Raw genomic sequence first — 136408 nt, forward strand, 5'->3', positions numbered from 1 at the left:
GCAGCCCCTGTCCCCGTTCCTGCTCGGGCTGGCGCCGATGGCTCCGCGGGCTCGCTGCCCGGTTCTGGCGGCCGTGGCGCAGTGGGTCTTTGGGCCAGCGCACGGCCTCTGCCGTGTCCCTCTCTCATCCGGTCTTCCACCTCAGAACAGGCCCTAGTGGCGCCCTTGGCCTCCTCCATCACCTCGAGGCAGAGGCGCAGCCTCGGGAGGGGCGCCCGGCCCGGCCTCGCGTGCTGCCCCCATCGGCGGGTCCTTCTGGCCCAGGCCCGTCCCTGCCACCACCCACGCCCCCGCCTCCCGCCCTCGGAGCTCGGGCTCGCTGACCGAGGCCCGTCCACTGCCAGGCTGCCCGGGCCGCATCTGAGTCCGTGCGTCAGGTGCCCTCTCTTCCTGCAGCCGGCCCCAGAGGCGTCCAGTCGCCATGCGGTGAGACGGGGTCCCAGGAAAGTTCCGTGCCGCCCCCCTCTGCTGCCCTGAGACCCCCACAGCCCTGTCCGGCACCAGGTCAAACGCTCCCACCCCCCACGTAAACGCAGAGACCTCTGTGTCTCGGAGCGGACCCTTACCCCGAGTCTTTCTCGGCCAGGAGCTCTTCCCGCTCCTCAGAGCCGGGGTGGCTGGGAGCCTCCGCCATCGGGCTGGCGTCGGGCCGATCCGGGCCGTGTGTCTGCGCTGTGGTTCTGGGTGCTTCCTCTGGCGGCCCCAGAACCCCTCCCCCAGCCGGTTTCACGTCCCCTTCCGGCTGCAGGTTGAGGTTTGAAGCACACTGGGGCTGGCGTTGGGGTGTTGTTTTTGAATCGGTTGATGCAAGAGGAGGAAAAAAGCGAGCCATCAGGAAGTGTTAGGCAAGTTGCAAGGGCAGGGGTGAGAGAGAGGGGGCCTGGGAAGGCAGAGGTGGGTGCAGGGTCCGCACGCCTGCCCGGGAGCCCCCCACGCTCCTCACGAATCCCCTGCAGGCCTGGCCTCAAAATCTCTTAGTGCTGGGCCTCCAGGGAGACCCTGTGGCCTCTGAACGCAGCTCTCCTGGGTGTTTGCTGAGCTGAGCACAGATGCACCTGCTTGAGGTTCTCAAGCCTCAAGGGCTCGTGTGGAGCCCCGCCGGCTCTTTCCACTTGCCACGCGGCCCTTCCCCCCGGCCCCCTGACCTCCAGACTCGGCGAGCTTGGAGCTGACCACGCCCGGTCAGCGTCACCAAGCTCTGGAGGCAGGGGGCTCAGGGGCTCCCCCGGGAGGCACTGGCTGGACAAGGGGATGGACTGAGGCCACGTCTACCTTTCACGGTCCTCGGCTGCTGGGGCTCACCAGACCAGCGTCTCAGAAACCAGGGAGGGGTGGCGGGTGACTGAGGGCCAGGACCCAGAATTGACCATGGAGGCGCCAGAGAATGCCCTGGCAAGCTGGGCTGACGCCCCCGGGCCTTGAGAGGGAAAGCAGGGAGTGCGGGGCCGTCTCGCTGCTCTGCCGTGGGCCTCGCCATCCAGCTGGACGGGACCTGCAGAGGTTCCCAAGGCAGAGGGAGGCGGGGCGGGTGATAGGGCCCCCCGCGTGTTTGGTGAGCAGGACGGGCCCGCCTGAGGGACAAGTCGGCAGGGAGGCTGCAATTCCCACCCCCCGCACACACACCAAGAAGCCTTCCACTCCCCCTGTGAGGGGAGGCATAGGACGGGGCCCTGCACCAGGGGTTGTGGGACAGGGCCTGACTCAGACTAGGCGCAGGGGCTGCATGGGGGAACCCCCAGGGCCCCCAGGAACCCCTCAGCCTCAGGCCTCTCCTGCCGCTCTGTGGTTTCTGAGGGTCGCTCACTGTCCAAGCATGGACTAGGATGCGAGGCCGGCTGTCCGTCCGCATGGGGGCTGGCCCGCGGTACCCTCAGGGACCCAGGCCCTTCCAGCACCTTGTCAGTGGCTGCGACCCCTGGGTCAACCCGGCCCTGGGGTCCCTTCCTCTGGCCTGCCATGAGGTTGGTCCCAGGTTCACAGCTGGGACAGATGGAGGCCGGGCGCCCCCTGACACATGGCTTCCCCCCCCCTCCAAGCCTGGCACGTGTGCTCCCCAGAGACCAGGGCCTTCCAGACTGTGCTGCCCTCCCCTCAGCCTACACCCAGCCCCGAAGGCCCAAAGCAGCCCAATTCCGATCCCTCCTGGCAGAGGTGAAACTGTGTCTCCCCCAAATTCCTCGGGGAGTCCTGACCCCCAGGATCTCAGAACAGGACCTGACTTGGGAATAGGGTTCTTGCAGGTGGGGTCCTTGGGGCGCGCCCCTCATCTGATACGACTGTGTCCTTATGGAAAGAGAAACTTGAGAGGCCACGTGAGGATGGAGGCGGAGGCCGGTGGGGTGGTGGAGGGGGGGTTTGTCTACAAGACAGGGAACTTCAAAGAAGCCAGGAAACCACCAGCAGCGCAGGACGGACCCAGAATGGTCTCTCCTGGCCTCAGAAGGGACCCACCCGCCCACACCTAGAGCTGGGCCTTCCAGCCTCCGGGACAGAGAGGGACGAGACATTTCCGCTATCTAAGCCGCACTGGATGTGGGATTCTGCCCTCCCCACCCCGCCCCTGCCCCCGCCCCCCGCCTCCCCAGCACCTGCTGGGGCGCAAGGGCAGGAGGCGGTCCCCTTCTCTGGGGGTGCCAGGTGGGGCCCCAAGGCCCAGGGATGCTCTGTGGAGCCTGGGGATACTCAGGGTGCGCCTGGCCACCCAGGGAGGTGTCCGGAAGGGAGGGGCTCAGACACTGCCCCCCCCCCGCAGAGTCACCTAGGACCCCCATCACCCCTCGTTGCGCGGGGGACATGGACGTCAGCGCGGGTCAGCGCGGGTGGGACTCATCTGGCCCCGCGTCCCGAGCTCCGGCTCCGGCCCCGAGATCTGCTCTGCTCCCTGCCCTGCGGCACCCCCCCACGGGGCCCCCGAGTTGTCCAGCCCTGGCCGCTGGACCCCCCGCGCCTCCCTGTCCCTCGTTGTTCGTTGTTCAAAGTGCAGGAGGACGGCGTGGGGGAGGGAAGAGGCGTTGTCTCATCTGTCCTCGTGCATCCAAACCCGCCACCGAGGCCGCGTCCAGTGACACGGAGTGGCCGAGGAAAGCCACAAGTGGGTCCCAGGTCGCGCTGGAGCGAGCTCTGCCGGCAGCCGGTGGAAGCTGGGCGGGCTTCCGACACCGGACGTGCTGAGCCGGGGAGCCCAGGGCCCCGAGGGCCAGGCCGGGAGGAGGTCTGTGCAGGGCGGGCAGCACGGAAGTCTGGCGCGGGGGACACAGACTCCGAGCTGTCGGCGGGACACCAAGGCCGCTGTCGTGGGGCAGTGGGACCCGTGGGCTAGGTGGCCTCAAAGGCCCGGATGGGATGGGTTTCCCAGGGAAGGAGGCACCGGGACCACACGCTCAGTGACATCAGGTGACAAGGCAGGAGACAGGGGCTGGAAGGGTGGGCAGAGTGAGCGAGCAGAGATGAAGAACCGGGGCGTGGTCAGCACGTGGGGCGCGGCGGGGGCGGGGCAGGCAGGACGGAGGCGGGTCGGGATGGGTGACCTGGCAGAGCACGGGTGTGACGAGGCCTGCGGAGGCCTGAGCTCAAGCCACCATTCGTGGAGGGGGTGTCACCACGGGCCAGCGTCCAGGGTCGGGGGGTGGGTGGCAGAAGTCCCAGCACGGGCCATGTGGAAAGGCTGGGGATTGGGGGCGGATGGGGCGGCTGGCACCGCGGGTGAGAGCCTGGGGCAACGGGCAGGGGGTTCTGAGGGCGCAGGAGGCGCACTGAGCATGTGAAGACCGAGACCGTGACTGTGCGCAGACTGCTGTGGGCCCAGCGGCGCCCTCAGGGGTCCAGGCCTGGGGGCATGGCTGGCCATACAGGAGCTGGGGGCTTTGTGGGGGCTGGAGGGCAGACGGGGTCCCTGGGCCCTGACCCCGTGTGATGGGGATCCTTTCAGGAAGAGGGGATCGGGACACGCGGCGGGACAGCCCCGTGAGGGCAAGGGAAGAGCACAGCCATCCACACACGAGAAGAGAGGCCTGGGGTCGGGGCCCCGCCCTGCTGCACCTGCATCCTGGACATCGGCCTCCGGGACCGCGGGACAGAGAGCATCTGAATTGAGTCACCCGGTCCGTGGTCCTGCCTCACGCTGCCCCGGGACCCTGCCGTGGGGAGCTGTCACTCAGGGAAGACGGCGCTCAGGGGCTCCGTCCTCTCTCCAGTGCAGGCCTGGGGCCACTGTGAGATCAGAGGGGGCTCTGCAGCTGTTCCAGGACCCCAGGCTTCTGCTCCCTGAGGACCTCAGGTCCCCGGCAGGCAGGGGAGGGGCCGGAAGCCCGGGAGGAAGGCTGGGGGTTCCAGGGGCCAGGCTGGACACACAGCAGCGAGAGCTCAGGGTCGGGGCCTCACCTGTCCGCGAGGCACGTGCCTCGGAGGGGGAGGGTGGCTCCTGTCTCAGCCCCCTGGGCGAGATACGGGGGTGAGGCGGTGAGGGGTCAGGGTGCCCAAGGTGCTCCGGGGGCCCGGGTGGGCTGGTCAGGAAGCCCAGGCACGAGCAGGGAGAGCCTGGGTGGGACACAGCTCCGGACGCGGATGCCCCGGGCTGGAGGCACAGGGAGAGCCAAGCGAATGTGTCCGGGGCGGCAGAGTGAGCGCGCTGAGCTCGCCCGGGCTGCGGTGCGCGGGGTGTCTTTCACACGGTGCAGGGTCCTGGGGCCCGGTCCCTCCACGGGCACCACAGACGCTGGGCGGGTTTGCTGTGGGGTCCCCCTCCTCCATCACGGTGAGCTGGGTCCCGGAGTCGGGGTGTGAGGAGCGTGAGGAGGAGGCCCCCTGGGCTGCCTGGGGACGGGTGGGGACAGGATGTCTGAAAGGGAGCCGGGGCAGACACGTTGGGGATGCCCAGCAGAGGAGGTGTTCTCTTCTCCCATTTTACAGATGGGGAAGGAGAAACTAGGTCCGGAGCCGGGGCCCGTGAGGACGGAAGGGACAGCCGAGCAGAGGGGAGGGGTGCGGTCACTTGTGGGAAGGGTGGCAGGCCTTGGGTTGTGCTCTGCAGCCTCTGATTTGGAGGATGAGGGCTGAGGTCACTGATGTGTGAGAGGGTCCTGGGGGGGCCTGCTGGGGCAGAGGTAGGGGTCGGCATGGGCGTGGACTGGTACCCATCTGTCCCTGGAGTTGCCAGAAATCCCCTCCGGAGCAAGGGGGTGGGTGCAGGGCAGGAGGGCCCCCTCCCCAAGGCTGGGGTCCCAGGTGACCGTGGGTGGGCACGGGGGGCGGGCAGAAGCTGTCTGGAGGGTCTTCCCATGGGCTGGGCTTCCTCCAAGGATGAAGGCTTTGAGTCCAGCAAGGACGCTGGTGATCTGGGTGGTTGGGAGATGGGGAGCTGTGGGGGACCCTAGTGGATGTCAGAGGGCCTCAGGCAGCCAGGGAAGCGAGGAAGCGAGTGCACTCTGGAGGCCAGTTTGGACAGTGGACACCGAAACTCCTGTGTCCCCCACAAGGGCCTACCTCCCCTCCAGTGATGGCTGTCCAGCCCTTGGGGCTGAGGGCTCATGGAAGCCTTCGTGGAGGAGATGAATTGGAGGGTGGGGTGGAGGCGGCCGCGGGACAGCCCAGAGATGTTTCTAGGCTGGGGGCTGAGGTGGGTGTGGCATCTGTGAGGCTGGGGTGAGCCTCCGGAGCCCCCCCAACCCGGCCAGCCAATGATGAGATGCTCCCGTCTCCGATTTTATAGTGGGGGAGACTGAGGCCCAGCGGCCCGTCTGGAGGAGTCAGGGAAACGGAAACAGGACAGTGGGGGCCAGGGAGGCCCCATGAGGGGCAAAGGCAGGTCAGGGCCCAGACAGAGCTGGTGCTCAGGGACCAAGGAAAGGGTAGTTTGCAGGGGTGAGGCAGGCCGGGGAGAGGGCTGGGCCGCGGTGGGCGGACGCTCACTCACAGAGGGACTCTGGCTCCAGGGCCCCCCTCAGGCTTCCCCTGGGCCAGCAGGGGTGGAGGTGAAGAGGGCTGGGAAACCCCTCCAAGTCCGGTCGTATCCGGAAAGCTCCTGCACCACGCCCATCCCAGGCCCCCCGCTCCCAGGTGGCACGGCCCCCCTGCCCTGTCTCCTGGGCCCGCCCCCACTCACCCCCTCAACCTCCGCCTCGTCCAGGGAGGGGTGCCTGGCGCTGTGGTCCTGGCCCCAGGGCTTGCCCGACATGGCCACATCCCTCGTGACCTGTTTTCACGTTTGCTCAAGAACTTCATCGTTTCACTGGGCAAAGAGCAGTCCCACGTCGGAGAAGCTACTTCGAACTTATGGAAGAGTTTCAGGAAGAAGGCGACGAGGGGCACCCGGGGGCTCTGCGGGCGGCGCAGCTGCCTTCAGCTCAGGTCCCGGGGTGGAGCCCCGCATCGGGGTCCCTGCCCTGCGGGGAGCCTGCCTCGCCGTCTCCCACGCCCCCTGCTTGTGCTCCCTCTCTCGCCGTCAAACAGGTAAATAAAATATTGTAAGAAGGAGAACACAGAGGAGACTCGCACATCCCCGACCATCCACCCCGGCTCCTCGGGGCCCGGGCGCCGTGCGACCTGCTTCCTGGAGACGGGGCGTGGGTGTCCTGCCTGCCCAAGGCGCAGACCCGGACGCAGTCCGTTCTGCACGGAACTCCACTTCTGTTGCCCCTGCCACACAGCGTCCTTGTCACCCGCTGCCTCTCTTCTGTCACTGCCCCCCCCCGCCCGCTGGCCCAGGGCTCAGCCCCTCCTCCACGAGGCTCTCCATGAAGGTGTCGTCGGGGACCAAGGCCTGGGCGCTGGGGTGCTCTGCGCCTCTTGGCCTTGTGGCCTGGAGACAGGGAAATGGCTGTGGGCGGGAACCTGCCCCCCCGGGGCACCCCTCCCCCGACACCTGCACACACACCCAGCTCACCCACCCGCGCCCTCCTGTCCTTGACCTCCAGCACGTGGATTCCAGACTGCACCCTCCCCCGCCACACCCCAGCTGCGGTCCCCCCGGGGCTGTGTGTCCGCCCCGACCTCCAGCATCACCCACTGTGCAGGCCCGTCCCCTGCACCGAGGCTGCCCTCCTCCGCCCTTCGGGGTCCTCCCTGGGCAGCGCGTGGCTGGGGACTCCGGGAGTGGCGTCCTCCTTCCGCCCCCGCCTGCCCACTGTCTGGGCATCACTCACTTCCGAGGACGCCCAGACCCCCATCTCCAGCCTGGGCCCCCGCACCCAGCAAGCCCACAGCCCAGAGCCAGCCCCCACCTGCTCTGACCCCCTTCTCTGGAGGCCCCCAGCCTGGTCCTCCTCAGCATGGCCTGGGCATCCCGTCTGCCCTGTCCACCAAGTCCTCTCATACACCTCCCCTCTGCCACGGCCCTCCATGTTTCCTCTCCCACTCCAGCGCCGCAAAGATGGTTCCAGAATGCAGAGCCCTCCCCACCCACGTGCTGGGGGCTGGGCCACAGGCTTGGCAGAAATCCCAAAAGGCTATGGGTCTGCAGGCCCTTCTGCCTGGGGTGCACCAGGACGGCCGGGCAGGCGGGGGAGAGGCATGGGGCGCCGACATGGGGGCCGGGTGCGGAGCTGGACTCGGTGTTTGCTCCAGGGTCTGGTCTGTTCCCTCATCCACTCACTCATGGGGTCATTAGAGAGTGTGATAAACACCCACAAATCCGCTTCCCCGTCTGAGAATTGCAACATCCCCCAAACCTACAGGCTTCCCCTCCGGACGCTCCTGCTCAGGTCCCCCGGGGGGAATCACTACCCAGAATTCTGTGTTTGACATTTCCTTGACTTAAACAAAAAACAAAAACTCATTTGCCCACACAGTGAGTCTTCTCAAACCCAGTGAGCGGAGCCTTGTGGGAGCCAGGTCCCCGGCGCCCCTGCCTCCCTCTCCTGGTGGACACGGGCCCTGGACAGCTGCCCAGGTCACTCTGTTAGGTCCGTGGTAGGGCACTGCCTCTCTCGCCCTATCCAGCCAAAACCTGCTCCGTGAACCAGGCCGGAACACCCCTGGGTCCTCTCCACCCTGCCGACAGGCGCAGGGGCCCAAGGGTTGATTAGGCAGGGCCCCAGGCTGCAGGCTCTCTGAGGAGGGGCTGTCAGGTCGCCCCTGGAAGGACGGACCCAGACCGTGGGGCTGCAGCAGGGCCCCGGAGCTGAACTCAGGCGAGGCCGCAGGGCAGGCCAACGTGGTCCCTTGAGGTAGCCCGAGGTCAAGGACATAACCCTTCCCCCGTGTCTGGCTGCTGGCACGTCCAGAGGGCAAGGGCATGGTGGCAGCCTGTCCTTCCTGGGCACCCCTCCGATGACCTGAGTGGAGGGACCTTGGGGGGGGTCATCTTTCATTCCCTGCAGAGGATGTGAGACAGTGTGACCTTGCTGGGATGGTCCTCCTCGGGGCCTGTCTGGGGCATCATTCCTGGATGTGTGAGGAGGCCCGTGGTCTTGGGGAGGGGCAGAAGGCAAGACAAGCCTCCCCCTGGGCCTGCTGTGGGGCTGGGCTGGCCTGACATCAGTTCCCAGGCCTGAGCGTGGACTGCAGCTTGGGTGTGTCCCTACTCCGTGGGCAGAAGCCACCCTGGGAGCTTCTGACCCAGGGCTGCGCCCATGTGTCCCCCGCGGGAAGAACGGGAGCTGCCCACCTTGCACGGGGAGGACCCGCCTGCGCGGCCCCCGGCCTGGAATCACGCCCAATGGACAGGATCCCTGGGCCCTGCAGGTTCCCCCAGAGGACCACGCAGGGGACAGATGCTCTGCTCTCCAGAATCCTGGCTCACACAGGACTCAGGCCACAGGGTAGGGCGTGTCCAGGGCAAGCCTTGGGGAACCCCAGGGGCTGACGGGTCACCACTGACCACAACGCACAGCTCTAGGGTGCAGGCTGGGTGGCTGCCAGCGCCTGGCCACCAGCACCACCCCGAAGACCCGGCAGCCCTTCGCGCCCCCCCCCCGCCGCCCCCGCGGGCAACGAGGCCGGGCAGGACCAGACCAGACCAGTCACGGGGATTGGAATCCTTTATTGACCCCTGAGACGGGCTGTGTCCTCCTCGTCCCCTCCGCGGGCAGCGCCAGGCCGGGCGCGGGGGCGGCGGGCGGCCTAGGACTCGGTCTCGAACATCTTCTTGCGGCCCTCCATGCCCGACTTCTCCTCGATGTTCTTCCGCCAGTCGCCCACGTCGCGCAGGTCCCGCTCCTGGGGAGGGGGCGGTGGGAGCTGAGCCGGCGGCAGAGCCCGCAGCCCCGTCTGTCTCCCCTGGGAGGCGGGTGCTGGGCAGCCCTGCGGGGCGCAGGGCCTGCGCGTACCTTCTCCGTGTCCTCCTTCTTGACCTGCTTCAGGTTGGCCCGCAGGTCCATGCACACCTTGTGCTTGGAGCCCAGCAGCGCCTTGAGCATGGCGTCGGCCGACATGCGCACCCTCCTCAGCGGAGGCCTCTTGAACTTGCCTCTCAGGTCGAACAGCTTCTGGTTCATGTCCTCCAGCTGCGAGGCGCGGGCACGGCAGAGTGGGAGCCAGCGGCGGCCAGGGCCCCCTACCCCCGCGGGCTGGAGCGCCCCTCGCCAGGGCCCCCTACCCCCGCGGGCTGGAGCGCCCCCCCGCCCCAGCCCGGCCCGGCCCCGCCCCTCGCCCGCTCACCTCCTTGGTGCTCTTCTGGACCCTCACTTCCATGTCATACTTCTCCTCCTCCGCAGCGTCGATCTTGGCGTGCAGCTGTTTGCAGAGCTCCTGGGGGAGGGGGCAGCCGGTGGGAGGGGGGCAGTGGTTCACCTCCACCTGCCCTAACCACCTTCTGCACCGACGGGGAAACCGAGGCAGCAGGCGGGAGTGCTGCCGGGGTGGGGTACCTGCACTTCGGACATGGAGCTGGGGAGGTGCAGGGGGGGGCAGTGCTCGGACAGGTAGTTCTGCTTCTCTGACTCCCGGCGACCCTCCTCCTTCTCCAGCTCCGTGGCCGCAATCTGGAGCATGACACTCTGCGGGGGGCAGGGGCGCAGGGGGCAGACCAGTGAGGGACGGTGGGGGCCCAGCCCCGCACACACCCCAGGACCCAGGATGGCCCTCTCGGGGGACAGCACCTACCTTCAGGTGCTGTCTCCGGGCCGTGATGGCCCTGTTGCGTTTCTGAAGGGTGGGAGGGAGGAAGCAGAGTCAGGGCCCGTCTGGGTCCCCAGCACCCCCACATCCCTCCGCACTTGTCTCCCGGGGGGGCCGGTGGGACCCGTCTAGGAGGCAGCTGGACCTGGGGCTCCTGAGGCCTGCTCGGGGGCCCCGGGCCCAGAACACCTGTGCCCACGTGGCAGGTGAGGTCCGAAGGCTCGGGGTTGGGGGTGGAGAAGGTTGATGCCTCCGGAGCAGCGGGAGAGGCAAGGGAACCCAGCAGGGCCGGGGGGGGGGGGGTGCAGTGGAAAAGGAGAAGCGATTCTGAAAACCAGCCACGGCCTCACTTCCCCTCCCCTGGGAGGCCTGAGACCACTTCCTCTGTCTCTGCATGGCTAGGTGATGGGTGGGGCGCGTTCAGGGGGCGGGCTGGTCAGCTTCCCTTAAGCTTCGACCTCTGACCTGCCCCAGGTAGGGGGTCCCATCCGCTCTGTGTTTCATGCCCTCCCCCGGCACCCCAAGCAGGTACTCACCTCCTCACTGTCCCAGGGAGGGGGCGAGAGTGGGGGGAAGAGAAGAGAGAAGTTAGGGACATGGATGGGGCCGTGGGATGGGGTCGCTGCTAGTGAAGGTGGCCAGAGGGGGCTGGGGGAGCTTCAGGTGGGGGAGGGCAGCAGGGGCCCTGGGTTTGGGGCTGACTTACTCCCCCATCCTGATGTCCTGTGCTTAGAGCCTGTGGGAGAGAAAAGGTCTGGGCATGAGGGCCACGGTCCCCATCCCTCCGTGGACACCCGCTGCCCACGTGGGGGGGCCAGGCCTCACACCAACCCTGCCCCCTGTCGCCCTGCCCAGCTCTGGCCTCCTTGGAGGCGCTGTCTTGGGATTCCCAGGGTGAGAAGAGGAGAAAGTGTTCCCAAAATGTCCTGGGCGGGGCCCGGGCTGCTGCAGCTGTCCCTGGGCTGGTGGGGGGGGGGCGGGCCCTCGCAGGTGGCCACCAGAGCCACCCAGCTATTTTTAGTTCTGTTCCTTCGGCTCTGGGCCCAAGTGCATGCAAGAAACTGCTCCTGCCTGGGGCTGGGGTCCCTCGGCCCGTCAGATCCCCTCCTCCTGTCCCGCCCAGAAGTGAGGCCCCGTGATCCGGGGGCTGTCTGTGACCCCTGCACCCCCTGCCCCCTCCGGATGCATCTCTGCCTGGCTCCCAACTCCATGGAGCTCCCCCAGAGAGGCTGCTGGAGACCCCAACCCCCAGGACCCCCACCCTGGGAAGTTATCCTGCAAGCCAGCTCAAGAAGCGCGTGTCCTCGGCCTAAGCTGGCCGGGCTGGCCTCACCTAGCGTCTGGGCAGCAGCACTGGGAGCGAGGTCAGGCCAGCAGCGGCAAGCTGGGCTGGTGGGCCCAGGGGGAGGGGTATAAATGGCCTCCCCCAGGCTGGGCCCCTGCTCAGAAAGGGCATGGAGCCCTCCTCAGACCAATGGGGGCACAGGGGCCTCCCCACCTGCCCAGGCCGCCTGGCCCGGCCCAGCCGCGTGCTGTCGTCCAGTCCAAGAAGTCTTGGTGGGGGGGGTGGCGAGGTTGGGTTGCTCTATTTAGAGCTCGGTGACAAGTTCGAGAAGCCTCCCTTGTTCCTACAAGGAACTGCTGGTCAGCTGTCTGTGGCCTGGCTGGGCCACCACAGGTCACAGGCTCAGGGTCAGCTGAGGGATCACTCAGGCCCTAAGCCAGGGCGCGCGCCTCAGTTTCCCCTCCGCTTCCCCTGGGGGGCAGGCTTCCTGGGCCCGGAGCAGCTCCCCTGCAGCTCCCACGGGGCTTTGAGCTGGGCCAGGGGTCCCCGGCATGAGCTGGCCACGTCCCTTCCTTCCTCCAAGCTGGCTCCAGCTTGGGGGCAAGGCCTGGACCCCCAAATGTGGCCCACAGCCATGGCCAGGGCCTTCTGGGTGGGGGTTGCCCTTCCCCGGCTGCGAGCCTGTCCTCCCCCCCCCCCCCCCCCCCGCCAGGAACAGGAGGGAGGGCGGGTGCTGGCCGTGCAGCCGCCGGAACGCCCGGCCCTGGGGTGGTTCCTGGCTCCCTCGGAACCTGTCCTTCAACCCCAGGATGGCGGCACCACCCGCCTGGGAACCTCTCCCTGACCCGCGGGGCCTGGGGCCCGCCTGGCTGCCTGGGCAGGCCCGGACTGCTGCCCTTCTCACCCCGGCCGGGCCTGCGCCCCCCACCCAGGCCCCCCACCCAGCAGAGACATCCGGAGGACCATGACTTGGAATCCTCTGAGCTGGGGGCGCGTGGCCCCAGCCCCGCCGGCCTCACGGGCCGTGGGGAGGGTCAGGGGGAGCTAAAGCCGTCCAGATGTGTGGGGATTAGAGCTGCATTCCTGGCCAGGGCTGAGCCCCCAAGGCCCGCGGCTTCTGAAGACATCTACCGCCCCCTGCCGTCTGGATGGGGAGGCCCGTGGCAGCGGCCGTCGGAAAGTGGGGGGGCCCTGTGGGCGGCTAAAGCGGTCCCTTGGGTTGGGGTCCTTTCCCTCAGCCGTGACCACCCCCAACTGCCTCCTGATTTCCCCTTGTGTCCCCATGGGGCCGGCTGCAGCCTCCCTCCCAGACCCTGCAGCCCCACTGCCAGCGAGGGCTGCCTTCCTCTTTGCACCTTCCCTGCCGGCCCCAGAGGGGAGCCCGTCACCCCACCGAGGGGTCAGGCACGGGTCAGAGGCCTCAGGGCCCCAGGACCCTGGAAGGAGTCCTCTCCGGCAGCAGTGCTGGAGGAGCCCCTGGCCCCACAGTGTCTGTGGGCTCAGAAAGGACACTCGGCCACGGCAAGAACAGGGATTTATTACGGTGTCCCCCGGGGAAGCCAGGACAGCACCCCCACCTCAGTCCCGGGAGCCAGGCAAGGTCAGATGCAGGCGGGGCTTCAGGCCCAGAGCACGGTCCACCTCCCTGGCCGGACGCAGGGGGTGCCACTGGGCGATGGGCCGCCGGGCGTGGGCCAGCATGTCTGCCCAGTGCTGCAGGGGCTGACCAGAGGCCCGGGCACCAAGCAGCACCTTGCCCACCGGCTCAGCCCGAAACTGTGGGCCCCGGGCCCAGACAGCCAGCACCAGGTCCACGCTCTGGGCGGAGGCCCGCCGAGGTGCATGGGGGAAGAGAAAGTCAGCAGTCGGATTGGCCCCAAGGGCCCCCCCCACCCTTCCTCCAGGCAGCCCACCTGGATCTGGCTGAAGGGCACAAGGAATGTGAAGGCCTCATTGAAGTAGGGGGAGGCGGTGCCCTTGCGGGCCGACGTCTTTCTCTTCCGCCACTTTCGCTGGTTCAGCATGAGCTGGACCTTCACATAGGGGTCTGGGCAGGAAAGGGATCCGAGGTGTCCCAGGTCTGAGGGCCGAGCCCAGGGCCCCCTCTCCGCGCAGAAGGGCACGCACGGCTCTCACCTGCCAGGCCCGGGCTCAGACCTCGCGCCTCCAGCACAACTACGGTCATCCGACCCGAGCTGGGGACGTAGCGGAGCGAGAGACACAGCTCTCCCGACGGCTCAGGCTACGGGCGGTGAGAGGGGACCTCAGTCTCGCCGAGGCAGCCAGGGCAGGGACAGGCTGGAGCCCCGCAGCGCGTGGCCTCACCTCCGCGGCGCCCGGCGGGCCCAGCTGGTACCACTGCTCCAGGACGTGCTGCAGGTCGACGGCGCCCAGCGGCAGGCTGAGCTCCCCCAGCGGCTCGGGGGCAGAGAAGCGCTTGGAGCCCAGCACCTGCACCCGCAGCGTGGCCCCAGCCAGCTCTTCCTGCGGTATCTGTGGACACGGGTGTGAGCCGGGCACCCCTCCCCCAGCCCGCGCCCCCCCTCGCCCCCCCAGCCCCGACGCACGTGGAAGCAGCAGGTCTCCTGAAACGCGGGGCAGAGTGTGCCGCGGTGCACCCTCGTCTCATGGCTGTGCCCTGCCTGGGTGGAGAGGCTGACGCGGGCGTAGGGGTCCGCCGTGCCACCCGGCCCACAGGCCCTCAGGTCCGCGGCCTGCTTGAGGCCCACCTTGATCTGCGAGTCGAGGGGACTCAGCCTGGGCCCCTCCCTGGTCAGCCCTGCACCCAGCACCAGCCTGACACCCAAGCCCTCCCTGAACCTTCGGGGCCTGCCCGGGGCTGCACACCTCCTGCCTTGAGAAGTCATACTCCAGGGAGAGCTGCAGGCGCCCCCAGTGCTGGGCGTCCTCCGGGGCAGTCTCTGAGGTATCCACATCCGGTTGCACCTGGAGAAAGTAGGAACAGGCGACAGGTGCTGCTGGGACGCCCAGGCCAGGCCACGCAAGGGCTCATACCCTCAGCGCATACCCCATCTGTGAGATGGGGCTTAGTGGACTGGTCTCCTCCAGAGCCACCTCGAGCACCACTGCCTTTCCCCGGACCTTCCCGTGGCTCCCTGTGGCCCGGGACCAACCTCTGGGGCTGGCGTTCAGGGCCTCCAGGCCTTAGTCCCACCTGTCTCCCTAATACCGTGGCTCGCCACTTCTACTACCAGGGGCGGGGGTGGGGGACCCTCCCTGCCTCTGCTCCTACGGAGACCAGACCATCGCTGGGGCCTGAGCCTGCCCTGAAGCTGGGCCTTGAGCTGCTCTCGGGATGGCCCAGCCCAGAGCAGGGCTGCAGGAGCGCGGGTGTCCTCACCAGGTGGGAGCTGGTGGTCCCTTGAGGACTGCCCAGGCCCACAGCCTCCCTGTCCCTGGGCTTCTTCCTGTGGCCACGGCGGCAGCAGCAGCAGACAGCACAGAGGAGGCAGGAGACCATGAGGACGCCGGCAGCCACAGCAATGACAATGATTGCCCAGCGGGGCCCTGGGCGGGGGGGGGTGTGTGGGAATGGAGCGGAGATGCCCCCCCAGGCAGCACCTGACCCCGCCAGGCCCACCGTCCCCATGCACCTCTGGGGAATCCCACAACTCACAAGGGAGCCTGGCGATGAGATCCGGAATGAGCCCGGGTATAGCCGTGGTGCCGGCCGGGGCCGGGGTGCTGTGGGGGCCCAGGGGGTGCCCCATCTTCCCTCCCTGCTGGCTGGGAGCAGACAGCAGGGGTGGCTGGCTCACCTCTGGGGCTGGCCCCTCAGGCCCTGGCCCACTGCCGCACTGCCCAGCAGCAGCGAGCCTGGGGTCTGCCTGGGCAAGGGCTCTGAGTAGAGCCAAGGGGAGGGAGGCACTGGGCTCTGGCCAAAGTGCCAGCTTGGCTGCCACAGGCCCAGCCTCCTGGCCACCTCCCCAGCCCCCAGCCCCCAGCCCCAGCCGAGGAGGCCAGGTGTCCTCCTGACAGAGCCCCCTCCTCCAGGAAAGCCCATTCTTTCCGGGGCTCCCTCCCTTGGGCCCTGGTCCCTGCCTGGGGGCTGTTGTCGGGGTCCTGACTCATCCCTGGCCCTGACCTCAGGCCCACTCTGGTTTTTTGGTCACACAGGTGGACCGACCCAGCCTTGGAGTGCTCAGGGAGCAAGGAGATGGGGACTCTGGGGGGCCAGGGCTCTGCTGGGGTCACGGGGGCACATGGGGGAGGAGTGGGGGTCGGCGGCCGGGGAGAGCTAGTCCAAGCAAGCCTGGGCTGGAGGTGCGTTCCCGGCATGGGCTGGGTGCCAGCGGCGCCTGGGGAGCAGGGAGAGGTGGGGGCAGGCAGGGACAGGGTGAAGCTGGGAGCGGCCAGAACATTCCTTGCAAACTGACTCAGCAGCCACTGCCCAGACCTGCCCACCTGCCGACCTGCCACCCTTCTTGCCGGTGGGGGGGAGGGGGCGCGGCGCAGCCTACCTGCCGGGGGCCCGGGGCAGGAGCACACCTGGCCAGCCGGGGCTGGCTGCTCCCACCCACACCAGGGACCGGGGACGCAGAGTTGGGGGTGCTGGAGGCCACGATGGTGCCCACTGAGACCCCAGACCCACGGGCACCCCACCGGCTTAGCTCCTCCTGGCCTCCTCCAGCAGCCAAGGTCGGAGCCTGCCACCCCCCAACCCAGGGACCCGGACGTGGCCATGACACCCATGCACACAGCACCAACGCCCCCTCCCCAGCAGGTCGGGCAGGGGCCACCCTACTCCCAGCACCAACCTGAGCCTTCAGAGTTCAGTGGAGGGAGTTTTGGCCCTGAGAGTGCCCAGGCCCCAGGTGTCCCCCGTCCCAGGCCTGGCCGTGTCACCGGGAGGGCTGTGTGTGTTGTTCCCATGGGGTCTTGTACGGGTAGGGAGGAGGCAGCTGAGAAGAGGAGCCGACGGCCAGGGAGCCGCAGCGCCGAGAAGGGATGAGGAGGCGGGCCCCGCGCGGCAGGGAACCGTGCTCAGAGGGGCCCGGGCCTGGTTTAACGCCCGCCGTGGCTATGTTGAAATTCTAACCATTTTGAACCAAAGGCTGCGTGTTTTATGGGCCCCGCAAGTGACGGAGCTGATTCTGGTTCCTTTGGGGGAGCCTCTGCTGTGGGGTGCGGGTGCTCAGGGCGGCCCATAGGCCTCCCCCAGCCTCTGTCCTCTGAAGGATGCTGCAGGGGGCTCCGCTTCCCAGGGTGGCTGCCGGAGGGCCCCGGGGGGCGGCGGGCGGCCTGTGGGCTCGTGGGGGTCCCGCGGGGTCCTCGGAGCAGGACGCCGGAGGCCCAACCCAGAGCCCCCAGCTCCCCCATGGAACCGAGAGTCAGCAAGACTTTCTGGAATGCCAGAGCCCACGTGTCTTCTGGAATTAAAGTCGCTTCATGGGAGACGTTCATGGCTGAGAATTCCAGGAGCCACGTCAGCACGGAATGTGTGTGTGTGTGTGTGTGTGTGTGTGTGAGAGAGAGAGAGAGAGAGAGTGGACAGGTCGGTGGGGTGCCCGCGTGTGCGTGCCTCTGCCTGTGCCCGCGGCGGGGCAGCGTGGGCACGGACTCCAGGGGCCTGGCAGAATTCTCCGGCCACCCCAGGGAAGATGGACCCCTGGACCATGGGCCATGTCTGGAGCTGGCCCCTGAGGGTCCTGGGACGCGGGGGGTGCCGGTCACAGGCGCTTGGGGACCCCCAGGCCGGGGGAAGGGCACAGGGTCCCTCAGGACCTCCAGGTCCTCACGGAGGTGAAGGTTCGGGCAGACGCGCAGCCACCAGGTGGCGCCGCGGGCTCCGTGGGACCCAGACGGAGACTCGGGGAATCGGGGCGCCCTGGGCGGGGGTGCGGGGTGGGGGGAAGCCGCGGCGACTCGGGGGCCTGCCTGGCTGAGGGCTCTCCTGCACCAGCGCCTGGGGCCGCCTTCCCACCGCAGCTCCCCGGGTCGCCCTCTGCTCAGGCGCCGGAGGCCCCGCGGGGAGGTCCCTCTCCCGCCCAGAAAGGGAGCCGCAGGGCGTCCTTCCTGAATGGAATCCCGGCCCCAGACGCGGGACAGCGGGACAGGGACGCTCCCTCCTGCACGTGCAGACACAACCCCGTGGCTCCCTGGGGACCGCACGGCCTCCTGGCCGCCTCCCTGCATAGTCCCGGCTCTGCTCCCACGGCCCTTCCCTCCCATCCCCCGCCCACTCACCCTTCAAGGCCTGCGTGAGCCCCACCTCCTCCAGGAAGCCCTCCGGGTCACTCCCCGCCCTCCGACCTGACCTGCCTGGGGGTTGTGCTGGACCTAGCCTGCCTCATCGATGCAGGAGCAGAGGGGGCTCCGTGGTGGCCTGGAGCCTGGCACCCTTGAAAGCCAAGCCAGCCACCCCTTCCACCTTCAGTCTGACTGGAATTGTCTGTCCTGTGGGCCCTCCTCCTGGGGAAAAGGAAGCCCCCCCAGGTGCCGGATGGGGGGGCAGACCCCCAGGTGTGTCTCATTCTCACCTGCTTCCTGCTCTTCCTGTGGCTGGCCTGGCCTCCAGGCCTTTCTCTCTACCCCGGGGACGTGGGGACCGTGCTGGGTGCCGTGGCCAGGCCTCCAGGAAAGAGACCGTCGTCTTGGTGGGGGAGGGGGTGAGAGGCCGGGCTTCGGGGAGCCCCACCTCAGAGCCGGAACTGCTGGCCCTCAGGAACTGGGGAACTCCCTTGGGAGGAGGGTCCTCCCCGAGACCTGGGTGCCAGGCCACCCGCAGGGGTCCCTCCGGGGACGCTGGGCTCTCTTCCTCCCAGAGGCCCTGCGGGAGGGGGTGACGGCCTGTTTGGGCTGAATGTGAGGAGGGGCGGCTGCAGGGAGGTCAGGCTGGACGTGGCCTGGGAAGGTTCTGCACCCCGAGGGTGCCCCGAGTCATGGGGACTCTGGGTCTGGAGGAGCGCGGCTTTCTGGAGCTGCTGAAACCAGGCACCGGGAGCGCACGGTGTGGCCAGGACCGTAAAGCGCGTGCGGGACAGGGACCCGGCCGGGCGGCACCATCATCAGTGACTGTCTGAGCCTGCCTGGTCCCACCAGCGCCTGGGCTTCCAGACCTTCTGGAGGTCACTTTACCCCCACATCGGGCCCGCCCCATCCCCAGAGGTCTCGGCTCCTGTCGGGCCAGCGGGCCAGAAGTCCTGGCCCCCCTTGCCCTGTGCCCCTGGCTCCGGTTCTACCGGGGGGCCGTGAGCTCAGCCCCCTCACGGCTCAGGCCGGCTCAGCCAGTCGGGTCACCCCGGCTCCAACCCCTGCCTGCGCCCAGCCCCGAGTGGCCCTCCTAGGCCAGGGTGTCTCTCTGAACCAGTTCCTGCTGCAGTGGGGGGGGGGGGGGGACACGGAGTCGGTTAATGCTTAACAGGACAGCCGGTGGCACCGGGGCGGCAGGCCGGGCTGGCCGGGCAGGGCTTCCGGGAGGCTGCTGCGGGGACACAGCATGCGGGTCAGGCATCGCAGGGCTCTGAGGATGCGTCCCCTGTGCGGGGCTTGGCTCTTTCTCCAAGTCCTCCCCAGTGAGGGGGTTTGCCAGAAGCAGCTAGGCCCGCGGGGACCAGGAGCAGCCCCGGCTGTGCTCAGGGTGCTCGGGGGGCAGGCCGGGGCCCGTACTTTGGGGGGAGGACGCAGCGTGGGGGCCGCACGGGCTGTGGGGTCCTGGCGTGCAGCGAGCACATGGCCCCTGCGTGCGGCCCTCCCCAGCCCTACTGTAGGGTCTTTGTGCCTTTCTCAGGATACGGCGCCTCCTTGGCGAGACGGGCGTCTGAGGCTCCAGGGCGGGAAGGGGAAAACCAAACAGAGCTGGCAGCCCCCGGCCAGCCCCGCGGCCCCCGAGACGGCGGCTTGGCAGCCAGCGGCCACATGGAGGCCCTGGCGGGGCTCCTGGCCGGGGGAGCTTCCTTTGAGGTCGCCTGGGGAATGTTTGAGGTTGGAACTCACGGCAAACGCTGGCTCGGGGTAGCCAGGAGCCGCTGGCCCAGAACCGCGGGACGTGCCAGGACAGCACGTGCGCACCCTGCCCACGCTGACCCCGCGGCCGCCCCCCACTCCTCCGGGCCCCGGGGTGCTCGCCTCGGTGTGGCCCTGGCCAACGTGGGGTGCCCTGCGCCCGTTTGCTGGCTCTCCGCGGGCGTGTGTCCCAGAGCTGAGAGGCCGGCTGCCCATGCCTTCTTCATCGAGGGCGCCCGAACCCCACACCCGAGCCTCCGGGAGCCTGCAGCCCGCTCTGCCTCACGCGTCTGAACGCTGACGCCCCGGTGCTGGTTCCAGACCTCCATGTCTTCTCCCGGGAGTCCCCGTGCTGTCGGCAAGCCCGGTTCCCACACCGTGGCAGATCTCGGTCAGTTAGGTCCTGTCAGCGCGTGTCTTTCTCACTGTGTGGCTGCGTGTGGACCCGTGTCAGAAAACTGAGGTTCCTTGGGACACCTGGGTGGCTCACTTGGTCGGACGATGGCTTTCGGTCAGGACTCTCCGGCCTGCAGTCGCCAGGTGCCTGGACCCCTCGTTGGCCCCTTGGGTGCCTGGATCCCCCACTGACACGTCTCCCGTAGGCCGGAGCGCCAGGCCAGGCCCGGTGGCCTCATTCCTGTGGCTTGGACAGAGCCCTGGGTTCCATCCGCCCCAGCCTGTGCATGTCACCCTTGTTTCTGGGTACTTGTGCTGTTCCTCTGTGTGCTGGGCTGTCTGTCTGCCCTGCCGCCCAGGCGTCTGGGAGCTGGGCCCCCACCCGCCGAGCCTGGGGTCCTGAACCCCTTCAGCCTCAACAGGGGGTCCTGGCCCCATTACATGGAGTGCCCGGGCTCGGGAGCCCATTAGTCTGAGAACCTGGGTCCCACACCCAGTATGTGGGCCCTGAGCGCCCTCCGCTGGAGCATCCGGGTTCCTGTGTCCCCTCAGCCCCCCAAAAGCTGGACGGCCCACCCCACGTGCCTTAGCCTCCCCAGCTGGCCGCTTGTCGCCGTCCTCGTGGACTCTGTTCTTGTCGCTCGGGGGTCTGTTCCCGTTCCCTGCAGAGTCGGGGCGACTTCTCTGCCGTCCAAGCCCCACAGCCTTTCTGAGCTGGGTCAGGCTGGGGGGCGACAGACCTGGAATCCCACGAGTCCCGCATCCGGGCGCCTCGGGCTCCAGGCGCGCCACGGCGGGCTCACGGAGGCGGCTGCCTCTGGCTCTGTCAACCCCAGTCCGGGTCATCCGGGCATGTGGCAGCCGGCGGCCCCCTGAGTCTGTGTGGCTCTGGGGAGCTGCCCGTGTCGCAGCCTGCTTGTCCACACAGATGAGGGCCTGCCACCCTGAATCTCTGGGCCCCAGCTCCCGACTCTGAACATGGGCCTGGCCCTCTGTCCCCCAATCTCCCGATCCAGCTGCACTGTCGCCTGAAGGCCCAGGTCCTGGGCAGCCCGTACCCCACTCCTCTGAACCTCTCAGCAACGAGACTTCGACCGTCAACCTGACAGAGCTCTGCCATTTCCAGGGCCTTGGGGCCGTCACCCCCAGTTGGAGGTTGGCGGGGTGCTGGGCCACATGCTCCCTCCTGCGGCTCCCTGAACCCCAAAGTTATCAGGGTCTCAGGCAGCCTAGCCCCTCACCATCTGCCTCTCAATGTACGCCCACACCCTGGGGCTCAGACCCCATCTCCAGGCGTCTGGGGCCCGTCATGGGCGTCTGGCCTGCAGGGTCCCGTTCGGCCCCATCCCGTGCCGGGCTCCTGCGTGGCTCCGCGCAGAACCCCTGATGGTTCTGTGCCCCTTCCTTGGGGGTCTGAAGCCCCCACATCCTGGAGTATCTGAGGGTCCTGGCCCCCCATGACCATGCATGGCCGATGCCGGGACCCCATGGGTCCAGGAACGGGAGACTGACCCTTTGACCGTGGATACCTAGATGCTCACGGCGCTGTGGGCCGTCACACCCCGCTGCTGAGTGCCCGAATCCTGTGCACTCGTGACGCTGGGTGTCGGGGTGCTCTGCTCCCGTCCCTGCGGACCTGGGCAGCATGCACCCTCAGCGGCCTACACCCCACACCTCACGTAGGCTCGTGTCCCCGCGTCCCGGGCCCCACCACCAGGTCCAAGTTCCACCGCGTCTTTGGACGCCTGCGGCCCATTCATGGGTGTCCGTCCTGTGTGAGCCCATTCATCTTGTCCCGGCACGTCTGTGCCCTATTCATGCGTGGCTCTGGGCCCCCGCCCACCCATGTCTCAAAGACAGTCTGTGCTTTGTCGTGCCTGTTCCAAGAACAGCCGCGTGCAGCCGGCAGGCACATTCCGGGGTTTGGCCGAAGGCCAACGCAAACGCTGGTCTTGCTGGCACTGGCCGCCCGCGGGCCAGGGGCGGGGGGTGGCCGTGGGGAGGGGAGAGCGGGGACCCTCGGTTTGGGAGCGCGCGATCAAAGCCTTCCGTACATGGGGCATGTCCCGGACAGGCTGCCGGCAGGAGGGGCGGCATGAACGTTCCAGACCCCTCCACCGAGCCCGCCGTTTCCTGCCGGGAAGGGTGGGGGCAATCTGGCTGCCAGGCTTGTCCCCCTCTGCACGGGGCAGGGGCCCGGGGTCCCAGGCCAGGGCTGGGAGCCGAGGCTGCTCGGGCAGAGGTGGGAATCATCTCCGGAGGCCGCAGAACCCTGGCCGCCTGGTCAGCCACCTCCCCACCTCGGGGCTGTGGGGTCCCCGGGAAGATGGGCCCCTTGCTGCAGAGCCCCGTCCTCATTAGGCTGTCTCGGGGGGGGGGGGCTCGCTCTGCCTTCATTGTCTCCCTGTGCGTGTCAGGAGCAGGAAGGGAGTGTGCATGTGACTTCTTCTTGCCCAGAGGGTTCCCCGCTTCTCTGGGCTCCCCGTGTGAGCCAGGACGCAGACAGACCCCCTGGGGCCCTGTGTGGGAGAGACCGGGTCTGGGACGTGCAGGCTCCCTGGGGTCAGCAGGGGAGCCCACAGGCCTGTGTTCTCCGGGTGTGAGCCAGCTTTGTCTTGGCTTTCTGGTTCGGGTTTCCAGGGTTGGGGGAGTAGGGGCAGGAGGATGCTTTGTAGTCTCTGGGGCATCTCTGGGTGGACCCTTCTCTTGGGACCCCACGGGTCCAGGATGGAGTGTGCTGGCTCTCACCTGCCGTCCTCACCTGCCTCGCTCACTCTCTGTGGGTCCCAGCCCAGCTAGAAGCACAGAACCCCACTCTCAAGAATGTTCGGGGAGATGGCAGGGGGGCCCCGGGCCACGGGGACCCAAGCCTAGGGCAGTGCCGGCCGTGGTCTCTGGGAGGGCTTATGGACACGTTGACAGCAGGTGTACCCCTTTCTGGACCATCTCCTGGGGTTGTGGGCTGCTGGGACACCCCTGTGGGCTGGGTATAGTGACACTGACCTCCGCCCAGTGGTGGGGACACTGACCTCCAGTGGCTTGCACACCTTAGCACTTGTGGAAGCTCCGCCATGTGGACCGTGGCAAGCACTGTGACGCCTTGTTACAGACGCAGGGCATGAGCCGGGGACCCCAAGCCCCCACGGCCGCCCGAGTCCCCGCACAGCCCGTTCCAGACCTGGGGCGTCTGCTTCCCCGCCAGCAGCTCTCCCCACCCAGCCCTCACCCAGCTTTGGGCTGTCCGTGAGACGTGTCGGGGGCTCCCTGGCCTCCCTCCCAGCACGCGGCTGGCGTTCTGCAGGTGAGCGTGGGGAATGCTGCTTGGCCTAGGACCCTCCCCACGGGTCCCCCCTCCTGGGCCTCTCCGGGCCTGTCCGTTGCGCCCCCAGGGTAGCCGGAGTCCCCAGACTGCTGGTCTCCTCCGTGCGCCCTGGTCCATGAGGTCGGGCCAGGGCTTAGATGGCGCGGTGGCCCGGCAGGGCCAGATCAGTCAGGTTCCAAGCTCCCCCTGCTGTCCGCTGGCCGCTCCTGGAGGCGGCCTGACCTCCCGCTCCCGCCCGACCCTGTGCTGCCTCCCTGCCCGCCCAGCCTGACGACTCCGCCTGCCTCCCGGCCCTGGCCTGGCCGCCCTGGCAGGCGTGTGGGCGCCCCCTTCCGTACGCACGACTCTGGCTGGGCCCCTTCAGCACAGGCCGCGCCTGACCCTCTTCCCAGAGGCCCGTCCTGGGACCCTGAGCCTCCAAAACTCTTCATCCTAGGGAACGTCCCCGTAGAGGTGCCATTCAGGGACCCTCTTCCCGGATCACAGACCCCCTGGGGGCCTGGTCTGAACAGAAAGCTTTGACCGGAGCCTGCCTAAGCCTCCCTTCACCCTGAGACCTCTCCTGCCCCCCGACGAGCTCAGGGCCCGGCCGGCTGGGACCCCGGGAGAGTTGGGTCGCCGTGGAAAGAGGTTTGATTTCCTGATCTCAGGCCCTCCCTCCAGACTCCCAGCCCGAGGGCCACTTATGTCCTGGACACGGAGGCATCGCAGGCCAGGGCTGGAGTCCCTCTGCGGCTGGGAGGGAAGGAGGAAGGAGCGGGGAGGCGCGGGGATGCTCTCCGGGCCCAGACCTGCGGACCAGCCTGGATGGGCTCCCATCAGCTCACAGACGGAGGAGCGGCTTCTGGGGGTGCCGGCGGGGTCACGAGGCGGAGAGTGGCCCGGGGCAGAGGCCGTGAGGACGGTGGTGGGCCGACTGGGGCAGCCGGGCTGGGGAAGCCGTGAGGACCAGGGGAAGACACTCCGGGCCCCTTCCCTCAGGTATGAGGAGTCCCCTTGCGGCCAGCCGGGGGCCGCGGAGCCTGGGCACGGGGGAACTGCTGTTCACAGGCACATGCTCTCTCGAGGGAGCTGATGCTCGGAAGCCCGTGCCGGCCCCCAGGGCCCTTCTGCCTTCTCGCCGCCTCAGACGCACGCCCCTGCTCTGGGCGGCAGGAGTCCTGACCCCACAAAGGCCTCCAGCTCGGGCCCAGCGCGTTCCCCGGCTGCAGGTCACACACAGACGCCGGCTGCTGCCCCGGCCGTGAGCAGGCGGCCCTCCAGCCGGGCGCGATGGGAACCCAGCTGCCTGCTTTTCTCCAGCTGTTTCCACCCCTGCTTCGAGCCACGGGGCCTCAGCCGTGGGTCCCAGGCAGCGCACATGGTCTCCCGTGGCCAGCACCCAGCCCAGAGCCAGCCTCGCCCTGTGGGATGGGGAGAGGCCCCTCTGCCCCTCCGCCACCCCAGCCAGCCTCCGACCCCATCTTTCTCTGTCTGACCCCCCCCAGACCCTCATGCTCCTCCCATGTCTACCGGCCAAGAGCCGCCCCGGCCCTGGGCTGTGCTTCTCGCTCTGTGCCCGCCGCCCGGCCCCACCTCCGGACTCTGTGCCCGCCGCCCGGCCCCACCTCTGGACTCTGGCCTCCAGCAGCCCCTCGGGCCTCTTGCCCCCGGCCAGGGTCAAGAGACTGCTATGTTGACCCTGACCTTGGGGAAAGGAACTCCCGGGGTCCAACCAGGCCCACCCCACAGTGCAGCCCATCAACCTGGGGCCCAGGCCCACACGGCAGCCGATCGTGGCCCAGCCTGCCCATGGGCAGGGGACCCTGCTCTCGGAGAGGCCTGGCCTGCCCTGGATGGGGCCCAGAGGGCGGACGGGAGAGCAGGTGAAGGGGAGAAGGTGGGGCCGCAGGCCGGGGGGCCCGGAGGTGCCCAGCTAGAGGCAGCAGTGCAGACCCACAGGGCTGCGTCTGGCCATGGGAGCCCCCGACGGGTGCCTGGCTCCCCTCCCCACCTACCCCACTGCTCGTCCCTGTGCTGGCTTTGCCCAGAGATGGCCTCGGATGAGCTCAACCCAAACGAGCCAAGGGCCGGTTCCTGCTGAGGCTGCAGGTTTGGGAGGCCATGGGTCACAGGACAGGGACCGGGGCCTGGCCTGGGGGGGCTGACCTCAGACTCCATCGCCTGTGCCAGCCTCCCCTTGCTTCCCGAGTCTCTCCCCTGTGTCTGAGTCCCTGCAGCCTTAACCAAGTCTCATGAGGGCCCGACTCCTGAGGCCAGAGGTTTTGGAGGCCCGAGGCCCAGAGGAGGGGTGAGGGTGGTCGTACCTGAGGCCTGCTCGGGAGCAGAGCGTGGCAGTCTGTGCCCACAGACTCTGGTCTCGGGGTCCCGACAAAAGGGACCCCTGCCAAGCTGTTCTCCCAGGGCCTTCTGCCCTGTGGAATGGGGGCTCCCGAAGCCGGTCCCCCGTGACTCCACCAGGTGCAGACGCAGGACCTCATCTGCCGGGGGCACGTTCCGGCTAGCCCAGCTGCCCGACTCACCAAGAACCAGGAGAGCTCTGAGGCCCCTGGACATATCTCTACCCTGGCAGAATGGGGTGTGGGCCTGAGGGCCAAGCAGGAGATTTGGGAATACCCCTGACCAGCCTGAGACCCTGGCCCACTCAGCAAGAGAGAAGGCAGGGGACGCAGGAAGCACCTGCCCTTGCAGAGGACACCATGGGATGGGGGACGTGGGAGCTGGCATCCACGGGCCACAGCAGCTCTGCCCACAGGCCGGGCTCTGACCCAGGCTGGGCTGGGGCTTTGTGCCCAGGGTGACTCAGGTGCGATGCGACAAGGTCCCACAAGCATCCAGGCCATTCCCAGAAGAGAGAGGCTGCGGGCGGTGAGCCTGCCCCGGACCCCAGCACCGGGCGGAGCAGGGACTGCCATGGCGCCCGCAGCCAGTGAGGGGCCGAGAGGCCCACCGCACAGGCCCCAGTGCTGGTCACTAGCTTCAGGAGCCCGTGGACATCCCTAGGGTGGGAACAGCTTGGGCAAATATGGATGGAAGGGGTCCCCGAGACTCAAAAACACTTGGTGGTCCAGGGGAGCTCCCGGCCCCGACACTGACCCTTGTTCCCGTGGGCTCCTCTAACAGGGTGGGCCTGGCTTCCCCAATACTCCCGGCGCTGCCACAACCCCACCCCCGGCCGGCCCGCTAAGACCATTGGCTGCAGCTAGAGAATCTCGCACACAGACCAGAGCACCGACATGAGGACCCTCACCCCGACTCAGCCACTGTCCTCTAGCGGCCAGTCTGGTCCCAGCTATACCCCTCGACTCACTGTCCAGGGGACTTTCAGGCAAGCCCCGAATCACACCATCCTGCCCGCAGACACGTCATCACACTTTCCCGCGTGGCCACCGGCTGGGTTAGGGAGGCTTTACATCTAGACCCCCGCAGAACTCGCGTGGGCACAGCTGCTCTGTCTCTGGGCCCCCCTTTTGGTCAATAAGCCCCCCCCCGTCATTCTTGGCATTAATTTGTTGAAGGAACAAGCTCGCGGGTCTTACAGAGTTTCTAGCGTCCCAGACTTCATGGATGTCTTTCCACACTCTGTGTTTCTCATTAGGCCCGTTGGGTTTGAGGTCAAGTTTTTCGGCAAGACTGCTTCAGAGGTGGAAGGCACTTGAGGGCTGGTGTGTCCCCTCCACTGTCCGTGGGCGCGGTGTGGCCAGGTAGAGCCGCCTGTGCTCAGGTCCCCCATCACGGGTTCTCATGGTTTTAGCAGCTGCTGGTGACACTTTTGGGACCAGGAGTCAGCGAGGCAGAGCAGCCGTTGGCCAGATCCTGCTCACCACTGGTTTTGTAAATAAAGTTTTATTGGAATAGGGCCCCCGCACATTTGTTCACACGTTATCTGTGGCTTCTTCCGCAGTACAGTGGCAGCAGTGGGCTGAGCCCTAAGATCCCTCCCCCACCCCTGGCCGCACTGCCTAGATTTCCTGCCCTAATTCCCAGAACTGTGAATACCCCCCCCCACACACACACAAAATCATTACTATGCTGGTGTTCTGTTATTTGGCAAAAAGGATTTTGCAAACATGGTTAGGCTGCCAATCAGTTCGACTTAAAAATAGAGATTCCCCAGGTGGACTCAGGCTACTCCCACGAGACCTCTAACGGCAGAGAGTTGTTCGTCAGCCGGTGCCAGAGAGGACGTCAGAGTAGTTCGTGGTGAGAGACCGGACACGACTGCGGGTGGGGGGAGCCCCTCCCCAAGGCTGAGAGAGGCCCCCCCACTCACAGCCGGCCGGCAAACAGGTGCCCTCGGTCCTGTGCCTACAAGGGGCCGAATGCTGCCGACAGGCCCACTGGGCTCGGGGGCGGGGGTTTCTGTCCTGAACCTGCAGGGAGGGGCCCTCCCTGCTTCCCACCCGCAAGGCCCTAAACCAGCGAGCCTGGCGGAACCTTCTGGATGGGGCTGAGGCTCACTCGCTGGTCCGCCAGAGCCTGCGGCGCCTGAAACATTTACCCTAACAAAATGCAGAACAGCCGGCGTAAGTACTCCCCACGCAAAACAGCCACACGTGGGAACTATGACCCTTTCGAACGTGACAGCTGGGCTTTCCAGAAACAAGGGCGGTCTGCAGAGGATTTTAAAAATAATAATAATAATAAAGGAGGAACTCGGCATCTGGAAATGGCCACGTAAATCGTTCTGACCAACTCTGCTGCTGAGAACAACTAGAAAAACTGGCGGTGGGGGCGGTGGGGACGCCCTCCATGACCTTTGCAAGACACCGGAGGCTCATCACATTCATTTATCTGTCCAAGCCAGAGCCAAAGAGGGAAGATGAAGCAGGTGAGTCGACTCTGGGACCACGTTTTTGCTTCGGGAGACTCCGCGTTCCGACGGCGGTGTCCGCAGCTGGAACGTTGAGAAGTTGAGGAGGACTGTGAGTTGTCGCCCCCGGCGGGAGGGACAGGTGCATCTCAGAGACCCCAGTGAGAAGCGCAGGTTTGGGTTGGGACCCTGGAGAGTCACCCGCAGGGACGGAGATGCGCCGAAGCAGACCGCCCCGAGTCGGTCTCACGGGGCGCCGGTTCAGCCCTTGCTTGAACGAAAGGGATCGTCTTTAGTTCGGTCGCCAGCAGTTGCAGAGGAAAATCCCCTCCGGAGGTGGGGCTGTCCCCAGAGCCCCTCGTCTCCCGATTGTGGGGTCCACCTGCCGAGGAAGAACCGTCGGAATGGACCCGCGAGAGAGCAGACGCTGGAGGGGTCTCTAATATGACTGATAACTCTCAGGTTGTGAGATTCAAGAACATTAAGGAACCAGGGGAGACATTCAGCAGAAAAGGAGAAGTTGTGAAAAAGGCTCTAATGGGATTTCTAGAATTAGAGAGCGCAGACCGCTCAGTGGTGGTTGGACGGACCCAACAGCAGTTAGACGCAGCTTCAGTGGGAATTCATACAGTCGAAGAAAGACGAAATGGCTGTAAGACGCACAGAAAAGAGCAGAAGAGCTGGACGGGACGGACATGGGACGTGATGGACGTCGAACGTGCAAGCGCGCGGACGAGTCCAGGCAACGGTCGAAGGGGCGGCGGCCGAGACTCTGCAAAACGGACCTCGGCACCCGACCAGAGACTGAGGAAGCCCTACAAAGTCAAAAAAAAGGAAAGAAAGAAAGGAGCAAACCGTGGCAGGTAGACATATTACAATTACCGACGACAGAGAAAACCTTCAAGAGGCCGACTGAAAAAGGCCGATCACCAGCATGGGAGCAACAGGGACGCGAACAAACAGAAACACGAACAAACCCCACAAAAATGCAGGGATCTCATCAAAGACTGAAGCAAAATCTCCTGGCCCAGAATCCTATACTCCCGGAAAGTATCCTTTAAAAATACAGCAAAAACTCAACGCCAAGAAAACGCAGGACGTGATTTCAGAATGGACGAGGACCTGAGTGAACGTTCCTCCAAAGGGAGCATGAAGATGGCCAGCGGGTGATGCAAGTCTCCCGGACGTCATTCGCCCCCAGGAGGTTCACAGCGTGGCCGTGCTGAGACTCACGGCCCCTGGGAGAGCGGCTAGAGCACAGACGATGAACAGCGTGTGGGCAGGGCGTGCGGAAACGGAGCCTCGCGCACCTCGGGGGTGGGGGGTGCAAGCTGGTGCAGCCACTGCGGAAGCCAGCACGCAGGGTCCTCAAAGAATTTAAAGATAGAAATACCACGTGATCCCCGTTCTACTTCCGGGTACTTTCCCAAAGGAAACAAAAACAGGATGTTGGAGAGATCTGCACGTCCACCTTCACGGCCGCGTTACCCGCGACCGCCGAGACAGGGAAACAACCCAACCGTCCACTGGCGGCTGAATGGAGAAAGAACACGTGATACGGGGACACAGTCGAATACTATTTAGCTGTGAAAAGGCAGACAGTCCTTCTGCTCGTGGCCAGACGGATGAGCCTGGACGTTACGCTCCGTTAAATGAGCCAGACCCCGAACGAGCAGTCGGACCTCACGTGGATGGGGACCCAACGGAGCCAGCGCCACAGAAACGGAGTTGAACCGTCTCGCGCCAACTGTAGCAGGCTCGTATACGGTAAAATTGTTCGGGCAGGCAGGACCTCAAATTCAAAATTTTCTAACTTTAAATTTGACCCAGGGTCCATAAAAAGAGCAGCTAATGGGAATAGAGTCCAGAATGAGTCAGATTTCGGATTTACACACTTGGAGCAACTATCACAAATACGGTCACGACGGGAAGTGGGGTCTTGATACAAGGACGTAAGGAAAATACCAAAGAGGGATTAAGACTGGAAAGGACCACGTGGAAATTCTAGAACTCAAAAGAACCATGACCTGGAAGGAATTAGTTCCCGAATGGCCTTACTGGCAGTTACACGACGACAGAGGACGAGTCCGTCCAGCCAGAGACAGACCAGCAACGACGGTCGGGAGAGAGAAAGACGCATCAGAACACGTCGAACAGTCCGGTGTGAGTGTCGTTGGAATCCTCAAGAGAAAAGAGATGAGAAAGCCAAAGGAAAATGGGTGAAAATGTCACCAATCGGACAGAAAAACATTGACTTTGAAGTTCAAGGTCAGTGAATGTCAGTCAGGATATATACAAAGAAAATCATATCTAATGATACAGGGCATCGTGGGGCCAACGGTGCAGACTCCGTGCAACTACTCACCTGAACCATGGAGGCCAGAAGACACGGGAAGGACGTCTCCAACCAGAATGCTGCGCCCGGCGAAAGCAGCCTTCGAAACTGGGAGTGACCTCAGAGCTTCCGGATGAAGGTTGGGAGGACTTACCGGCCACAGAGCTGCACCAGGAGACACCAGATGGTCCTCAAGGACACGAGAAAACATCAGCGAGAACCTCCGCGGTGCACACGGAGAAGACCGGGTGTCGCTTTGGGACAGGCTGGGAGGGAGGAATGGACGCCGCGCGGGCGTAGAGACACGCTGGGCCGGTGGGCAGGTTCCATGTAAGGACCGTGTGCGGGGTGTGTCGCACGTGAGCCAACCACACGCTTTCAGTGTCTGCAGCTTGGTGCGCAGGAGGAAAGCTCTGCCTAAGAAGCTCCAGAAGTTCAACCAGGACATTCTGTACCCGTGTTTTCTGCTTCTGAAAATGTCACACGGGACGCGGCTGGGGAAAATCAGTGAGTAAATAACTCACGACCGGTACACCCAGACGGGAAAGCGGTCTTGCCTTCTCCGTGAGGTCACACACTCGCCTCTCCCGTGGCCGCATATCTAGAAACTTACAGGAGAAATGCGTCCACACGCGTCCTCCTGACCTCCTCCGCGGACAGGCAGGGCAGCTGAGTCCCAGCGGCCGGACCTGGGAAACAACGCAGATGTTCCCGGGCTGTTGATGGAACAAACTGTGCCGCCCCAATTCCAGTGCTGACCACCGATCACGGGCCGCAGTGCCTACCGACACCAGGGGTCGTTATTCGGGGTGCACGAAGCCAGGTGAAAATTAGCATCTGCGAAATTCAGAGCAAACGAAAGTCGTTTACACTTCCTGTTGACGGAACTCGGATGGGGCGGCTGGGGACGGACCCGTGGGAGCGTGGGGGCAGGCGGCCCGGCGTGACAACCGCGGAGCGACCCGAGTGGGCGCCGTGGAGGGGCGGGGAGGCTTCATGCCCGAGGGCAGTCGAGCTTCCGCCAGGTGCCTGTGGGCCGCTGGGCGCCGCACACCGCAGGTCTGTGCGCGGGACTGCGCTGACCTTACCCCGATCCGGCTGACGAGGAGCGGCCCGGCGCGCAGTGAGAAGAGAACGCGCCGCTGCACAGCCGCTGCTGCCCCGAGCAAAGGGGCTCCTGGAGCTCCGCGAGGAGCCAGCGGGCGGGTCGACCCGACGTCGGCAAGTGACCGAAACCCGCTCCGCACAAAACTGCATTTCTAAGTCTCCAATAGTTACACGAAAAGGGGCCTATCGGCAGATGGGGAGAGGCAAATTGCAAGTAAAATAGTCGGAGACACTCGCAGGCGGGCGCTGTGTGCACGCGGGACAGCGGGTGTGCAGCCCTGTCACTGCACGCGCGCATGCTCGCCGCACGTCCCCGCCTGGGGCCCGCGTGCTTGCTCGCGACCTTCCGGCCGTGCGCCTCTGTGGGTCCCGGGACTCCTCGCCGTGCGCTCCTCACCGCGGGAACGTCCGCACGTGATGACCTGCTCCGGTGCGGTGGGTGTGACGTGCTCACCAGGGTCGCAGCAAACGCAGCGCGGGGAGTACCAGAATCACCCCCCCTCCGTGGTGAGCGGCTACTGGTAAGCAAGGAGAGGCTGCGGCGTGCGGGGACGGGGACTGTGACTCGGCCTGAGCGCGGGCAGCGGGCCGTGTCCTCCACCGCGCCGTGTTCATCGCGACGGTCGGAGGGACGTGCGGCCGGATGGAGGCACCTCTATTGTTTGCGTCCTCCATGCCCTAGAGATGCCCGCTCTTCCCCAAAAAGACTAAAGGCAGGTTGGATCAAAATTCGCACCTGTGTTTGGTGGGAACTGATAAACCAACTCTGCAATCTGGGCAGCAACAGAAAGGGACGGAGGGGCAAGGCCCTGTGGGAGCGGAGGGCGTCAGGACGTCCCCAAGCGGCCGTGAGATCGCACGGAGCTGTCGCAACGAGGACTGCACGGGAGTTGCATGCGGGGTGACTGATGAGGTCGGGGGGACTGCAGAGGCCAGGCCATACTGTTTGAACAGGGGACATGGGGCCACGCGGCCACAGCCCAGGCACCGGAGACGGTGGTGCAGGGACAAGCGGGTCTCCGCGCGGCCGGAAGGAAATGTGCGTGGCCCTCGTGTGCACCCGTGTCGCAAACATTTAAAAGAGACCATAGGAGAGTGTTTTCATGACCTAAGGCAGGAAAAGATCTCTGAGACTGAACCTGAAAGGCAAGTAGAATTGACGTATTTTACCGCGGTTCAATCTAGTGACCTCTGCAGGGTCCCTTCGTCAAAAGGCGTCATAAAAACAGGTTCAAGGAAAAGCCACACACTGGACAATGGGTTTGGAACCCCTTGAATAGCAAAGACGCGGTTCACCGAGTCGGTGAGGAAGCCAGGAAGCAAACCGAACAGAGGCGCGGGGGAAAGGGCAAGCCCTGGGCCAGCGCGGAACTCAGACGGCGGGAAAGGCATGAAGAAGCTCTTCTCCCCACGAGCGATCAGGGAGTGCAGATGAAACTTGAACTTGTCCTGGACGTTTCTCCGCAGAGGACGCAAGCATGGCCAGCAAGCTCACGCCCTCAGCAGGTCGGAGCCTCAGGGAGGAACACGTGGCACCTGACCGGGCGGTTACAGTCGGGAAGGAGGAGGGGGTGGGGCAGCGCCAGCCCTGGAGCCCGGCTGCTGCGGGCGCGATGTGGTGCGGCCTTGGTGGGAAACAGCCTTCCCCCGCGGGCCTGATGCCGCCGAGTCGAGACGCGCCCACGGGCCGCAGGGTGGGCGGCCGGCTCCGTGGGTGCCCGCGGACGAACCTCGGGGTGCTGTCCACTCCCACGCCGAAGTTCCTGGGACCGTCTACAGCATTTGCTGATGAAGACAAGGGCTGCTTCGGGCCTCACCCGGGTTCCCCGTGCTCCCCGCTGCCTCTGCCGCCCGGCGCCCTGCGGTGAGGCGGCCCCTCTCACCAACCGCACCCTAACCCCCAAAGCGCATCGGTCCCTCCACGTCCTTCAGTCTTTATTTTCTTCAGACTTCGCCCTCCTCCTCCCCCGCGGACCCAGGCTCCTGGGTGCCAGGGCTTTGCACCCCAGCGGAGCACCCCACCTCCCCAACTTAGGACACCCTGGTACATGGTAAGGGGCTTCCAGCAAGCCCACCCACCTGGGGGGAGATGTGATCCCGCTGCTGCCAACAGTCCGCCCTCTGCCCCGCGGGGGCCTTAAGGACCTTCTCAGGCCATGAGCTCGGCGCCGTCCCCGTGGGCCGCCAGCAGCAGGCGGCCCCGAGCTGTGCGTCCTTCCCCTCGGTCACTCGGTCACGCTGGCCGGGACTCTGCGCGCCTTGCTAATTTCCTCTATTACTTCTGTGGCTTGTACTGCACTGGCATCTGCTCTCCGTGCTGACTTTCTTACTGAAGTCGGTTAGGTGGGAATGTATTTTAAATCCTGTTCTTTGCTAAAATAGTTCCTCTAAGCGAATCATTTCCTTATAAACAGCAACCGCACCCCATGATGGTGTGTTTTTATTTTCATTTTTCTTTAACTCCCATGTTTTCTAATTTCCCTTATAAGTCCTATTTTGCGGTTGGGGGTAAATATCAAATATCTGGAGACTTTTCTACGTATTTTTAATTTTTTTTTTCTAATTTCCATTTAGGTCCAAATAAAAAAATTCTAGAAGACTTACACCTTCTGAAGGTTTTGAAACGGATTTGCACCGTCTTTGGTTTGATATCGAGACAATATTGGCTTCGTAAAATAAGTTTCAATTCCAGTAGTTTTAGGGACATTCAATGATCTCTTCTGTCTCAGCTGAATACAAGTAGTCTGTGGGCTGTGAGGAGTGGGTCCGCTTCTGCTCATCTGTCAAGTCTGCGGGGACCAAGCAGCCCTCGGTGTTCTAGCACGGCTTTCGTTGGAGCAGACCCTTTACTTACTGCCCACGCTTCTGGAACAGGCAAAGCCTTTGACTCACACCTTGCTTTGTCCTGAGACTTCGTCTTGGGGCACAGTCTGTGCTCTGAGGCCATGGCCCTTCTGGGGTTGTGATGAATGCCCGAGGTGCGTACCAGACCCCTGCTTTGCTGGGGCACAGACTCCAGGCTCTGGTGACGCTCTGGTGAGCCTCTTCTGAGAGCTCCCGGCTCATCCGGGCTCCTGGCTTTCCTGCTGCACACGCTTGGGTCAGGGGGTCAGGAACCCTGGGTCCGGGGGAGGCGATGCAGGTTGTTCCCATCTCTGTGGCTCTTTCCTACCTTCCCTCTCCCCGAACTCTGCCCTCTGACCCTTGAGCCCACCAGGACGGAGCCTGCTGTTGGCACTGGGGCCGCCCGGCTGCAGGGGCTGGAGACCTTCAGGATCAGAGCCCCCAGCTTGTCCTTGCCTTGAATCCCATCAGGCTTCCGCCTGCTTGTGGTTCTGCCAGGTTCCTTGAGGAAGGTGGAAAGATGACGTGTGTCGTCTGTGGAGAGCTGGTCTGATTCAAGCTACTCACCGTTCCCGGAGCCCCAGCTGCACGAAGGACTCAGCGACACAGTTGACAAGCCCCATCTAACAGACCGAAGCAGTTCCCTGTATCCGACAGTTAGAGAATCACCCTGGCCCACAGCCATGTGTTTGTGACAACAGGGGACAGGTGAGCCCCCCGAGTCCGTCGCAGCTGTCTCTGTGAATTTCATCTCCTTGACCCCAGCCTCTGATGATATGACAAGGAAGTTAGAAAATTAAACAGCGGAGCATCTAAGATGCATTTTTGAGCCTGAAATAAATAGACATTCTAAAATAGCCGGAGAGCAGACAGAAACTCATGATGGAAATTAGCTCGAGCTTGGCACAGAGCAGTTATGATAACAGGAAACACTAGGGAGCAGAGCCTCGGTCCTGGCCGGCGCTGGGCTCTGACAACCAAGATCTCTCCCCTGGAGAGCACTCCGGGCTGCCGTCAGAGGGGTGGTCGTGGTGCATGGGAAGGAGAAGACAGGAATAAGCACCCTCCCAGAATTTGAGAGAAACGCATTTTCAAAAATGCTGTAGGAGTTGATGACATTGAAAACAAAGACGTATTAGAAGTGCTCACAAGGCCCGAGAGAGACAGAGAGAGAGAGAGATGGAGAGAGAAATGGACAGAGGGAGAGAGATGACGGGGAAGCCGGGGGTGGGGGCGCTGGGGTCCTGCCTCGTCGCCGTGAGGAGGAGACAAACACGGGCGCACCCGGAATTTTTCAGAAGGACAGAACGCCGTCAAAACTGCGTACAAAGTAATTTGAAGTTGTATTTGAATGGACGAGCTCCCAGAAAAAGAACATTAAACCAATTAAAGAGCAATAAAACCCAAGCGTACCTGTAGCTTGGAAGACGTGAATTCTGACGTAGGACGCACTGTAAGGAGGAAAGAGAATCAGGGAGCAGGTCCCAATCCCAATCCCACACTCTCTCCGCCTCTGTCTCTCTCCTGTTACTAAGTACAAGGTACTTGGGACAACGCTGCTCTTTCTTATAAATTTTAGAACCAGCTTCTCTAGCCTCGCGGGAAACTGTCCCGAAGCCGAACAGCATTAGGCGGGTTACAGATGAGTCTGCAGAGGGTCAAGCCCAGAGGGTCAAGCCGTCCTAGCGCAGAGCTCTGTCCCTCCGCTACTCAGTTTCCTTTCGGTCGTTTGACACATTGTTTATAATTATCCCCACGAATGTCATAAATGTGTTTGTCAGGAACGTTCTTGTTACTATTGTAAATGGCGTGTGTCATTTTTAAGTGTACGTTCTGATACGTTGTACAAAGGCATTTCGTTTTTGTGGTTTTGTCGGCTCATCTTTTTACCCAGGAGCGTTGCTAAATTTCTTTTTACTTCCTGTAGATTCTCCAGGTTTTAGTAGTGACATCATCTGAGAATGACCAGAACGTTCTTCCTTTCACATCCTTCTCCCGTCCTCTCTTCCTTGTCGGTTTGGTTAGTCTCTAGGCTGGCCAGGCTCTCCGCCGCGCTCGAGCGCAGGGGGGGCCGCACGTGTTCTTGGTATATTCTCGGTTTGAAAAGGGACACTTAACATTTCACCATATAGTATTCGCCTTAGATTCCTGGTAGCTAATTGTTATCAACTCAAAGAAATTCCCTTTGGTTTCTGATTGGCTATGATATTCATTAAAAAAAAATAGTATCAGAGTGCCTGGGTGGCTCAGTGGGTTAAAGCCTCTGCCTTACGGCTCAGGTCATGATCTCAGGGTCCTGGGATCAAGCCCCGCATCGGGCTCTCTGCTCAGCAGGAAGCCTGCTTCCCTCCTCTCTCTCTGCCTGCCTCTCTGCCTACTTGGGATCTCTGTCTGTCAAATAAATAAATAAAATCTTTTGAAAAAAAATAACAATCAGATGTTGAATTTTATAACGAAATATTTTCACAGCCTGTTAGATGATCGAATGGTTTTCCTTCTTTTCCTGTTAATGGAGTTTTTGGGAACACATTTAGAATTCAATTTATTGTTTTTGACTAACTAATATGTTCACATGGCTCTAAACTCAGAGGGGTTTACGGCCAAAACTCTCGGTGGACAATTTCCCCTCTCCCCCTCTCCACACCCCCTTCCCCCTAGAAGATGCCTGTGTCCCCAGATGCATTAGTGTCCATCCTGAGATATCCCGTACAATAAAGGAACATTTAAAAATATTATGGGATCCCTCTTCTTTATGCATACGATACCTTTCTGTGCCATAGTTTCGGATTTTGCTTAACAAATGTCCCAGAGATCATTCCCCAGAGTATATACAGGGACCGTCTTCATTCTTCAACTGAGGCCACGTGGTGTTGGTGGCGCGGTGTTCCTGCACACTTGGTCTGGCGGGTCCCGCTCACACGCACGGTCCTGCACCGACGTCCACACTCTGCCTGCACGTGTGCAAGATGTGTGCGTGACAAATCGCGGAATGCAAACTGTGTCAAAGGTTAGGTATTGCCTGAAACTCACTGCATTTTGTCAAATTGTCTTTGCAGAAGTTGTTTTGCTTTGCAGACCCTTCAGCAAAGCCCCGGGACTTCCTGCCGGTTTACCAGACCCGCGCGCACGTTAAAGGCTTTGTTTCGCTTTGTTCTCGTCTGATGAGAAACCGAGGCTATCTCGCGCTCTCGTCCACCTGTCTTTTATAGTGTGCAAATACTTAGGCCAACCGTATTTCCTCTCCTCGGGATGTTTGCTTATCTCGGTTGTCAACGTTTCCATCGGATTCTCGTTAAAGAGAGGATTTATAGGAGACCCGCATGTGTCAGGGAAACGAAGCTTCCGTGAGCGGGACTCGCGCGGCGTCTGCCGGTCCCTTCTGACTCGCCTCTTCAGGGCTTTACCTCATGAAACACTTCACGATTTCTAACCGAATGAAACATGAAAGAACAAATGTACGTGACCACATTCAGGAGTCTCCCCGGGTTCTGGTTTCTGGGTTTTAGCATTGCACTTGGAAAGGCTGCCCCCCCCCCACCCCGAGACGCTAAAGCCACAAACCCAGAGCCACGATGAGGGGGACAATGACTGACTCACACGTAGTGCCGCGTCTGTGCCCGGCCGTCCCTTCTGGGAGGTGACTCTGCCTTTGTTCCGACCCGCAGCTGAGGAAAGGGAAGCCCTGAGGCTCGTGACCTTCGCAGGGTCCCAGAGGTCACAGCTGGCCCAGCCAGGATGGGGACCCGACCCTCGGCCTCCAGGCGACTCGCTCCCGCTGGCCTCTGCCGCCGCCGCCCGCCGCGAGCAGGGCCCTCACCGGGGTCCCCTCTCCACCGGGAAACCGTCGGTCTGGGGTTTGTTTCTGCGCAGGGGACTCGCGCTCCCCCTCTGCTGCGGGGAAGCCGTGGGCCGCTGCCGCTGGCGGCGACGCTCCTCCTTCCCCCAGTTCGAAATGCCTCATGACTCGGCGTGCACGCCGTCTCTCCTTGGGCTGTGCTGCGTCGCCAGGGAGCCGACCGGGTCCCCGTGGCCTTCAACTCCGCGTGTCCACAGACCCTCAGTGCAGACCTCCGGCCTGAACTCCTGAATCCCACGCTCGGCTCCGCGGCCTGCGTGCGGCCCGCGAGCCTGCTGTCTTCCTAACCCACTTCCTCTCCTGTGCCCGGCGGGCAAAAGGCAGCGCTGTTCCCTCGGGGCTCGGACCACGCACCCTAGCCCCCGCCCCCCACCCCGCTTCCTACCCCACTCTGCGTCCATCAGCAAAAGCCGCTTGCACTCGAAGCACACGGATTCTATCGGGGCAGGAATCGGGATCGGTGCCTTAGTTCCCTCCAGGTGTCTGAGCAGGGGCTGCTAGGAGCCCTTCACCACCCGTGCTGGGCCTCGCTGGCGCCTCCGCTCCTTTTGTCTGTAAGTCTAGTGTCCGTATTGAGGGACATTCCGGAGACAGGAGGGTCACTGTGACCGGGTCAGTTCTGCTTCTAGCTCTCAGCCCCCCCCCCCCCCGCCGAGAGCAGGGGCCCTTGAAGTCCTGCTCTGGTTCTCAGACTAATTCAGATCTAGTGCCCAAAGGCAGAGATGTGACCCCCTCATGCTTGTGTTCCTGTGGGTCAAGAGTGCCCTGGGTTTATGTTGGGGGGTGTACATCAGGAGGTGAACTTGGGGCCCGGAAGGCAGGACATGCTTCAAGGGCTGGCCACCAGTAGGCTAGCACAAAGGGAGCGCCGGGTGTCCCCTTCCTGCTTATCGGAAACACACCATCATCTCCCGGAACAATTTTCCTCGTTTAATCTACAAAATCTCATCTCTGTGTGTTCTCTTGATGCAAGTCTCAATTAGAACCCAACCCAGACCCCAGCAAAAACTGGCTTCACTGCTCTAGAAATAGTTGTGGCCTACATGTCAGACCCTTCTAAGGTAATAAAAATGAGAACAGAAACAGAGCAACCGCCCATCAGGGAGACTGTCCCTGCTGAGACAAAGTGGCAGGGACCAGGTTCACCCTCTATCCTGAAACAAACAAAAATTTCTAAAAATAAGGGGAAAATGTGTCTTGGGCATTGGATGCGTGCCAGTTACAGGGCAGGGGTCCTTGAGAGAGGAAACCGACGGGTGAGAGCGAGGGTTGCACCACCCACCTGCCTGGAAAGAGCTTTCAGGCCATGGGAGTGCTGGGGGCCCCGGTGGAGCCCGGCCACCGGAGTCGAGGGGGGTCACGAGCCCCGGAGCGTACATGGCAAAGCCCGGAAGGAGGGCGACCAAGTTCTCAGCGGCGATTGTTGCGGTACTTGGGGAAACCATGCAGCAACGAGGGAAGAACCGTCCTCGGCGCTCACGGCGCGGGGAACGGCTAGTGCCTCCCCGGCCAGAGCAGCAGCGTCAACACCCTGGTCAGCAGGAACCTGGGTGGAGCATCCAGAAAGGTCCCACCTCAATGGCAGAGCAGAATTAGCTCTAAACTAAGGCCACTCTGGTTCTGACTAACGAGGCTTTTGACTGGGATCCAAGAGGACCGAACACAATGGTATCCCAGAAGAAAGCTCATGACTGTTTGTGAGAGCGCAGGACGACCCAGCACCCAACATCTAAAACTCACAAGACCTGGCATCAAATCAAGAACTACCAGAATGCAAACAGGCAGGAGGATATCAGGAGGAAAAAATCAATCTCTAGAAACAGACGTCGATGGCAAAGTGAAAGAATTTGTACCCGGGCTATTCCCACACTTACCGTGCTTGTGCTCAATCGGTTCAGGAGCATAAAGGTGTAAACATAAACATGTGGAAGTGACAGGAAAGACATGAAAAGACCCAAAGGTCTCTCTTTGGAGGTGGAAGAAAGGACATTTTAGTCTGAGACAAAAGTAACAGCAAACGAGAATACTGGCAGGTTAGTGAGCTAGCCCTGTGACACCCACAAAGAAAATAAACTAAAATATAAAATGAGTAGGTGGGGCCCCTGGGTGGCTCAATGGGTTAAGCCTCTGCCTTCAGCTCAGGTCACGATCTCAGGCTCCTGGGACTGAGCCCCACATCGGGCTCTCTGCTCAGGGGAGAGTCTGCTTCTCCCTCTCCCTCTGTGGCTCCCCCTGCTTGTGGTCTCTCTTTCTCTCTCAAATAAGTAAAATTAAAAAAAAAATTAAAAAGAAAAGAAAAATGTCTTTAAAAGATGATTTGCTATTCAAAGTAAAAAATTACGAGGGCACCTGCATGGCTCAGTGGGTTAAGCTTCTGCCTTCGGCTCAGGTCATGATCTCAGGGTCCTGGGATCAAGCCCCGCATCGGGCTCTCTGCTGAGCAGGGAGCCCGCTTCTCCCCACCACCCACCTGCCTCTCTGCCTACTTGTGATCTCTGTCTGTCAAATAAATAAATAAAATCTTTTTAAAAAAAGTAAAAATTACAATAGTGTGTTGCGAGGTTTATAATGTGATCTAAGTAAGAAGTACGACAACCCTAGCACTAAGGCCAGGAAGGCAAGGTGAGTAGAATGAGCTGTTATGGGCTCTGCACACCATGCATGAAGTAGCGTACTATTGCTTGGAGGTGTAGAGTGCTAAGTTAAAGAGCCACAGTGTAAGTCCTGAGCTGATGAGCAAAATAACAAAACAAAGAGTTACAGCTAACAAACCGTCAAAGGAAGAGTGGAATCATTAAAATACTCAATTGGAAGAAGAAAAAGGAGAGAAAATAAAAGAAACGAGAACCTAGGGGGCAAAGAGAAAGCCAAGAGCAAGACGATGGACTTAGATCCAACCGTATCAATAATCACATTAAACGTAAATGATCTAAAATCCCAATTAAAAAGGCAGAAATTGTCAGATTGGATTTTTTTTTTTAAGAAAGCAAGTCTCAGATATTCGCGACATTTAATAAAGTTGCTTAAACCTGAAGACATGAATAGGTTAAAAGTAAATGGATAGGAATAGATATACTATGGTAACACTCATCAAAAGAAAAAAGCTGCTCACATTAACTTCATGCAGGGGCATCTGGGTGGCTTTGTCGGTTAAGCATCTAACTCTTGGGTTCAGCTCAGGTCACGATCTCAAGGCCACAAGATCAGGCCCCTCGTGGGGCTCCCTGCTCAGCACAGAGAGCCTGAGCTTCTCCCTCCTTCTCTTTCCCCCTCCGCCCTTCCCCCTTGCTCATGCTCTCTCTCGCTCTCTCTCTTTCAAATAAAATCTTTTAAAAAATTAAAAAACAAAACTTCAGACAAAGTACATTTTGAGCAAAGTAGACTCCCAGGCATGAAAAGGTCATTTCATAATGATGAGTGGGTCAGTTCATCAAGAGAATGGAACAATTGGGTTAGCACACCTAATGAGAGTGCTTTACAACACAGAAAAATTGTTGTCACTGGAAGGAGAAATAGACAACTCCACAATTACTTTTCTAAAGATTTTATTTATTTATTTATTTATTTATTCAAAAGCCGGCGCACCCTTGTGCACAAGCAAACTCCCCAACGAGCCTGTCCTGAGGCTTAATCCCAGGACCCCAGGATCATGACCTGAGCCAAAGGCCATCACTTGACCTACTGAGCCACCCAGGTGCCCCCAAATCCACAATCTGGGAGGATTTCAGCAAGTCTCTGTCGGACATGGAGAGAAGGAATTAGAAAGGCAGGAAGGCCGCGGAGAGTCCAATGGCGCCGCCGATCCAATCAACGACCCTGAAAACAGCCGAATTCACAGTCTTTTCAACTATACATGAAGCGTTTACCGAGGGAAACCATATTTGGGGCCATGAAACTGTTCTTAGTACTTCTAAAAGGATTCAAATCGTACAGAGCAAGGCCACCACAGAACTGAATTCCAAACGTCAAAGAGAACAGTAGGTGAAAAATCCCCAAATCCGTGTGCTGTGAGCCGAATTCCCAGACGGACGCCCGGCCTTTCCCCCTGGCCTCACCTGCTTCACGTCAACCGGACGAAGGGAGCTCGGCGTCTGCCATGAAGGTGACTGTTCCGCTGACTTCAAGATAGGGAGATTTTTTCAGGGGTGGGGCCCGACCTCATCAGAGCATCCCAGTTAGAGATCTGAAGCAGGAGAGAGAGGAGCTCGGTCACCGCAGGGAGGAGGACCGCAGGCCTGAGAGGGGCTGAGGGGACCTGGGAGTGACGCCCCGCTGGCCGTGGGCTGGGACGCTCGGACGTCAGTCCTCCAGCTGCAGGGGCCTGAGTTCGGCCAGCCACAGGCATGAGCCGAGAGGACCCTGGCTCCAGACAGGGAGCCGGCCGCCGGTCCCCTGGTTTCAGCACCGCCCGGCCAGGTCCTGGCCCCTGGCACCGGTGACGAGCAGGGGGTGTCGCTGGAAACCGCCACATGTGTACTTGCTCATGCAGCAACAGAAACGAAAACAATATAGAAATTAAGCGACGTGCGTCAGAGAACTCAAAAGGAAAATGAGAGTGTTTCGAAAAGAGTGAAAATGGGAACACAACAGGGAAATGCCTGAAAATGACCTTGTGGCCGGACCTAGAGGGTGTAGCACTGGGGGAACTAAGTCAGAGAGAGGAACTACCGTGTGATCTCACCCTTATCTAAGAATCTAGAATCAAAACGAGCAAAGAAACCAGAGACAGGAGGGGCTGGGGGCAGAAATGAGGGTGTGACCGGCGCGGCGCGGAGAAGTTGCACACCCGAGGCTAATAAACACCGTTTGTTAACTGCACCGGACTTCGAAAAATAAATTGTTTTTTAAAAAATTCATCAGATTTGGCTACGTCACGTGAAAAGCGAGGTCCCAAATCAATGACCTCAGCCTCCACTTGAAGAAACCAGAAAAAAAGAAAAAAGAAACTTCTGGTCGGCAGAAGAAAGGGAGGGAGCAAGCGTCACGAGAGCAGAAGTGCACGGGACAGAAAATCGGTGAAGCCAACGCCATCTTTTTAGAAATCAAACAAACTGATCCGAAAACAGCAGGGGCAGGACCCCGGCCATCTGCGTCGGGAGCAGGACAGTGGCCCGCACTGCAGACGCGGCTAAAGCAGCGCAGAGGAGGGAGGGTGGTGGCCGCCTTCCTGCCGAGGCGACAGACCCCGCAGCCCGCCCGAGGAGGCCCACCAACCTCCAGCCAGCGGCGGAAATGGAGATTGCTGCTGAGAAAAGCCTCACGGCGTCCAGGAGCGACGTCTTCGTGTACGAAGGTTTGGAGAGGACGAAGCGTTTTCTGCTCATTCTCTGAGGCCAGCAACGCTCCAATCCCATAACCGGGCACAGATAAGAAACACCACAAAGAGAAATGCAAAAATTGTTAACAAACATTTAGCAAATCAAATCCCAAAATGCATAAAACGGATAATACGTGGCCAAGTGGGGCTTCTCCCGGGAATGGCAGGTTATTTTAACGTTTGAAAATTAGTGAATTTAGCTCATCATATTAACAAACAGACTAAAAGAAGAAAAAGCATGTGATCAGCTCCAAAAGCGCATTTTATTTTATTTATTTGTTTTAAAGATTTTATTTATTTATTTGGCAGACAGAGATCACAAGTAGGCAGAGAGGCAGGCAGAGAGAGAGGAGGAAGCAGGTTCCCCGCTGAGCAGAGAGCCCGATTCGGGGCTCGATCCCAGAACCCTGAGACCATGACCTGAGCAGAAAGCAGAGGCTTAACCCACTGAGCCACCCAGGCACCCCCAGAAAAAGCATTTTAGAAAGACTTGCCCTCAATTCCTCGTTCCCAGAAGACAGCGCATAACAGGGAAGTCCCACACCCTGATGGCAGGAGTGTAGGAAAAAGCCCCACTGATGTTGTCCTGAGCGCAGGGGGAGGCAGTGGAGAGCCAGCGGATGCCTGACCCCACCCCTGCTTTCCCACAGGGCACCTGAGGCTTCGCCAGCGCCAGCCGGGAAAGGAAAACAGCGCATCCGAACAGAAGGGAAGTAGATGCTGCCTCCCTTACTGAGGAGGACACACGCGGCTTTGCTGAGACCCTGCAAGATGTCTGAGGTGCAGGAGCCCGCCCATGAGTCTCACAGGTGGTAGCGCAGGAGGTCGCCCGCACACTTCACCTGTATTTCTGACCCTACGCACACGCGTTCGGAGACCGAGGTTTCAAAATGCCTTTGACGGAAGAATAAACAATAGAACACGCCGGCAGGCACGTTTGCGAGACGCTGTCTGAGACGTGTTCTCTGAGAACCGTAAGGCTGGACAAGGGGAGTGAAGCCTTCCCAATTCCCCGAGGGTCAGGGACAGGAGGGCCCCGCGGGACTCACGGTCAGTCCCGATCTGCATCAGAACCGGGAGAACTGGGGGGTTTCGCAGCAGGTAACAAGCGGACTCCAGACTTCATACAAAAACACAAGGATGAAGAAGAGGAACGCCGGGGCCTCAGAGACACGCCGCGGAGCCTCGTGTCCGAGCGCCCTCCAAGCCCAGACCGTGGTGTCAGAACAGCGTCCGGAGCCGGACCCGCCCACGCTGGCCGGCCGGTGTTGGGCCACGCTGCCACAGCGAATCCACGGGGCAACCATTACCTTGTGAACAGAAGGTGTCGGGACGCAACCCTTACCTCCCGCAGCCGACGAGGCTTCATTCAAAGGGAGGAGAGATCTCGGGGCAGGGCCCGCACCGCGAAGCTTCTGGAAGGAAGCGCCGATGAAAACCTCGCTGGCCTTGAGTCTGGCAGAGACTTACCGAACAGCACTCGGAAAGACGGTAGAGAAAATCATACACTTGACATCATCAAAAATGTTTTGTTTTTTTTTTTTTTAACTTCTCTTTGAAAGACACTGTCAAAAGATCGCAGACACATACCACTAGCGGGGAGAAAATATTTGCAAAACACAGAGTTTTTGCAAAAAAATGAAGGATGTGTAGCTAGAATACGGAAAGAGCTCTCCCCGCCCGGTAACAGAACAAACACGCCCCGATAAAGAACCGGGGGAAAGGCTTGAAGGCACACTCCACTCCACGGAGATTCTCCAGCGGCCGAGGAGCGCCGGAGAAGACACCCACGTTCATAAATCGTTCGGGAAACGCAGAGGAAACCCGCAGCGAGAGGCCACGCGAGTCCTGTGGAGCAGCTCAGACGGGAACCAGGCCCTCGGGGAGGGCACGGGGCCGCGCGGGGCCCATGCGTCCTGCAGACTCGGTCTGGACGCGTCTTCACAAACCCCCCGCCTCCCATAGGACCCAGCGGTCCCAGGTGGCCACGCAGGGCAGTCACAAGCGCACGCGCACACAAAGCCTGGCCACCCACACACGTGTCCATGACGAAATGGACGGTCAGGTGTGGCGCACGCGTGTGCTGGGACACTCGTCATCAGGGAAAGCTACGTGACAGCGATTGTGGTGGGCAGAACAGTGTCCCCGAAGACGGGCACGCGCCCACCCTCGGAACCGCATCCAGGTTCCGCTGCCCGGGGAGGGGACACGAGGCTGCGGGTGGAAATATGGTGGCTCGACAGCCGGCCCTGCTGCGCGGAGATGACCCGGGCTTACCCCGCCGAGCCCTGTGATCACAGGGTGCTCGGGGGAGGGGGGGAGTGGGACCTGTGCCTTCGCAGAGGGCGGGAGGGACGCCACGGGACCAGGACTGGCTGCCGTGACTGGCCCTGAAGACAGAGAGGGCCATGAGCCATGGAATGTGGGGCCTCGGGCAGCCAAAAGGGACAAGGAGCTGGGGTGTCCCTGGAGCCTCTCAAGGGAGCCCGGTCCAGTGACCCCCCGGAGTTTGGCCCAGTGAGAACCATCCAGGTTTCTGACCCCGGGATTGTGCAGTGACATGTTTGTGTTCCGAGGCCCTGAGTGCACGGTCACAGGTCACGGCGGCCACAGCAGGCTGCCTCTGATGAAGGCGCGGACAGTGGGAACTCGGAGGCAGCAGCACGTGACTGCTCCCCAGCAGGGGCCCTGAAGACTGTGTTGGGGGCTGGGGGCTTCTCTGCCCGGGCGGCAGGACCTCAGGACAGAAGGACAGAGGGCACAGACGGCAAGCCAGTGCCAGCGCTGGTGCCTGCAGGGCCGCTCGGGGAACGGTCTGCAGGCGAGCTAGGCAAGGGTATGGGGTGTGGGGGCCGGGGGAGAACCCCACAGACCCGGTCCTGCGTCCAGGAGCGCTGGGGACAATGGGCAAGTGTTCAGGGGAGGGGAATGGCCTCTGACAAGCCCCCCAGTGCCTCTGCTACAGGCAGCACAGGAGTCTGAGGGCTCCAGGGTGCAGAGAACAGGGGACTGGCAGCCTGGGCTGGGCCGCAGAGGGCTCGGAAGCTGGGGACCCTGGGTGTGACTGGAGAAAGCTGTGGCTCTGCACCGCGCAGTGGGGGTACGGAGGGGCAGGTGCCGCGGGAAGTGCGCGAGGATGTGGGGAGCAGGGGGTGCCGGGGCGGCTGGATGTGTCCCCCAAGTTCGTGTGTTGGAGTCCTGGTCCCCAGTACTTGAGAGCATGACCACATGTGGAGATGGTGTCTTTATAGTGTTTAAGAGGACGCGGGGTCCCTGCGGTGGCTCTGTTCGTGTGACCGGGGTCCTACGGGAAGAGAGGATCAGGACCCAGGAAGAGAGGGGCGACCCCGTGAGGACACAGGGGGAGCAGGCCCGTCTGCACATGAGGAGAGAGCCCTCGGGGGGACCCTGCCCTGCCCACAACTGCATCCTGGGCGTTCACCTCCAGGACAGTGTGAGGGGCGCGGAGGGACACTGAGCGTCTGTCGTGTGAGCCCCACGCGTGGCGTTTGCAGACGTGGCTCTGAGCTAACGCGGGCACAGACCTTCTACACGAGGGTCCGAGAGCTGTGCGCCTGCCGCAGGAAGAGGGTTCACGGATACAGCAGAGGCGGGTTCCGGAGGAGGCGGGGGCAGGTCGATGCTGGGGGGCTTCACAAGGCGGAGGCCACAGTGCCTCACCCTTCGTTACTGGCCTGCGGGGGAGGGGAGGGCAGGAGGAGGGCGGAGCGGGCTGCTGTCACACCCCCTGCCTGGGGCCACCTGCCGCTGGCGGGGACTGGGTGCTCCCGGCACCGACCCCAGAGGCCCCCCCCCGTGTCTCCCCCGGGGCTGCGCCTGGTGACCGAGCAAGGTCAGCAGGACGTGTGGCGGGGGCCTGGCAGTGTCAGGGGCCTGGGGGGACACTGGAGGGCAGGCTTCTCTCCGTGGGCCCCCTCGGGGGCGTGGGGCTCAGGCTCGGCGGCAGGCTCCCCGGGCAAGACCCCCGACTCTGCTGCCGAGGGGCTGCCTGACTCGTCCGTGCCTGGGTGTCCGCCCCGTCCCGTGGGCCGCTCTCTGGGGACCACGGGATTGGCTGTTGTGCAAGGGCATGTGCGCACCATCGTCTCTCCGTGACGAGTCAGGGGTTAGCACGCCAGAGGGCCGAGGAGCCCGACCAGCCACCCTGGCCGCCCCGCGGATGAGGACGGTCGCTGTGGAAACGGGGAACCCCGGGCCGGCTGGGAGGGGGTCACCTCAAGCAGGACTGTGTCCTCTTCCCTCGGCCGGCGCCCAGGCTCAACACCACTCCAGCCACCCCGGACAGTCTGGGGGCGGGGAATCCAACGTGGGTCTCACTGGACTGAAATGGGTGGCCCCAGGGCTGGCTCGCCTGCAGGCTCGGGCCACAGCCCGTTCCCAGCCTTGGCCAGCTTCTGGGGGCGCCGCACTCGGTGCCACGTGGCCCTGTCCCCCAAACACAGGGCAGCGGCCAGTGTCCTCCGACTCTCCCTGTCTCTGGCCTTCCTGCCTCCCTCTCGTTGGGACCCTTAGGGACTGCGGCGAGGACCCTCTGAAGCCATCCGGGACGGTCGTCACTCGGGCTCCCCTGCCAAGTTCCTCCGCCCCAGGGGCCACGTGCTCTCGTTCTGGGGATCGGTGCACTGTGCCAGTCAGGATTCTCCAGGGAGACCACCAACAGGATGTCTGTCTCCCCGTCTATCTGTCCATCTATCCATCCACCATCTTACAAGGAATTGGGTCCCATGATTCCAGAGGCTGCCAAGTCCCGAGAACTCCAAGTCACCGAGCCGGTGCCCCAGGAGAGCCAGTGTTGCAGTTCCCGTCCGAAGGCTGGGAAAAGCCATCAGGCAGGAGTTCCCTCTTACTCAGGGGCGGTCGCCTTTTGACCTAGTCACCCTTCAACTGATTGGACAAGGCCCACCCACCCTCTGGCCAGCACATCTGCTTCCCTCAGTCCACCCACCACACGTGACTCTCATCCAGAAACACCTGCACAGACACACCCAGAATCACGCTGGACCGAATGGCTGGGCTCCCTGGTGCCCAACGGTGCTGACCCACATACCCGACCCTTCCAGACCTGAGCATCTCTCAGTGGGGGTCGGGAGAACTCGTCAGCCCAGCAGAAGGACACAGGGACTAGGCAGCAAGAAGGGGCAGAGCAAGCTGCACAGACGGAGGCTCAGGGACGGGGCGAGGCAGCGCTCTTGCTCTGCCCCCCAGGGGTACAGGGCTGGACTCTGCGTGCTGTGGGGCAGGTCCTGAGACCTTCGGTGGTGGGGGCCGGGTGGGCAGCTGTCCGAGGGCCCAGCAGGGGGGAGGACAGGCGGGGCCACCCAGGAGGCCGTGGCCTGTCGGGGGAACTGCAGGCCCAGATGGGAGCCGCCGGGCTCATGGGCCAAGGCCTGTGTGAAGGGCCCTCGGGAGCCTCTGTCCGGCGGAAAGGCACAGGCCCCTGGGGTCAGGGCACCGGCTGCCTCCCCCAGGCGGTGCCACACGGCCGTGGATCGGGCAGGGCAGAGGGGGCCCTGGGGCCCAGACTGGTCTCCCGCGACGGCCCCACCCCCCAAACACACACCCCGAGAGCAGACGCCGCCTGGGAAAGGGAAGGAAGTTGCCGGCTGAGCCGACGGCACGAAGGCCTCTCATCACGAGCTCAGGGTCAGCAGGGCCCAGGGCCTTTCCAGCGGCCCCGTGCCAGGCACCCAGGGACCCCACAATCACCCCGGTGACCTGCCTCCTTCTCTCTGACTCGCTCTTCCCCTGTAGGGCTCTCACTGGGGACACTTCTCCCATGTCCCTGGCCTCGTGCTCACATCCCTGTGGGCTGCGTCCTTCCAGGGACCACAAGCGAGCCGTTGCCACTGCCCCTCCTCTGTCCCCTCCTCGCCACCCTCCCTGGGGTTGGCACCACCCCTGCCGCCCCAGGAGCAGCTCCAGCACCTCAGGGCGGCCCCCAGGCTCCATGGTGGGGGGCCTCTGCCCCCTCCAACACTGTGGGCCTTCCCGCTTGCTGCCATGTCCCTCGGCCAGGACGCTTGTCCCCAGCGGTCAGGAGGCTTGCCTTCTCCCCGGCCGGAGCCCTGTGCCCTCCCTCCGTGGTCCCTGAAGTCGCAGTCCCCTCCCGACTCAGACGTTCCTCCCTCTCGCCCCTGCCCCGGCCCAGGCCATCCGCGCAGGGAGGGCGCGTCCCCAGCCCCCGCCTGGACGCCGCAGGCCCTCTCCCCTTTGTGGCCGCCCCTGTGGAGATTCTCGGGCCCCAGGGCTTCCCGAGGGCACTACTGTGGCGGATCCCTACAGCCCAGCCAGAGGGAGGAGCAGGTGCTCCCCGGGGACCCCCGGAGGCCTCTGTCCAGGGCCTGAGTCTCCTCTGAGAACACCCTAGGGAGGGCCGCTGTCCTGGGAACCTCAGGGCAGACCGGTGAGTGGTGGGCAGGGGCGGGGAGAGGGGGTCTGCTTCTGCCCTCGCGGCGCCCCCGACCAGGTGTGCCCCCTCCGGGGCCTGCTCTCACCAGCAAAACCCCTTCCGCCCCCGCTCCCTTCCCTGGATGCCAACCTCCCGGGCCTCTGAGCCCTCTGAGCCCCGAGTGCGGTCCCCACACTTCTCTCCCGCTCTGCGTCCTCCCTTCAGCCTGCGGCCAGCGCGGACGAGAAGCCGGGATGCGGGCTGCAGAGGCCCCCGGCTCCAGGCCCTCCAAAGTGCGTGGGTCAGCGGCTCGCCCCTCACGGAACCCAGAGGCAAACAGACGAGCGGCGGCGACACAGGACAGGGCTCCTTTCCCGCGAGGCCCCTCCTGGGAGGACCGCGGACCGGCCCCTCAAACCCTCCGGAGCACTGAAAACACCGGCAGTTTTACGTAAGGAGAACGTGGGGTGATTATATAGATTATATTATATTCTATACTATATTATATTACATATTAATATTATATCATATTATAATATTATATATTATATGTAATACATATATGGAATGTGAATTATATATATATATAATGGTGAAGCTGGGGGTCTGTGCAGGTGGCCAGTCGAGGGTGGTCATCGCCTCGGGGGCAGTCGCACGGGCGTCCCGCTGACTCGGCCGTCCTGTGCTGGAGGGCACATTGCGGTTCCCACCAGGGCGCGCTTCCCCGGGGGCCTCTGCCCGTGTTCCGGGAGGAGCCGGAACGAGGAGCTTCATTAGCTAGAAAGCACAGAGTGGGGCGGGAAGGGGGGACCCCGTCCTCGTTCGGACACGGGGGTGGGCCACGCCTGGCACTGGGGGCGGTCTGTGTCACGGTCCCATTTCCCAGATGGGAGGCCAAGGCTTAGCGAAGCAGAGGGTCTGCCCGAGCTCTTGCCAGAGGGGGGTGGGGGGTGGGAACGCGTGTGCCCCTGCAGCCGTGGTGGGAAGTGTGTGGGACAGCCCTGGGTCCCCTGCAGGGTGGGGGTTCGCGTCCCTGTCCCTCCAGCACTGACCAGGGTGGCAGGGGCCCATCCTCTCGGCCCCCGCAGCTCACGGACCTTCTGGGCCAGTCTCCAGAACATTGTGCCCCCGTCCCGGCTGGGGGTTCACGGAGGAAGAATTGGGCCATTGTTCACGGGACACGGGGGCCACCTGCCCCCGCCCACCCTCCCTGCCCTTCTGAGTCACTGCTCCCCAGGGATGGGGCGCTGCAGCCCCAGACCCGTCTGTCCGGCTGCCTGGGAAGGGCTGGGTGCCGCAGGGGAGCCGGCATCCCCCGGAGCGGGCAGGAGTTGACAGCCAGCCCTGGGAACGAGGCGGGCGGCCCTGCTGGCCGTGGGCAGAGGGCGGAGGGCTGCTGCGGTGATCCCGCCTGTTTCCCGGTCAGGCGGGGGCAGAGCAGGTTCTCCCGGCCGTGGAAGCGAGCTGGGCTCCGGCCCCCACCCACCTGTGCACCCACCAGCAGGTGGTCCCCTGTGGACACCCCCCGCTGCTCTGCTGCAAGGACATCTCTGGAGGGCCACCCCCCCACCGGACAGCTGGCCCAGCGCGACCTCCTCCGGAGAGAGGTCAGCGGCAGCCAACTGCTGGAAGTAGTTTCTGGTCCCGTAGGGTGAGGCCGGCTGCCGTGTTTGGGCAGTGCCCCCCTCCCCCCAGGGCATCAGCCTCCAGCTGCCGGGGCACAAGTCGCACCTTTGTTCTGTGGGACACTTAGGGGCCAAGGATACTTAGGGGAAGCCACAGGCATTGCCAGGTTCTTCCTGACACTCGCAAAGCCCGCACCCACAAGCAAGCCGCCCACCCCACCCCGCCCAGCCCCGCGACCCACCTTCTCACAGCCCTGCTCCACCCCCCCCAAGTCCAGCCCCCACCCGAGCCAGCCCCATCCCTCAGCTCGGCCTCCCTCTAGTGTCCATCCTCCTGCCCCCGGTCCGTCCTGGACCGCTCAGGCGCCGGCGCTCCAGGATTCAGGCTCTGTCCCTCCTCTTACCTGCACCTTTGACGCCTGTGCCCGTACCAGCACCCTGCCCCCGTCAGCCTACCCCCACCACTGTCCCTCCCCTGCCCAAGCTCTGACCTTGGCCCTCACGTCCAGGTACCTCAGGGACGCGGCTCCCCACAGGTCCAGCCCGCCAGCAGCGTCACTCTCTGGGCCCCGAACCGAGCCACTTGCACCGTGGGGTTCCCCATTTTGACAGGTGTCCGTATGTGGAGGGAATAAGGCCCCCCCAAGCCATCTCCGTCCCAGTACCCCGAGCCTGTGCACGCAGGACCTTACAGGGCAAAGGGGTTGATGACCTTGAGACCAGGACTATCTTGCATCACCTGGGCGGGTGCTTCTCAGGGGACGGTGGGAGGGTCACGGCACAGGGAACCGGCGAGGCTCCTGGCGAGGCTCCTGGCGGGGAGGGTGGAGGCAGAGCCAAGGAATGCGGCCCCCTCCCCCATCCCCCGCATTCGCAGGAACTAGCCCTGCCACACCTCCCCTCCGTGTCAACCCAGCGAGGCTGGCTTCAGACGGATTCTAGGGCCTGGGGAGCTGGGAGAGAACACTTGGCGCTGTCGGAAGTCACGCATGCCGTGGTACCTTGCTGCAGGCCACGGGCCACTACGGGCAGCTCTGTTTCTCCGGTGACTCATGCCGCAACCAGGCTGACTTCCTTATTTTCAGGAGGTCCAGATGGGGCAACAGTGAACCCTGTCCTCCTCCTCTTCCTCACCTCCTAGCACTTGACTGTGGACCCCGACCTGCCCCCCCAAGAGTCCCCCAGCCGCTGCCGTAACGCCAGCTGATCGCTGCCTCCTTCCACATCACTCGCTGCTCTTGATGGCCCTTGCCCGGAGACCGTGGACCAGACTTCCCGTCACCTCCGCCCCTGCAGGTGGGGGGGCTCCCCCTGCACACACAGCCCGGTCACCGCCCCAGCCTGGCTCGCTACTCATCTCAGGGGCACCGTCCCCAGGAAGGCTCGCCTGAACCCCGCTCTCCAGAGAAACAAAACCAAGAGGACGTGTTTCTCTCACCATCACAGGGCTGAGTCTGTGGCCTGCAGGCTGGAACCCAGGGAAGAGCCCACACTGCTGCTCCAGACCAAGGTCATCTGCAGCCAGAATTCCCTCCTCCTGGGAGGGGGGTGCTCATCCTGGGTTCTGAAGGCCTTCAACTGATTGGATGTGGCCCACCCAGCCTGGGTGCTGAGGGCCTTCAACTGATTGGATGCGGCCCACCCATATCGTGGAGGGTGATCTGCTTTACCAAATGTCTGACTGGAAACGTGAATCACCTCCCAAAAATACCTTCAGGGGAACATGTGAAATGTTGTGGACCAAAGCTCTGGGCACCGTGACCCGGCCAAGTTGATACGAGTCACCCCTTGCACTGCCCCATCAAGAGCAGGGCTCCTATCTCCTCTGCCTGTGCCAACAGAGGCTCTCCGGACTGCCCTGCACATCCGCCCCCTGGTATCCTTCTGGGGTGGCAGGTCTGCAAAGGGCAGGACGGTCTCCATCCTCACGCTCCCAGATTCACACCCCAGCTTGTCGCCAAGTGGAGCTCAGAGAGCGCAGGACGCGGACAGCCTCCCTGGCCGGCAGGTCCCAAGGGCGGGCTGCCTCATCTCCGCGCCGACAGGCAAAGCCCTAAATGAGCCCCAGGCAGCTCCACCGTATGGAACCCCAAACCCAGACACCCACTTGAACATCTCGGGTCACCCACAGACGGCCCCCCGTGTCCCTGCACCCCAGCACACACCCCCACCCCCTGCCACAAGGCCCGTCCAGGACCTGGGTCACCAGGGGGAGTTCAACACCTGCAGACCCCCAACCTTCCGTGGGGATGCAGCTCGTCTCCCCGGCGAGTCAGAGCTGGGCCAGCCGTGTGCTCCCGGGGCCTGGCCACAGCACGCGCCTCCTCGGGCACACCAGCTGACCAGGTCCCTGTCATCCCTCTGGCCCTACCTCACGCATCCTCCCTGCCTCCCCCAGCCACAGGGGGCTTCTCTCCATCTTTGGAGCTTGCTGGGCTCGGTCCCATATGGGGTCTTTGCACATGCTGTCCCCAACCTAAAAGCCTTTCCTACCTTCCCCAGCCTCCAACCCCCAGCCCACTGCTGTTCCTGGGGTGGCTCCTGTCCATCAACCAGTACCTGCCCCCTTACCCTGGAGCAGTGGCCCCAACGGTCACGCAACCCATGCCCTCGTCCGTAACTAGGCTCTCTGTTGGTTGAGGACTTGGTTTGGGTCTAGCTGCCCCAGGAAGGCAGGTCCGCGGCTATCCTGCTCAGCCCGTGTGTAGCGCAGTGTCTGGTGCCCTCTGGTTCGGCGGCTTTTAGAGAAAGAATAAAGAGAGGGGTCCCCAGCCAAGCTTGGGGACCAGAGAGTCAGCACACAGTCATTCCAGGTCAGGGACACGACCAGCCCTGTACTGAGCTCCCGAGGAAGGTCCTGGACCCTTGGGCCCCTGGGGGCCCCTAGGGTCTCACGTGGCTGCCAGCCCACCACCCACCTCCTGGGGCCGTCATGATGAAGACCAGGACTCGGGCCCCACCCTGGGGCTGGAGGGTCTACTGCAACGGGCTTCTGAGCCATCGGGACCCTAACGGTGCCCAGGCACACCCCGCCCTTTTTCCGGGGCCTGGCACCCCCAGCCCCGCTGCTTCCACCTGTGCCTGGGCACCCCTCCCCCATCACCTCTGTGCCAGCCGCTCCCGCACCCCCCCCACTGTCCCAGGTCAGCTGACCGGGAGCTAGTTTCCTCTCCTGGCCTCCTGTGCACCCTGGCAGAGCTAACAGGCTGGGCCTGTGGCTGGGGCCCCGGGGCACTGCACCCGCTCCTTCCCTCTGAGGGTTGGGGTGACTCAGGCCCAGGCGGAGGGCGGGGCAGGAGGGCAGGCATGACTCAGCAGCGGCTCAGCTGCTCTCTTGCGGCTCCGTGGGAGGGCCTGGCGAGAAACCACTTCCTGCCTCATCCTCTCCTGGGGTTCTGCCCTTTGGCGAGCCCCCTCAGCTCTGGGTCCCCCTAGGAGCTCCGTGCTCAGGACCTGCAGACCCCCCTTCTCCGTCTGGGGCACCCGGGAAGCCGCAGGTGCGCAGCGCCAGGAGCGGGAGGGACAGGCAGGGCAGCTTCCCACTGGGGGCTGTCGGGGTCTCAGCCTCGAGCGACACCCAGGCCTGGGCAGGGAGACCGGGGCAGCGCAGGGCCAGCCAGAAGCCCCCACCCTCCTCCCCCTTGAACTGAGGTGGGCGCGACGCCCAGCTCCGTGTTTGCGGGGTTCCTGGCGGGGCGCCAGGGGCTCATTCATTCATTCTCAAGGCTGCGAGCCTACTCTTGTGTCCCAAATGCTTTATCCCTTCTCGGGTCTTGGGGACAAGCTTCTCCCGGCTTTGGGGAGCTTTCCCGTGGGGAGCTCTTGTCGACCGCGCGCATGTGCGTTCCTGTCCCTGACGGGGTGGCTGGGGGCCTAGAAAACAGGCCACTGGCCAAGGACAACTCGGGGCCGGCTTTAGTGGAAGGGCCACTGGGAGTTGGTGCAGGTACCGAGTGCCATCCCGCAAGCTGGCAAGGGCCAAGTGCCCCGCGGTCCCGACCCCGGCTCCGGTGTCTCCTCCGTAGCTTTCCCCGCAGGCGTGCAGGGTGCGGACCGGGGCTCGCGTCTGCACTTTGCTGCCGCATGAGGACGAGCACGGGGTCATGGGTTTCCTCTGTGTGGGTGCAACGTGCCTGTCGTCATGGGGAGCGCTTCCTTCTCTGCTGGGTGGCCCGCCTTCTAGGCTCGCGGTCCCTGGGTCTCAGGCACTAGCGGCCGCACACAGGTGCAGTGAGGGTCCGTTTCCTCTCGCTGTGGCTTGGCTCTTCTCAGGGTGTGTTTTAAGGACCAGAAGTTGCTAATCTTCGTGTAGTCGAATGGATCCTTTTCCCCCAAGAGACATTGACGCTCCTCTTTTGCCATTAGGAGACTTTAATTTCTAAATCGGGTTTACGTTTACGGAAAGACTGGCTGATGGCAGACGTGTCCCAAACGCATCCTTCCTACACGCACGGTTCCCGCGCTGTGGACGTCTCTCCCCGGGGGCCGTCGAGGCCGACCCTCCGGCCTGCTCCCCTCTTCACCGAGGCCCATCTCTGGCGGCCGGGCTCACGCCCCGTTGCAGCTCGGGTGGGTTTTGACAAGTGTAGGGAGTCCCGCGTCCGCCCTTCCAGTCCCGCACGGCGTAGTTTCCCGGCGCGAGGTTCTGTCCTCCTCCTGTTCCCTTCCAAACTCCCAGCAACCAGGGGTCTCGCTCCCGTCTCCACAGTTTGCCTCTTCCAGGACGTCCCCACGTTCAAATCACAGAGCGTGGGGTTCCTTCACGTAGTGAGAGACACGTAAGTTGCCTCCGTGAAGTTTCATGGCTTCCTAGCTCACTCCTTTTCTGTGCCGAACGGACCAGGGTTCTCCCATCCACTTGCCGAAGGGCCTCGGCTGCCTCCGAGCGCTGGCAATCACGACGACACCTTCTAGAAACATCCATGTGCAGGTTTCTGTGTGGACATCAGTCCTCGACTCCTTTGGGTGTGTGCCATGGAGCGTGATGGCCCGTCGCGCGGACACGGATGTTCGGGGCTGTGCCTCCCAGAGCCGCTGCAGCATCTCGCGTCCCCAGCAGCAGTGGACGGCCGTGTCCGGTTGCCTGTGTCTTCACCGGCATTTCGTACTGTCCAGGGCTGGACTGTGGCCTTCCTAGGAGGCACATAGAGTAGTTTGAGGTGCGTTTCCTACATGGCGGGAGCGCCTTCTCGTGTGCGAACGTGCCCTCTGGATTCTTCTGAGGCCACGTGCCCGTTCAGGCCTTTGGCCCATTTTTGAGTGGGTTGTTTGTTTTCTTATTACCGAGTTTGGAGAGTTCCTCACGTACTGTGGAGACCGGTCCTGTACCAGATGTGTACCTCACCGCAGCGTTCTTCTATGTGAGGGTTGTCTTGTTCTCTTGACGACGTCTTTGGCAGGTTTGGCATTTTTTGTGTTTCCTCCTTAAACAAATCTTCGTTGGTTAAATTCATGATTCCAAGATCAAGTAGACATTCTCCTGCGTCTTCTTCCCCCGAGAGGATTCCCCGCTGGCGTTCGGGTCTCTGACCCCCCTGGAGTGGATGGCCGTGTATGGTGTGAGGATGGGCTCGACATCCTCCGACCCGTCCATTCGTGGAGAAGACTGTCCTTCTCCGCAGGTGCGACTCTCCCCTGTCCCGGACGTCTACCTGTCTTCTCTGGGTCAATACCACGCTGTCTTCATCACGGGGTCTACACCCCGGCCTGACACTGCTCTCCTCGAGGTCAGCTTGCTGAATCCAGGGCCAGTGTGTGGTCCCATCCTCGCCTGCTCCGCGACGGGGGCACACGGCACGGCGGGCCACAGTACCCTCCGACGGCTCTCGGCTGGCTGCCAGGCACCCCCTCCTGGTCTCTCCTGTCCCGGCTGCTCAGGCTCAGTCTTCCTTGCTGCTCCCTCTCGATTCCCTCACCTCTCAGACTCGAGCGGCCCGGCGGCCTTCCGCGTCTGTGTCTACACCTCGCCCCGGCTGCCTCCAACCTCAGGCCCCAGCTCCCGCAGCTGCTGCCCGTCAACAGCGCCCCTTGCACGTCCAAAGGGGCACGAGCTCAACTGGACGCATCCAGAACAGAGCTCCCCGTCCTCCTCCCAGGTCCCCTGCTCCCGCCTCCCTTCCTGGCTCTGCCAAGAACACGCTACCCCCCTGGACATTTTGCCCAGAGCCCAAGTCAGCATTGACCCCTCTCTCACACAGCACCTGTCCAGCCCATCGGGGAATCCTACTGCCTGGCCTCAGAAATGGGTCCTGAAACGCTTCTCCCTGCCTCCTCCCCCACCGTCCTGACCCAGGCACCGCCTCCCTCCCGCCCCTCCCCCACCAGCCGCCCCAATCTCAGAACAGTGGCAGGGAGATGCTGGTCAAGGCCCGCCTCTGCATCCACTCAGGACCCTAAGCTCATCCCCCTCAGAGGCACACCAAGGGCCTCCCAGTGGCTGCAAGTCTGAGTGCCCCAACGGGCGGGCCCGCCTCTGACCCCTTCCCCGGAGCTCAGCTGCCTCTTCCCCAGTCTGCTGACCCATCACCTGCTTCGTCGGCTCACATGAGCTCCTCTCATGCAACGTGTTCCTCCTCGTCCCTCTCGTCCTCCCCATGCCCCAAGTCCCCTGACCTGTCCCCGACATTTCCTTGGTGCCCTGAGCAGTGCCTGGCACTCGATGGTGCTGGACGGTTGCACAGGAGAGAGACAAATGGGTGCACAGGGTCCCGGGGACCTGACCCGTGAGGTGTGGGAGTGGAGGTCAGATGGATGTGGCTTCTAACCCACTCTCATTCTCCGGCTCACCCAGGCCTACCCTACCCATCGGGGCCTTGGCTCTCCCTGCTAGAGAGTCCAGGGTTGGGCAGGACAGTCTCTAGACACTGGCCCCCACCCACCAGGAGTCAGAGACACCAGAGCCATACTCTGGGCTCCTCACTGCGTTCAGATTTCCAGGACACTCTGCACCTGCTGAACGGACTTGGGAGTCCTGTTCCCCCCACCCCCAGGTTTGCCCTAGGGCACCTGGTCAGTGGGCACTGGAATGCCCTTAAGCCCTGTGGTTCTGTGCCGGGCCCACTGCCTTTGGTTCATCAGGGGAGTACGTCTCCCTAGCCTTGCCTCACATTTAGAAGGGGCAGGGGCCTTTTGGGACCTTTGCACTTGCCTGAGGCTAGAGGGATTTGGGGCACACCAGGCCCCAGACCAGAACAGCTGTGGAAGGTGGGTCATGGCGTTGTCTGGAGCTGGCTGGAGGAGGCCCAGTAGGGCCCAGATATGCCCCCCAGGGAGGGAGCCCCGCGTTGCCTTCTGGGGAGCAGCTGCAGGGCCCAGGGGCGGCCTCTCCCACTCCTTTTCCGCCCCAAACCTCTCCTGGGTATTGGTGAGGTGAGGAATCAGGGCACCGTGGAAAGTCTTGGAGGGAAGGAGCACAGAAGTCAGCCAGGAACCCTGAACACCACTCAGGACCAACGGATTTTGGTGGGCACAAGACCGGGTCTAGGGGGCCTGTGTATCTCTCCACATGTCACTGTCCACGAGCGCCCCCCACCCCATGCCAGGCCTCGCTCCGGGTGCAGGGGGGTCACGGGAACAGCACAGAGACAATGTCCTCCCTCTCTGTGGAGTAGCCGGACACTTGGTCTCTCCAGGCTTTAGGTCGCCAGCGGTCCCTTCCCTGCTCAGGGAAAGCCCAGGGTCTCCGCCTGGCTGGCACCTGCCCCAGCCAGACACAACCGGCTGCCATGTCACACCGCTGGGCCCTCTCGCCGTCCACACTGTGGCTGGCTTTGTAAGTGCCCTGTGGACAAAGCAGATCGCCCCCCCCCCCAAGGCTGTTTTCTCACATCTATATCTGAACATCACGACACCTGTAGTCTTGTGGGCAGTGGGGACCCAGGGGACACCAGCTGGGACCACCTTTGAGCGCATGTGGTGTGCAGCCCATCGGAGCCCAGCTGCCCCGTCTGAGGCAGCGGCCCACCAGCAGGGAGGTGATAATGTCCCGAGTCAGGGTCCCACCCCGGGGCCTGCACACCTGGGGGCAGATTCTGAAGGCAGGGTTGTTTGCCGGCTTCCCTCCTGGCCCCAGTCCTCATAGCTGGAACCGAACCAGGTGAATCCAGTACAAACGGGCAACAGGCAGGTGTGGAGGCAGGGCGAGGCCGTGGTCCTTCATCTGTGGCCATCAGGCTGACCGGGGTGGAGGGTGACGGCTGGGGTCAGGGTCCTGACTGATTCGGTGGTCGCAGAAAAGATGGGGACTCCCGTCCGTCCTGCCATGGGCCACAGAACCCATTGCCCGCCTTTCAGTGGGGCAGCCCGCAGGACCACCTGAGAACAAGTGCCCTATAGGCGAGTCCCGTGAGGAAATGTCCTCATTGTTCACACCTTCTCAAATGTCACCTCCCCAGAGGGGCCTGCTCCCAGCAAGGGTCACTTTCTAGCACATTCTCAGCATGCACCCTCTCCAAAGTCACCTGCCCGGACTCCCTTCCTCTTTCATGCCTGCCCGGCCTCTGCCTGGAGAGGTGGACAGGGCCCTCCCCTCCGCAGCAAGCTGGCATGCCTTAGTGACTGGGGGAGGTGCGAGGTCCTGGAGGGCCCAGGGTCACTGCGGCCTCAGTAGGACTGAGCACGGGCCCCGGGGAGGGGCTCTCCCCAGGCTGGTGAAGACGACCCCAATCGCTCAAGGTGAGAGACCCGGCTCTTTATGTGATCCCGCCGCCCAGCATCCTTGGAGATGGGCCTGGAGGGGACCGTGGGCCCCCAGAGGACGGAGGACCCGGGGTAGGGTCAGCGGGTGCTGCTCTGGGGAGCTGGAAGGGGACGCCTAGGAACACTTGGAGACAGGATGAGGTCTGCAGGACGCCGGGTCCAAGAAGAGTGGCTGGCGGAGGTGGACGAGGAGGCCTGGGCGGAGGCCGGCGCCGCAGCAGGTGCAGTGGAGGGGGGCGGGGCTGGGAAGGGCGGCGCGGCCTGGCCTCGCGCGGCGCACGGCCCGCGGGTTCGGGGCGGCGACGGAGCCGCGGGCTCGGGGGCTGCCCGGCTGCCGGTCCCCAGGGTCCCAAGCCCGGTCCCCCGCCGCCCCGGCCCGCATCCCCCGCCGCCCCGGCCGCGCGCCCCTCGGACCGCGGCGCTCCGGGAACTCGCCGGCCTGCGTGCGCGCCCTCGAGCGGCGTGCGCGGCCCCGCGGGGGGCCGGCCCGGATGGCCCCGCCCCGGCCGCGGCCCGCGTGACCCGCCGGGTGCAAACAGCGCGGTCAGCTGACTCGGCCGAGTGCGCCGTCATCCCGGCTATAAGCGCGCGGCCTCCCGGCGCTCGGCTCCGACCCCGCCGCCGCCACCATGCAGCCCCCCAGCCTGCTGCTGCTCGTCCTCGGGCTGCTCGCTGCGCCCGCCGCCGCGCTCGTCCGGTGAGGCCCCGCGCGCCCCGGCGCCCTCCGCGCGCCCCGGCTCCGGAATGCGGCCGTGCGCCCGCGCCGCCTCCTGCGGGGCCTCCCCCGCGGCCCCGGGCCCCTTCCTGCCCTGCTGCCGTGCGCTCGGCCTTGGGGGGCGGCGGCTGCGCGGGCGAGGGCGGCTGGGGCCCGGGCCGACCGAGCGTCCCCAGGACAGGTGCATCGCGGTCCCTGCGCTCGCGGCCGCGTGCGGAAGCCGGGACCCCCGCGTGCAGCCCGCACAGCCCCAGCGCCCGCTTGGCCGCCTCCTTTGCCGGCTGTGAACTGGGCGTGGTTGCCTCGGTCTGGGGCGGGGGACCTTGTGGCGCGGGGAGCCCCCCGGCGTCTCAGAGACACAAGGGAGGAAGCCTAAGGGGAGGGTCTGGGTGAGTGGCCGGGCTGCAGCAGCCTTCCGCACCGGCCCCTGCCCTCGTGAGGACCACACCTTCCTCAGGCCCAGGACCCTGTCCCCGGTACCAGGGCATCCACCGCCGGGCCTGGATGCGGCCGAGCCAGGCCCAGGACCAGCACGGCCACCGCCCACCCTCCCACTCTTGCCAGGCAGCCTGCTTTCCCAGATGGGGGGGTGGGTACCGAGGGCCAGCCCCTTCTGGCCCTGCCCCCACCCTGCCCCATGGGGCCTTGGTGCCTGGGAAGGCATCCTTGTGCCTTTGCCATGGGCCTTTTGCCCGTGGGCAGGTGGGTGAGGTCACAGAGCTGTGGGAGCTGGCTGGGGGCCGAGTGGGACTCACCCTTGCCAGAAGGCCACTCGGCGTGGGCTTTACCATGGGCTGTGGCTTGGGGGCACGTAGCCCCAAATGGAGTCTTTGTGGGGAGGCACCTGTAGGGCTGCGCCTACCCTGGTGCCACCCACAGGCCTCCCTGCCGGGAATGGACGGCCGTGGGGAGCGGAGGATGCGGCTGTGCGGGCCTCGCAGCCAGACCAGAGCCCCTCACACCTCCTCCCGGCCCTGTGGGACTGATGGCACCTGTTTCCTGGGTTACTGGAGGGCGTGTCCCCTTCCCCCAGGGGAGAACTGTGGACTCTCACAGCCTACTAGGTCTTGGGCAAGAGCCCATCTTCCTTAAGCACGCCCTTGGTGTGCCAGGAAGGGCCAGCTGTGACCTTGAATTCCCAAATCGCCTGGGCTGGGAAGACCTGCCGTCCAAGGGTTGGGGTGTCCCCTGCACCGTCGGAGCTGGGAGCAAGCTGAAACCCAGGAGCAAGGTCCCAGGCCAGAGAGGGACCCACATGCACAAGAACCGGTCACCTGACCTCAACCCCGTGCTCTCTCTGCCCAGGCAGACTGCCAAGGCCGGGAGGGGCTGGCACTGGGGGAGCCGTGGGCATCTCAGGGGAAGGCAGACCCAGAGGCAGAGACCTCCACCACCCCAGGGCAGGCCTTGCCTTCCTGGGGTCTGCACCATGATGGGGACAGAGGATGCATCGGCAGGAAATGAATTCACTACTGCGAGGGCCCTGGGGGGAAGCAGGGTCACATTGAAGGATGGCCAAGGAGGGCTTCTCAGAGGTGGTGGTATTGAAGTCCCATCTGATGACCAGGCATAGCCTGCCCTGGTGGCTGGGCAGGGAAGTGGGCACCACCTCTTTGTGGGGGCTGCGTGGAGAGCAGCAGATTCGGAGGGCAGGTGAACGGGTCCCCTCAGAGGGCATGGGGCAGGTGTGACGCATGGGCGCCCATGCCCTAACGGACCCCACGGGCCGCTGTCCCGGGAGGGACCGGAGGCGGCACAGACTGTGGACAAGGGATGGGGGAGGGTACGGAGCAGTCGGGGGGAGGAGGAGGCCAGCCCTGATGAGCCCCTTTCTTCGCTCCTCTTGACAGAATCCCGCTGTACAAGTTCACCTCTGTGCGCCGGACCATGTCGGAGTTGGGGGGCCCCGTGGAGGATCTGATCGCCAGAGGCCCCATTTCAAAATACTCCCAGGGGGTGCCCAGTGTGGCGGGGGATCCCGTTCCGGAGGTGCTCAGGAACTACATGGACGTGAGTATGGGGCTTGTCCTCTCGGGGCGTGGGCTGGGTGGACAGCAGGCCCGGGTTAGGACAGAGCTGGCTCTCGGGGAAAGCGCTGAGTGAGTGTTCTGGAAGCCCTCTCCTCTGCACCTTGTGGTTTTGCAGGAGTCACCGGCTCCGTGGGGGGAGGGGCTTCTGCCCAGCCCCGCCCTTCCCTGCTGGGTGCTCCTCCCACTACCCCTGCCCCTTGGGGACTCCCACCTGTGTCCCCATGAGGGTCCTGGCCCTGGGGGGCGGGGCGTGCAGGGAGGTGGGGGTGCCCTTGGCTTCTCCGTGACCTCTCCCGCTGCATCCCACTGACAAGGGCATCGGGAGCTGTCTTGTTCTTCAGGCCAGCCTGTGGGTGTGGGGGACAGGGTCACAGGCTGCAGATAAGCAAGCTGGGCCCGTGGCCATCAGCTGGGTGTGGAGGAGCCCAAATCAGACTCAGGCCCCAAGGGGCTGCGGGGTCCTTGTGCTCCGGTCATCCGGGCCTGCCTGTCCAGGCCTAATTAGTGGCTCTGGAGTTCTTTTGTTTCTGCCTGTCCTGCTGGAAGGCCTGGCGCTCCCCATGACCCTCTCCTGCCTCCACCCCTCCTTCCTCACTGGTCAGCAGCCAGTGCTGATCGCACCCAGTGCTCCTCGAGGGGCAGACAGGTTGGAGTCGGGACATGCTGTAAGCCCCAAACCGAGCCAGGGCTGGGTCAGCCTGGTCCCAGCTCGGGGTCAGGTCCTGGGACCCCGCCTGCACCTCCGGGGCGGCCCAGGTGGCGTCTTCCCGCGCGGCCCGCCCCCGCGCGGTGGACCTAGCTCCTCGCTGCTATCCGGACGCTGGTCCGCCTGGGGTTGGGACATGTGGCCATGCCCTCTGCCCTGTCTGGCCGGAGCACCCGCCGTGCCAGGAAGCTGTGGCCTCACAGGCATGTGACTGGGCTGGCGGGGGGGGCATCTGTCTCGGGGCCTGAGCAACCAGTTCCTGATCCCCTAGTGCAAGCTCTTGTGTGGACACACACACACACACACACACACACACACACACACACACACGGAGATTTGCTGAGTCATCCCCCAGCCCCCCAAATCTGGACACTTATTTCAGGTCATGAGGCAGCAGCTGCTGCTTGTCCCTGGAGCCAAGTAGCAGGAGACACGCTCCTGCAGGGACTGGAGCCGGAATCCCTTAGTGACCCAGGGCCCAGCCTCCGTCCCTGGAGAAGGGGTGCCCAGGCTGGCAGGGCCCAGGGGGCCCCAAGCACACGTTTTCCTCCAAGCCACCGTGTCTTCTGACCTGGGAGAGCCCCAGTGACTGGGTTTCCCTTTGAGGGTCCAAGGGGCATGTGCCCTCTTCATGCTCACCTGTGGCTCAGTGGCCCCGGGCTTCCCACAGGCTGCCTCCTCCCCCGTGTACTGATGAAGAAACTGAGGCCCTGGGTGCGAAGGCAGGGTCTCTTGGCAGGGAGGGATCTGAGCCAATGCTCTGGCCTCCAGGGTGTACCTCCTCCCTTTGGTTGTCCTCATGCCTCTGCCTAGGAGCCCACCAAGCTTGGTCCGGTGGAGCAAGGACAGGGTGGGAATGAGGTGCCAGAGGCAAGCCCTGATGTGCCCCCCGTTGTGGGGAGGCAGTCGCCCCTGCTGGGGGCCTGGGGCAGAGGTGTCTTCCCGGCGGGTCCTCCGGGGCCCTGGGTCCGCCGAGCCGCTGTGACTGCTGGTCTCACCTTTTACATGGGGTGGTCGTCCCCCACCCTCACGTGTTCAGGCAGGAACCCACAGCGCCCAGGGGTCTGAGGACCAAGGGCCGCGGAGGGGCGGGAGCGGAGCCCGGGTGTCCGTCCTCTGGCCTGGGCCTCGCGAGGTCTGGCCGCAGGCTAACCAGGGGCGCGGTGCCCACGGCCCTGACGGACCCCGCCCCGCGCAGGCGCAGTACTACGGAGAGATCGGCATCGGGACGCCCCCGCAGTGCTTCACCGTCGTCTTTGACACGGGCTCCTCCAACCTGTGGGTCCCCTCCATCCACTGCAAGCTGCTGGACATCGCCTGCTGTGAGTCTCCGCGCCGCCTCGTGCAGCGGGGGTGCGGGCAGGGGGACGGGGCCTGGCCGCCACCTGGCAGGGAAGCAAGCCCCCCACCCCGGGCCCCGGCCTTCGGTGGCCCTGCCTCAGCCCCTGTCGGCCGCTGACGCGTCTCGGCCACACCAGGTGGGCCTGGCCCCGCCGCCCTGCCCCAGGGCACCCCACTTTCCAGGGGAACGCGTTCCCGGCAGCCTAGCTTCGCGTCCTGGCTGGGACCGTGGCGGCAGAGGATGGGGCAGGGCAGGCCCGACCACTGCCAGCCGACACCCAGCCTGGGGTCACGGGTCTGGCCGACACCGGCGGGTGGCCTGGTGGGGGGCTCCACGGCAGGCCGGGCGGCGGCTGACGGGCCTCGGCCGCGCAGGGATCCACCACAAGTACAACAGCGGCAAGTCCAGCACTTACGTGAAGAACGGCACCAGCTTCGACATCCACTACGGCTCCGGCAGCCTCTCCGGGTACCTGAGCCAGGACACCGTGTCGGTGAGTCCCTGCTGACGCTGCCCCGGGCCCCGGGGCGCTCCGACGGCGCGGTGACAGCCCCCCAGGGCAGGGCCTCTGAGGCGCAAGCAGGAGCGTGGCGGGGGGGTTGGCTCGGGGCTCGGGCAGCGGACCTGGTGCTGTGCGTTTCTGGGGTACGTGCACCGTGACAGCCTGGAGGGCTGTAGGGAAAGTGGAGCCACGAGGGCGTGGGTGCGAGAGCCGTGGGCCGAGTCTGGGACCAGGACCCAGAAGCGATTCAAATGAGGCTCCTCCTTGGGTCGCGGCCGACAGCTGGGTGGGGGAGCCGGTCGCAGGGGACTGACTTCTGTTCTGATGCCTTGGCCACTGGGAGGCGAGGGCAGAGATGTGCCGGGGGTCCCCGTAGAGGACACTGGCGGTCCCTCCGGGCACCGTGCCTGCCGCAGAGAATCTTTGGGGTGAGGCAGGTAGGCAGGCCCTGGATGGACCTGCCCACGCCTCTGTGAGACCTCTTAGTGTGCAGCCACCAGAAGGGTCAGGACTGAGAGTCCTGGGGGCAGAGGAGCAAAGCAGAACATGGCACAGCCCCTGCCCCGCGGCCTCTGGCCCCCCAGCCCCAACCCCAGCTCCAGCAGGAAGGCGATGGGGCATGCTGGCTATAGCCCCTCCTGCAGCGGCACGGCCCCTCCCCGGACCCACCTGCCCTGCTGGGGTGTCCTCCTGATCTCTGTGGCCCAAAAGAGGATGTTGGCGAGGACACTGCCCTGTGCCCACTGTCAGGGTGTTGGCCCCAAACAGCCCGTTTCTCCCCACATCCTGCTCAGTGTTTGTCAGCTGCTGCCTGGCCTGTGGTGGGGGAAGGGTGGTGTGGCCTTGAGTCTGCTGAGTTGGGTCATAGTTGGGTCATGGGGATCCAGTAGCCCAAGGTCAGGAGCAGGCCTGGGTGGGGCTGGCCCAGGGCCCACCTATCTGTTAACTCCGATGGCAGTTGTCCTGACGATCTTGGACCCCTGTGTCCCTCTACTCAGCTGTGTCCCCACCCGGTGTCACCAGCCTTTCCTCCTGGGCTTTGTGCGAGGTCACGGGTGATGATTGGGGCTTGGGTGCACGCACACGCGGGGCCCGGGGCTTGGGCTCCGAGGTGCCCATGGCCCACTGACTGTCCCCCTCGGCCCACAGGTGCCCTGTAAGTCGGGTCTGTCGAGCCTGGCTGGCGTCAAGGTGGAGAGGCAGACGTTCGGGGAAGCCACCAAGCAGCCGGGCATCACCTTCATTGCGGCCAAGTTCGACGGCATCCTGGGCATGGCCTACCCCCGCATCTCGGTCAACAACGTGCTTCCCGTCTTTGATAACCTGATGCAGCAGAAGCTGGTGGAGAAGAACATCTTCTCTTTCTACCTGAACAGGTGGCGTGGGAGGGGCTCGGCCCCCGGGTGGGAGGGGCTCGGGCCTCACCCCTCCTCCCAGCTCTGCGGGGCTCAACACTGGGGGCTTGGGCTGCCCACCTCCCCTCTCGGCACCGGGCTGTGGCTCCCGACCTGCAGCCTCTGACCGGGAAGGGGACTGGCCACTTCTTTACAGATGAGTGGGGAGCCCTCTGGTCAGGCTGTGGGGCCGGGGCTTCCCGTCAGCGGCTCGGGCTGTGGGCCCAGGATCTCGCTCAGTGGGCCCCCCTCCCGCAGAGCTAGACCTTGGTCAGGGCTCATGGTCAATCAGCTCGGGCTTCCCTGGGTCTGATGGTGGGCGATGTGGCCCGAGTCACTGACGGCCCAGAGGGAACAGAGCCACAAGCTCCAAACTGTGGCCAGACCTCCAGAGGTGAGGGGCTTCCCAGAGGAGGTGACCCCGGTGGGGCCCTCAGTGCCAGATGCTGCTAGAGGGAACCACGGCCTAGGGTTGACGGTGGGGAGCGGCCCCCACCAGCCGCCCCTTGGCAGCTATGCCGAGTGTCCCCGTGGCCTTGGCCCTGCACGGAAGGGTGGGTGATCTGTGTGCTGCGCCCTCGAGAAGGGGCCCCCGTCTCCGTCGGGGCAGTGCCACAGGTCCCGATGAGGGTGTGCCAAGGACAGATGTAGGTGACCCCCGACGGCTGGTGGCCACTGCCCGCACGCCCCCTCCTCACCCTCGGGGTCCAGCCCCAGGCACTCCGGCCGAGTGCCCGCCCGGAAGCCTCCCCTCTTGCCCTGCGCCTGCCGTCAGCATGGGGGCCACCCTCAGGGGTAGTTCAACAGCCACATGAGGCGGAGTCCCCTGCCAGAGGCCAGGTGACCCCAGGCCGCTGACTAGGGTGGGGTCTTTCCCATGAGCCCTCGGGCCCAGGCTCATGCCTCCTGGGTGAGGGTGGAGGGGCAGGGCAGCAGGTGCGGAGCAGATGGAAGCCAGCCGTGTGGTTTCTCTGCCGGGATTTCAGGGGTGAAGCCTGGGGGAGGGCAGGCGGACGGGGCTTGGCCTGGTGTTTCTGAGTGGGGCCCGGCCAGGAGGAAGGGGAGTCCAGCGCAGTCTGGAGCAGTCTGGAGGCGGGAGCAGGGCCAGCAGTGCAGGCTGTGTGTGGGGAAGCTGAGAGGTGAGGGGGAGCGGGAGCAGTTGGGTGAGAGCAAGGGCATCCTTGGGAACAGGAGGTACAAAGGCCCTGGGGCAGGAATGAGCGGGCTCAACTCCCCGTGCTGCCCAGTGCCTCCCCCAGAAGCCTTCCCTGGTTGGTTTTTCTCAGGCAGCTGCGGCCCCCTTCCTTGGGCTCCTAGCATTCACTTCCCCCTGGCCGCTCGCCTGCCCCCGGCCTTCCTCACTGGCGGGCTGGGCACCTCTGCAGGCCTCACCGGGTGTGGGGTCGGAGCCCTGCCCCTCAAGAAGGGAGTCCTCCCCCTCCTGTGCTCCCTCCAGGTCTTTCCGTCTCTGCAGCGCCGCCCACCCCTCCTGGCTTGGCCCCAGCGTGTGGCTGTCCTGTCAGCAGTCAGGCTGGACCCACAGGGCGGGCGTGGGCAGCCCGCGCCCCAGGAGCGAGCGTGGCTGACTCCCACCCTCTCTTCCCCCAGGGACCCCGGCGCGCAGCCCGGGGGTGAGCTCATGCTGGGCGGCACAGACTCCAAGTACTACAAGGGTCCCCTGTCCTACCTCAACGTGACCCGCAAGGCGTACTGGCAGGTCCACATGGAACAGTGAGTGCTGGGCAGGGGGGCCAGAGCTCAGACCCGCGGGGAGCTTGGCGTGTGGGGCCCTGCCCAGCCGCCCACTCAGCCGGCCTCTGGGTAGCAACAGCCCTCCGGCCCCTGGCCCTGGGTGTCCGTTCCCACCTCCTGGTGCCCAGCTGTGCTCCTGGCCCCTGGGCTCTGACCCTCCGCTTGCGATCTCGAGGCCGGCAGTTAACCCACTCTTGACCTCTTGAGTCTGTGCTGCCGCTGCGCACAGCCAGAGGGGGGGCAGGCAGGGTCCCCGCAGGGCTGCGGTGTGGAGGTAGGACTGTCCCCCAAGGCCCGCCCTGAGCCCAGGCCCAGGCCAGCGTGCTCACGCCCCCTCCCTGCAGGGTGGACGTGGGCAGCAGCCTGACCTTGTGCAAGGGAGGCTGCGAGGCCATCGTGGACACGGGCACCTCGCTCATCGTGGGCCCTGTGGACGAGGTGCGCGAGCTGCAGAAGGCCATCGGGGCCGTGCCGTTGATCCAGGGCGAGGTGAGCGGGCCGGGCCGCGTGGACGGGGTGAGGGGGCCGCGTGGACGGGGTGCCCCCGCCGCCCCTTCGGCGCCCCCCGAGCTGTTCCGTCTTCTCTCCCTCAGTACATGATCCCCTGTGAGAAGGTGTCCACCCTGCCCGAGGTCACCCTGAAGCTGGGCGGCAAACCCTACAAGCTGTCGTCGGAGGACTACACGCTCAAGGTCAGTGGCGGCCGGGGCGGGGCGGGGCGGAGGCCCCTGGGGCCGCGGGCCGGATGCTGACCGCAGGGGCCGGCCCAGGTGTCGCAGGGCGGGAAGACCATCTGCTTGAGCGGCTTCATGGGCATGGACATCCCCCCGCCCGGCGGGCCGCTCTGGATCCTGGGGGACGTCTTCATCGGCCGCTACTACACCGTGTTCGACCGGGACCAGAACCGCGTGGGCCTGGCCGAGGCCACCAGGCTCTAGCTGCCCGCCCGCTGGGGAGTAAGGGGTCCGCAGGAGGAGGCTGGCCGCCCCCGCCCTCCCGGCCACCCCTGCCACACACACTCACGCTCAGACTCACACTCACAGCCCGGCTCTGCGGGCGCCGGGCTGTCGGGCTGCCGTTTTGTTCTGTGGTTTCCCCGGCCTTGGCGTGTCTGTCTGTCTAGTAGAGGGCGGGGTGTGGGGCAGCCGCCGCTAGGCTGACCCCGAGTCTGGAGCCACGTGACTGACTGGGAAGCCCCAGCCTGGCTTGGCCGCCCGTCGTCTTGCAGCCGGGACCCCCCTCCCCCACCCCACCCCCAGCCCGTGCCTCGGGGGCCTGGCTGCCCCGGCAGGACTTCTGGACTGAGCCCCCACCCCAGGCCAGGCTTTTCTCTGGGCTTCTCCTCCTGGGGTCTGGCCTGGGGTCCAGAGCGGGGCACTGCTGGCCCATCTTCCCGTGTGGCCCATCGTGGAAGGGGCCCCGCCGAGGCCTAAGGACAAGCAGGAAGGGTCGGGACTCAGGGACAAAAGGCAGCCTTGTGATGCCTTTGGGGTCCTCCTGGGGCCCGACCCCATCCAGGAGGGCGTTTGCTGGTGCCGGTTGGGGAAGAAGGAGAGGAGGGGGCTGGTGCCACCTTCTGTGAGCTTTTCCCCTCTTGAGTGACCAGGAGCCAAAGTGAACATGGAAATACAGTCCTCTGGGCCTCTCTCTTCTGTGTCGGCGTGTTTTGTTGGGGGGGGGAGGGCGGTTCTGAGTCTGGCCGTGGGAAGGAGCTGGAATGGCTGGTGTGAGGCCGTGGTTCCCGAGGGCTGACTCACAGCCAGGCGGGGGGCGGGGGGAAGCTTTGGAGGTGCCCCGGCTCCCAGCCCCCAGCCCTCAGACCCCCTGCCCTGAAACAGAGGATCCTGGAGGCTCGAGCTTGCTGCCCAGCCTCGCTGGCGGAGGCCTGGCGCGTCCTGAGGGCTGGGGCCTGGAGCCGCAGGATGTGGCCTTGGCGGGAGGGTTGGGGTGGGGCCGGGCGAGGTTGCCAGGGCCTGCTCTGGGCACGGGTCAAGGGGAGTGGCCCAGGTGAGTGGCTGCCATGCTTCCCCGGACGACATCTCACCAGCAGCGGGGCCCCGGGCTTCCCCAGCCCCCTGACGCCCATGAGAGCCCAGGACGCGAGCTGGCGAAGGGCTGATGGCGAGTGGGCAGCCTGCCTCCCTCTGGGCCTCCTGGCCACATCTGGACGCCATCTCTGCGCAAAGCAAGTCGATGTTGGAGCATGCCGGCCTGGGGGCCCGAGTCTCAGGGTTCAGGGGTCCCAGGTTAGGAATCGCCTCAGGCTGCATTGATCTCCCCGCAGATCTGGCCTCTTGGGAGCTCACTGAGGGGGGCTTGGGCTCATCAGCTCAGAGGCAGCCGCACAGGCAGGAGGTCTGAAGGGATGAATGGGAGTGTCTGAGCCACTAGGACGATGCCCGCTGCGATCAGTGACTCTGGACACTTGCCTGAAGCCTCCCCCAGCCCCGCAGGTGTAAGGGAGATGGCAAATACGACCGATGTCCGCGTCCTGGGGCCTTCTCCGCCTTCAGTGCTGTGGCTGTCCTTGGCCTGGCCCTAGGGAGGCAGGGACTGCACCCCAGAGCCAGGCCCTAGCTGGCTCCTTCAACAGACACTCAACCAGATTTGCAAGGAGGCTTACAAACACATGCCCTGTGTTCCCCGCACCGGAAATATGAGCAGGGAGCCGGCGGGCCTGCTGGGGAGATGGTGTCATCCAAGCCTTTGTGCCCTAGGACACCTAGACTCAGAGCTGGCCAGGAAGGAATCAGCCCTGCCCCGCCCCCACTTCCAGTCCCTGCTGGCTGCCCTGGACCTGCCTCTGCCTGCCAGGGCCTCGGAGGGCGGCTCCCTCGCTGCTGGCCCTGCCACTGTGACCCTCAGCTCGGGGCCACCTCCACCCCCTCTCTGGAACATGGGGGCGAGCACAGCAGGGTGGCCCTGTGCCCAGGCTGAGCCTCCAGCCCCCATCCGGCCACGGATCGGGTGCCGACGCTCGAGCCCAGGACCAGGACGACTGCCCTGTGCTGCTGGCTGGGTCCTCTGGACCCTAGTGTCCGACTCCCGGCTCACATCCAGCTCTGTGACCCAACCCCAAGCCTCTGGTCTGACCCTAGAAGCTGGGTGACGATAGGCCGCCCCCCCGCCAGCCCAACACCTGGCCCCAGTCCCGGCTGGCCGGCCGTGCTCTGCGCCAGTCCAGCAGGCCCCGGGGGGCATTTCCTGCCTCTACCCTTGCCCGGAGGACGCCCGGCCCGAGGAGAGCGCCTTCCCTCACCCACCGGGTGGCGGCCAGCGGGGGCTATGGCTCCCTCCCCTCGCTCCTGCCGCTCTGGGTCCTGGGCCCTGAGAGGCAGCCTCAAGGCTGTGTGGAGCAGAGGGCCCCGAGCCCGCCCTGGGACCTGGGGCAGGCAGCCCTCCCTGCTGTCTGAGGACTAGCGGGCTCCTGTGCCCACCAGCCGCGCTGGCCGCCGCAGCCACCCCCGGGCCGAGCCTGTGGCAGGTGGGGCCACGGGTGAGCTGGGCGAGCTGTGGCTCCGCATGTCTGCCTCGCCTGAGGCCTGGGGTGCAGACCACGTGTGCCCTTGGGAAGGGGGCAGCGGGTGCGGCAGGAGGGAGCACCGAATCCTCGTCCCCACCACCGTCCCCATCCTCTCATGCCTGTGGGCTCTTGGACCGGGCCGGGCCCTGCCGAGGGCGTGGCCAGGATGGGGGTGCGGCGCTGGTTCTTGGGGCCTCTCCCGCTCACCAGGGCTTTCGTCAACCTCCTGGAGGTCCCTGGGGTTCCAGACAGCCACGGAGGAGGCTGGACCAGGGTGGCCGGGGGCGGGGCTGGCAGGGGAGGACTCGGGGAGGAGCTGGGGCCTGTCCAGCGAGGGGGTTCCCAGAAGGCCTCAGACTCAGAGAGAGGTTTGGGGAGAGCAGGGCTCGGCAGAGGCCCCGGGCAGAGGCGGGCGGGCACTGCCCCTGAGAAGACCCGGGCTCGGAGGAGAGGCTCCTGGAGACGGGAGAGGCAGGTCGGCTGGTCAGGGAGCAGCCAGGGCCTCTGAGGGGACAGGGGCTTGGGGGAAGCTGGGGGGGGAGGAAGTGTAGGGCTACCACACACAGGCACAGCTTCTGGGGGGCTTTGGAGGGTCTGGGGTCTGTGGAGGCTGGTGGGTTGGTGAAGAGGGCACTCGCACGGGGAGGGGAGGGGCTTCGGGAGAGGCGGAGAGGGTTAGGGCTTCCTTTTCCCTTGCTAATGGGACTCACTGGGACTTTTGCGGGAAGGAGAGGTCATCTGGGGACAAAGTGTGAGAGAGAGCAAGAGGGTGTAGAGTGACTGGAGGCTCTGAGGGGGCTGGGGCTGTGGCTGGGCGGGGGGTGTTGGCTGGAGGAAGGGGCATCTGCCAGGGTTGCGGCCCAGGTGGGACAGGCAGGACTGGCAGAGAGACATGGGCAGGTGAGTGGACTTGACCCCACAGAGACAAGTGCCGTTAGGGGCTTGGAGAACATCTGGCCCCATGGGCCGAGGGAGCCAACCAGTGAGAGGTCAGGGCCTTCAAGACTGGACGCATGAGGGCTTCAAATTCAGGAGGTCGGGCTGAGGGGTCTGTCCTGGGTAGAGTCAGAAGGGGTCAGGAGTTTCTGTGGGGTCAGAAAGGATGGGGCTGCTTGGAGGCCACCAAGGTTCAGCGACCGCTGGATTTGATAGCCTCTGGTGCTAGGGCCTCTGCTAGGGGCCGCACTGTGCAGAGCTGGGTGTGGGGTTGGGGCTCAGAGAGAGGCTCCATTTGGGGGTGGGCTGGGGAGGAGTGCAGGTGGGGGTCCCTGGGTTCTGGGCAGGGTGGGGGCCCCGCCAGGCCAGCACTAGTTCTTGAAGAGGGACAAGGACTGAGACGTGGGGAGAGGAGGGACCGGGCAGTGGGAGAAGGGGCAGCGGAGGGGAAGGGGCTCAGCCAGCCGTCCTGGTCGCTGGTCGCTGCGGTGGGACGAGGGGGCCAGCAGGGGGATGGCGGGTCTTCCTCCTGGAGAGACAGTGGCGAGAGAGACTGGGGGGCCAGCAAGAGGGAGGGGCAGGGAGGCAGGGGAGGCTCAGCGTGGGGACACCGGGTGGCACTGTAGGAGGACCCATCCCCGCAAGCCCCCCCCCACGCCGGCTCTGTAGCCCCCGAGGGTCCGGCTTCCCGCGGGCGCCCGCGGCCCCCACCCTGCGGGCGGGAGGAGGCGGGGAGGTGGCGGCGCCCGCCGGCGCCGTGAGTCAGGCTGGGCTGCAGCCACGCGGCCGGCCTGGCGCTGCGGAGGGAGCGCAGGAGCGGGGACAGCGGCGCCGCCAGCCCCGCGTGCTCCCCCCGCCGAGGCTGGGCCGCCGGGACGCGGAGCGGCGGGACAGACAGCGAGCCGCGGCCGGCGGAAGGACGCGCGGACCGCGGCGCAGGGGTTGGCCCGCCCGCCAAGGAGTCGCCAGCAGGTAAGGGCGCGGGGCGCGCCGTCCATGTGGCCACAGCAGCCTTGGGCCGGTTCCCGGGTGACGGCGCAGACCCCCTGGGGTGGGGGGAGGGCGCGGGGCGCGGGGGTGCCTTGGTGCCTGACTGGACCAGTGCGCGTTCCGCGGAGTGTCCTTGTGCGTCTGTCCGCGGCACCGGCTTGGGGGATCCCTGCGAGGGAGCGCTTGGGGTCCCAGCAGCCGCTCTAGGGCAGCGATGGGGGGCGGGGACGACGCGCACGGGTTTGAGGCGCCCGCAGTGGCCATTTCCATGCCCCGGCGATTGCGTCCAAGCCTGTGTGGCTGTGTATGTCCACGCTGCGTGTCACAGTGCAGAGCTGTTTACCTGGAAGCATCTGAGCGCAGGGGCGTGCCCCGGGGTCTGGAGAGCCTTGGGGTCCGATGTGTCAGCCGAGTCAGCCTGCCAGTGCTCGGAGAGCTCTGCTCGTCCTGCCAGACCGTGGCTGAGACGCTGTCATTGTGGGTTTGCGTGTCCTGTGTGTGCCGGGGCGTTAGGGATGCCCGTGTGCTCTGTTTGTTGCACAGCCTGTCGGCTGGGGCGTTGCTGGGCATAGGGGGGTGTTGCTGTTGTGTGTCAGTGGGTGAGTGTTTGTGCGCAGACGGCAAAGTGAGGAAAAGCCCCCGGTGCTCCTGCTGGGAAGGGCTTTGGCATCGGGGTGGCTGGGGCGGGGGGTGGGGAGGCAGGTGGCAGGCGGGCAGCTGGCTGCCTCGGTGGGGATTTCCGTCTCCTTCGGGGCCGCTGGTGAGTCTGCAGGGGAGAGGCTGCAGGACACCGGGGCGAGCCCTACAGGGCGGCAGGACCCGGCTCGTTCTTCCTCTCCCCCTCCCTCCAGGCCCAGGGCCCCGGCCAGTGCCCAGCCTCGCTGGGAGCCCCGGCCAGCACCACGGACGGCGCCCAGGAAGCCCGAGTCCCCCTGGACGGGGCCTTCTGGATTCCAAGGCCCCCGGCAGGCTCACCCAAGGGTTGCTTTGCCTGCGTGTCCAAGCCCCCGGCCCTGCAGGCTCCGGCGGCCCCGGCCCCCGAGCCCTCAGCGTCGCCCCCCATGGCGCCCACCCTGTTCCCCATGGAGTCGAAGAGCAGCAAGGCGGACAGCGTGCGGGCCTCGGGCGCCCCCCAGGCCTGCAAGCACCTTGCCGAGAAGAAGACCACGACGAACCCCACCACGGTCATCGAAGTCTACCCGGACACCACCGAGGTCAATGATTACTACCTGTGGTCCATCTTCAACTTCGTCTACCTCAACTTCTGCTGCCTGGGCTTCATCGCGCTGGCCTACTCCCTCAAAGTGAGTGGGGCAGGGGAGGGGGCCAGAGCAGCGGGGGGTGGGGGGGCAGGCGGGGGCACCTCGTGGGATCCAGAGACACACGGCTGTCGGCTAGCTCTGAGCCGGCAGGGAGGGGCTGCCCTTCCCAGTCCTGAGCTGCGGAAGCTTCCGGGCTGCCTTGCGGGACTCAGGGGCCCCGGGCCTGCATTCTCTACCCAGCCAGCTTCCTCCTTGCAGAGCAGACCCAGGGCTCAATGTCCTATCCTCTGGGCCGGGGTCGCTGAGCTGTCTCTGGGGAGGCGGGGATGGAGCCAGCTCCCCGATGAAGACCCTTGGAGCCTTCCCTGTTGACAGGAGGACAGCATGGAGACCTTCCTCTCCAAGACCCTCCCTGGGGCCCTGGAATCAGGCAGGCATTCAGAAAGAGCCCATGGTACACAGGGTCTCGCTCAAGTCACTGCTTTTTGCCTTCTCTCTCCCACACGGTTTCTAGACAGTCTCTCCTGGTGGCCAGAGTGCCCAGGGACAGAGAGCCACAAGCATGTCCCATACACCCCTGACGCCCAACCTGGAGTGGGTACAGTTTCCAAAAGCCCCTCACTGCTGTGAGAGGAGCTGGCTGGGAGCCAAGCGGTGCCAGGGAGACGGGCCTCATGTCCCCGAGACAAGGCCGAAAGCAGCGGACTAAGATTGCAGGGGAGAGGCTGTGGCCCACTCACATTTGAAGCGGGGAGCTCTGGGCAAATGTGTAAGGACTGAAGGGCCCCACGGCCAGGACCCGTCTCCCTGTCACTCGGAAGGGACTGGCTGGTGTCCGGCCAGATCGTCACGGTCCCCAGATCGCGGGTCCAAGCCCAGGTGCGCGTCACCGATGGCGGCGCCCAGTGAGGTGGGGGCTGAACGTGGGGCCGGAGGGAGGGGAGGGTCTAGGCCAGGGAGGCTGGCCCAGGAGGAAGGGCGGAACCTGGCCGGCTCTGCCTCTGTGCATCCCTAAGCCGCACCCCTCCCCTGGCCTCCCGCGCCCCAGCCACCTGGCTTTCCCCACCTCCTGACTCATCGTCAGCGTCACTGCCGCCAGGCGTACCTTCGCTCCCAGCCTGGGCGCTGAGCTCCGGGCTCTGCCGTGTGGGGCCCGAGTGCGTGTGTGTGAGTGTGCATGTATTCACGAGTGTGTGTGCCCCTGTAGCGTGAGTGTGTACGGGTGTGGACGTGGAAGTACAGTTGCCCGTGTGAACATGTGTGCGTGTGAACTGTGTGTGTCATGGGCTTCAGTGTGCGTGTGCAATGGTGTGTGTGCGTGTGTGTGTGCACGCACGTGTGTGCCTGTGTGTGCTGTGGAGGCAGCAAAGGGAAGGGGCCCTAGAGATTGGGGGCTGGAGGCCCCAGACCGCCCTCAGCTCTGGATCCGTGAGGGTGGGATTGTGGGGGCAGCCGGCAGGGCTCTGCTTGCCCGGGGGTCCCTTGCCAGGCCCCGACAGCGGCCTGTAGAACGGGCCCGGAGCGTGGGCTCCTGTCCGGAAGCTGTCCCCTCCCCGCCTTGGCTTGGCTGTGGCGCGGGCTGGCCCGGGGCCGGCCCATCTGGTGCAGGTTGTAGGTAGGTCACAGATTTCTCAATGGTGCCGGATTTGCACTGGGTTGGGGGTGGGTAGGAATTAGTGCTTCTGAGGGGCAGATGGGAGTCCACAATGACTCCCCCCTCCCCAGGGCTGCTCCCCCACGTCCTTCCTGGGGGACAGCCAGGGAAGGAAAAGCTTGAGGCTTGCAGGGAAGGGGGTGGAAGGTGAGTTGTCTCTGGCCTGAGCGGCGGGCAGGGGGCAGGGACAGGGCGGGCAGGCTGGCTCTGACTCCTGCCCCTGGGAACGTGTCCATCTGTCCAGCCCGCTGCATGCCCCCCAGCCCGCTGCACCCCACCCCATGTGTAGCCAGGCAGGGCCACTTCCGAGGGCGCCAGACGGGCTTGGGGTCCGAAGGCCTGGGCCCGAGTCCCAGCCGGGTCCCTGCGGGCGGTGGGCTCTTGACGGGCGCCTCACCTGAGCTCCTTCCTTCAACCGCTCACAAAACAAACCGAGATGGAGCAGCGTTCGAGTAAGCACACCTGGGCAGGGCCGAGGCTGGCGTTTCGTGGCTGTGAAAACCCCTGTGTCCCTGTCTGCCTGCGACTGCCTGTCCACCCGTCACGCCGTCCGTCTGCCCTCTCCAACCACAGGGGCCAGGGCGGTTCGGGGCAGCTGGGCGTGCAGCACACAGACTGTGAAGCCTCGTGTCGCGGAGCCTCGTGTCCGGGGAAGGCGGAGAGGCAGGAGGTCAGCTCTGCACTTGCAGTCAGCACGAGCGGCTCGTAATGACCTGGCCCGCCCCGCCCCGTTAGCCCAGAGTCCTCACCTCAGCACTCAAGGCTCTTCAAGCTCCATCCTTCGCCATAGCTCACCCTCGCCGCCCGCGCCCTGCCCCATCCCCCCGGAGCACACCTAGGTCAGCCCGTGCCGCTCCCGCAGCCTGAGGGCTTTCTGTCCGCAAAGGCCACGTACTCACTGTGGCCGAGCCCCCGCTTCCCAGCAGGGACCCCCCTGCCGCAGGGATAGCCATGGCAGGGGTCAGAGGGTGCTGTAGGAACGGGCGGAGGGAACGGAGGACCCCTCCAAGACAGGAAGTGCCCCATGTTTCAGAAAAAGAATACTTCATTCCTGATTTGGGACGAGTTTGGAGCCAGGTGTGGGAGACGGACGGGAGGGGGCATCGTTTTCACCGGGCAAGGGGGGTGAGGGGACAGGTGTTCCAGGACATGAGGGTGGGGCGACCTGGGAGGGGTGCAGGGCCCCCATCTTCTGTGGGGGACGAGAAGATGGTCCCGGAAAGCCAGACATGGCCATGCAGGGAGGATTTGAAAAATTATATGAGGAGTTTGGATTTCATTCTGTGTAAGACACAGAAAGGGAAGATACGGCCAGGGCTATAAAACCTGCAACCCACGTGCAGGAGAGGGACAAGAGAAGCCCAGGGGCAGAGCACAGTTAGCGTTCCAGTGCGGTGGCCAGGAAAGGAGAGCATGGCATGGGTTAGGGGAGGGATGGGGGGCAGGAGAGGAGAAGCAAATACAATGACACGGTGTCTGCTCAATCTGGCGTAAGAGATCATGGACCTCCCGGTAACAGGAAAGTAAAAGAGGTTGGTTAGGAGGGGCAGTACCATGACAATTTTTGTATAATCATATTTCCCCATTACTTGCTTTCTGAATATCAACATCATCCACCACCCACCCACCTATCTAACTATCCACCCACCCACCCAGCCACCTGCCTGTCCAACCACCCACCCACCCACCCACACCCACCCATCCAACCGTCCACCTGCCCATTTATCCACCCACCCACCCGGCCACCTGCCCATCCAACCATTCCACCATCCATTCATCTACCCCCCCATCTACCCATCCACCCAACCGTCCATCCATCCATCCATCCATTCACCCACCCAAAAATCCAACCATCAAACCATCCACCCACCACCCATCCATGCATCTGCCCGCCCACCCATCCACCTACCCATCCAACCATCCATTCACTCAACCATCTGTCCACCCACCCATCCAGCCATCCACTCATCTAACCATCCACCTGCCCATCCATCCACCTGCCCATCCATTCACCAACCCACCCACCTATCTACTCCCTCATCCAACCATCCACCCACCAGCCATCCACCCATTCATCCATCTGCCTGCCCATCCCTCCACCCACCCATCCACCCAGCCACCCACCCATCCAGCCATTCAACCATCCACCATCCATTCACCCATCCAACCACCACCCACCAAATCATCCACACATTCACCCATCCACACAGCCACCCACCCGTCCATCCATCCATCCATCCATCCACCCACGATCCCTTATACATCGATCCACCATCTTTTATTGTCTTCACCCCAACCATATAATCACTGAACCCTCCATTCATCTGTGTTTATAGAAGTTCCTTACGCTGCCTCCTCCCTTCCCTACTCTCCCCATCTCATCCCACCGTTTTACATATCAATGCACTTAACTATTAACCTAACCTCAACTTCTAAGTAACTTTCTCCATCTTACTTACCAGCTCTACCTGTCAGCCATCCGTCCGTCCATCCTCCGACCTAACACATCAGCACACCCGCTCATCCTTCCCGCCCTCCGCCATCCCCTCTGCTCCTCTAGCTGAGCCAGGCGCATCCATTGCCACGTCCCTGTCTTCACACTCCTCCTTGCTCACTTGTGCTCCGTTACCCTCAAGTCATCTCCTCCATCCCTGAGACCCGCGCACTATTTTTTTCTATTCCCCCTCCTTCTCATCCGTCCACATACCCAGCTACACTTCTTTGGACTTTGTGGAAGAGAAAAGTGCCGAAGAGAAGGAAATCCCAAGATTTATCCTGGGTGAGGGTGGCCTCCTCTTCAGGAACGTCTCTTCCTAACCAGAGAATCTTGAAAGTGGGTCCAGCTCTGCCCACGGTCACTGTCTTCCCAGGACTTCCTGGGCTCCAGCTTACTCCCTGTATCTTAACATCCCTTCCTAGAGACTGTAGGGACTACCACTTATTCCGTCTGTGTGTAGCGCCTATTTTCAGGTAATCCCTATTAGTTTTAGATTAGGCACTTCGTTCAGAATAGAGCACACTTACATCCTCCATTGTCTGATCATAAAACTCTGCGACCAGCTTCCTTCTGTATCTTATGTGTTCACTTATGGATTCCAGCTTTATTGAGATACAGCTGACATGTGGCACTGCGTGAGTCCGATGATGTCCGCGGCGTGGTGATCGAGACGCGCACCTGCCGCGTGACGATTGCAGCAAGGCGGCTGGTTAGCACGTCCATCATCACACACAATTACTGTTTTTGAGGTCTGTAGGTTTTTGGTGGTAAGAACACTTCAGGTGCGCTCTCAGCAACACTCAGTCAAGTCATAGAGCGTTGTCGACAATCCCATTATATTTTAAATAATTTCAGACCTACCGAAAAGTTGCAAAAAGAAATACAAAGAATCCCTGTGTGCCCTTTGCACAGAAGTCCCTGGTACTAGCCTTTTCCTTCTCTCTGGCCACTGGCCTCACCTCCTCCCTCTGGCCTCAGGTCCGGGACAAGAAGCTTCTCAATGACCTGAACGGAGCAGTGGAAGACGCCAAGACGGCGCGACTGTTCAACATCACCAGCTCGGCCCTGGCGGCGTCCTGCATCATCCTCGTCCTCATCTTCCTGCGGTACCCGCTCTCCGACTACTAGGGCCTGCCGGGCCCCGCCGGCCGTGGAGACAAAGCACTGAGACATGTTCGTTGTCACGCCTGCTGTGACACAAGATGTGGTGTGGTTGGGGCTGTTCAGGGCACGTGCCCTGGAGCCCCCCTAAAGCTGTGACCTGGGCAGCGAGGCCATCAGAAGCTCTGCGCACTACGGGGGCGGGAGCTCGGGGCCAGCCCACCCTCTCTGCCTCCTGACCCTCCGCCTCTGCCCGTGTCTGGGGTCTGTGCGGCTGCACCCTGGCTTCCACTGGCTGCCCTCCCTGGCCTCCTGTGCCCCCCCCAAGGCTCCTGGGGCCCCTCTGACCTGACACCTAGCAAGAAGGGCTTCTGTGGGAGCTTCCCAGTTTGGGGGGTGCTGCCAGCTTCTGGGGACTCACTTTGTCTTCCCTGACCCCACCCCTCCGAGCTGTGACCCCGCTCGAGCTCTGTGTCTGTGAACTGTCAATAAAGTCCCTGTCTGGCCCCAGCCCAGCCTCTGTCCCACAGCCGAGCGGGCACGGGGGGTTGACAGTGTTGGGAACCCCAATCTGGCACTGCCTGGTGGTCCAGGCCCCCAGGGCTGACTCTGCCGAGGAAGCTTTGCTCCATGACCTGGCAGTCTTCTGCCCGTGAGGCCAGCAGACTGAGCTGGGCATTGGCAGCGGGAGCCCCAAACACGAGCCCCCCAGAATGTTAGGCAGCACAAACACAGCTGCCCACCTGGCTGTAAGTTAGAACAAAGAAAACCAGTGCCTCCCCCCGGAGGGGACAAGTCCTGTGACACGGGGTCAGGCTGTTCTGGGGAACCAGGTGGTGCTCCAGGCAGCTCAGGAGCTGAGAGGGAAGGTGGTCTGCAGACTTGACCCCCGGCCTACGGGCGTGCTCAGCAGGGCGTGCTTTGTGGGTATTGAGGATGGTGCTTTGGGAGCGTCAGGACCCCTTGGGGGGGACAAGGCGGGGTGCACAGCCCCTGGTGTGTGGGCCAGGGCTGGGGGTGCTGGGGGAGGGTCTTTAATATGTCTCAGAGGCGAGGTTGAGGGATTCTGGGGACAGGCTGGGCGTGCAGTGCGGCAGGCAGGGAGGAGATGGCGGGTCCCTGCAGGTCAGACTGTGCCTGAATATGGGGGCCCAGGAGGGCCCTGTGGGAGCAGAAAAGTCATCTGGCCTGAAGCCGTGGGTTTGGAGGCTCTGCGGGGAGCCCGGGCGGCCTGAGTAGTGCCAGCCGGCGCGGAGCCCGAGGACCACCGCCTCTTGCAGGACGGCTGGCGGGAAGACGGGCGTCCCGAGGGAAAGCCAAGAGTGTGGGGCACTGAGGACGGAGAGGCCAGAGGCGCCGGCTGGGTTGAGGGGCCTGTGTGGGGGGAGCAAGCAGGGAGGGGCCGAGCTGTGCTTGGAGCGACGGGGACGTAGCCGTGAGTGTCCTTGAAGGGAGAAGCGAGGCAGGGGTCCCAAGCCTGGGGTGGCTGGTGACGGAGAGCCACTGGGAGCAGGCCTGGTGACCACGGCGGTCATGAGGTCCCGGGTGTCGGAGTTCAGAGGGTGCAGATGGGGCCCTGTCTGGCGGCATCCAGACAACAGAGAGTGACCCCTTCCCCCAGGACAGAGGCAGAGGAGCTGTGGGGCCAAGAATTGGGGTTCCCCTCCGATCTTCCTGGGAGAGGGGGGCCAGCCAGGAGCAAGGCAGGGCTCAGTGGGTAGTGAGATGTTTGGTGTCTTTTCTGGGCAAAGGAACTGGGCGAGGGGTGGGGCCCTGTGCTCTCGGTCTCTGGAGCGGCCAAGGGTCAGCTGATGGCGTGCATCCTGGGGCCGGTGGTTTTCCCATGTGGTGTCCCGCTGCGGCAGACTCACCGGGAGGAAAGTGTCACCAGGGCTGGAGAGCAGGACACCAGGCTGAGCCTCCGCTGAGGACGGGAGGGTGCTGGCCAATCCCCAAAAGGCCAGGCTTCTGGGACTTGAGTCCTGGTGGGTCCACAGCTCCACGTGCCAAGTCGGGCTGCACAGAGAGGCTGGTGTTTCTGTGAGGGCCAGTCCGGCAGGGCCCGGGAGCAGCAGATCCGGTCTGAGGACATGGTTCCCAGGCGAGAGGGCCTGGGTGAGTGGGCAGGACTCCAGCCCCTGGCCTGACCCAGAAGCCCAGGAGGAGGGGTGAGGAGGGACGGAATACCATGCCATGACCCCTGACCCCAGACAGCGGCAGGTTAGGGGGTGCGGAGCTGGGACCCCTGCATGGAGTTAAATGTGGTCACCCCATGGAGGGGAGCCTTCCAGAGGGTCCTCAGGAGAGTGGCCGGGGCGGGGGGTCTTCCAGAGCCTCCAAGGTCACGCCCCGGTGGGTTCCCATCACTGCCCGGCAGCTTTCTGGAGGACGTTGGGTCAGAATGCCATGCAGAGGGCACCCGGGAAGCTGGCGACCGCGTGAACCTAGGCCCTGCCCTGCGGTCGCGGGGGCTTTACTGTGCCCGGTGGGGCCAGGAGCGCAGCGCTGAAATGTTCTTTGCTCATTTTCCCGGAGCCTTTGCCGCCGCTGGTGGGCTGACCCCCGGGACGGTCCCTGGAGGAAATGCCCCCCCCCGGGAAGGAGGCCTTGGCTGGCTTTTCCCTGGGCCACGCCCCACCCAGCAAGGCTTTGGGCCTCTTGTTGCCAAAACGGCCCAGTGGCCTTGCAGGCAGCGATGTCGGTGGCCTTCCCAGCAGCGCGGGGCCGGAGCCCGGAGGCGCCGTCTCCCCGACCTTGGACGCAGGAGAGGGGCTGGCCCTCGCTTGGGGGTGTCTGTGGCGGGGCCTGGTGGCCCCTCACCCCAGCAGGCGGGCAGGCACAGGGTCCGGCCCCAGTCTCTGGCCTCCAGGTCTGTGTCTTTGCCCCTCAGGCTCCCGCGCTTCCCGCCCTCCCTGCGCCCTGCCCCGCCCCACCCCGTCCCCACAACCGTCCCTGCTTTCACTCAGTCTTGCTCAACGTCGGGCCGGCAGTGGCCGCTTGGAAAACACTTGCAGGAACGAGGGAGCTTCCTGTCCCCCACGTGCCCCTAGTTCCTGCGTCTCTGGGGGCGCCTTTCCCTCCCCTCCCCCACGCTGCCCCGACGGGCCTGCCACTGACCTGCCACTGACCTCGTGACCTCCAGCCCACTGTCCCGCTTCAAAGGGTCGAGACCAAGTGGCTGAATGGAAAGTGTGTCTAAAGGCCGAGACAGGCCGTGTGCGTGTGTGGACGGGTGAGCAGGGGTGTGCGTGTGCGCGTGCGCTCCTGTGTGCTGAGGGGATGTTGTGCGGTTCACCCCTCTTCTCTGGACTCCTCTCTGGACTCCGGACCCACAAGCTCTCTTCACCATGTGCTCTCAGCTCCCCCGCTGCTCCCACAGACCAGAGACCCCGGCTCAGATGGGGGCACGGGGTGGGCAGGAGTCTGACGGCGACAGGCCACGGGGCCCGGGAGACGCTCACGGGACTCTGGGAAAGCGTGCACTTGGCGCAGACCAGCTGTTGTGACGGAAGGACACGACAGGGCACATGGGCCAGCACCAGACGCAGGACTCGCCCAGCCCCGGGTGCGGGGAAGGGGGTCGGGCCCCGTCTCCCCAAGCCTCGCCAGGCTCTCCCGCATGGATGCTCAACCTCCACGTAGGCTTCTAACCCAGTCTCGTCGTCGCGGAGACCAGCCCCCCCGGGACCCCCGTCCCCCCTGCTGCCCGCCCTCCCCGTTCACCGATCCCTCCCAGGTTTGGAGAGCCGTCCTTGGTGATGGCCACCTAGCAGGTGGCCCTCTTGCCGGGGACCGTCTCCGGGCTGCGCTGGGACCTTGGAACCCGAATTACCGTAGCTTTGTTGTGAGTCCACAACCCCCGGGGCTCCCACAGCGGACGTCTGCAGAACTGCCTGGCAATTCTGCTTCTCGTAGTCTCGGAATTAGAGAATCAGCTTATCAAGCAGGGGGAACCGCACTGGGATTCTGATCAAGTCCAGAGACACATTTGGGAGGAACTGACATTTTTATAAGCCTGGGTTTTTCAAATCTGGAAGCATGTCATCGTTTAAAAAAAAAAGAGATTGATTTGTTTATGTATTTATTCAAGAGAGAAGGCGGGGGACGTGCAGACAGAGAGAGAGTCAAGCCGGCTCCCAGCTGAGCGTAGACCCTGACGCAGGCTCCGTCTCACGACCCTGAAATCAAGATCTGAGCCGAAACCAAGTCGGATGCTTAGCCGACTCCGTTCAGTGAGGAGCCCGCCCAGGAGCCCGCCCCAGCCCGAGTCGCCCGGCCGCCCCACTCGAGCCCTTGGGACGCTCTCCCCAGGACACTCTAGTCTCCCGCATGGAGGTCTTCCACAGAATTTGTCAGATTTGTGTCCCGATATTTGACTTTGATGCCGTGGTAAGTGCTACCGCGTGACATGGTCCGTCCCCGGTGTCTGCTGCCCATGTGAGAGGCTCGGTCCCGTATTCCGCGTCCTTCCTGAGACGCGCTTTGTTTTCAGGACATGCTTCTGGAACTTCTGCATTTCCCACGTACCCAGCCCCGGCGTCCGTTCACCAGCAAACATGCAGTTCCCAGCGAGCGCTCCCTTCTAACCCGCGGCCGCCACGTCGGTTTCCCTATTTCCCTGGACTTCCGTTCCGCGGTGACCCAGAGGCCGTCCTTGCCTCGCGGATGAACCGTTCCAAGCTGCTCGGTTTGGGATGACATTTGCTCTAGGAATTTGTCGGCCGCCGCTACGACATGAAGGACCTTCCCTGTTGTTCAGAATATGCTAATATTGACATTTCTGCCGAAATGCCACGGACAGGAGAAACCTTGCAAATCCTGCAAAAGCATGGACTACAAGTACGAGAGCGACAGGAACACGGGTTTGGGGGCCGACGGCTCAGACCCCGGGGACCTCTGCGACTGGCCAACAGCAGGCGCCAGCTGCCCGCAGTCCCCCAGGGCAGGCGGCCGGCACCCCCCGTGGCGCCCCTCCCCACGGCTACCATGCTTATTTCCACCTGTCCTGAAGGGTGTTGCTCCAGATTTCACCCAGCTTAATCCCCCGACCCAGAGCAGAACCCTTTCCAGACTTCCTGAGCACGAGGGGTGTCTTCTCCGCTTCCCCACCCGCACCAGGGCGTCTCCCGCACAGGACGCCCCGGGCTCCCCTGATGGTCTTCATGTTCCCCAAGACCTCCTCTCTCGCCGTGACCATGGTAACCTCAATAATCTGACATCGTTGATATGCTGGGGGAAATCGGGTCTGCACACTCGGGGTCCTTGTTCCGGACCAAAAGCTCTTTACTTACCCATCACTTCGGGGCTAACTCACATCTTGTGCGCACGCATCTTAGCAGAAATGGTGTGATTTTATTAAACGAGTCCCAAATACAACCGAGTCATTTTCCGTGCCTTTTCATTTGATTTCATGATTTCCCTCTTTTAATAAGTTCACTCACAAGGTACATCATTTGATTCTCTCGAATATACAAACAACCTGGCAGGCCTGAAATAAATCTAAAATGCTCCTTTTCACTGGGTGTGGTGCAAAAACAATGAATACTGTTACGCTGAAAAGAAATTTAAAAAGTAAATAAATAAAATGCTCCTTTTGTGGTCGTATTTTAAAAACACTGCTCTGCGTGTCGGGATTTTTCTTCTTTGCCTCTGAGTCCGGGAGTGCGGTGGACTCGCCGCTTCCCTGCGGCACGCCGTCCTGGTCAGTCTGGGCATCAAGGTGACGCTGGTCTGATTTCCATCAAGGGGTTTTATTTCTATTTTGTATTCGGTGCATGAGCCGGTGAAGCCGTGGGCCCTGTCTTCTGCGGGGGGAGGTGTGATTAGTTTCAGTGTCTTTAGTAGTTCCTGTTTTCCTTGGTGCCCGTTTCCTCATTCCCGCCTCTGGTCTCTCGCCGCAAATCCCTAAGTCATTGGTGCCCACAGTCTCTCACTTCTGCCTAGACACCAGCCACCGTCTGACCTGGGACGCGGCCCCAGGAAGGCGCTGACTTTTCCTGCCACCGTTAGTGCAACCGCTTCTGTTCCACTCCTCACCCTCCGATGCGCTGCATAAATAAATAGGAGAAGGGATATTTCGTCGTTACGGCTTCAAAGACGCGTGTTCCTCGCTCAGCACGACCGTGTGGAGTCAGAGCGTGTGATGTCCTACGATGTGACCTGGACGCCCCACGGGGACGCGCCCTGCGGCGGTGCGACAGGGGCCGGCTCCCCGCCTCTGTCCTGCCCCGTGGCAGAGCTCGGAACTGCCGGCGTGCAGCGTCCGCCCCGCCGTCCCGCCATGTCTCCGAGCTGCGAGTTCCCAGTTTCTGTCTGGTAAAGCAGCTTTGGTGTTTGGGACGATGACTTTGTCTTCCGGTTCGTCACCAGCGGCAGGGTTTTCGCCGAACGGCCGAGTCGTGTCGGGCCCAGGTGCGCGTCAAGCCGGGGGTTTTGCGGCTCTCGTGAACTCACCTCACTCTCCAGGCTTCGACGTGTCCTCGCTACGTTTGACGGAAGCATTTGAGACGGCTGTTTTGTGGGTAGAAGGAGCCAAACGTCACACCACCTTCAGCCTCAGACCGGACTGGGGGCGTCAGCAGCTGCAGCCCCGCAACGGCGCTGCGTGCTCGTCTATGCCGGGGAATGTTCTAGTTCCGTGTTCCCCGGGAGCCGAGCGCGAGGGCACAGGGTTTCAGTCTTCGGAAATGTCAGGTCACCGCCTCACCACCGCTCTCCTGCTACTGTGTCAGAACGTCCTTCTAAACACGCGCTTTCGCACATTGGAGTCGGGCTTTCGGCGTGACCTGCGGGTCGGATTTGGGTCTTCTGTGCGCTCGCGGGCTTCGCGAAGGGGGCAGCGGTCGGCCAGAGGCTGCCGCGCCCTGAAGCCTCACCCTGTTGGCCCTGACGCCGCCGAGGGGCTGGCGGGGCAGGTCCTTCGCGGGCGTCCTCCTCTGCCGGAGACGCCAGCGTCCGCGCCCTGAAGCCCGTGCTCGGCCCCCGTGTCCGCAGCCCGGTCTCGCCGGCGCGCTTCCCTCTGCTCCTTAAAAGTCAGGTGCAGGTTCGTCCCACGCTGTCTCGGCTCAGGCTCCCTCCCACCTTCTCTCTCGCAGCCGTTTCCCCGGGGACATCCTCGGGGGTCCCCCGGGGTTCGTTCCCTGGAAGACCCAGACGCGCAGGAGGTTCTGAGAGCATGGGGGGGCCGTGACTGAGGCGCCCCCATTCCGGCTGCTGGAGGGGGCACGGCGGCTCGGGGAATGCCCTGGAGACCCCGTTGTTAAGGGTTTCATGGGTGACGATGGGCAGAAGTCGCGCTGGAGGAGAGCCCAGGGCAGGTGTGATGACGCAGGTGTTTGGGGAGCTCAGGGCACAGGCCCCCAGAGACAGCAGAGTCGGCCGGCTACGTCCCGTCCAGTGACAAAGAACCAGGATGTGAGGGGTCCTGAGAACAGAGATGGGGACACATGGATGGGTGCATCCGAGGACACAGACTCGGCAGCCACCTGCGGAGGTGGACCCCCTCTCAGGTAGGAGCCAGCCCTCCCGGACCCTGGAGGATGCTGTCGAGGCCCCTCCCACACTGGGCAATGCCTGTCCCCGCAAGCATGTCCCCATCTTGTCACCTGGCTGCCAGGTGACAGGGGCCGCTTCTCACGTAATGCCGGCGGCGATGTGTGGGGACTGATGAGACTGAGGAGGCAGGGGACACCGTAGTCCTGTAGAATCACCCAGCAAGCAGAAAGCCCGGTGGGGTCTGGGGGTTGTCTTGGGATCGGACTTCTTTTTCCATAAAAAAATTAATGTATGATTTACATACAGTAAAGTCCCCCGACCTTTCAGTTTTGACACATCTATGGACACCCACCCCCCACCAGAGCCAAGATGCAGAGCAGATCCACATCACAAAAAACCCCCCGTGCCATCTTGTGGTCAAGGCGTCCCCCCACCCCAGGCCCTGGCAATCACTGATGACTTTTCTGTCCCCAAAACCTTGCTTTTTCCAAAACACCATCAAAATGGCATCATGCAACCCGTCCCCTTTCCAGTCTGTCTGCTCTCGGTCTCGATAACGCCCCTGAGCCCCTCCTACTGTGGCAGGCGGCACGAAGAGGTCCCCGATGCGGCTGTCCCGCCGCGTGTCCACCCCCAGGCCGAGGGACCGTCCCAGCGCCCCTGCCTGTCGGTGGTCACAGATCAACACCCTCACGCAGGTAGTGAGTGGACATGGACTTCTTCTCCCCTCGGATCAGTGTCTGTGAGCACGACTGAGTCACGAGGCGTGTGTCCATTCTAGGAGGATCCGCCCAGGCCATCCCGCGAGGCACAGTCCCCGCTGCACTCCAGCCAGCGGCTCCGTCCGCGCCCGAGCCGGCGTCGGCTGCGTTCATTCCAGCCGCTCTGCGAAGTCCGCAGCGTGTCCCTGCCCGCGGCTCTCACGTGCGTGTCCCTCCTCACTGGCCACGTCGGCCCCCCCGCCGCGTCCCTGGCCATCCGCGTGGCCCCTTTGGGGAGGGGCCCCTTCACGTCCTCAGCCCACGGCTTCATACCGCTGCTTCCGTCTTGCGGCCGGGGAGAGCGCGTGTGGTCGGGGCGCGGCGGTGCGCCTTCTCGGGCGTCTCCTCCCAGCGGTGCCCTCCGAGCCGGGGCTGCGGGCTGAGGTGGCCCGGTGCACGTTTTCAGTCTGCGGCACCATAGCGGAGACGTTTTGCCCAACCGGGGTCATGGAGAGTCTCTATCACACTTTGCATTCCGACCCGGGACCCGCGTGGAGGGGTTTCTGCATTTGGCGCAGGACGTGCGCCCCAGACCTCGTTCGCGCGTGGACGCCCTCCGCCCACGCCTGCTGAGAACACCGTCCCCTGTCCTTTCGTCCGGAGCCCGTCCTCGACCTTGTGCTCGGGCTACCCTGCCTCCCCCGCGTGCTGTCCTGGCCTCGGCGCTGTGGACGCTGCGGGCCGGGCCGCGCCCTGTCATGGGGGCCGTCCCAGCACCGTGGGCTGTCCCTCGGGTCCCGGAGGCCGACGCCCGCGGTGCAGGGCGGGCAGGGCGGGGTCCCCTGAGGCCTCGCTCCTCGTGTGCGGACGGCCGTGCTCCCCCTGGGTCCTCACGGGGTCGCCCCTCCATGCAGGTCTGTGTCCTGATCCCCTCTTCCTGTAAGGACCCCGGTCCCACGGGATCAGGGACACCCTGGGGACCGTTTTAACCTGATTACCTCTCAAATGAGGTCCCATTCTGAGACCATGGAGTTAGGGCTTCAACACGTGAATCTGGGGGGCACACACAGCCCAGTCCACAACGGTTGCCCCATCAGTGACTTCTCAAGAGTCCCCTGCATTGGGGGCACATGCCCAGCCGTCCCCTCGGGGTGAGAGCCCCGCGTGGGAGACAGAACCAGCCTGGCAGACGGGCTGCTCCGGGCCTGCCCCTCAGCCGCACCGGGGCTGGTACAGGCCTGTTCCTTCTCCAGGAGCATTTCTTCATGTTCCTGTCGTCTTGGGCTCTGGAGACGGTCCTGGACGCAGTTGGGTCGGTTAGAGTTAAAATTTGACTCTTTTTTCCACAAAAAAACCCCCCATGCAACCCTGAGAGTGAACCCTGGTGTAAACCGTGGGCTTCCGGTGAGGACGGCGTGTCCGTGCAGGGTCGCGGGCACACCTCGTGGTGGGGGCGTGGGAAGTGGGAGGCTTGTGCGGGAAGAAGGGTGCGTGGCCATGTGTCTACTTTCCTCCTAATTTTGCTGCGAACCAAACACTATTCTAAAAAAGAAAGTCTACTTTACAATAAATAACGTCTGTTTTTCAAAAAATAGCTCCCCTCAGGGTGCCTGGGTGGCTCCGTGGGTTACGCCGCTGCCTTCGGCTCAGGTCATGATCTCAGGGTCCTGGGATCGAGTCCCGCATCGGGCTCTCTGCTCAGCGGGGAGCCTGCTTCCTCCTCTCTCTCTGCCTGCCTCTCTGCTACTTGTGATCTCTGTCAAATAAATAAATAAGATCTTAAGAAAAATAACTCCCCAAATGAAATATTTAGGTAAAACCCAGTTAAACGCAGTCAGAATTGGTCTGCTCCACGTGACACGAAGGAAACCAAAGACGCCCCACCAAGCGGCTGCAGGGACGGGCGTGCGGGTGGGAAGATCCAACACCAGAACCGTGTCCACGCGCCCCACCCTCGTGGGCGGATTTAGTGGGATTCCGGTAAAAACCTTAGCGGAATTCTCTGGTGGATAAAGACAAAATGAAGTCTGTGGTGACACGTGCGGCCGGAAGCCGAAACAACTCTGAAGATGGAAATGAAGCGGGAGGAAGGTGTTCCCCGACTTTAAGCCCACGTTAGCTACACGGGCCCTGGCCGGTCGTGCGTAGGGCGGTGCGGGGCGCGGGCGCCGGGTCTGGACACCCTCGAAGTCGCCCGAGCTCCGACGGAGGCACAAAGGCAGCCCGCTGGGGGACAGGAGCAGCTTGCAGCCGCACCGCCGAGGCCGGAGCCCACGTTTGTACGGAATGAAGGCTCGGTCCCTCACGGACCCAAATGCGCAGCGCGTGCAGGGGCGGCACGTTGGGAGCAGAGCCGCAGACACTTCTGTGAGCCCGAGTCGGAAGCGTAGCGCGCAGGAGAACCAAGGAGCCGGCGGGAGTCGCTGAGTCCGGTCGCACGGGGGATGGTAATGCAGTCCTTCCGTCCTGTTCTCGCCGAAGGCAGGAGGGAAAGCCAGCGTTGGGGGTGGGGGTCACCGACCTGTCCCTTTGCAAGGGACGTTTGTCTTCTTCAACTTCTTCACCAAACGTCTAGCCTTTGGGGAGCGCATGGTGATCTTAAGAGGTCACTTAGTAATAAAGGGACGGGGACTGTGCCCTCAGCAGGACATCACCGGAGCTACACAGATCGCCCCCGCGGGAACAGAAAATATCAACGGTCACTCAGTCTTTGGCAATGGCTCAATTGTCATCTCAAATGAAGTGACATTTGTTCAATAAAAACCTACTAAAAGCTGGTACAAACCGTGAGTCTGGGGTGTTTGAACCGAGACGGGTGCCTCCCTCCCTGCCCCGGCTCAGCTCCGCTCTGGACCCCGCCCCGTGGCGGCGAAGCGGGTGGCCCTCCGCACTTTGTCCGCACCCCTCATCCTGCCCCCAGCCCCGGGTTTCGAGGCTGCTGTAGGGCCTGAAGATGTCCCTTGGGGGGAGAAGGGGGGTAGGGGACACGTTCTCACACCCGGACCTCAGACGCTCCCCACGCTCTCCTTTGGACAATGGGTGGGGGTCCACTGTCCCTGCCTCTGGGAGTGCCAGCCGCGTGCAGGCGCCCACCGTGCAGGGCCATTGCCTCCTTCCAAAGTCTGGGGTACGAGCCCATGGGGGTCACCGGAGAGCGCCCGTGAACCCTGCGGCTGCACTGACCTTCAGTAGCGAACGGGCAGCGCCCACAGGCACCTAGGAAAGTCAGGGGGCGGCCCTCCAGGGCTGAGGGCAGTGACTCCTGAGGTGCCGGAATGTTCCTGATCAGAGGGCGGCTCTAGGAGGGCTTGGGAAAGGCCAGTGAGCGCTACTGCCCGGGGCCCCGTCTCCCGTGGCTTCACTTCCACACGGTGCGGCAGCAGCAAGAAGCAAACATGTTCGGGTCCGTGCCAGCAGCGCCCGCGCACGCCCGGGACCAGGCGGTCACTCTTCTCCACACCCACCCCCGCGTTTGCTTCACTGTGACCGTGACCGCCCTACTTTAATACGTCCAGCTGAAGACTGAAAAGGATTTTGCTTATTACCCCACAGCTACATTTCTTTAAAGATTTAAGGATCCAGGATTTTTCGGGTTGTGTGCCTTCTGGTGTTTCTGGGGCGCAGCCTGGAAGAACCAGGTCTTCCCCGCGAGGGCAGCAGGTCCCCCTCCCCCGCCCCCCTGCTCTCCTCCGCAGACTTCCCAGGCTGCGCCCTCTCGCCCCGGGGGACAGGGCAAGGAAGACCGAGGGCTGGGAGGCGGCGGACGTGCCCGCTCCCACGCCCCCGCGGAGACTTTGATGTTGAGGCTGACGCCTGTCCCGCGGGCTCTCCGAAGCTCACGGACATCTTCCCCTGGCCGAGCACCCCAGGAGGCCGGCGTGGTCCCGCCAGGCGGGTACACCTGCTGAGGGGAAGTGTCCGAGTCTTCGCACGGGACGGGCATCCTTCCCAGCTCGGGCTAGTTGAACTCTGGCCTCCCTGACCTGGATGGCATCCCGTGGGAGGGGCTCGGGCTGGCCACACCCGTCTGCGGGCAGCGTCCCTGCGGCCACCGGGCAGTGTACTGGGCAGTGTTCTCCAGAGCGATGGATCCGACAGGATGTGTGGATAGAGAAAGACGCTTATTCTAAGGAATTGGTTCATGCCGCTGTGGAGGCGGGGAGAGCCCGAAGTCTGGGTGGGAAGTCCAGCCCCGGAGACTCAGGTGGGAAGCGGGTGTGAAGATGAAGGCCTTCTGCTGGCAAATCAGTAGGAGCCCAAATTGCTGATGGAACCCAGAGGCTGTCCACTGGCAGAATTCCCTGTTGCTTGGGGAAGTCTGTCTTTTGTTCTATGCGAGCCTTCAACTGATTGGACAAGGCCCACCCACACCAAGGCCCATCATCTGCTTTATTCAAAGTCCACAGATTGAAATAGCATCTCATCCCAAAACACTCTCATGGATGCTTCAGGAATAACGTTTGACCAAAATATCTGGGCGCCATGGCCCAGCCAAGCAGACACATAAAATTAGGCCTCACACTCGGGACTGTGTAAGTCACACCCTTGCTCTATGTCAGACCAGTCACGCGTTGCGGGGACATTGACTTCAAGTTCATTGTCCTGCGGGTGAATGCATCCAGCTTTAGACTTGCAGAAGTGCTGCTCTTCCGAATCAGGCCTGTGACTTGGTCCTTCATGTCTCGGTGAAGCCGGCCTGGGGACCCCACGCCCTGTAGGGCGCCCTCTGCTCTGGGGCCCATCACCCCGTGTGACTCCTCACTCTGACATGTCATGAGGGTGATGCCCTGTGAACCTCTCTGCTCCCTCTCCTCGGCGATAGGCCTGTGTGGCACCTCTTGATGGCTAGGGAGATCACAGCAAAAACCAGGCTCCTTGGCTGTCGTCTTGCTGGGCCCGGGACCATGACGTCCTGGAGCTTTCCTTTGGGGGTCATACTCTTGCAGAACGCCTGAGATAATCTATACCCTCTGGGTGCCTCCGCTAGCACCCCAGCAGGGCAGGCCAGCATCAGGCCTTGGGGACGGAGTGACGCAGCTTAGAAGCCAGCTACGGGCTTACTGGCTCTGTAGCTTCAGGAAAATTCCTTTCCATCCTGGTTGCCTGTTGTTTTAACGATCAGTTGGGACACAGTATACAAACATTCCCCGGCTTGGCACGTGACGCCCAATAAGTTCCCATGCGGCCCAGCACAGGACACTCAGAAGTCGGCTACCTGTCGGTTGACCACGGTTCTCAGATGAAGGGAGCTGCTGCATCAGGTCCAGATGAAGCGGCACCTCTGGCCTGCACAGTGCACGCCTGGCCGAGGACAGCCAGGCAGAAAGATGCATCGTTTCTGACACCCAAGGCTGGTCCGCGAGACGTGGGGCAGTTGTCGCCTCCCAGCACGGAGGACGTGCCCCTGCCGTGACGCCTCTGTCCGCCCGCCGTCTTGCATAAATTGAAGCCCGTGGCACCAGCTAGAGCTTCTGTCCTGGTCACGAGCAGGACATGCCGCCGGAGGGAGGGGTTAGCAGTGAAGCTGGGGTCTCCCCCAGGTGTGTGCCCGCTCCACGCCGGGCTCAGCCCCGGAGATGCAGAAGCCATGACCACCGGCCTTGCTGGAGAACAGTGGGCTGCCCCCTCCCGGAGCAGGGCTGGGGCCGAGGGTCTTTGTTTCCCTTTCTGCTGTGCACCCAGGGCGGAGCAGAGAGCCTGAGACACAGCAGGTGCAAGACAATGGACAAGCAGAGTCCAATGACGAAGACGTTAGGGAAAGAACCACAATGAGAACAAGGCTGGCAGGTGCAGAACATTTTATTTAAAGGGACTGAAGACCCAATTGGACCCTAAGAGTTTCAGCTAGAGCTTGCACCCTTAGTTCTGATCGTGGCTGCAGGACTGGCTCCGTGGTGACCACGACGAGAAGGGACAAAGAGTGAGGGTCACCAGGAGCCAGCAGACACGGAGGTAAGTGCTTGTGGAGGAAATTTCAGGGTGCAGGTGTTGGATGCCGGGAGGGATGGGGTGAGGAGGACAAGGTCCTCCTGATAAGTAACTGCAAAGGGGGTCACAGGATAAACCAAGGACTATGACAGGGTCATTTCCATCCTTAGGATTCAGAGAAAACTGTCCCTGGGTCGAGAGCAGCCCAGAGCGGAAATGAGGAAGGAAGCCTTCCTGGGGACCCTAAGCTTACCTGAGTCTGTGGTCAGCATCTCAGATCTTGCACTGACAGCAGATGGGGACACAGCAGCTGGACTGGGAGCAGCAGGGTTTGCAGCAGCTGGACTGGCAGCAGCAGGGCTTGCAGCAGCTGGACTGGCAGCAGCAGGGCTTGCAGCAGCTGGACTGGGAGCAGCAGGGGACACAGCAGCTGGACTGGGAGCAGCAGGGTTTGCAGCAGCTGGACTGGGAGCAGCAGGGCTTGCAGCAGCTGGACTGGCAGCAGCAGGGCTTGCAGCAGCTGGACTGGGAGCAGCAGGGTTTGCAGCAGCTGGACTGGGAGCAGCAGGGGACACAGCAGCTGGACTGGGAGCAGCAGGGTTTGCAGCAGCTGGACTGGCAGCAGCAGGGCTTGCAGCAGCTGGACTGGCAGCAGCAGGGCTTGCAGCAGCTGGACTGGGAGCAGCAGGGGACACAGCAGCTGGACTGGGAGCAGCAGGGTTTGCAGCAGCTGGACTGGGAGCAGCAGGGCTTGCAGCAGCTGGACTGGCAGCAGCAGGGCTTGCAGCAGCTGGACTGGGAACAGCAGGGGACACAGCAGCTGGACTGGGAGCAGCAGGGTTTGCAGCAGCTGGACTGGGAGCAGCAGGGTTTGCAGCAGCTAGACTGGCAGCAGGATGACCCACAGCCTGAAGAGCAGCAACAGGGTTTGCAGCAGCTGGACTGGGAGCAGCCACAGGAGCCACAGCCCCCCTTGCAACCCCCACAGGAGCCACAGCCCCCCTTGCAACCCCCACAAGAGCCACAGCCCCCCTTGGAGCCCCCACAGGAGCCACAGCCACCCTTGCAACCCCCACAAGAGCCACAGCCCCCCTTGGAGCCCCCACAGGAGCCACAGCCACCCTTGCAACCCCCACAAGAGCCACAGCCCCCCTTGGAGCCCCCACATGAACCACAACCCCCTTTGGAGCCCCCACAGGAGCCACAGCCCCCTTTGGAGCCCCCACAGGAGCCACAGCTAGAGCAGGAACAGGCTGGCACACAGCAGCACACGGGCTTGCAGCAGCACACGGGCACACAGCAGCCCCCACAGCCGGAGCCGCAGCCCCCACAGCCGGAGCCACAGCCCCCGGAACAGCCACAGCAGCTCATGGTTCTGGTGGGTTGAGGGTGGAGCAGGTCAGAGGAGCAGGTGCGGAGGACAGTGCTCAGGTGTGGGGCCTCCTGGGCCGGGAGCCCTTTATACCCCTGCCCAGGGTCAGGTGAGGTGCTGGACACACGGTCACTTCCTGGTTCCTGTTGTGCCACTCTCCCAGGGAAATCGTATTTGTTTGTTTGTTTTTCATCTGAAAATAACCTCAGTGCTGTCGTAGTTTTGCATTTTTCCTTCAGTCCACCGTGTCCCCTCATGTGCTCCCTGACAGACGGGAAAGCCGTCCGTGTGTCCGCGGAAGGTGATGGGAGCAGGGCTCTTGGCTTGGAGGCCGGGTTCATCTCAGCGACCTGTATTGGTCCCCTGGGGCTCCAGAGCAGGCGGCCACAGGTGGAGGGCTTGACAGCAGACGTTCCTGCTCCCGCAGTCTGGAGGCCGCAGGTCCTCGGTGGAGTCAGCAGGGTCGTGGGCTCCCTGAGGCTCTGCGGGAGGATCGTTGCTGCCTCTTCCGGCTCCTGGGGCTGCCGGCATCCTTGACGCGCCCTGCGTCGCGCTGGAGCCGGACCCCTCTTCACGTGGCCTTTCTCCCCGTGCGTCTGCACCTCACCTCTCCTCTTTGCTCTCACGAGGACACCGGCCTTCAGTTAGGTCGTCACCTTGTCCGGGACAACCTCAGCTTGGCTCCGCCTGCAAAGACCTGATGTCCCAATGAGGGCGGATTCTGAAGTTCCAGAAGGACACGGTTCAATCCCCTGCACCGTCTCATGATGTTCCTGACGTCCCCCTGGTGCTGCCCTGACCGTGAAAGCCCAGGGACTGTCCACAGAAGGCACAGGGGATGGAGTCCAGGGAAATGCTCTGGACCGGTCAGTCCTGTCCTGCCTGTCGCCTCTGGGAAGAACAGAACTGAAGGTCAGGACAGGACCCAGGACTAGGAAACGACTCGGGATCAGGACAGAATTCAGAATCAGGGTGGCACTCAGGGTTAGGACAGGGCAGGACTGGCTGGCTCAGGAATCGCTTGTTTAGGGCTTGGAGGTGGTATTTTGTTTACCTCTTGCAAGATCGGACGCGCTCCCAGTGGGCCCGTAGAGCGAGGAAGCAACGGCAGCGTGCCACGGCGCCAGCAGCTGAGGGGCCCCTGCTCCCGTCAGGCTGGATTGGCAAGGGGGGCCCACGCTGTGGACGAGGCCCTGCTCCCACCCCAGGTGCAGGACGCAGCCATGAGCCCAGGAACGCCACCCTGGGCAGCCGAACATGACTGTCCGACACGGTGTCGCTGATGGCGGTCCTTCAGATGCTGGGGGGCAGAGGCGTGCCAGTGAGGTGTCCTCGGAGGCCCGCGACAGGGGAGAAGGGCAGAGGGCAGACGTGGAGGGTCCCCGCCCCGAAGGGGGCACAGACTGAGGACCAGCTTCCAAATCCACGGGACCTCTGCGAAAGGAAGCTGCAGAGGCCCTGGTCTGAAAACGGAAGAAATTCAAGAGCAGATGGGGCGCCCGGGGGGCTCCGTCGTCGGACGTCTGCCTTCGGCTCGGGTCGTGATCCCGGGGTCCTAGGATCGAGTCCCGCATCGGGCTCCCTGCTCGGCGGGGAGTCTGCTCCCCCGCCCCTCCCCCTGCTCGTGTTCCCACTCTCGCTGCGTCTCTGTCAAATGAATAAAATCTTCAAAGAAGTCAGGAGCGGCGGTGGCCTCACACCTGCCGGGACGGCCGCCGTCCGAAAGCCAAGAGACGACACGTGCCGGCGAGGGTTGCAGCAGACGGGCTCCCGCGTGTGGCCGGTGGGGATGCAAACCGGTGCGGCCTGGCAAGCCCAGGACGGCCCTGCGAGCCCGGGGCCTCTGTGGGGTGTGCACCTGCAGGGAGGGAACCCCTTCCCTCTCACAGCGAGGTCTGCGGCGCCCTTCGCCGCAGCATCGTTCACAGCAGCCAAGACTCGGACCCACCGACGTGCCCGTCGGTGGATGGAAGTAAAGGAAGTGTGACGTGCACGCAAGGGAAGGTCACCCGCCTTTAAAGAAAAAAGGAATTCTGGCCCACGTTATAGCGCGGATAAACGGGGAGGACGTTTGCTGAGATGAGCCAGAGGAAGACAAACAAACACCTCATGGCTTCCCTTCCATGTGGGGGGCGACGGCCGTGAGACAGAAATGCAGAGTCCGGAAGGTGCCGGAGAGCGGAGACCAGGCCCTCCCCCATCCGCCGGCCTGTGCGTCCACCCGCCCCCAGCAGAGGCGTCTGTGCCCACCCCTGCCCACAGCCTCTCAGGATGGGCCGGGAGCTGCAGGATGTCCTGGGGGGGCCACAGGCCTCATGGCTGGAACCGCATCCCTTGTAGAGCCACAGACAGTGCAATCTCCATCTCCACTCCCTCTAGCCGTCGGACCTGAGCCATCCTGGACCCTCTCTGGGCCTCTGTTTGTCCGTAAGGGGGGACTCGGTGAGGGAAGGGGAGTTTGCCAGGTGCCAGTGAATGAAACAAAAATAGAGCCACAGGCCCCAGCCTCCCAGCAGGAGCGCAGGTGTCCGCTTACCCTTGCTCTCCGTGGACTCTGGGGTCCGCGGTCTGGCATGGTCCCTGTTCCTCCCAGCACAACCTGCACCCCCCAGAGCACAGCCCATCCTCCAATGCCCCCCTAGAGCACTGCCCAGTCCCCAGCACCCACCACGCTCCCCTGGCACAGCTGCCCCCCATGCCTCCCGAATCCTCGGCAGGCCTGAGGGTTGAGGGCAGGGTGCTTGGAGGAACACGGTGAGTGGGAAGAAGCGGTGGGAGCAGAAGGCGTGGGAGCCCCATGCTGGCCCGCTGGCGCCCGTGAGGCCGGGCCTGCACACACCCTGAGAGGGGGGCAGGCCTGCCAGGGGCTCAGAGGCCAGGACAGCCCGGAGCCAACCGTCCTCCGCCCAGGAGAGGCCTTGGGGTAGCCCCACTGGGTCCCTCCCTTTCCTGCCGAGCTGGGTATTGAGGCCGGCTGACCTTGCCGTGCTGCCCCAGGGCTGACTGTGCTCCCCCAGGCAGGGACGGGGCAGGGGAGCGTGGGGAGAGCAAGGACCCCCCTGCGGGTCAGGCAGCTCCTTGTGCGGGCGCCCTGGGCGGTCTGGGGGGCTGGCCGCCCTCTGGGTCACCACAGCACCCGCCGTCCCTCCAGGCTCCCCTGGGTTCCCCGGGCACTGGCCGCGGGCCCCTGGCACAGGCCTTCACCGTCTCTGGGTGCCCCGCAGCCCCGCCCCTGCCCTCCTGCACCGGGTGCCCACACCGAATCGCGCCCCGCCCCCCGCGCCGTGAACGCGCGCCGTGAACGCGCGCATCCCTCGGGCAGGTGCAGGCCCGGCTCCGCGCGCTCCGGGGGGCGCCACCTGGTGGCAGCATCTGCACATGCGCGGTCCCCGCGGTCAGCAGCTCCTCTCCCTGCGCGGGCTCTGCCTGGGGAGGGTGACCTCGGGGGTCTGGGGCCTGCGGGAGTGCCCCTGCCTCCCAAGGAGCCGCGTGCCCGGGGGGCCAGGAGGGACGGCGGACGTGCCTGGAGGCTCTCCTCCGCTGGCCACCCCGGGCGGGACACGCGGAACCAAAACCGCCCAGAAGCGTGCTGGCAGGTTTCCATCTTCCCGACCTCAGCACCTTCCAGGCTGCTTGAGAACGAACAGCACATCCTTAAAATGTGGTTTCTGCGGCTGCCTTCCTGGGGCCACCCGCTGAGCCGGCACAGCCGGAGGTCGGGGCGAGGTCAGGGAGGGCGACTCCGGGCAAGTGTGGGCCGCGCCCGCCCGTCGGGTCGCTCAGAGTGGGAGGCAGCGGGCTGCGTGAGGTGGGATCGGAGGCCCCCGACGGTGCTGGGACAGGGTGCCCGTGGCTCCCGGGTGGGGGTCGCGTGGGGCTGGCTGAGATCTCAGCCCTGACCCCGTGGGGTGGGCTCCCCTGCTTCCCACCTGCCATGGGGGCTCCCCTGCCGGGGTCCTGCCTGCTAAGGGCCTGGGTGTCTGTCCCCTCCTCTCCGGCGCGCCTCCACCATCAACTTAGTGGGCCACAGCCGACTTGAGGAAAGGCCCTGGGGAGGAGGGGCTCCCTCCCGAACTTTCCCACGGACTGGAGAATTTACTCTTTCCGCTGGCCAACAGCCGTGGAGTCCGACCCCGTGGACGACCTGGCGGCCTGCTCGGATGGAGAAAGGCCCTTCGTCCCCCAAGCTGGGTGACGCTGACGACGGCCCGAGCCTCTAGCTTCGGTTGCTGACGGACGACCCAGGATGGACGGCCTCCTCTCGGGGCTGCCGTGGGGAGTCACGGTCACGAAGGCACCTGCCGGCCGCACCACCGTAAGGTGGTGGCCGCATGACGTCTGCTGTTGCCGTGCGCCCCCTGCTTCCCGGGCCCTGGTCCCTCCTAAGGCCCGCTGCAGCTCCCCCTCCCCGGACAGCACCTTCGATGCCGGCTACATGGTCCCAGCAGCTCACTCAGCTGAGACCCCGCAGACAGGCCCTGCCCTCCGTCCACTGCTCACAGTCCTGGAGGTCGAAGCCCGAGGTCAGGGGGTCAGTGGAGGGAGGCTCCGGAGGGGACCCCCTCCGCCTTCTAGGGTCCTCCCTGAGGAGAGGCAGTGAGTGGTCTCTGCTTCGGCAAGGACACGAATTCTACGGCAGGACGCACCCTCCTGACCTCATTTGCCCCAAATCACCTGCCGGAGGCCCCACGTCCCGACACCCCATGGTGGTAGCAGAGGACACAGTTCCGGCCACAGCGCGCCCCGCATCAGATCAGGACAGCTGGCTCCGCTCCAGGCAGCGGGACCCAGACCAACCTGAAACCGGGGCCAGCCCCTCCCGCCTCGGCGTGCACCACGCCCCTCCGCCAGGGTGGAAACCATGTTTCTCTGCAACTCCCATCCCCGCTCTGCACTCAGTCGGTGCCACATAAATGCTAGATGTGAGGAGTGGGTAAACAGCAGAGGAAGAAGGTCGATGGACATGATCTCTGTGGCCAAAGCCAGGGGACAAAGTCTCGGCTCCAAACACCTACACACACTGTGCCTGGGGCCCTGCCCTGAGGGCCTGATTCAGTCCTGGGGTCGGGACCCTTGGAAGCCCGGCAAGCACAGCCCAGGACGGGCACACCTGGGCCTGGGCACTGTGGGCATGGGAAGGCAGTGTTGGATTCCCCACGCTCAGCCCTTAGCCAGCTCCACTCCTCCGCAGGCCTAGAGCCGGGCTGGGGCCACCAAGGCGGGGGGACATCAGGCCAGGACCTGGAGGTGGTCACAATGTCCTGAACTGATTGGTGATTTGCTCTTGGGCCACGGCAGGGCGGGGCCATGGGAGAGGGGGACACACCGGGCCTCCAGCCAGGCTGCGGTCATCGGTCGTACATCCAGAATCACGGCGTCCCACCGGCCCAAGGATTGCTTTTCCTCGAGAACCTTCTCTGGGACAAAGCCACCGGTTCTGGACACCGAGACGAGCCTTAGTGTTCCCCACGGCCGCCGACAGCCGCTGCGGGCCACGGTGGGTCAGCGGGGCGGGGGCCTGCAGGACGCGTGTGCGCTCCGGAATGACAGAGAGGGGCCCTTCCCAGCCGTGACAGGCCGGAGGGGCGATGGCAGGTTCAGCCCCCGCACGACCGTGCGCACCGCGTCTCTGCATCAGCGCCGGTGACCCGTGTTTATCGCTCCCCGCCCGCCCGTCCGCGTGGCCGCTGAGAAAAGACAGGAGCTTCCTCTCGCGACTTCACACACGGAGGCACGGTAGGCCTCCGTCCCCCCGAGCACGTGCCGCTCCGTCATTAAAGCAAACACAGGCTCTGAGACACCGCCCGAGCTGGGTTCGCAGCCGCCAGGCCCGAGTGCGGGAAAAGGCCAGCTCGGCGCGACGTGCAAGCTTGCCGCCCGTCCTGCAGGAGAGCTTGAGGATTCAAGCACCAGACCCGCCGGAAAGGAGCAAAAGGGAACACCCCCACCCACCCCCGCCTTGAGCGGGAGACCTCGAACCGTCTGGTCAGAGCCACAGGACAGAGCGGCTCGGACGGGCAGGTGCGGAGGAGAGACGTCGGGGCCTGCCGTAGGGGACAGGAACCCCGTGAGCCCTCTGTGGCCGTGCCTTCCCATGGCCCCTTCTGTGACCCTCGGCCGTGGGTCTGAAGCACCGGTGGGGTCACGCCCCTGGGCATGGGACCACCTGGGCGTGTCCAGCAGCCTGAGGACAGAGACCCCAGGACGTCCCGTTCGGCAGCGTGTGGGGCCGGAGGGGTCCCCTGGTCCAGAGTGGGGGTCTGCAGAGGGAGCACTGGCCCCCAGGAGCGTGAGGAGGGGGCCCGAGTCCAGAGATCCCAGGCGCCCCGGCCCCTGCGGTCATGCTGCCCGGCATCCGAGGGTGAGAGGGACACTAGGCCCAGGGGAGGCAGCACATGGCCCAGGGACCCTGGTCGGGGAGGGCAGAATGCATGTCCCGAGGACCACAGAGGACCAGCTAACTGCGGGAGGGGCCGCGCTCCCAGGTGACAGAGGAGGAAGGGGGCGATTGTCACAGGGGAGGGGACGGTGGCGGGACGTGGACTGGAAGGAGAGGTGCGGTCCAGCCCCCGGAGAAGGAGGGCCTGAGGTCGGCCTCTGGGGCCGGGTGCAGCCAGTGGACGCCTGGCCTGGTGGGGAGGGGTTCCCGGGAGTCTGGGGACAGCCGCAGGGGTCTCTCGCCACACCTGCAGCCCAGCGGCCCCAGGAGCAGCCCGGAAGCCCATGGTTCTAGCAGTCCGAGGGCAGAGCGGCTCGGACGGGCAGGTGCGGAGGAGAGAGGTTGGGGCCTGCCGTAGGGGACGGGAACCCCGTGAGCCCTCTGTGGCCGTGCCTTCCCAGGGCCCCTTCTGTGACCCCCGGCCGTTCCTCTCGGGCTGCCCCGACCCCCACACGCCCCTGCGGTCGCTGTCACTGCTGTGGACCCCGGGTCCCCAGTGCACGGGGCCCTCGCTCGGTCTGTGGACAACCCCGGGTCCAGCCGCCCCCTCCAGCCTCTGCTCTCAGGACGCCCCAGAGGCTTCGGCCATGGGGTCCAGCGTCCTGCCACGACGCTGGTCGCGGGGGCTTGTGAAGGCCTCCCGGCCTCCTCCTGGGGCCTGCTCCCCGGGCCGACGGCCGGCTGCGTTGTCTCCACCTGCACGGCCGGCCCGGGCTGCGGCTGACCACCCGGGTGGCTGGGCCGGGGGCTGATGCGTCCCCCAGATGGGGCCGTTTTCGGAGATGGCGAGCCTTGCGTGATGGCGCAGACGGTCCCCGGGGACCCCACAGACCTGCAGAACATTACCCCAAATGAAAGGGAAGGAGAGGGAGAGACAGACGCGGTGTCCTGTAAACAGTCTGATTTCTCGATGTAAACCAGATTCGGGCCCGGGACGTCAGGTAAGCGTCTGTGCCAGAGCCCGGGCCCCCCACCCCCGGGGAGGCCCGGCGGTCTGCATCGCCTACTCTGGGACACGTCAGAGTGACCGCCGAGACATTTCGTAATTAGGCAAAATTGGTCTTGCATTCCTTCCCTAAATCCCCCAGATCTCCGCAATTTCAGGTCTTCTCAAAAACGAAAACATTTGGTAATTCAATGACACAAGTGAAAAAAGCATAGGATGTTCTCTCAACTGGAAAATACCAATTAAGGAAGCAATTCTGACTTTCCACCCACCTCGGGCCGAGCGGGGAGCTTCTCTCTGGGGAGAGGGGTCTGCGGGGACCGGGGCCCCGCGAGGGCCGAGGCCGGGGCTGCTGCCGGCGGCTTCCCCGAGAGCGCTGCCCGGCGTCCGGGCTCCGGGGAGGGCCGGGGGCGGCTGCGGGGACGCAGGGGAGGGGTGCGGGGGGGCCCTGCCGTCTGAGGTGGGCATTTGGGGAGGGGCCGAGACGGCCTCCCGCTGTGTGGCAGCACCAAGGACAGTGTCTGGGCCCTGGGCAGCCGCTGGGGTGGTCGGTTTCCCTGCAGCCTGGCCGTGTTCCCCACCTGGTCGTGGCTCCTGCGGGACCCCGGGCCCCTCTGCGGAGGGCAGGGCGCTGAGCAGGACGCAGCCGCAAATGGGAAGTCAGCGGTTGCTGCAGAGTTCACGTCAACCCTGTTTGGTTCGTCGCACATGGCTGGTCTGTCCATGTCATCTGTTTGACAGAAACGGTGGGAGCGTTGGACGTCCCCTCAGCCCCGGCCGCCGGCTCTGGTGGCCTTCCCTGGGGGTTTTGCTGTCGGTTAAGTTCTCACCTGTTCATTGCTGCTGCTTCTCTCTCACATGGAGGGAGAACGCGGTGTGTTCTCCTCTTCATACTCATCATTAGGAGGAACCTCTTTATTTTGAAATAGTTAGAGATTTGCAGGAATTTCCGACACAGGGACACTCGTGTTCCGTTCAGCCATCCCCCCCAGGGGACATCCCAGCCAGCTAGCACCCAGGTCCGGGCAGGAAGCTGGCCTCGCTGTGGCCTCCTGTGTCACGTGGCACTCAGTGACACGACTGTCCATCCCGCCACAGTCACGGCCCCCTTGCTACCCGTGACCTGCCTCCTGTGGCTAAAACAGCGTCGTCCTGAGAATGAGGCGTGGGCAGAACCACACGGCCTGCGGTCTCGCAAGGTTGGGGTTCTCTTCCTGGAGCAGATGGCGGTGAGGTCCTTCGAGGTCGTCGTGTGTCCCCCGTGGTACGTGTGACAGGTGTGTCTACGGTCTCCAGGGCAGCGTGTGTCCCGCTGTCAGCTGTGCAGGAGGCTAGTTTGCAGCTGGGCTATATGGCAGCTGCGACGAGCCGTCGTGGGCGGTTTCCTGTTCGTTTCTCAGGGTGCGTGTCCGGGAGCGGAACTGCCCAGCCACGGGGTGAGTGTAGGTTTCATTTTTTAAGAAACTGTCCAATGACCCTGCAGGGACCCTGGGGTCGCGTTCCACAGTCCCAGCAGCTCCTGTGGCCGCGATCCCCCGGCTGCCGGTGGCAGCTCCGGCCGATGTCCCGAGTCCGTCTCTGAGCGACTCTGACGGCCGATCGGCGGCGACCTGTGGCGCTGCCGGACCCGCCGGTCCCCGGTAGCCAGTGTCGTGCACATCCGTGTGTCTACTCGTCCTCCCACCCTGTCACCGGCGTGTCTCCGCGTCCGTCTTCGTCCCGTGTCGTTCTTGTCCTTTCTGTGTCCGGGTGCGCGTCTGTGGTCGCAGGTGTGGCTGTGAGTACTTTCTCCCGGTCGCGGGGTCGCGGGCTGCGCGCGGGGCCTCCGGCAGGACCAAAGTTCTCATTCCGGTGCAGTTCACGGCATTCTTTCTGCCGGACGAAAGTTTTTAATTCTGACTAAGTCTAACTCACAGATTTAAAAAATATTGTAACAGATCGTGCTTTTGGGGTTACGTTTAAGAGCTCTGCCCAGGGCCGGGTCCTGAAGATTTTCTCCTATTGTTTTAAGCCTTTTATTTTGTGTTTAAATTTATGATCCACTTGGAGTTCACTCTTTTTATAAGGTGGCGTGAGGTTCCGGTCAGGGGTCTTTCTCTCCCCTCCACGGACGTCCGGTTGCGGCAGCGCCATTTGCCGAAAAGCCCGTCCTTCCTCTGTCGCCGGCCAGCTGTGTGCCACAGGGTCAGCCGTGCCTCTGGGTCCCTCCGCGGGCTCCATCGCGCCCCTCCCGACGCACACGCGGTCGCTGCCGCTTCCCAGAGCTCAGCACGCTGCTCGTTCCCTCCACCCGATTCTGCTTTACAAAAAAAGTGGAGCTGACCTAGCTTTCTTGTCTTCTATGAATTTTAGAATCGGTTTTTCTCTTTCCACAAAAAGATTGTCCCTGTGCTTTGATAGGAACTGGGCTCATTCCGCATGGATCAAGGCAGGAAAAATCCCGACAACCCTTTCCTACGCTCACCAGCGTCATGAGGCACATGGTGTCGCCCGCGCTGTCGCCGGAAACCCGCCCCTCTGTGCGCAGCATGTTTTTCTGTGCAGCGCCGGTCTCTGATTTAGGGATTTATGTAGCCAATGTGGCGATTGGGATATCAACATTTTCACTGTTACATTTGCTTGAAATGTGTTTTTCTGGTCTGCGGGGGCTGCGGCCGAGAGATGTTCACGGAGGAAGAGCCAAGCCGCGGACCCCGGCATCCGTGCCTGTCTTGCCGACCCCTCCGTGTCCTGCAGGACATGTCGTAGGGAAGTGTGGCTCTGTGGGTTCTGGTTGCCTTCAGCTTCCTGCCGTGTGTCGGTCGGGACCCAGGCATCTTGCCCCCGATGAGTTAGTGATCACGGCGATGGCCTTGCCGTCGTGGCCACGGGCTATCCTGCCGACTGGGGCGCCACTCGTCTGTCCGTCCGTCCATCCATCCATCCCCTGGTTCCGCGCCACCTCACTTGCCTCTGACCCCGAGTCCGCGCGCTCGTGTCTGTTTGGAAAATGATTCTTGTTATTCTTTCTTTTCATGTTGCTTTCGAATCCGCCCAGGCCTCTCCGCGGACACACTCTTTGCTGAGACTCTGAGGGAAACCTGGTCACATGGAAATCATCGCTTAAGTGGGATGGAATGAAATTTGTAGATTCGCACTCGCAAAACTCAAGTGCAAAGTCTTTCCAAGCATAAAACAAAGGATTTCTCACCCTTTATTTAAATTTGGGGCGAGTCGACTCCTAAGACTTTTTTTTTAATTAATTGTTTTCATCTATTTTAGTTTTTCTCTTGGGAATTCCCTATCGCTTATGAATGGGGAAAGCCACATGTTTTCTATACACGGCACACAAAAGTCTGTTGGTTTGTGGTGTCGAGTGCCACACGGGTGTTTGCTCGCCGTGGCCTCCCTGCCCTTAGACGTTCCGCGCCCGGTCACCCTCCGTCCTGTCCCTGCGCTGTGGCAGCAAAAAAAAAAAAATAATAGAAGCTGCTTTCTTCAAACGTTTCCCGTTTACCTGAGGGCCAGTGGCCATCTCTGGTGGACATCTCTCAGAAGACAAAGATACTGGCAACCAGTCAGGCTTCCCCTTACTTCTAAACACCAAACATTGAGCTCGGAGTGTTTGGGCGTGGAACTGTGTCGACCTTACAAGCCTCTGCAGCTGAGGATCCAGACACTCACAGATCAACAGTTCAAGACGCTTTGGGATTACCCAAGCAGGTTGTTTTTTGTCTATCCTCCTGGAATAACTCGTATTTGGCTCGGCACCCAGACGTCATGGATGCTCAATAAATAATCTGTTGCATAAATGAGTGAATGACCAGCAAGGACATGGAGGCCACCCCACTCCATGGCCCGGGAGTGGCGGGCTCGCTGATGGGGGTGGTGGACACTGAGGAGCCCCAGCTGGTGTCCAGGCCCCACGCGGAAGCCTGAGGCCGTGACCGCTGCCAGAGATGCGGCCCAGATGCGGGAGCCGTGCAGCCAGACACGGCCCCTACCCTGAGGCCCTGCCGCAGGCCACACAGCCTTGCTCTGGTCTGCGGGCGCCTTGGTCTCTGCCATGCATCACAGGCCACTGATGGCTTATGAAGTGACAGCGAGGCAGGTCCAAAGATGCCCAGATGGCGGGAAGCCTGTCGTCAGGCAGCTGCATGGGGCATGTGCACACGGCAAGGCTCTCCCACAGGGACGTGACAAAAACAGACCGGCCCGCGGCGGGACCTGGGGTGGGAGAAGCAGGACACATGCACTCACAGGGGAGGAATTCCAGCAGGTAAATGAAAACACACCGAAAACGGTCGCGTGGAAACAACGCAGGAATCCCCAGCGGCCCCGGGCAAGATGCGGGCAAGAGCAGGACGCGGGCGAGAGCCTGTGCCCCGAGCCCGTGGCAGAGGACGGTGCGAACCGCAGCACGACGGGGAAGCCAGTGCCTGAAGGACAGTGGCCACGGTTCCCCCAAAGTCCTGAGAGACGACAAACCACAGATTCCTGAACCACAGAGAGCCCCCAGCCGGACACACGTGTGCACACCTGTCCCAGGTGACGCGCCAGGCCGGCGAGGCGGCGGGTGCCCGCGTCCCCAGACTGAGGGCCACTGAATGTCGTTGCGTAGCGACAAACACTCTGAACATGGAATTAAGAAACCGGTTCCGTTCGTGACGGCGATACAAAGAGGAAGATACATAAGGATTCCAGCAGCAGCGTCGGGGCCAGACCGCGTGCTGGCTTCCCTGGCGTGGCCGGCGACACGAGGACGGCTCAGCACGTGGGGCGCACGCCGTGCTCCTGGGCAACGGGAGTTCACCCCAGAAATGACTCGGAAGTTCAAAGCCCTGTCGCTGTCCCAGCAGGCCTATGTGCAAAGGTTCCCAAACCGACCCTCGTGTTGATAGGGAAACAGAAGACCCCGTGGAGACAAATAGTTCCAAAGAACAAAGAGAGGGGGCCGGTCCCTTCCCGGTCTCGGAACTGGCCGTGTGGTCACGGCCACTGAGAAGCGGCTGTGCCGGGGGCTGGTAGACGCACCGGAGGAGCGCGGCGGCACCGGGAATCCAGAAATTACCCTCGCGTTTACTGCCTGTGAGCGCTCGCCACAAGCGCAAAGGCAATTCGATGGGGAAAAAATGGCCTTTTCTCCTCCGCCGCGCAGGCACCTGGATGTGCCCGTGCAAAGGGGCGCACTGGGAGCCCCCTCGGGCGGCTTCGGAGGTGAGTGCCAGGAGGCTTGAGGAGGCGAGTGAGGGCTGAGAGCAAGACTGACAGGAGGAGACGCGGGGGAAGCCGTTCCCGGCCTCCGTCTGGGCGCGATTCCGCAGACACAGCAGCAAAGTGTCATCTGTCACAGAAAACACGGACGAGTTAACGTTCTGTTATGGTTACAAAGACGCCACTCAGGAAAGAACAAGAAAAGCCGCGGGTTGGGAGGCGGCATTTGCACACCGTGGGCCTGTGACGGGATTGTGTCCGGAATGCGCGTCTGTGCACACGGAAGCTTCTGGTAGGCGCCACACGAACGAGCTAATTAGGAGCCGGCAAAGTGACCGAGCAGGCGGCCCCCGACTCGTGACTCGTGATGGGTTTATTCGATGCCGCGTTTATTTACTTATCATCGTACATTCCCCAGCGAGGACGGGCTCCGCGTGCTGCACTCCGCTCATTCTGAAGAGCGCTGCTTTTATCAACGTTATTTTAATTATTTCCTACTTCCGCCTGTGAGTGCCTCTTTAACCCCGAGTTTACAGAGTAATTTAGCTACCACTTTTGTGACTCGGTTTCTCACGCTTCTGCCTCAGGGTGGCAGGACATGTGCTCTGCGTGCTCACCCCTACCTCTCAGAAACCCCGCCCGGGCCTTGTTCCCGAGACCGCTGCCCGGACCCCCCTCGGAGCTGCCCGGCAAGCCCGCCGCGGCTCTCACAGGTCGCCCAGCGCGGGGTCCTTTCGTTTAAGCTGTCGCCTCGGCGGGCCAATGCGCGCTCCTGTAGTGGCTCCTCCAGGCCGGGACGTGCTCCTGCCCTCCGCAGTCGTGTCTGCCGCTGGCCTGTGTCCGTGTCCCGCTTCTTACTCAGTACCGCGGAGGCAGACGCACCAAGTTTGGTCCTACGGGCTTAGCACGTATACATTGTTTTTAGCACCAAGTTTGGTCCTACGGGCTTAGCACGTATACATTGTTTTTATTCTTACGGTGGTTACATGGTTACACTTCACTTTTAATTTAAACCAAACAGCGTCTATGTCTTCAAGGTAACAGAACCCGTGCCTTTGCCAACTCTCATTTTTATCCCCACACGTGACTATTGCACAGAAAATGCAAGACTATAATTTTTCTTATCTGGTTCTTACCTTTTTTCTCCCTAAAGGTAATGAGTTCAGTAAAGAAAAAATATTTGATCATCCCATTCTATTGTACTGGATATTTTTCTTTAATCATTTCGTGTTTTTGCAGAGCGGTTTTGTAGGATAATTCTCCAGACTCCGTGTTTGTCTGAGAACGTTTCTTGACACCCTCACGTTATCATCCACTCCCGGTTCCAAGTATTTTTGTTTGGAAATGATATTTCCTGTTGAAGGCTCCTTTGGGCCAGCCTGGCGCTCGCTGCCGCGGCCGCGACCCTCCACCCGGGAGTCCCGCCTCGTCCTCGCTGTGTCCGCACGCCACCGACACGCGGCGGGCGGCTCGCTGCTTCTCCAGCCCTTTCCACAAAAGGGTCTTCCTTCCCTCCTCCCTTCCTCTCTCCCTCTTTCTTTCTTTCTCTCAAAAGAAATAAAGTCTTTCTTTAGCGCTGGGAGAACTTCTCTCCATGATTTTTTCTCCCCCAGAGTATTTTCCGTTTCCCATCCCATCGTGGACGAGGTGGACGTCCGGTCATATCACTTCTTCTTCCGTTCATATTTTCATCCCTTAGCCCTTTCCTGCTCATTTTTGGAGAGGATCCTCCACCTGTCGCCCGCCCCGCTCCCGAGCACGGCCCCTGCGGCCCATGAATACACGTGAGGGGAGACCGGTTGGACACGCCTGGGACACAGGAGGGTATCTCTGCGTGTTAGCTTGGATAAAATAGCAGCGAGGACAGATCTCTGGGTTTAGAGAAAGACTTTATTTAGACATGCTGTGGCATTTGGTTTTACACACGAGATGGGGACCTACTGGTAGAAGGAGATGGGGGACACTTGAATACACTGGCTCACAGCTCCCAGCCATGGGGGTCTCTGGTCGGAGCTCAGATCTTGCACTGGCAGCAAACTGGGACACAGCAGCTGGACTGGGAGCAGCAGGGTTTGCAGCAGCTGGACTGGGAGCAGCAGGGTTTGCAGCAGCTGGACTGGGAGCAGCAGGGCTTGCAGCAGCAGGACTGGGAGCAGCAGGGCTTGCAACAGCTGGACTGGCAGCAGCAGGGGACACAGCAGCTGGACTGGGAGCAGCCACAGGAGCCACAGGAGCCACAGCCGCCCTTGCAGCCCCCACAGGAGCCACAGCCGCCCTTGCAGCCCCCACAGGAGCCACAGCCGCCCTTGCAGCCCCCACAGGAGCCACAGCCCCCCTTGCAGCCCCCACAGGAGCCACAGCTGGAGCAGGAACAGGCTGGCACACAGCAGCACACGGGCTTGCAGCAGCAGACGGGCACACAGCAGCCGGAGCCGCAGCCCCCACAGCCGGAGCCACAGCCCCCGGAACAACCACAGCAGCCCATGGTTCTGGTGGGTTGAGAGTAGAGCAGGTCAGAGGAGCAGGTGCAGAGGACAGGTGCTCAGGTGTGGGGCCTCCTGGGCCGGGGCCCTTTATACACCTGCCGGCTGTCTCCAGGCACCTGCTCACTTCCTTGTGTCTATTTATGCCATTACCCAGAGAAATTTGTTTGTTTGTTTTAGTCTTAAAATAATGACATTAGTCACTACAATTAGGTCACGCTTAGCATGTTTACTGTTTTGCAATTAAGTAAAAGTAAACCTAGGGAGTAATGGGGTTCAGGTCACCCCAGCTTTACGGCAGGGGCGCGGTTCTAGGGACCCTCTCGCTCGCCTCCAGCTCTGCCCCTGCCCGGCCTCCGGCTCTCCCTGGGGGAATCTGCAGGGAAGAGGGACGCTGAGGCCAGACGCAGCTGTGTGGAGGTGAGCTGCCGCACAAGATTCTGCTCTTGGGGTGGCAGAGAGGCAAAGGCTGGGGCCTGGGGGTGGACCCCAGTGCTGGGCTCAGGGGTCTTCAGCCCTGCTGGGGAGCCTTCCGCCGGCAGAGGATTTGAGAAGCTGTTGGGAAGCGCAGCCGCGCTGTGTGGTTGGGGCACAGGAGACCCGGGAGCACAACAGCCTCCGTCTGAGGCCACAGCACAGGATGGTGCCACTGGACGTCTGGTTCAGAAGACGCTGCCTGTCACCATGGAGAGGGGGACCCAGTGACCTGATTCTCCTCCCCGCACAGTTCTGCTGCCCGAGGGCCGCTGGCATGAAGCCCTTCTCTTGTTCAGCCTCCAGAACAAGAGAGGCCTCCGTGGTCAGTAGGCGTAAGTGGGTAGGTCCATCCCGTTGTAAGGCAGAAACAGGCCCCAGCAGTCACTTCATAACAACGGGCATGACTGGCTCCTGGACCTCTTGCACAGGACACAGGTGGTAAGGGACGGGTTCTCTGGGAAGCCTGTGGTCAGGACGGTGTCCAGGAGGCCCGCTGGGCCCGGCCGCGCACACACGCGCCCCACCCACAGGGGCCTCCTCTCCGGTTCCCCACCCGCAGCCCGCCCCGCCCCGACTGCTCCGCAGCATCTGCCCACAGGCCCTGGGCAGCGTCCCCTGCAGCCAGAGAAGGGCTGCGGGTCCGCCCACAGTGCACAGCGAGGGCCGGGGGGCGTAGCTTTGTGTCCCGGCTCGGGTCATCTGAAGAATCACCAAAGGAAGACCCCCCGTTGCCCACAGCAGCACCAGCAGCGGCGGCATCTGGAGCCGCCCCGAGTGTGGGGCCCGGTACAAAGGGCCCGGTGCAAAGGGTGCCCGAAGGACACTTAGGGCCTAAGTATTTTCGGAGCCCATTCGGGAAAAATCCGAGAAAGCTGGCAGCTCCGAGGCAGGAGCAGTTAGTTCCTGTCCCCCAAGAAGCGGTGGCTTGAGTCCCCTTGGGGTACCTGCCGTCTCAGTCTGGGGAGATCAGCGCGCGGAGCCACAGTCAGGAAGTGGGGAGGCGTGTCTGTACGCATCCCGCATCCAGACGATTCAGCAGAGGATCACTGAGCTCGGTGCGGTAATGCTGATTTCTGCGCATGTTGGCACTCCCGCCTGTTTTTGCCTTGACCCCGTGGCAATGCGTGGCATTCCCCAGCAGGACGCCCACGAGCCCACGTCTGACACGGGGCCAAGAGTCTAGACGAACCCCTCCTCCCTCCCACTGAGCATCTCCTCCAGGTCCTTACCTCCTGCCCCAGGATCAGCCTCTTCCCGGCCGGACTGGCGTGGGGAGGTGGCCCTCGGGACACTAACCGAGAATACGAGGTGGATTTCGGGGGCTCCGAGCGTGCAAGGTGCCCAGCAGAGTGTCCAAGACAGCGGCGCCCAGCGGTCCCCCGAGGCTCCGGCCTCCAGGGTCTGGGGGTGAGCAGCCCACCGTGCCGCGGGCTCTACCCGGATCCCTCATCTCTTGGAATTCGAGAAAGCCGCCGACACTGAGGCTTCCCTTCCTGGTCTAATCAATAAAGGAAAGAGAGCGAATCTGGAGGGCGCGGTCACGGGGCGTCTTACCAACAACTTTCTGTCAAGGAATTTGACGGTTTCAGTGTCAGGGACAAATTTCCTAAAAGACACAAAACCATCAAAGCTCTCCACAGGCAAAACGGATAAAGCGCGTGGCCCGAGGTCTGCTCAGGAAATGGCGATTGTCGTCACACGTCTCCTGACGGGGAGAAGCAGGGACCGGATGCCCACAGCTGGGTCTCAGCCTCTTTAGCGGAGACACGGTGTGGCCTCCCCACGGCTCACCCAGGGAAAGCGAGAGCAGTTCTGGGAGCTGGAATCCCTCTCGCACCCAGAGCAGACGGACCACAGACCAGCCTTACAGACACGGACGCGCCGGCTCCAGCAGGTGGGAGCCCAGGACGCGTCTTCAGGGACGTGGCTGCACGGGAACCCCGTACATTGTCGCCGGGACTGTAAGACAGTGCGGGGATGTTGGAAACCAGTTTGGCAGCCCCCACCCTGGTGCCTGGCAGTCCCGGTCCTGTACACACCGAGAGACCCAAGACCGCGTCCAAGCGTTCACAGTTCACGTTGTTCGTAACAACCAAACCGTGGGAATAACCCAAACACCGATCAGCTGGTGGACACGTGAGCCAGACGCGCTCTGTCCACACAGTGAATAACCCTCTGCCACCAAAGAAGTGGCCTGAGGTCTGAGGGTCACAGCCTGGATGGACCTTGAAGACATCGCTCAGTGAGAGACGCCAGATGCGGAAGGCCCCAGATTTTACTCCCGCCTAGTGCCCAGAGTCCGCCGGTCCGTGGGAACCGGAAGCAGACTGGTGGTGGCTTAGCCAGCGGGATCATCGGGCGGGAACCACGGGGAGTGCCAGCTCGGGGGGTCATGAGAATGTTCCAGAATTGCATCACGGGATGGGGATGGTGCCCTGCCTGCGAACATACCGAAAACGACAGGCTTGCTGCCGTCGGTGGGTTCGTGCCGTGGTACGCGGAGTGTATCTCCACAGGCCTATTAACTTCAAGTGCATCTCTGTATTCCACCGATTAACAACTGAAACTAATAGGAAAAAAACATGTAAAACTAGAGGAAAATCTGAAGTCTTGAGGAATGAGTCAGACAAAAGGTGTGCAAGGCCCGTTCAGCAAGAAGCACGAGGCTCTGCGGACAGAACGGGACACGCATCAAGTGCCCAGAGACACGCATCTTGTCCCTGGGTCACAACCCGAACGCCGTGCCGGCAGCCGGCCGGCACGAGCTCTGTTTCTCCGTGGAACTCTGCCGCAGGTTGCGCGGTCCCCGGAGGTCATGGGCACGCGAGGGACCTAGAGAGAAAAAAAGCACTTTGAGAAGAGGAAGCGGAAAGGCGGGCGGTCCGTGTCCGTGAGGCTGCAGCAGCTCAGAGGGGCAGAGTCGACCTCAGGAGAGACACGCAGGTGCGGGCGCGACCGCAGAGGGCGGGCGCGGGTCCTGCTGGCGATCTCAGCGGCGCTGCCACGCGAGTCCGGTGGAGAAGGACAGTCTTCCCGACACTTCCCGACACGGGTTGGTAGCCAGTGGCTGAACCATGGGATGCTCGTTTGCCGAAAGATACAGTGAAATGCTCGGCTTGCGACGCTGAGCAACGTCAGGTCTGGGTGCGTGGCAAGACGCTAGAAGCCCCTGAACGAAATGTCAGCGGCGGCCTCTGTGCCACGGCCGGGCCGGGCTTCCGGACGCAGCGCCAGAGGCATGGTCCGTAGAACAAGCCCATCAATTAGACGCCACCAGAATTAAAACCTGCAGCCTCAGCGCCTCGGAAGACACGCGCAGGGGAGGGAAAGGCAAGCGCAGATGCGGGGCGTCTGCAAGCCGCCGAGCTCAGAGGGCTCGCGTCCAGGATGTAAAAATAACTGCGGCGGCTCCAAACGGAGGAAAACGTGTCCCCGGAGGAAAATCGGGGACAAAGGAACAGTCCCGTCACGGAAATGCGCAGATGGGAAAGGAGCGCGTGAGGAGACAGCGCGTCCGGAGAGCTCGGGCCACAGCGAGTCCTCGCCCCAGGGCACCGCAGCTGCCAGGACGGGCTCCGGCCCCCGTGGGCAACAGGTGGGGGCCCGGCCGGCTTGGGGCTGGGGACGCGCAGGGAGACAGCTGCTTCGGAGGACGGTTGGGGGTTCTCAGCCGCGGGAGCGAGCACCTTCCCGGAGACCCGACTCCCGCCCCGGGTGTGACAGAGACACGGGGGCTGTGGCCAAGAGGCTCCCGCACTCCGTGACGGCCGCTTCCTTGCAGCAGCCGGACCTGGACGCGCCCGGACCCGGCCCGCCGTGCCCCTCGAGGCGACGGAGAGAAGAACCCACCGTGTTCAGCGATCCCACGTCTCTGAAACCGGCAGAGCACGCGCGCGGGCAGGAGGACCGGCGGGCAAGCCGGCTGGGGGGCCGGGCGGCGGGAGGACGGTGGCCGAGGGCACGAGGAGCCTTTGGGGTGACGGTGCGTCCCTCCCGGTCGCGCTGACGGTTTCGTGGGTGAACACGTGTCAACGTTCGTAAAATTACACACTTCACATGTAGCTCACTGTACCCACGTGCGCCTCCGTAAAGATTCCCTTAGCACATTTTTACTGTTAAAATACACATGACTCGACATTTACCCTCTGAGCCACATGCACACGTGGGCACAGCTCGGCGGCTGTCACGCCGTCTCCCCGCCACGCAGCGTGCACCTGCGTCAGAGTTCTTCCGAACCGAGGCCTCGAGCAGGAGGCCCCGTCTGCATCCACGTCCACGCGGGGAGGCTGCTCCCTTGGCCTCCGGAGTCGGTCCTCCTCCCTGCCCAAGCACGCGTCAGAGTGAGGACCACGGTCTGAGTGTCCCCGGCGTGGTTCCACACTCCTCCCTCTCTCTCTGGCCAAGCCTGACCTTCGAGCTGAATGTCAAGTTGAAAAGTCTCGTTTTGAACATCACGAGACAAACGTTAACGAATCTGTGAGGGTTACTTTCGTGCGTCAGCTTGTTGGGCATCTGGGGAGACGAACATTTAAAACCGTGGACTCTGAGTAAAGCAGGTTGCCCTCCGCGGTGTGGTGGGCCTCATCCAGTCGGCCGAAGGCCTGGATAGAACAAAGACTAACTCCCCCGCCAGAGGCATTGCCCCGCAGACGGCCTCCTGTGCTTGCCGGGTCTCCTGGCTCTCGGGCGGGCCCTGCAAGGTCTGGACTCGCCGGCGCCCACGACCGAACGAGGCTCCTCTTTCAGAGATGTGGCTGCCCGTATTTATCTCTGCTTCTGCCGGCTCTGCTCTCTGGAGAGGGCTGACTGATACGACTCCCAGGGAAGGCTGGAGGCCCGCATTCCCAGGGAGAAGGGAGCCCGCTCCTGCAGCGGGCCTCGCGGGGCCCAGCAGTGGGCCGTGCGTGCGTGGCGTGAGAAAGCGGCCAAGGACACAGCTGCTCGGAGGCCGCCGTCCCAGGGAGAGGTTTCAGCGCGCGAGGGCCGGGGAGGCCGGCCAATGTGAGGGGCCCAGGCTGTCCGCGGAGACCCGGGAAGGGGCCACGTGGTGGGGGGGGAACAGCACGCCGGCCTTGACTGACTCACCGTGACCCGCTGTACTTTTCCTGCTGCCAGAAGAAAATGTGCTTGGCTCTGCCGGGGCTTACCTCATCTGGATCCGTTACCCACGTCCGCGCACAGGTCTGATGCAATCGGCCCTCGGAGATGACGGCCCCGGCCCCTCATCGCCTGTGACCCTGGACCACCTGTGACCTTGGGCTGCCTGCGACCTTGGGCTGCCTGCGACCTTGGGCTGCCTGCTTGGTTTCTGGGAGCCTCAGTCTCCTCACATGGGAAACGGGGCCGGGGCGCAGACGCGGGCCTGGGGCTGGTCGCGAGGCCGTCTGGCATAAGTGGGCGACGGGAAACGCATCCAGAGTCTGCCCAGGGCAGGCAGGACCGGGGGGACGGGGACAGGACGGATGAGCACCCACCCTGCGACGACCCGCCCATGCGAGGGACCCCCACCCCTCGTCAGAGCCCCCACCGGCTCCTCCCAGGGCCGCCGCTCAGCCCAGAGGCCCCAGCGTCCGTGGCAGGTCCTTCTTGCTCTGCCCGCGCTGTCAGCGCGCTTGACGCGAGACCCGCTCTTGCTTCCAGCTCAGGCCTCAGAGTGACCGCAGCTTCGGGCTCACTCCTGTAGTACCCGCAGCACACCCCCACCCCGGCCCAGCTGTGCTCCTGTACGCGCTCGGGCCGTGGGGCGCCGTGCAGTGCCGGGGCCGTGCCCAGACCGTGCGTGTGTGTCTGCCCGTCTACGTGTCTGTCTGTATCTCTGTGTGTCTGTGTCTGTGTGTCTGTGTCTGCGTGTCACTAGGACCCTGTCATTGTCACCTCACTGAACCCAGCAATTATGTTCTAAAAAAAAAGAATGAGCCCCGCCCCCGTAACCACTGGCTTAGAACCCTGCTCCCTGGCGGGAACGGACCCAGCACCCCGAGCGGTTCACCTACGTGATCCGGGTCCCTCCTCTGGAGCTGGAACTATCGGCCCTCCCGGCCTAGCCGGGCTCCGGGGGACGGACTTCTGGGTCTTTATGGGAGGACAGAGATGCCCGTGACGACCAGGGCCAAGTCTCCGTCTCCCCGCCTGATGGCCTGCCACAAGCGGGTGTCGGGAACGTGTGTGCCCTGACGGACGTGTCTGCGCAGCTGCGCTTGGGCCGGAAGCAGCACCTTCTGCAGGTGCGTCCGCTCCCCTGAGAGGGGGTCGCTCGGCGCAGGTGGAGACGGAGGCCGGTGCCTTTCAGCCCCGGGCCTGGACAGTTTCTGCGTGTGGACTTGGCTCAGGACGCAGCAGCAGCCCCAGAAAATGGGTATTCAGGGGTCACAAAGGACACTTTCGGGTTTCTGTGTCAGCAGGCCCCGGGCCCCCAGGAAAGCTACACGTGAACTTCCACCAAGGTCAGAATGATTTCACCAAACCTCAAAACATGGGCTCTATTTCTGCCGAGAACTGTGCATCTGCCTCGTCAGCAAATAACCTAAAGGAAACATTTCAGTCTAAAGATAAGAGGAGAAATCTCCCCGGGTTTCCATCCCAGAGCTCTGCAGCCGCAACCTCGCACGTCCCGAGCACACGACATCGAGTGAGTCCTTTGTCCTGAAAGTTTGTGAGTCTTGGTGCAACAGAGACTGTCGATAACCCCGAGTCCCCCCTCCCTTACCCAAGCCCCCCCATCCCGGGAAACCATGCAGCCTGAGCTGGCCTCACCCCGGCTCCGGCTCCAGAGAAACCCTCTTCCTCTCTTGAAAGAAATTTTAAAGGTTTCTCGTTTTGTGTCGATGGAGTCCCCGGCCAGCTCTGCCTTCACGGCAGGAAGGTGGCCGAGGATGGTCGGGAAAGGCTGGGCGCCCCCTCCACGGCTCGTGCGGCCACTGAAATCAGAACGCCGTGTAATTTTCCTGTGTCACAACGTGTTATTCTGTGCTTGATTCTTACTCAACCGTCTGAAATGGAGAAGTGACTGTGAGGGTGTGGGCCACACAGGGGCAGGGCCGAGCGGGACACCGGCTCCAAGCCGGTCCTGGGGGTCACGGTCACCCACAGGACGCAGGACCACGTCCCCTGCCGTGGAGTCCGTAGCACCAGTGTGGGGTTTGGACGCGAAGAAGACCCCAAGGACCCTGGCTCTGTAGCAGCGAGAGGCTCGAAACCCCGAGTTAGCAGAGCAGACCCCGGCGGGATCCACACACAACTCACAGACCAGAGGACACTGGATGGGTCAGGACAATGCACTGAGCCAGGCCATGAGCAGGAGGAGGTGCCAAGGCCAGACAGTGGGGATGGTCAGTGACTAGACCACACTGCCCTAAGCAGCGGGGCCCGGGGTCCCGCAGGAGCCACGACCAGGTGGGGAACACGGCCAGGCTGCAGGGAAACCGACCACCCCCGCGGCTGCCCAGGGCCCAGACACTGTCCTTGGTGCTGCCACACAGCGGGAGGCCGTCTCGGCCCCTCCCCAAATGCCCACCTCAGACGGCAGGGCCCCCCCGCACCCCTCCCCTGCGTCCCCACAGCCGCCCCCGGCCCTCCCCGGAGCCCGGACGCCGGGCAGCGCTCTCGGGGAAGCCACCGGCAGCAGCCCCGGCCTCGGCCCTCGCGGGGCCCCGGTCCCCACAGACCCCTCTCCCCGGAGAGAAGCTCCCCGCTCGGCCCGAGGTGGGTGGAAAGTCAGAATTGCTTCCTTAATTGGTATTTTCCAGTTGAGAGAACATCCTATGCTTTTTTCACTTGTGTCATTGAATTACCAAATGTTTTCGTTTTTGAGAAGACCTGAAATTGCGGAGATCTGGGGGATTTAGGGAAGGAATGCAAGACCAATTTTGCCTAATTACGAAATGTCTCGGCGGTCACTCTGACGTGTCCCAGAGTAGGCGATGCAGACCGCCGGGCCTCCCCGGGGGTGGGGGGCCCGGGCTCTGGCACAGACGCTTACCTGACGTCCCGGGCCCGAATCTGGTTTACATCGAGAAATCAGACTGTTTACAGGACACCGCGTCTGTCTCTCCCTCTCCTTCCCTTTCATTTGGGGTAATGTTCTGCAGGTCTGTGGGGTCCCCGGGGACCGTCTGCGCCATCACGCAAGGCTCGCCATCTCCGAAAACGGCCCCATCTGGGGGACGCATCAGCCCCGGCCCGGCCACCCGGGTGGTCAGCCGCAGCCCGGGCCGGCCGTGCAGGTGGAGACAACGCAGCCGGCTGTCGGCCCGGGGAGCAGGCCCCAGGAGGAGGCCGGGAGGCCTTCACAAGCCCCCGGGACCAGCGTCGTGGCAGGACGCTGGACCCCATGGCCGAAGCCTCTGGGGCGTCCTGAGAGCAGAGGCTGGAGGGGGTGGCTGGACCCGGGGTTGTCCACAGACCGAGCGAGGGCCCCGTGCACTGGGGACCCGGGGTCCACAGCAGTGACAGCGACCGCAGGGGCGTGTGGGGGTTGGGGCAGCCCGAGAGGAACGGCCGAGGGTCACAGAAGGGGCCCTGGGAAGGCACGGCCACAGAGGGCTCACGGGGTTCCCGTCCCCTACGGCAGGCCCCGACCTCTCTCCACCGCACCTGCCCGTCCGAGCCGCTCTGCCCTCGGACTGCTAGAACCATGGGCTTCCGGGCTGCTCCTGGGGCCGCTGGGCTGCAGGTGTGGCGAGAGACCCCTGCGGCTGCCCCAGACTCCCGGGAACCCCTCCCCACCAGGCCAGGCGTCCACTGGCTGCACCCGGCCCCAGAGGCCGACCTCAGGCCCTCCTTCTCCGGGGGCTGGACCGCACCTCTCCTTCCAGTCCACGTCCCGCCACCGTCCCCTCCCCTGTGACAATCGCCCCCTTCCTCCTCTGTCACCTGGGAGCGCGGCCCCTCCCGCAGTTAGCTGGTCCTCTGTGGTCCTCGGGACGTGCATTCTGCCCTCCCCGACCAGGGTCCCTGGGCCATGTGCTGCCTCCCCTGGGCCTAGTGTCCCTCTCACCCTCGGATGCCGGGCAGCACGACCGCAGGGGCCGGGGCGCCTGGGATCTCTGGACTCGGGCCCCCTCCTCACGCTCCTGGGGGCCAGTGCTCCCTCTGCAGACCCCCACTCTGGACCAGGGGACCCCTCGGCCCCACACGCTGCCGAACGGGACGTCCTGGGGTCTCTGTCCTCAGGCTGCTGGACACGCCCAGGTGGTCCCATGCCCAGGGGCGTGACCCCACCGGTGCTTCAGACCCACGGTTCTTCCGGCACCTTCTGGGACACCCAGCTGTGTCTGGACCGAGTCGCCGTGCTCCCACGGAGCTTGTCTGAGCTGCAGCCCCCCGCCCTGTGACCGTCTACTGAAGGCCTCACACCCCACGGGAACACCCAGGTTGGGGAGCACAGCGTCCTCTGCCGGGTACCCCCACATGCCGGCTCAGGGCAGTGGGTCCACAGACAGCGTCGTCTACTCCGTCCTGTCGGGCACGGACACACCCCCCTCCCCAATTCCAGCACTCAGCGGTCGGCGGGGACACCCGACCTCCCCGGACCCTGGCTGTCTGCAGCTCCCCGTCCAGAGACCCAGACGCGTCAGCCCGTCGGCCACCATGGCTCAGGGGACAGAAGACAGTGCCTGAGCCCGGCTGCCCCTGGGTCCCGGCCCCACGGGTCTAAGGCTCTACTCTGGGGTAGCTGTGACCCAGACCCCAGTCCTGTCTGGCTGCCGCCCCCTTCCCTCGGGGTTTGTGGCTCCCGCTGCCCCCTCACACACAATCACGACCCGGGGACGGGTCCGAATGCCACCTCTCTGTCATGGGAAAGCACGGGATGTGCCGAGCTGGACGGTAGTCTCAGTGCCTTCTGTCCTGCGGCTCTGACCAGACGGTTCGAGGTCTCCCGCTCGAGGCGGGGGTGGGGGGGACGTTCCCTTTTGCTCCTTTCCGGCGGGTCTGGTGCTTGAATCCTCAAGCTCTCCTGCAGGACGGGCGGCAAGCTTGCACGTCGCGCCGAGCTGGCCTTTTCCCGCACTCGGGCCTGGCGGCTGCGAACCCAGCTCGGGCGGTGTCTCAGAGCCTGTGTTTGCTTTAATGATGGAGCGGCACGTGCTCGGGGGGACGGAGGCCAACCGTGCCTCCGTGTGTGAAGTCGCGAGAGGAAGCCCCTGTCTTTTCTCAGCGGCCACGCGGACGGGCGGGCGGGGAGCGATAAACACGGGTCACCGGCGCTGATGCAGAGACGCGGTGCGCACGGTCGTGCGGGGGCTGAACCTGCCATCGCCCCTCCGGCCTGTCACGGCTGGGAAGGGCCCCTCTCTGTCATTCCGGAGCGCACACGCGTCCTGCAGGCCCCCGCCCCGCTGACCCACCGTGGCCCGCAGCGGCTGTCGGCGGCCGTGGGGAACACTAAGGCTCGTCTCGGTGTCCAGAACCGGTGGCTTCGTCCCAGAGAAGGTTCTCGAGGAAAAGCAATCCTTGGGCCGGTGGGACGCTGTGATTCTGGATGTACGACCGATGACCACAGCCTGGCTGGAGGCCTGGTGCGTCCCCCTCTCCCCTGCCCTGCCGAACCTACAGTAGGGGAGCCTGGAACCCAGCCCAGTGTCCTGCGCACATGGGCAGCCCGGGGCCCATTGTCATGGTGTCCCCAGCCCTGCTGGGCACCTGGGGGTGAAGAATGGGCCGCCAGCGAGAGAGTGTGGGTTTCCGGGCAGCAGGGAGTCCTTTGTCTGACCCGGGATGGATGGGCGCTGGCCAGAGCAAGGTCCTTCTGCAGGAGTAGCAGCTTCCTGTGTGATACCGGTAGCCAGAGGCTGTGGGCCACAGCGAGTGTGGCTGTCTGTTGGCCTGTGAGTCCGATGGTACCTGTCACCAGCACAGATCTTCCAAACCACCAAAGACATTTTTCAGTTCTCCTGTCCCTCAGCGCCCAGTCACCCTCTCAGCCGCCTTTCCCCGAACAGACCCCGGCCCGGCTCCCGGCTCTCTGCTCCGCCCGGCCCCCGGCCCCTGGTGAGTAGCCGGCCCGCTTGTCCTGCTGGGGACGAGCTCACTCCTGCTCCAAGATGCAGTCTCAGAGCTGGCTGACGGCCCCCTCCGGCCGTCACAGCCACCATCACCTGGAAGGCGCCCGGGCCCTTGGCGGGTCCCCCTATCCCTCCTCCTCTGTCTTCACAGGGCAGCGACGGGGCTTCTAACCAACCCGAGCTGGCCCCCCGCGCTCCCCGCTTCCAAGCCTCAGTGGCTCCCGCTGTACTTAGAATAAAAGCTAAAAGTGTCGGAGACTAGACCGAGGACTGTGATGGGGTTTTCTCCTGGGGACTGTGTGACTGAGACCACAGGGGCGGGGCGCGACGGGCCTCCAGGGGGTGCATCTCCCAGAACAGATCCGTGGTGCGGCTTTCCTTCCTTCCCTATATTTTACTGATAAATAAAGTGAGTTAATTTGGTGTCCAAGCCCGAGGCCGTGGCTCTGTATCTTTCTGTTAAATGTGTATCTGGTCACACTCGGCCCCTTGGGCTCCTGGCGATGGCAGGTGCGGTGACAACACACAGGGCGTGTGTATTTACCTTGTCCCACTGTCCCCACGTGTGGAAACACGTCTCGGTCCCGCTGGGGGACGGCGGCGCCCACAGCCTCCAGCCCCCGGGCCACCGGCTTCGGGCCGGCCAGGCTCGCCAGGACCTTGTTGAGGACTGAGCACCAGCCCTCCGTTCTGTCAAAATCTCTGGATTTTCTTTCTTTCCTGTTTCTTTAATATATGCCTTTCTCTTTACCCATTCACTTCCTTTTTCTTTCCTTGTTTCTTTCTTGTACTATTATTTTTTTTTTATTTATTCAGTTAGAAACTGTGTCTCCAATTCACCTATGAACTGTTTTAACTGAGCGGGAGGGTCCCAGGCGGGCGATGTCTCGCAGCCCGACGAGATCCCCTTACTCTGTGAACCGCTGTCTTTACGGAAGGACGGTCCGGTTGGGGCTACGAGGTGACATGGTGGCAAATGGGCTCTTGAAGAGGGAGGGCTTCTGCGAGCTCCCTCGGGTCCCCACCGAGCGCAGACGATGTGAGCCGGTGTTGGGAGCAAACTCTCGCGCGTTGCGAGCTAGGGTGGCCACGTGCGCCGATACCCCTCGGGTGTCTGCAGACCAGGAATTCTCTCGGCCGGCGTGTGTCGGTGCGGCTCCTTCCGTCCCACGGTTGCACATGTCCCCTCACGTAGGTGTGTCACGTGCTTGAAAGAATCACCCGATTGGTGGAAAATCACGTTATTTCCAGATCATCTGTTTTGTATTGTTTTGCTGTTTCCATGACACGTAGTGCGGCGGGGCAGACATCCGCGTTTGGGAACCACACGGACACGCTTCGGCGAAGACTGAGATCCAATTTGGGCTTGAAGAGCCGGAGCATATCTGCAGTTCGAATTAAAAAGACGAAAACAAAAGGGCTAGTGGAAACAGGGACAGATGATGTAAACAGGAAATTCACGTGTGAGAAGAAATGCTGATGGCCGGGGCCATCGCAGAGAGCCCAGGGGGTCGCACACGTGCGAAGGAAGCCGCAAGCGAGCTCATCCATCCTGGGTTGACGGGGGCGCGGGGCGTCCAGTCCGTCACAGCCGAGAGGACAACCTACGTGTCCCGGTGCCAGGCCTTCTGGTCACTTTCACACATCAAGTGTCCAGAAACGCCTTGGGCTGGGGCTGACCGGGCAACCCAGCGGTCGGAGTGAGTTCGAACGTCTACGAGTACTTTGTCAATAGCAAACAAGAGGTCAGGCCACAAGCCTTCCACCCGGGCACCCCACGTGGCAGGCTGTTCCCTTCTTCCACACGCGCCACGAGCCCCACCAGCACCAGCCCCAGACCCAAGGCACCCGCCCAGCAGCACGAGCACCGTGATGAAGAGTGCTGGTGACTCTCCAGGAAAGTCTGATTTCATCCTCGTCTTAGGGACGACGCGTTGGGTCTCGTAGTTTTAAATCGCGCTTCCACTGGCCTCTGAAACCAAGCGCACAGCTTCTTCCTGCCTTTGTTTGACCCTGGGTTTTGTTATAAGTGGGTATTAAGTTCTCTAAAGTGCTTTTGGGGTTTAGGTAGAGAATACTCGTTACGTCATTTGGTTTTCCAGCAACCAGCTGTCTCTCCTACTGGTTCCATCTCATCTTTGCAGGGACGCCCCTGCGGTGTACCCTGCGCATGAGGGCCAGTAGCATCTCCCCACCACGAAGGACCAAGGAGCCAGATCCTTCGTGTCGGTAGCCGGGGACAGGTGAGCTCAGCAGACCAGCCCTCGCTCAGTGTGCACCCACACCTACCGGCCTTCCGCAGACAGCCGTGGCCTTCCACGGGCATGGAACTGTCCGGACACTGCTGAGCCCAGATTCCTGGGGGCAGAGCACAGCAGGGCCGTGTACCGGTTAGAGCTGGGGGTATGGGAAAATGACAAATGATCGACCGTCAGCTCAAACGCAGCTCCGGGCAGGCCCAGCACCGACCTGCGATCACGTCCTCAGTCGTCAGACCCCCCGCAGGAGGAGAATTTCCCGAGCGGGTGAGGCCCTAGAAAGCAGGCTGGCACTAAAAGGGCTACAGTCTGCTTGTTTGGGCTAATTTTCAAAATAACGAATGTGTCAAAATTTGAGTTTGGTGCGGGTGGGCTTTTGAGCTAAGGGATCACGGCCCGAAGGGAAGAAGTGAACATCCCAGCGGCCATGACCCAGAGACCAGCACAGGGTCCCTCTCCCGACGACCGCACAGCCCTTTCCCAGAGTCTGGTCTGCGCGGGGCTAATGGTCCCGTGCCCAGGAAAGGCCCATCTGAGAGACGGCGCGGCCCGGGTAGAGCCGAAGCTGCAAGTGGCACGTGGCGTCTGGGCTCTGTAGGCCGCCGGACTCACAGCAGGACGGGGGCTCTAGGGCCGGCCAGGGAGGGCCTGGGCCTCGGAGTCCGGCTGCGTGATGGCCGCACGAGGAGGACCCCGCGTTTGACCGGCACGCACTTGCTTCCTTCCCAACACTGCGAGAGCTGACGAGAGACCCGAGCTCACTTCACCCTCTTGCCAGAGCCACGGCCCGATTCGAGCTGTGCGGTGTGGGGTCCCAGGCCCCCGACTCAAGACGAGGTAAACAGACAAGCGGACAAGGGCTATCACAGGCCCAGGGACCTCTCGCCCAGGTGCCCATGCTTTTGCCCTCCGGGGGGAGGGAGGGACACAGTCCCAGGGGACCCTAAAGATGCCTGATGCTATTCCGTGGGCTCACTCCGAACCTGCTGACGGGGTGCCCGGTTCGTCCTGTCTGAACTCGCAGCTCGGGGTTCAGGACAACGACTCCTCACCGAAGGTCAGAGGCTGAGGGCAGACAGAGCAGGCGAGAAGGAGACAGGGACACACTGACAATGCCGACAGCGTGCGCATCCGGGGGGGGCGGGTCAGGGCAGGTGGCTGGGGAGATGGGGCCCGGCATCCTGACCCAGGAGGCGAATGATGAGCCTCCAGGAAAACCTGGTGCTTCTCAGGTCAGCCTGCTCTGAGGGGGACGCCCAGCTCAGCACCTCATGGGAAAACCCAGTCACAGCTCCCCAAGGGCCCGCTGCCCCATCTCCCGCAGCCCTGCCATGTGGACGGCCCTCCCCGCCCGCCCAGGCGGGTACCCCCCAGGCCAGCGTCCCCTGCCACCCCTTCCCGGGACCCTGAGGCCCTGGAGCCGCTTTCTTTCGCCGGACAACAGTGCCATCTGGTGGCCGGCTCTGCCCCGATGCCTCTCCTCTCCCGGCTCCATTCCAGAACCCGTGTCCACAGTTGCACCGGACCGTCCAGCCTCCAGGACAGCTCAGTTCTGGGATCAGGAAATCCAATCTCCCCTTTGGGCTTCAGGTTTGCTAGATCCCACAGTCTTAGGAGCTCATTCCTTGAGCTAAACTGAGGGAGAGAGTGTGCCTGCGTGCCGACAGCACATACACACACCACCGGCCCGTGTCTCTGCAGAACCCGGATCCACCCTCATGCACACGCAGAAACAACAGTGAGAAGGTCCATGTGGACGAGAGCCGGGCCGGGCAGGGGCCACGGTGCCCGAGGGTAAGGGGAGAGCGTGGGGGTGTGGCGGGAGCCTGGGCCTGGGACGCACTCCCGAATCCAGACTCCTTCGGGCAACCTAGCAGCACGCATCTGTTGGGTGCCACTGAATACCTCCCCCGACCCAGTAGCGGACGAACCCGGGGGCCTGTGGTGGGGCTCTAGATATTGTGATTTGGTGCTTTTTCTGAACTGTGGGCTCTCCGCTGGCAAAACAGGAAAGAGAGAGTGCTGTTTCTCACGATCCGGAGCAGCAGGGAAAGTCTACGTGAGCCCTGTGAGCTCTGACCTACGACCGCTGGAAACAGGCTGGCAAGCAGGTGGCAGGACATGAGCCCATCTGGGAGCCCAGGCGTCCGACGCTGAATGTGCCTGCGTGGACCGTGTGTGCTCTTTCTATCCCTCCCAGGGTTCTGCTGATTACTGACGCATTAGAACCGGCTTGGAGTCTTGTACTGATCATTAACGAGCTATAGCACCCGCAGGCGTTTCTTGTCGGGCCTCTGGCCTGGTGATCTCGAAGGCAGGATGAGTCTGAGGCCCGTGCCCTGCTGAGAGCAGTGGAGGAGAGCTTCAGCCTGGAGAGACCTGCAGGAGCTGGGAGGTGGGCCAGGGGCACAGACCCCGAGAGGACAGAGCTCAAGACATGGGTCTGAGGGGAGCAGCCGGGGTGGCCCCACCATCCCAGGGACGGGAAACAGGCGCTGATGGATTCGGCCACAACCGCAAACCTGGGGCATCGGCTGGTAGGCAGGAAACCGCCCGCACGCCTCTGCTGCGCCATGCAGAGAGCCACCCACCGCTGTCCGGGTCCTCGGGCGGCCGCGGCAAACCCAAGCAGCTTCTGGTTTTCCCCCAAAAGGAACTTTCTCCCAAACAGGAGTTGGTGCTCAAGAGTCGCGGAGGCTCGCGGACCGCACTGGCCTTCTCGCCGCCAGGGGGCGCAGCGCGCCAGCTCCCCGCCCTCCCCCCCCACCCCCCCACACACCCGCAATGTGGGCTCAGAGGCTGTCCCCGGGCCGGTGGGCATCCAGGCCAGCGTGACTGCCAGCGAGGACAGCTGGGCTCGCCTGCAACCAGAGCTCTGAGTTACTGACCGAGGCTGGGCTTCTCCCCAACCCTGTCTGTCTGTCATCCTTCCCCATGCTTCCGCATTCAGTGGGACTATAAAATTCAAACCACCTTTTATATCATTTCAGAGACCAGCAAAACCTCAAGCTAAAACACAATTGTTTGGGGCGCTTTTACATTCAGAAATCAGGAATCCGGAAAGGTTACCCCTCCTCACAAGACAGAGGCTTCCTTCCCCGGCCATGACTGTCCCCGGTGCGCCAGGCCTGGGACGCCGCCGTGCCTCTCCTGCCCCTTAGCACATGTCCTCCCGTGCCCCGTCCCCGCCGGAGGGACAGCAAGCGGCAGGCGGCAGGGACTGGCTCTCAGCAGGAGCCCGACAGTACAGATTTCCAAGCAAGTATACGTTTCTGGAGATACAAAGTTTCAAACTTAATGTCTATAGATACAAAGTTTCAAACTTAATGTCGTACAAAGTTGCCGAGGCCCACCCGGGAGACAGGGCTTTCGGCCTCTGCAGCTCTACCCATCAGGCAGCTGAAAAGTCGGGTCCCTGCGTCCGAGCCCCCGCAAGCTGCTGTCAGGTCTGGGGCGCGAGGCCGGGGCCTCAAAGGCGGACAGGCCGCTGCTCTGAACATCTAGTCTCACTGTGGCTCACCGACCCCCCACTTTCCTTCAGAGCGAACCAGCCAGATTTTGGTATTTTAATGTGCAAGGAGTTAAAAAGGCATCCTTGGGACGTGATAAGCAGATCGGGAGCCTTTGAAACTGCCTGTGGAATCTCTGCAATGCACGCAGCTAAGTGCGGAGAGACTGGGCACAGGCCGTCCGAGCCAGCGAGGACTCAGAGCGGGTGGTCCCCCCCAGATGTCCCCGGACCTGGGGGGCATGACCCCCATGGACACAGCCCGGCCCTGAGTCATCCCGGCTTCCTTCTGGAGCCAGAGCCGTGGGGCAGGAGGGGACCCGGGGGAGCCTGGCCTGCAACTCTGACGGCCGCTTCAAAGACACCCACCTCCGGCTTATCACATCGCCAGCTCGGCGGCCGAGATAAGGAGCCCAGCCGCCTACCCGCAGAATTCCGCTGGGGAGAAAGCGGTGGGTGACCGGGACAGCGCGCTGCCCGGCTGCATTCCCCTGCTGCTCCCTCCTCGCCCCGGTCCCACTGTCATGCCTTTCATACACCGACAAAGAGTGAACCCGTGAACCCTCAGCCCCCACCCCCAGCCCCAGAGTTAGAGACCGAGGTCCATGCTGCCTCCCTCTCCTCTCCCCACGACCTTGACCTGTGGCCCCAGATGTACCTACGCCCTCCAGGGCCTGTGAGTCAGGAAGCTTCCGCAGAGCCCCCTGATGGCTCTAGCTCAAGTGTGTCTTGTCATCGTGAGAAGGACCACTGGGGCCCGTCCAGCCATGACACTTGCCCCCATGGGCCCCCCACCAGTAGTGCGGGCGCACGGGAGGGCCCAGGCATCCCCAGCATCACTACCCAGGCTGAGACCCACAACACGCAGGCAGCTGGTAGCGACCCCCCAACAGGAGCACCGGCGGGCTGCGGGGTCTCTCCTGAGTCAAAGACCTCGCCTGCCCAGAGCCAGCTCCGGTGACAGGCAAACCAGGACAAGACTGAGGGCTCTAAACAGAAGCCCAGACCCACCAGGGCAGTGAGAATGCAGAATGCCCTGGACTGTCCCGGGCGCCCCGCGAGACCGAAGCTGAACCTGAATGACACTGCCCCGTCCCCCGTGGGCGTGGAGCTGTCCGCAGTGCCCGTCTGCTGCCGCGCCCGGTGCCGGTCACAGTCAGCCATGCTCGAAACCTTCAACTTTGGGGCACCTGAGGCTCAGTGGGTTACACGTCTGCCTTCAGCTGACTTCGGGGTCCTGGGATCAAGGCCCACATGGGGCTCTCTGCTCAGCGGGGAGCCTGCTTCTCCCTCTGCCTCTGCCCCTCCCTCCTCGTGCTCTCTCCCCCTTCTGTGTCAAATAAGTAAGTAAATAAATAACGATTTAAGAAGAAGATGGTGACAAGGAGGAGAAGCGGGAGGGGGAGGACTTTCCGACTTTGCTGGGCCCCCAGGGAGCTTATTGTGTCGCGGACAATTCTCTTTCTCATCCGGTTTCCTTGGTTTCGTCACTTTCTCCCTAATGCTGGGCTCGCCACCAAGAGCTCAGCGCGGGGCACCTGCTCACTGACTGATGAGGCGCCTTTCCGTCCTCTCGATGCCCCCGGGGATGCAAGGCCCCCACTAAGCGCGGCCTCCGCGGCTTCTGCTGCGCTGCCCGTTCATTGTCACTCAGGTTCAAAATATTTTTTTAATTTCCGCTGAGACTCCCTCTTTGACACTCGGGCTACTCTGAGGTGTCTGATTTGGTTTCCAGTTCGCTAGGGAGAGGTTCGTGCTGCAGATGTCAAGGTTAATTCTGCTGCTTTGGGAGAGGCAGTGGTGAGACCCCCACGCGGCCGCAGGAGGTTGGGCCACGGCCTGGAGGCCGTCTTCCCGGGGGTAAGGAGCCCCGCTCCTGTGCTGGTCTCGTCACCTTGGGGGGACTCTCTTTCCTGTTCCAGACTCACTGTGTGTTCCTTGGTTCTGCTTAAGCATGTGTGTCTGGTGGCGTCTGGCCAGACCTGCTGCTCTCTGGGTCCCCTGTAGGGCGAGGACAGGGTCCTTCTGCGGCAGCACAAGAAGGGTGCGTTCAGGCCAATGGCCCCACGTCAGCTGCCAGGAGGGACCAGCTGGCCGTGGGGGACCGACAGCCGCTGCTGAGCCTGAGCCTGAGCCCGCTCTGTCTCTTTCTGTGAGAAGAGCATTGTCCCATCCAGCACGTGACTGCGTGTGTGCTTCTCGGCGATTCCAATACGGCAGGCAGAGGACAGCAGTGCTCAGACGTCTTCTCCCGGTGACGGGAAACAGATGCCACTTGCTCAACACATACTTGATGTGATTTGCATTCTTCTAGGTCTGGTAAGCTTTGTTTTATGGCCCAGAAGATGCTCTATCATGGCAAATGGTCTATGTGTGCTTGACAGGAATGAATTTTCTCAACAAACAAGTAAAAAAAGCTGAAGCAGACCCATAACTACAGAGAACACACTGGGGGGTGCCGGGTGGGAAGGGGCGAGGGGCAAAATGGGTGAAGGGGTTGGGGGAACGCGCTTCCAGCCCGGGAGGGAATGAGTCACAGGGATGAAAGGTCCGGCCCCGGGGATACAGGCCACGGCATGTTCTCTCGGTGGGTGGTGGCCGGCGGCGGCCGCGCCTGTGGGGGCCCAGCACAGCGTACACGCTTGTCACATCCCTGTGCCGTACACCCGCCCCAGTGCTAACGTGGAGGGCTAACTGGACTTCAAGTCTTAAAAACCGTTAAAAGAGAGTAAATTTTCCCTATTGTTGGGAGAAATGCTCTATAAGTGTCGTTAGGTCAAGCTGCCGAGGCCGGTGTCAGGTCTTCTTTGCTCCTGTTGACCTCTGCCGAGTGCCGAGTGCCGGCGAGGACCGCGGCTGTCCTCAGGGTGGGTCTTCCGGATCAGCCTTTGCCTCTTGTGTTTTGGAGCGCTGTTATTATGTGCCTAGTGTTTGCAATCACTTTGTGTTCTTGGCGAGTTGGCCCCTTTATCGTTGTGTGACATCCCTCTGAGGGTCAACACGGTCTATCTTTCCCCAGCCCCTCACCGCCGGCCGGCCGAGCTGTAGTGCTGAAGTGGGTTTGGGACATCGCCTCTATCCACCAGGACAATCCTGGCCTCTGGCTGTTGTGTCCGGAACATTCACAATTTCAGCGACAACTGGCGTAGATCAAACTCTGTGACTTTGGGTGACCGTTTGATATTTTTCATGTTTGCCCTCTGTTTCTTTGTTCTTCTTTTTCTGTCTTCTTTAGGTTTAGTTCAGCATTTTTTATGATTCCATGACATGTCTTCTATTGACTTATTTATATCTCTTTTTTCAAAACACAATTTTTAGGGGTTGCCCTAACGTGTACAACATACACTTGACATGATTTACGTCCACCGGTAAATATTACACGGCTTCATGTGTGCAGCGAGGCCCTGGTGCTCCTGGCCCCTCCCTCCTACACCTATTCAGGGGCTGCCCTACACCCCATTTTACCCAACTTATACTCACCCAGTTCAGTGTTCCTATTACTGTGTGAGCAGCTGGTTATCTTGTAGAGCAAGCAAAAATAAAGACAATATTTTACTTTCATTTTGTCCATTTCCAACATTCTTCTTTTTGTAGAATCAAGTCTCTGACCTACTTCTGACCTTTCTTCCACCTGAAGAATTTCTTCAAATATTTCTTATAGGGTTGGTCGCTGGAAAAAGGTCCCTCTGTTTCTACCTGTTTAGGAAAATGTTTCTCCTTTACTTTTGAAGGATAGACTTACTGGATATAGATTCTGGCTTGATGGTTATTTTCTGTTAACATTTTTTTTTAAGATTTTATTTATTTGACAGACAGAGATCACAAGTAGGCAGAGAGGCAGGCAGAGAGAGAGGAGGAAGCAGGTTCCCCACTGAGCAGAGAGCCCGATTCGGGGCTCAATCCCAGGACCCGAGATCATGACCCGAGCCGAAGGCAGAGGCTTTAACCCACTGAGCCCCCCAGGCGCCCCTTTCTGTTAACAGTTCAAAGACCCCAGCCCGTTCTCTTCCTCGCGTGGTTTCTGGCGAGAGCCCTGCTCTAATTCTCATCCACGTTGCCCCACAGGTGATGTGGTTCTCATGCGCCCGCGGTCTGCGGGATTTTCCCATGGTCACTGGCTTCCAGCAAGTTAAATACGATTGGCCACAGTGTGCGCGCGCGTGCGTGTTTCCGTCTGAGCCATGACTGGGATTCTCCGAACTGGTGCGGTGACTATCCTTGATTTTGGCAAATCCTCAGCCACTGTTTCTTCCGCCTCCTCTGTTCCTTTTCTTCTTTTAAGCAGCCGGGATTCCAGCTGCCTGTGGGTCGTTTGGTTTCATCGCGCGGCTCCTGGATGAGCTGGTTTTCTTTTTCGATCTTTGTATTTCAGTTTGAGCCCTTTGGGGCGTTTTTATTTCTGTTGCTGTGTTTCCAATCTCTAGTATTTTTACATTATTCTTTCTGGCAGTTTGCATGGCTCTGCTGAGCGATGCATCTGCTGAAATGACCCACGAGTGTGAGGCTCCCACCTGTTTCCTCTCGCGTAAAGCCTTCAGACCCAACCGTTCTTCTCACCTGTATCACCACAGGCTAATGTCGTCTTGTTTGGTCAGTCCTAAGTGTGGACTCATGCAGGATGCATTGTTTTGTGACTGGCTAATGGGTTCAACGTTCAGGACTGTGAAGTTGGTCCCCACGCTTGTATGTGGCAATTCCTTCTTTTACTTGACACGTGGAGTTCCATCACACAAATACCTCTCGGTTTACTTACCTGCTCTGTATTTCACGGACATATGAGGTGCGTCCGGTTCTGAGTCTTAGGAATACGATGGCTTTGGAAGTTTTTGCATGGTTTTTTGGTTGACAAGAGCATTCATTCCTGTTGGGTATATAACCAGAGTGGGTTTGCTGAATCATAAGGAAATCCCTTTCAGAAGTAATTGTGCCAGGGACACGTGGGTGGCTCAGTCGGTTAAACCCTTGGTTCAGGTCCTAACCCCGGGGTCCTGGGATCAGGCCCCTAGTCGGGCTCCCTGCTCAGTGAGGAGTCTGCTTCCTCCTCTCTCTCTGCCCCTCCCCGTGGCTTGTGCTCTCTTTCTCTCTAGTAAATAAATGAAGTCTTAAAAAAAAGTAATTGTGCCAAGTTGTGCTTCTTCCAACAATGCACAAGAGCCCCAGCCGACCTACATCCTTACCAGCACGTGGTAGTAGCACATTGTGACTAATTCTGTACTTTCCTGATGACTCATGAATCTGAGCAGTGTTTACTATGTTTAGCCATTTGGCTATTTTCTTTGTGAAACGTCTGTTCAAATCATTTGCTGATTTTTCTCTTGGATCATGTGACCCAGGAGAGTCATTATTATGATTATTATATTTAACTTATTCACAAGATCCTGATACTAGTTCCTCATCAAATACATGCTTTCTCAGTATCTTCTCCAACTCTTCTGCCTGCTTTTCATTTCCTTGAAGCTTTCCTATAACGGCAGATTTCTTAAAATTAAATGCCACAAACTGTTACATGGTACGCCTCAGGAGAAGGCGGAGCATCACAAAATGGCTCTAGGTTTCCTATAGAAGTGTCGCTGTTTTTCATCTTTCACACCTGGAAATGCAATGCATCCGGAATTACTTCTGCGTATGGTACGAGGTGAGGGTCAGCTACCTTTCCCGAAATCCGGGTAGTCTCTTGATCTCAAACCATCACTGCACACTGCACCAACCATCACTGTGGTCAGAATAAGGTTGTCGTACAATATGTAGGACTAGAACCGGACACCGTGTGTGTCCGATACCATAGCCGCAGCCGCGTGTACCTTTGAAACATTTGAAACTTTCCCTCACGCCACATTCTCCTAGATACTCTCGCTTCCTACCAGGCTTGATATGTGGCAAAGCAAACCAGCTTTGTTTTTCAAGACTGCTACGGCTTTTCTGGGTCTTTTGAATCTCCATATGAATTTTGGAATCAGCTTGTCAACGTCAGCAAAATTTACTTTCTGGGATTTTGATACAAATGACGTGGATTCCACATATTAAGTTTTGGAAGAATTGACATCTTTATAAATGTGACTTTTTTTTTAAGATTTTATTTATTTGACAGAGATCACAAGTAGGCAGAGAGGCAGGCGGTGGGTCGGGGGGAGCCGGCTCCCCACTGAACAGAGAGCCCGATGCGGGGCTCCATCCCAGGACCCTGGGATCATGACCTGAGCCAAAGGCAGAGGCTTTAACCCACTCAGCCACCCAGGCACCCCTAAATGTGACTTTTCAAGCCCATAAATACAGTATTTGGCTTTATTTACTTAGATCTCTAAATTCCCTCAAAAATAGGTTGTAATTTTCTTTGTTCTTTTTTAGTTTTTTTTTTGCCTAAGTAATTGATTTTTTAAATATTTTATAATTTAAAATTGTATTTGATCTGTCTTAAACTTAATTTTTAAGAGATTGTTGCTTGTCATCAAAACATAATTTTTTATGGACTCTGCTCCATCTGTATTGCTATATCAACTTTTTAATAGAAGTATTGGAACTTCACACGTTAAAAATCATGTTACTAAGCAGAGCGATTTTATTTCCTCTTTTCCAATATGTGTGGTGTTATTTCTTTTCCTCGCCTATTGAACTGGCTGGGCTGTGTAAGTCAACACCTTAACCAACCGAATGATTAGGCACATCCAAGTCTTGTTTCTGAGTTTAGGACAAAATGTTTAATATTTAAACATATAGTTTGATTTTGTAGATTTAAAAAATCAGACAGGATTGTTCATTTCCAGCCATAGATATTAAATTTTTATGATGCTTTGGCTTCCAGCTGGGAGAAATTTTGCCCCACGAGGGACATTGGGCACTACCTGGAGACACTTTCAGTTGCCACGACTTGAAGTGTGCAGGCCTCCTGGCATCTGGCCGATGGAAGCCAAGAGTCCCTCTGAACATATGACGCACAGGACAGTCCCTGCAGCAAATCCCCATCTTGGTGTTTCAATGTTCAACTCTATTCACGAGGGGCGCCTGGGCGGCTCCGTGGGTTAAGGCCTCTGCCTTAAGGCTCCCTCCTGAGATCACCGCTGAACGACCCAGAGGCCCAGGACAGGGGCACCTCTCTCAGTCCTTGTGGGCAGGGGGGGGTGCACCCCGCAGCCCTCTAACCTGCATCCGGCAGCCCCCAGGGGCTCAGGCCGTGCCTGACCTCACAGCCGCCCCACAATCTGCATTTCAGCCTCAGCCCCTGCGCGGGAAGAGACTCCAGGAATTGTCTCAGCAACCGGGATAGGCAAGGAGGAGCCCGGGGTCCCTCTGCACGTGATGTCCTGCGCGTAAGGAAGACCGTCCCGTCCCCCACTGCGGAGTTTAGTCTGGGGCTTTCTTTCACTTGCAAAGGCCCTGGGGCCGTGAGTGGGCCAATACCCGAGCAAGAGAAGCAGACGGAGGTGAACAAACCCCTGAAGAGACAGGAGGAGTCGCGAAGCCTCGGGTGGATGCGGGGGCAGGGGGTCCCGCTGCTCCTGAAAACCCAACCTGGACTTGGGGGCAGCCTTGCAGGGGGGCTGTCGGCGATGTTCCCAGTCCCCGTTTCCCCTCATCCTTTTGGGGGACGTGGGGGTGGAGGGGTGGAGGAGATGGGGGTGGTGGGGTCTGTGGGGCCCAGGGTGTCGGCTCAGGAGTCACTGCTTCTCGGGGAGGCCGGAGGGCCCTGCGGGCTGAGGCCGCGTCAGAGGGCTGTGCCTGGGGCCCACCCTGGGGCTAGAGCGCGTGAGCATGAGAAGTAGGGGTGGGAGCAGGAGGGGGAGAGGGAAGAAGGGGTCCCTTTGGAGACTGCCATGCCTGCGTGGTCACCAGGGTCTGGGGCAGGGACTCGGCCGGGAATCTCCCTGAGCCTCGGGCTCCGCCGGCATCTCCTGGTGAGCAGCGCCCCCTGCCGGCCGGCCGCCTCCAGCCGTCCCCCCTGAGCAAAGTCTGGCCACTGAACCACACACCCCCACCCCGTCCACAGCAGGCCTGGGGCACACGACCCGTGCACGCCTTCCGCGAAGTCATCCAGTATCTGCCATGTGCGGGGCACTGCGGTTGACCCAGAGCAGCGGCCAGAAGGACAGAGGCCCTGCTCCGCCGGCCAGTCCTGCAGCGGACTCCCTGGGTCGCCCCCCCACGAGGGGCGATGTTCACAAATGCCTCCCCAGCAAATGCTTC

The 136408-nt window shown here is 62.7% G+C and overlaps 5 protein-coding genes and 2 long non-coding RNA genes across 26 annotated transcripts in view; 3 read left to right on the forward strand and 4 right to left on the reverse strand.

The window, feature by feature from the left end:
* LSP1 (lymphocyte specific protein 1) overlaps positions 1 to 949 on the reverse strand; it is a 36109-nt gene extending 35160 nt beyond the window's left edge. For 4 of the 5 annotated variants that reach the window (XM_082749233.1, XM_082749231.1, XM_082749232.1 and 1 more), the window contains exon 1: positions 567 to 946. In XM_082749233.1, the coding sequence (XP_082605359.1) occupies positions 567 to 832 (266 nt within the window). In that variant the 5' untranslated portion in view covers positions 833 to 946. Of the gene's footprint in view, positions 1 to 566 lie in introns of all 5 variants that reach the window. The other variant, XM_082749234.1, reaches the window with a different exon arrangement.
* An 8008-nt stretch (positions 950 to 8957) lies between these two features.
* Positions 8958 to 17976, reverse strand: TNNI2 (troponin I2, fast skeletal type). 10 transcript variants are annotated; one of them, XM_082684066.1, is made up of 14 exons: positions 17839 to 17976; positions 14976 to 15199; positions 14700 to 14866; positions 14186 to 14284; positions 13906 to 14073; positions 13664 to 13831; positions 13475 to 13580; positions 13252 to 13385; positions 10760 to 10789; positions 10039 to 10080; positions 9804 to 9932; positions 9595 to 9684; positions 9264 to 9440; positions 8958 to 9153 (listed from the first exon to the last, which is right to left on the reverse strand). In XM_082684066.1, the coding sequence occupies exons 2-14, from the start codon at positions 15067 to 15069 to the stop codon at positions 9058 to 9060; spliced, it is 1500 nt and encodes a 499-aa protein (XP_082540192.1). In that variant the 5' UTR covers positions 15070 to 15199; positions 17839 to 17976; the 3' UTR covers positions 8958 to 9057. The 10 variants fall into 10 exon arrangements, with proteins under 10 accessions (XP_082540192.1, XP_082540189.1, XP_082540191.1 ...); XM_082684063.1 differs by having other exon boundaries at positions 14976 to 15085; positions 17839 to 17923; XM_082684065.1 differs by lacking the exon at positions 17839 to 17976 and adding an exon at positions 17546 to 17813 and having other exon boundaries at positions 14976 to 15085.
* Positions 17977 to 26666: 8690 nt separating this feature from the next.
* Positions 26667 to 36850, forward strand: LOC309840589. Its single transcript, XR_014298677.1, has 2 exons — positions 26667 to 27852; positions 33851 to 36850. It is a non-coding gene; the product is annotated as an uncharacterized lncRNA (long non-coding RNA).
* A 4654-nt stretch (positions 36851 to 41504) lies between these two features.
* Positions 41505 to 51986, reverse strand: LOC309840588. Its single transcript, XR_014298676.1, has 3 exons — positions 51819 to 51986; positions 42032 to 42159; positions 41505 to 41792 (listed from the first exon to the last, which is right to left on the reverse strand). It is a non-coding gene; the product is annotated as an uncharacterized lncRNA (long non-coding RNA).
* An 8522-nt stretch (positions 51987 to 60508) lies between these two features.
* CTSD (cathepsin D) lies at positions 60509 to 70112 on the forward strand. Its single transcript, XM_082749308.1, has 9 exons — positions 60509 to 60721; positions 62590 to 62749; positions 64674 to 64797; positions 65192 to 65310; positions 66469 to 66695; positions 68322 to 68444; positions 68810 to 68954; positions 69059 to 69157; positions 69236 to 70112. Exons 1-9 carry the CDS (start codon positions 60654 to 60656, stop codon positions 69401 to 69403), a joined length of 1233 nt encoding a protein of 410 aa, XP_082605434.1. The 5' UTR covers positions 60509 to 60653; the 3' UTR covers positions 69404 to 70112.
* Positions 70113 to 73828: 3716 nt separating this feature from the next.
* On the forward strand, positions 73829 to 80937 carry IFITM10 (interferon induced transmembrane protein 10). Its single transcript, XM_082749330.1, has 3 exons — positions 73829 to 73896; positions 74766 to 75218; positions 80306 to 80937. Exons 2-3 carry the CDS (start codon positions 74976 to 74978, stop codon positions 80453 to 80455), a joined length of 393 nt encoding a protein of 130 aa, XP_082605456.1. The 5' UTR covers positions 73829 to 73896; positions 74766 to 74975; the 3' UTR covers positions 80456 to 80937.
* Positions 80938 to 94824: 13887 nt separating this feature from the next.
* The window catches only part of LOC309873523 (uncharacterized protein), a gene marked incomplete at both ends in the record, with an annotated part of 83551 nt that continues 41967 nt past the window's right edge, over positions 94825 to 136408 (reverse strand). The window contains 4 exons of one of the 7 annotated variants that reach the window (XM_082749314.1): positions 94825 to 94926; positions 95365 to 95606; positions 95787 to 95900; positions 110923 to 110986. In XM_082749314.1, the coding sequence (XP_082605440.1) occupies positions 94825 to 94926; positions 95365 to 95606; positions 95787 to 95900; positions 110923 to 110986 (522 nt within the window). Of the gene's footprint in view, positions 95107 to 95364; positions 95923 to 110515; positions 110987 to 136408 lie in introns of those variants that run through there. The other 6 variants (XM_082749309.1, XM_082749315.1, XM_082749311.1 and 3 more) reach the window with 6 other exon arrangements.

Source organism: Mustela nivalis (assembly GCF_964662115.1).
Source record: "Mustela nivalis genome assembly, chromosome: 9".
Lineage (NCBI taxonomy): Eukaryota > Metazoa > Chordata > Mammalia > Carnivora > Mustelidae > Mustela > Mustela nivalis.

Bases quoted from the DNA above. Each gene is read 5' to 3' on its own strand.
- TNNI2 (XM_082684066.1), bottom strand. From the start codon at position 15,069: ATGGGGCACCCCCTGGGCCCCCACAGCACCCCGGCCCCGGCCGGCACC. The intron at 14,867-14,975 runs GTGAGTTGTGGG...CCCCCCGCCCAG, and splicing joins TCTCATCGCCAGGCTCCCTT to GGCCCCGCTGGGCAATCATT. The intron at 14,074-14,185 runs GTGTGCAGCCCC...CTCGACTCGCAG, and splicing joins ATGACTTCTCAAGGCAGGAG to ATCAAGGTGGGCCTCAAGCA.
- CTSD (XM_082749308.1), top strand. From the start codon at position 60,654: ATGCAGCCCCCCAGCCTGCTGCTGCTCGTCCTCGGGCTGCTCGCTGCG. The intron at 68,955-69,058 runs GTGAGCGGGCCG...TCTCTCCCTCAG, and splicing joins TGCCGTTGATCCAGGGCGAG to TACATGATCCCCTGTGAGAA. The intron at 69,158-69,235 runs GTCAGTGGCGGC...GGGCCGGCCCAG, and splicing joins CGGAGGACTACACGCTCAAG to GTGTCGCAGGGCGGGAAGAC.
- IFITM10 (XM_082749330.1), top strand. From the start codon at position 74,976: ATGGCGCCCACCCTGTTCCCCATGGAGTCGAAGAGCAGCAAGGCGGAC. The intron at 75,219-80,305 runs GTGAGTGGGGCA...CTCTGGCCTCAG, and splicing joins CGCTGGCCTACTCCCTCAAA to GTCCGGGACAAGAAGCTTCT.